Here is a 113,412-nt window from a genome sequence, read left to right as displayed (position 1 = left end):
GTTCCCAAGGCAAAGGGTGGGCTACGGCCCATCCTGGACCTGCGCAGACTCAACAAATTCATGGTAAGGTTGAAGTTCCGCATGGTTTCCCTGGGGACAATTATTCCTTCCCTGGAGACTTGTATGCTGCCCTCGACATGAAGGACATGTACTTCCACATAGCGATTTACCCGCCGCACAGGCGTTTCCTTCGCTTTGTGGTCAACCAACAGCACTTCCAATTTACCGTCCTTTCCTTTGGCCTATCCACAGCACCAAGGGTCTTTACAAAGTGTATGGCCGTCGTAGTTGCCTCACTCCGTTGACATCGGATCCAAGCGTTTCCGTACCTCGACGACTGGCTCATTCGGGGTTGCTCCAAGGACCAGGTGCAATCTCATGTTCAGTTCACCATGAGCTTGTTCAGACAGCTGGGCCTGCTGCTCAATGTCGAAAAGTCCACTTTGGAGCCGACCCAAAGAATAGACTTCATCGGAGCAGTCCTAGATTCAAGACTCGCCTGTGTGTGCCTACCGCACGCCCGCTTCCAGTCCATGGCGAGCATTATCTGCGGCCTCCAAAGCTTCCCGACCTCGACAGCACGGACGTGCCTCGGTCTCCTGGGACACATGGCGTCTTGCACCTTTGTGACCAGACATGCCAGACTGCGCCTCCGTCCACTTCAGGCCTGGCTCTCAACCGTATACCGCCCAGGCCGGGACAACATGGGCACAGTGGTCATGGTACCGCCGGAAGTCTTAACCTCCCTGGTCTGGTGGCTGAACCCCAACTCGGTATGCGAAGGGGTACCATTCCATGCCCTGCAGCCCTCCCTGGTCCTAACCACGGACGCATCATCTTTGGGTTGGGGTGCTCACCTTGCAGACCTTTGCACACAGGGCCTTTGGTCCACACAAGAGATATCCCTGCACATCAACGTACGGGAGCTGAGAGCAGTGCGCCTGGCGTGTCAAGTGTTCCGCAAGCACCTTCAGGGCCATTGTGTTGCAGTTTTTACAGACAACACAACTGCCGTGTTTTATATCAACAAACCAGGGGGAGCGCGATCGTCCCCCCAGTCAGGAAGCCATTCACCTGTGGGAATTCTGTATAGCCCACTTGATCGACCTGGTGGCGTCATTTCTCCCAGGAGTCCAGAACACCTTGGCAGACCACCTCAGCAGATCCTTCCAGGCTCACGAGTGGTCGATTCGCCCGGATGTCATCCACTCTGTTTTCCGGAAGTGGGGGTTTCCCCAGATAGACTTATTGGCCTCTCGTGAGAATTGGAAGTGCCAGGTGTTCTGCTCTCTCCAGGGATGCTCCCCGAGTTCCCTGTCGAACGCCTTCCTGATACCATGGAAAAACCGCCTGTATTACGCCTTTCCTCCATTCCCGTTAGTCCACAGGGTCCTTCTCAAGTTGCACAGAGACAGGGCCCGCTTAATTCTGATTGCCCCGGCGTGGCCCAGGGAGCATTGGTATACCACTCTCCTCGATCTGTCGGTGACGACTCCAATTCCACTTCCGTTGTGGCTGGACCTGATCACTCAGGAACACGGACGACTCTGTCATCCAGACCTGCAATCCCTCCACCTCACAGCGTGGATGCTGCATGGCTAACTCAATCTGAGCTGCCTTGTTCCTGCTCGGTGCAGCAGGTACTTTTGGGTAGCAGAAAGCCCTCTACTAGGTCCACGTATTTGGCCAAGTGGAAGTGTTTTTCCTGCTGGTGTGCCCTGAGCAATACTGCCCCTCTGGAGGTACCAGTACCTACCATCTTAGACTATCTCTTGTCCTTGAAACAGCAGGGCCTAGCAGTTTTATCCATTAGAGTACACCTAGCAGTGATTTCAGCCTTCCACCCGGGCGAAAATGGGCGCTCAGTCTTCTCCGATCCCATGGTCAGCAGGTTCCTCAAGGGACTAGATCGTCTGTATCCGCAAATTCGGCATCTGGCGCCTACGTGGGACCTCAACCTGGTCCTATCCAGACTCATGGGTGCCCCATTCGAGCTGATGGCCACCTGCTCGCTCCTGTACCTTTCCTGGAAGACAGCCTTCTTCGTAGCTTTCACCTCGGCGAGACGTGTGTTGGAGCTTAGAGCCCTCACGTCGGACCCACCGTATACGGTGTTCCATAAGGACAAGGTACAGCTGCAACCACACCCTGCCTTCCTTCCTAAGGTGGTGTCTGCCTTCCATGTCAACCAAGGCATCTTCCTCCTGGTCTTCTAGTCGAAGCCGCACGCTTCTCGGCGAGAACAACAGCTGAACGCCCTAGACGTTCGCAGGGCCCTCGCCTTTTACGTCAAACTAAACCTTTTGGGAGGACGACCCAGCTGGTCGTAGCAGTGGCAGACTGGATGAAGGGCCTTCTGGTCTCCACCCAGCGCATCTCGTCCTGGATCATATCATGCATCCGTGTGTGCTATGACTTATCTCATGTCCCAACTACGCACCTTACCACCCACTCCACTCGGGCTCAAGCTTTGTCTTCCGCCTTCCTGGCTCACGTACCCATGCAGGAGATATGTAGGGCAGCAACTTGGTCATCGGTGCATACCTTTGCTTCCCACTATGCGATCGGCCAGCAGTCAAGGGGTGACACGTGGCATTTGGCTCAGCGGTTCTGCACTCCACGACATCTCACTCCGACCCCACCGCCTAGGTAAGGCTTGGGAGTCACCTAATTGGAATCTATATGAGCAAGCACTCGAAGAAGAAAAGACAGTTACTCACCTTTGTAACTGTTGTTCAAGATGTGTTGCTCATATCCATTCCAAACCCGCCCTCCTTCCCCTCTGTTGGAGTAGCCGGCAAGAAGGAACTGAGGGGGCGCTGGGTCGGCTGGGGTATATATCCGGCGCCGTAAGGGCGCCTCTCCAGGGGGCGCCTCAGCCGACCCACCGAGTGTTGCTAGGGTAAAAATCTTCCGACGATCGTGCACGTGGCGTGCGCACACACCTAATTGGAATGGATATGAGCAACACATCTCAAAGAAGAACAACAGTTACAAAGGTGAGTAACTGTCTTTTCTGCTCTTTCCCTCCCTCCCACCCCTCCTTCCCCGTCCCTCTTCAGGGACCTTACTCACGAGCAGATCCTTATGCAGATGGTGCAATCGCTCCTTGCCATAGGGGCAGTGGAGGAGGTTCCTCAGGAGCTACAGGGCAAGGGATTCTACTCATGATTCTTCCTTATCCCCAAGGCAAAGGGGGGTCTCAGATGCATTTTAGACCTACGAGGACTCAACCAGTTCATGGTGAAGTTGAAGTTCCACATGGTCTCCCTGCGCATGATCATACCTTCCCTGGATGCGGGAGACTTGTACGCCGCCCTCGATATGAAAAATGCGTACTTTCACATTGCCATTCGTCTGGCCCACAGGCGTTTCCTGAGGTTTATTAATTCACGGTGCTCCCATTCGGTCTGTCGATGGCCCCCTGAGTGTTCACATGTCGGTTGTTGCGGCCTTTCTCTGCAAGAGACAGGTACAGGGATATCCCTACCTTGAAGACTGGTTGCTGTGGGGGCGCTCCCAGGGAGCAGGTGGAGTCCTAAATCCATTTGGTCAGAGACACTTTCGAGAGACTAGGACTCCTCCTCAACAGGGACAAGTCAACACTGTCTCCAACCCAAAGAATAAAATTAAACTGGGGGCGGTGCTGGATTCTGTGCAGGCGAGAGCAATCCTGCTGGAGTCCAGATTTCAAACAATGACAGGCGATATCCCACCACAACCGCAAGGGGATGCCTGAGTCTCCTTGAGCACATGGCAGTCTGCACCTATGTGGTCAGGCATGCCAGGCTGAGGTAACTCCAGGCCTGGCTTGCTTCAACTTATCTTCCAGGTCCGGACAGTTTGGCTTTGGTAGTGATGGTACCAGAGCAAGTTCTAGAATCCCTTCAGTGGGGGCTAGATTCTCGCATGGTTTGCTAAGGAGTCCCTTTCAGCACCCCTCATCCCTCCATGACCCTGGTAACAGATGCATCAGCTCTCGGCTGGGGGGCCTACCTAGGAGACCTACGGCTGCAGGGTTAGTGGTCACAGACCGAGCTCTCACTTCATATCAACATCAAGGAGTTCAGAGCGATGCAACTAGCCTGCCAGACTTTCCTGACCAGAATGCAGGGGCAGTGCGCGGCGGCAGTGCCGTAACAAGGGCGAGGCGAGTGAGGCACTTGCCTCGGGCACACAAAGCCCGCGGGCGCAGAAAGCGGTGTGTGGGGGGGGGGAAGCTGCGGGCAGGCACAGAGATATTTATAACCCAGGTGATCCCCCACCTGCCGCTCCCCCATGTCTCCCCCGAGTGTCTCCCTGCCCCGACTTGCTCTCCCCCCCCCCATTCCCAGCCCTGGAGCAGAGCAGCTCCATGCTGCCTCCCTGCAGCAACTGCTGCCGCAGGGTCCTAGTGCCCCCCATCTCGACTACCAGGGTAGACTGACTCTGAGCCTGCCCTTCCCCCTCAGACCCTTTCATTTTCCAATGGGACCCTCCAGCACCACAGGTCCCTCTCCCCCCCCCCCCCCCGCCAGCAGTCACTGCTCCTGCCCCATGCTGGGCAAGGAGGCAGCCCCATCCCTCACCCCCAGTGAGGCTACAGTCAGGGGCAACAGCAGGGGAGGAGGCGCACGCAGCACCCCCCTGGCACCCACCACAGGAGAGGCGAGGGTGATTCCTGGACCTCAGAGGGGCCCTAGGAGCACATGCAGTGACAGTGGTGGGGGTGAGTGTGCTGCTGGGGGGGGGCGGGAAAGGGGGGCTCATACCCCAGAGCTTGCTGCTGCCAGCAGGGAAAGGGCTGGGGGGAGTCCTCTCTGGCCCCTGTCCTGGAGCAGCCTGCCTGCACCCCAAACTCATGCCCATCCCAGAGCCCACACCCTCAGTCAGAGCTTTCACCCCCCCACCGCACCCTCAACCCTCGGCCTGAGTCCCCCCAGCATCCCAAACACTTTATCCCCAGTCCCAGCCAGAGCCCTCATCCCCCTGCACTCCAACCCTCTGCCTTAGCCCTGAGCCCCTCCAGCACCCCAAACACCTTATCCCCAATCCCAGCCAGAGCCCTCACCCACCACACCCCAACCCTCTGCCCCAGCCCTGAGCCCCTCCCACACCCCAAACCTCCCATTCCCAGCCCCAGACAGAGCCCTCACCCCTACTCTTGTCCTGAGCCCCTCCCACACTCCAAAACCCTCAACTGCAGCCACAACCCACTGCCCTCACCCCTTTCCCCCCCTCCCATCCCCAAACTCCCTCCCCGAGCCTGCACCCCAATCTCCTGCCCCAGCCTAGGGCCTGCACCCCAGACCTCTTCCCTCACGCAAACTCCCTCCCAGAACCTTGGGTGGGTGGGGGGATGGAGTTTGGGCAGGGCGTGTTCTGGGCACCACCAAAATTTCTACAAACCTGCCACCCCTGATCCTGCCCTGCAAACCTGAACTCCCAGCATTCTCAGGACACATGCTGAGCCCTAGTGGCCACTGCTGATATCCAGCACCTTCCTCCTCTCTTAACCTGTGAGTCCCTCTCTGGATTGGAACTGGACTAGAACCAAAGACCATCTTGGAAGCAACATTACCAGCCCAAGCAGTCAAACATCATGAGTTGACCCCCCAAAATCACAGGCTCTACCACTGCCCCTTCATTCATTCTTCGGCGGCAATTCGGCGTCAGGCCCTTCCCTCCGAGGGGGACTGAGGGACCCGCCGCCGAATTGCCGCCGAAGAGCTAGCCCTGGGGGAGGGTGCAATTTTATATTCTTGCCTTGGGCGCAAAAATACCTAGTTACGGCTCTGTGCGGTGGTGATGACCGATAACACCATCGCCATGTTTTACATAAACAAGCAGGGTGGAGCCTGTTCCTCCCCTCTGTGTCGCGAAGCTCTCCAGCTTTGGGAATTCTGTATAGCCCACTCCATTCACCTGGAGATGTCCTATCTCCCAGGAGCGCGGAACGAGCTTGCAGACCACCTCAGCAGGTCGTTTTGCAACCACAAGTGGTCCATCCGTCCGGACGTCATACATTCCATCTTCCAAAGGTGGGGATTTCCTCAGGTAGATCTTTTTGCCGCCAAGAGCAACAGGAAGTGTCCAACATTCTGCTCTTTCCAGAAACTCAGCCTGGGCTCCATCTTGGACACGTTCATGCTTCCCTGGGGAGGCTGCCTCATGTATGCCTTCCCCCCGATCCCACTTGTCCACAAAGTGCTCCTCAAGATCCACAGAGGTGATTCTGCTGGCCCCAGCGTGGCCACGCCAACATTGGTATACCACGCTTCTGGAGCTGTCCATAGACACCCCGATCACACTGCTGCTCAACCCTGATCTGTTCACACAGGACCATGGTCGCTTCCTTCATCCAGACCTCCAGTTCCTCCACCTCATGGCTTGGAAGCTTCATGGTTAAACCCTATAGAGCTCCAATGCTCAGAACAGGTGAGGGAGGTACTGCTTGGTAGCAGGAAAACTTCCACCAGAGCCACTTACCTAGCTAAGTGGAAAAGGTTCTCATGCTGCTCTGAGCACTGCCACCTCTCCCTCCTTCAAGCATCTATACCACTCATCCTTGAGTATCTATTACACCTGAAACAGCAGGGGTTGGCAGGTTCATCCGTCAGGGTGCACCTTGTGGCCATCTTGGTGTTTCACCCAGGAGAGCTGGGGCGCTCTGTATTTGTCAATCCCATGGTAGGGCATTTCCTGAAGGGCAGGGAGAGACTATATCCACATTCGCGATCTCAATCTGCTCTTCTTCAGGTTAATGGTGGCCCTGTTGGAACCACTGGTGCCAGGCTCCCTTCTGTACCTCTTGTGGATTCCTAGTTGCCATTATATCAGACAGGAGGGTGTCAGAGTTAAAAGCACTAACTTCCGACCCTCCCCCCCATCTCATAACTTGTTCTTTGAGCTGTGTTGTTCACGTCCATTCCAATACCTCTCCTCCTTCCCCTCTGTTGGAGTAGCTGGCAAGAAGGAACTGAAGGGGGGGTTGGGTCGGCAGGGTCGTATATTGAGAGCCATGAAGGCGCCACTCCAGGGGGCTCCCTAACCGACCCCAGGAGAGCTGCTAAGGGAAAAGGTTTCCGATGACCGTGCATGTGGTGCACGCCCACCTGATTGGCATTGATGTGAACAACATATCTCAAAGAACAACAGTTACGAGAAGATGAGTAACCATTTTTCCCTATTCTTGAACAAGTAAATAAAGTTAGGTGACACAAAGAGAAGCAAAAAGCAAATCCCCAGCTCCAAGCATCCCCTTACTTCCCAACAGTTAAGTTAGATCTGAATTTTGTCATTTACGGTTGGGGGGAAGGGGAGTGATAAAGCCCTAGGACAGAGAGACCCTGACATTTGAGAAGCCCAGCTCTGAATGGGCAGCAAGGTTGAGCTCTATCCAAAGGTACCTTGCAGAGTAGGGTGACAACTGGATGAGGGGTTTCTGGGACACACAATTTGCTAGGGAACACCAGTGCCTCTCAAGCAGCAGGTGGCGCTGATGTCCTCTTACCTGACCGGGGGAGGACGTTAGACATACAACCCTGTTCCCATGGCTGCTCTCTTGGGCCTGGTCTACACTACACCTTTAATTCGGATTTAGTGGCTTTAATTCGAATTAACTCTGGAACCGTCCACACAACGAAGCCATTTAATTCGAATTAAAGGGCCCTTTAATTCGATTTCTGTACTCCACCCCGACGAGCGGAGTAGCGCCAAAATCGAATTTGTCAATTCGAATTAGCGTTAGTGTGGCCGCAATTCGATGTTATTGGCCTCCAGGAGCTATCCCACAGTGCACCATTGTGACCGCTCTGGCCAGCAATCTGAACTCGCATGCACTGGCCAGGTGGACAGGAAAAGCCCCGGGAACATTTGAATTTCATTTCCTGTTTGCACAGCGTGGAGAGCACAGGTGACCACAGAGAGCTCATCAGCACAGGTAACCATGCAGGCTGATAATCGAAAAAGAGCACCAGCATGGACCGTACAGGAGGTACTGGATTTGATCTCTATATGGGGAGAGGATTCAGTGCTAGCTGAACTGCGTTCGAAAAGACGAAATGCCAAAACTTATGAAAAAATTTCCAAGGGCATGATGGAGAGAGGCCACAATAGGGACACAGATCAGTGCCGCGTGAAAGTCAAGGAGCTCAGACAAGCCTATCAAAAAGCAAAGGAGGCAAACGGTCGCTCCGGGTCAGAGCCGCGGACATGCCGCTTCTACGCTGAGCTAAATGCATTTCTAGGGGGGGCCGCCACCACTACCCCACCTCTGACTGTGGATTCCGAGCTGGGGATAATCTCATCAGGGACACCTGATGATTCCGCGGAAGGGGAAGAGGAGGAGGAGGAGGACGAGCTGGCAGAGAGCACCCAGCTCTCCGTTCTCCCCAACAGCCAGGAACTGTTTCTCACCCTGACTGAAGTACCCTCCCAAGCCTCCCAAGCCAGCACCCAAGACCATGACCCCATGGAAGGGACCTCAGGTGAGTTTACCTTTTAAAATATAAAACATGGTTTAAAAGCAAGCATTTTTAATGATTAATTTGCCCTGAGCACTTGGGATGCATTCGCAGCCAGTACAGCTACTGGAAAAGTCTGTTAACATGTCTGGGGATGGAGCGGAAATCCTCCAGGGACATCTCCATGAAGCTCTCCTGGAGGTACTCCAAAAGCCTTGCCACAAGGTTTCTGGGCAGTGCAGCCTTATTCCGTCCTCCATGGTAGGACACTTGACCACGCCATGCTAGTAGCAAGTAATCTGGTATCATTGCCTGACAGAGCCTGGCAGCATATGGTCCCGGTGTTTGCTGGCATTCAAGCAACATCCGTTCTTTATCTTGCTGTGTAATCCTCAGGAGAGTGATATCGCTTAGGGTAACCTGGTTGAAATAAGGGAATTTAATTAAGGGGACTGAGGTGGCCGTTCCTACTGGGCTGTTTGCCTGTGGCTGAAAAGAAATCCTTCCCTGCATTTAGCCAAGTGCAAGGGGGGGGGGGAGGATTGGCCCAGAGCTTTTCGCGTTTTGCTAGCAGGGATCTTCCCTGATACCAGCCAGGCGGTGGGGGGAGGGATAAAGCACTCATCCCAGAGAATTCATGGCGGGTGGGGGGGGGGGTGTTAGTTTGGTTCCTGCAGGGATCTTCCCTGATACCAGCCACGCGGTGGGGGGAGGGATAAAGCACTCATCCCAGAGCATTCATGGCGGGTGGGGGGGGGGGGTGTTAGTTTGGTTCCTGCAGGGATCTTCCCTGATACCAGCCACGCGGTGGGGGGAGGGATAAAGCACTCATCCCAGAGCATTCATGGCGGGTGGGGGGGGGGTGTTAGTTTGGTTCCTGCAGGGATCTTCCCTGATACCAGCCAGGCGGTGGGGGGAGGGATAAAGCACTCATCCCAGAGAATTCATGGCGGGTGGGGGGGGGGTGTTAGTTTGGTTCCTGCAGGGATCTTCCCTGATACCAGCCACGCGGTGGGGGGAGGGATAAAGCACTCATCCCAGAGCATTCATGGCGGGTGGGGGGGGGGGGTGTTAGTTTGGTTCCTGCAGGGATCTTCCCTGATACCAGCCACGCGGTGGGGGGAGGGATAAAGCACTCATCCCAGAGCATTCATGGCGGGTGGGGGGGGGGGTGTTAGTTTGGTTCCTGCAGGGATCTTCCCTGATACCAGCCACGCGGTGGGGGGAGGGATAAAGCACTCATCCCAGAGAATTGGATGGGGGGGGGGGGGGTGTTAACCTTCAGCAGCAGAAAACAAGCTAACAGGAAAACTGCAGCACAACGGGCTTTGCTTGGTATGTGGGAAAGCAGGGCGCAGAAGCCTAAAGACAGTGGCTTACCATGGCAGCATGCAAGGTGAATTCTGTTGCCCCGACCTGCGTCTGTGATCTCTAGCAGCAAAGCCACAGGCACTCAATATTAAGAGGCAAAATGCGACCTTGCACAGAAATCACATGTGCTATGTAATGTGAATAGTATACACCGTGAAAGAGTATAAGCATTGTTCTGAAAAATGTATCTTTTAAAAAAATTCTCTCCTTTTTTCACTCCCTCCAGCAGGTGCAAATGTTTCAAGCCTCCCTCCTCCTTCCCGAAGGCTATCCCAGATAAGGCGTCGTAAAAAAAAAAACGAGAGAAGAGATGTTTTCCGAAATCATGCAATCCACCAGGAATGAAAGAGCTCATCTGAATGAGTGGAAGGAGACGGTTTGCAAGTATAGGAAAGAAGCCAGTGACCGTGAGGACAGGAGGGACCAACGTGAGGACATGAGGGACCAACGTGAGGACATGAGGGACCAACGTGAGGACAGAAGGGACCAACGTGAGGAGAGGAGAGACGCTCGAGATGAGAGGTGGCGGCAGGAAGATCAGAGGAGTCGGGAAGCAACGCTGGGGCTGCTGCGTGAGCAAACAGACATGCTCCGGCGTCTGGTGGAGCTTCAGGAACGGCTGCTGGAGAACCGAGTGCCGCTACAGCCCCTGTATAACCCCCCTACCTCCTCACCATGTTCCATAGCCTCCACACCCAGACGTGTAAGAACACGGGGGGGGAGGCTCCGTACACCCTCCCATTCCACCCCAGTGGACAGCCCAAGCAAAAGGCTGCCATTTTTTTAACCTATTTTTACTGGGCTTTTCCTTCCCGCAGATCCTCCTCCCAAACCCCACTCAGGTTCTGTGCCGCTACAGCCCCTGTATAACCCCCCTACCTCCTCACCATTTTCCATAGCCTCCACACCCAGATGTGTAAGAACACGGGGGGGAGGCTCCGTACACCCTCCCATTCCACCCCAGTGGACAGCCCAAGCAAAAGGCTGCCATTTTCTTAACCTTTTTTTACTGGGCTTTTCCTTCCCGCTGATCCTCCTCCCAAACCCCACTCAGGTTCTCTCCCTCTTTTTATAATCAATTCATAAAGAATAAATGATTTTTAAACAATGGTGACTTTATTTCCTTTGAAAGCAAGCTGGGGGAAGGGGGAGGGTGGGTTCCTTACAGAGAATGAGTCAATAAAGGGGGCGGGTTTTCAGGAAGGATAAACAAACATAAATTTCACACTGTAGCCTGGCCAGTCATGAAACTGGTTTTCAAAGCTTCCCTAATGCGCAGCGCTTCATCGTGTGCTCTTCTAATCGCCCTGGTGTCTGGCTGCGAGTAATCAGCAGCCAGGCGATTTGCCTCAGCCTCCCACCCTGCCATAAAGGTCTCCCCCTTGCTCTCACAGAGATTGTGAAGCACACAGCAAGCAGTAATAACAATGGGGATATTGGTTTGGCTGAGGTCTGAGCGAGTCAATAAGGATCGCCAGCGACCTTTTAAACGGCCAAATGCACATTCTACCACCATTCTGCACTTGCTCAGCCTGTAGTTGAACAACTCCTGACTCCTGTCCAGGCTGCCTGTGTATGGCTTCATGAGCCATGGCATTAAGGGGTAGGCTGGGTCCCCAAGAATAACAATTGGCATTTCAACATCCCCCACGGTTATTTTCTGGTCCGGAAAGTAAGTCCCTTGCTGCAGCCGTTTAAACAGATTGGTGTTCCTGAAGACGCGAGCGTCATGAACCCTTCCCGGCCAGCCCACATGGATGTTGGTGAAACGTCCCTTGTGATCCACAAGTGCTTGCAGCACCATTGAGAAGTACCCCTTGCGGTTTATGTACTGGGTACCCTGGTGCTCCGGTGCCAAGATAGGAATATGGGTTCCATCTATTGCCCCACCACAGTTAGGGAATCCCATTGCAGCAAAGCCATCCACTATGACCTGCACATTTCCCAGAGTCACTACCTTTCGTAGCAGCACCTCCGTGATTGCTTTGGCTACTTGCATCACAGCAGCCCCCACAGTAGATTTGCCCACTCCAAATTGATTCCCGACTGACCGGTAGCTGTCTGGCGTTGCAAGCTTCCACAGGGCTATCGCCACTCGCTTCTCAACTGTGAGGGCTGCTCTCATCTTGGTATTCTGGCGCTTCAGGGCAGGGGAAAGCAAGTCACAAAGTTCCATGAAAGTGCCCTTACGCATGCGAAAGTTTCTCAGCCACTGGGAATCGTCCCACACCTGCAACACTATGCGGTCCCACCAGTCTGTGCTTGTTTCCCGGGCCCAGAATCGGCGTTCAAAGCCTATAACCTGGCCCATTAACATCATAATCTCCAAAGCACCGGGGCCCGCGGTCTCAGAGAATTCTGTGTCCGTGTCCATGTCCTCATCACGCTGGTCGCTGCGCTGCAATCGCCGCCTTCTCCTCCTCCTCGCCTCTTTTTTCTGGTCCTGTGTAAGCATAAACTCCACGAGAAAGCGCGAGGTGTTTATAATGTTCAAGACTGCGTTCTGGAGCACAACGGGATCCATGCTTGATGCAGAATGGAGTCTGCAGAGTTCACTCAGGAAAAAAGGCGCGAAATGGTTGTCTGCCGTTGCTTTCAGGGAGGGAGGGGGAGGCTGTACCCAGAACTACCTGCGACAATGTTTTTTGCCCCATCATGCACTGGGGTCTCAACCCAGAATTCCAAGGGGGGTGGAGACTGCGGGAACTATGGGATAGCTATGTAAAAGCTACCCACAATGCAACGCTCTGGAAATCGATGCTACTATGGTAGCTTGGACGCACACCACCGAATTAATGGTGCCTAGTGTGGCCGAATACATTCGAATTTACAAAATCGGTTTCCTAAATTCGAATTATATAAATTCGAATTAATCCTGTAGTGTAGACATACCCTTGGATGCCAGCCCCAGCCCAAAGTACAGAAGAGCGTCAACAAAAATAACCCTACCACGTGGTTTCCTTGGATGGCTTTTGTCCGCTAACCACAAAGATGACCCCGCAGCGTCCCACACCCATCTCATGACAGAGGAGGGGCGGGGCCTGGCTCGGAGCTGGTGCTTGAGCGAGGCGGTCGGGCGGGGCAGCGCGGGAGGCGGGGTCTGCGGCAGCCGCCGGCTCCGGGAGCTCCGCCGCGGTGGGGAGCGGCTTCAGCACGGTACGGAGCCCGCGGGGCCGCGCCTGGAGACGGAGAAAAGGCGGGGGCGCGGCGGCTGGGCCCGCGAGGGGCTGGGGACCCCGCCCTATGGCGTGCGGGCGCCGCCCCTCCAGGATTTAGCTGGAAGGGGCAAGAGCAGCCGCCAGCTCGCCCCAGCCCCGGGGGAGGCTGGTGCAATCCCGTCCCGTGGCCGCACGGGGAGTTACTCTGCAAGAGCAGCTAATCCCGATGAACGTGGCGTGCACACGATTAGCCTGGAATTAGGAGTGCTTTGTTGTGGATTAGGATGAAGCGAATTCGGAATAAGGCAGTCTGGAATAAGAGCATCCACACATGGAGTTACCAGGAATGGTTAATCTGCTTTAAATTCATACCCTATTAATTTTCTTGCATAGCCAAGGCCCTAATCTATCCAGCCAGGGCGCAGGTCCCCTCGCTGTGCAGCTCCTCTCCACCTAGGCTTTCACAGACCTACTGTCCACACATTAATTCTCCTCATTCAGTGTATCTGTCCTAGGTCGGCATTGTTTCTATTGTTCATTTATACCCCTCAGAGCTAAAATGGGATGTGCTCTCCTTTCCTGGCTATGCATGCTGAGGAATTGATCTTTGACCCTCTCAAAGAGTAGACTGCACCTAAGAGCATTTGTAGGTGTTAATCTACAACAGAACCTGGGAAGTCTTGGTTGAAAAACTTTACTTTGTCTAGTGAAAAGAAATGTATAATCAACAGCAAAAGACTTTTCTATACTAGAAAATGTATCCATTGTTGACAGTGGGTGGAACTGAATGGCACTGGACTCTTTCATTGCAAACATAAGCAGGACAAAACTATATTAGGCACCTTCAGAAACTAGGTTTTAATTTTGTTCTGAGTAGCGCTCAGCTATGGTGGTTTCTGAACTGATGTTAAACATGGTTTGGTCTTGTCCATACTGTTCTGAGCACCAGTTTAGCTGTGTACAGTGCTGATGCCCATTGTTAGCAATGGATATTCTTCCTAATGTAGTTACAGCCTTATTATTCTATCCCCTTTCCTTCCTTCAGTGAGATCCTGTCTATCCTAGAGCTAACACTGGCACAACCTTACTAATAGTAGTGTTAGAAACTCTAGTGTAGATGGGCCACCAGCTGCCCTCACTGTTGCTGGCACTTTTTGATTATATTTGTTCTAAGCAGGGTTTGATGGAACAGTCCTTAAAATGCTGGTAGCTCATTTATGCTAGGGCTCCTGACATTGCAGACCTGGTGGACATAAACTGGTGCTAGCTCTGGTGGGAAATTTCAGAAACCTTTCCTTAAGGTAGATGGGCAGTGAGAGTACTTTTGGCTGCATTCCCTTAACCTTTCAAACTTCTTACCCACTCATTATGATTAATGTTCTTTATATCTAAGTGAAATATCATTAGGGTTTTTGTTAAATCCTTCACAAAATTTACCCTTCATTTTGATTACCATTAGAGAAAGTTGACAGTAAGGGCTATAGCATATGAAATTTGTGTTGGTGTTTGGGATGTTTGCTACAGCACAGTTCCTCTAGGATCAAAGGTGTTAATCAGAGTTGGCTGAGGCTCTACTGTACATGCAATTTCCTAGGACAACAAAATACAGTATTAGAGGAATCAAAATGTTTATAAGCTTTTCAGTTTGCTTAGGACAGCAAAAACCCAGGTTGTAACCCTAACCAAACAAGACAGAAAAGGGTAGTCATTCAATGAGGTTAAAGGAAAATTCAAGTGATATCAGAGTCCAAAAAGGGATCGTTGAGCAAGCATACGTTGTTACAATTTTATGATTAAATATTTACACAGCACCATAAGTGTGGATAGTACAAAATTATAAAAAGACAGTTTAAGATGTAAATGAGACATAGTGCATCAAGCAATGACAGCAAACAGCCTCTCTTTTTAAAAACAAAACCTCTTAATGTATTTTCAGAAGATGAACTCAGAATTGATGGAGCAGGAGAGAAGGTTAGCAGTGGAAGGTGTTCTAGGTTCTTCTTCTCAACACTTGTGTAACCTTGGGTGACACTTAGCTGACCTGTTCCTCAGTTTGCCCTCTCTAAATAATGGGGTCTGATTTATCAGTTGATGATATTGCCGCTGGAATTAAGAATCTTAAGCCTAAGAGGGGAGTGAATAAGGGAAACCTCTTGTGCCTCTTCTGCTGAAAATGTGAATATGTTATTTTGAGTAGTTTTGGTGGTAGAGGTTTCTATTCTGAAAGTTACACTAAGCTGAAATACATGTAACGTACCTTTTATACTGTTGTGAGATCTGTTTTGACTGTAACCCATTCTTTTTATTGTTTATCACACATCCTATGATTTGATCCTTAATTTTTGGATTTTTTATTTTAAAATGATAGATTTACTATTCATTCTCTGAACAAGCATGAATTGGATCTTTTTATTAAGACACACTATTAACCTGCTAAGGCCTCTAAATTTACTTTCCTTATTGGGAGATAAATATTATTTGTCAAACCATGCATGCACACACATGCATGTGTGCGCACTCACACACACCATCCTACAGGCTTGATGAATAATATTTATCTCCCAATAAAGAAAGTAAATATAGCAGCTTAACAGGTTAATAATCGTGTCTTAATAAAAAGTTCCAATTCATATATATATAATCTATTAGTGGGGTATGAAGACCATCCAAAATAAATTCCACTAACTCTTTATAAACACACAGCACCACCATGTATTTTGCTTATGCCAAGTATTTTTCATATCCCTGTGCCTGTAAACCTGGCTGCTTGGGACTATGAATCCAGCTGCAAAGATGCAGGTAGAGGAAGATGATGAATAAGAGCAACATCTAGCACTTTACAGGAGTACTATGGAAATTAATTCATGTTTTCAGAGTGTTTTGAGAGTTCGGATTATAAGATGCAATAGATGTACAAAGTATTACTATAGTATGAGTTTGCTTTGTAGTAAAATTTTCTGAAAACCTTATTCTTAGTAAAGTCGTAATAGCATTTTAAAAAATTCATTTTTGTGGCAATTCTGAGCAGTTGTCATTGCCATCATGTTATAATTATATATTTTTGTTATTTTGCCATTTTCTCTCATACAGATAATGTTAACCAAAAATACAGCTTCTGAATTTTTTCCAAAAATTAACTGAGTTCATTATACAGTTTGGAAGAAATCCTTGTGAAATATAACATTTAAGGAAACGTATAAGACTTGGGCTTACAAACAATGGAAGAATACACTGTGTTAAAAGTACTTGGAGAGGGATCCTTTGGGAGAGCTCTTTTAGTTTTTCATAAGAGTAGTGACCAGAAATATGCAATGAAGGAAATAAGACTTCCCAAGGTAAGTGTTTACGCTCTCCTTCTTTGTATTTGTTATCTTAATTCTGTAACTGCCTTTTAAAAACTCACTATACCCTCCAACAGAGGCAGGCTAAGACTATTCTTGAGAAAGTGCAACATTTCAGAACTTAGGCCCAGATCCTTCAAAGGTATTTAGGTGCCTGACTCCTAGAGTTAGGCACCTAAATACCTTTGAGAATCTGGGCCTTAGCCAGCCCAGTGCTGAGTGCCTTCACTGGGAGATAAGGGTCTTGAGAATCTTACAGGATCTGGCCTTTAATAAGTACTGCAGGACTGAGGATGTTACTGGTAACCAGTAAAGACTGACCAGCATCACATTTGTGGCTGAAGATTAGAATTATGGCACATGGAAAGTTATATAGAGTTAAATCCTGGTTCTACTTGAAGTCAATGGCAAAACTCCCATTGACTTCACTGGGGACAGGATTTCACTACAAAGAGGAAGTAGTCAGGTTGTCATCATTGTTTGTTGCTGAAATTCAATTATTTCAAATTACTTGCTTTTCATTCAGCTATCCAAGAAAGCTCAAAATTATTTTTCACAGAGGCCTTGGTTATACCCTGATTAAAGTTAAGTTTATACTAAGGCACATTAAAATAATCTGATATAAGCTCTGATAGACCTTGAACTGTTCCAGAGCTAGGAAGTGCTGCTTCATTACCTAGTTCTGCAGTGGTCCGAATAGAAAATCATAAAGTGATGTAGCAAGGTACCCTATCTATTCAAAAAAGCATACAGAATGGCTCTAAAATACTTACATTCTCTAGGGATACAATTCTGGGAAGTTTATTTTGTGTGCTATTTTTCACTTATTGATTTTACAATAATGGATGGAGTTTTAAAGTTTCTAAATGAATGGCTTTTTAAAGCAGTTGAAGAAAATAAATTGAAATCTAGTGCTTCAGAAGTAATTCTGGTTTTGAAAATGACATGTAGTATATGTAAAGATTTATTATTGCAACATTTGTATAATTGTACTTATTATCAATGTGTTTTCAGTCTCCATCTGATGTACAGAGCTCTAGGAAGGAAGCTATTCTGTTGGCTAAAATGAAACACCCAAATATTGTTGCCTATAAGGAATCATTTGAAGGTAAATATATAGGTTTTCAGAATGTATCTATTTGCATTATTTAGACTGAAAGCTCTTGCAAGCTTTTGATGGGGCCTGGATTTTTTTTCTTTAAACTGTATTTCTGTAAAATACATAGCATATTGTTGGTGCTATATAATAACAATGATACATTTAGCATGCTAATGAAATTACTAATTAATCTTAAATTATTTAAAATTTAGCTGATGGACATCTGTATATAGTGATGGAGTACTGTGATGATGGAGATCTAATGCAAAAGATTAAATATCAAAGAGGAAAGTTGTTTCCTGAAGATACGGTAAGAAAAAGAAACAAATTAAAGCCAGCCACATAAGAATACTTTTTCATGTGAACTGATGATCATCAAATGATGTATATTGAAAATGAGCAGGATGTTAGATAACTGACCTGCCAGGTAATTGAAGGGTGTTCGAAATATGCCCTTACCTCAGACAATACTAAGGATGTGACGCCACTGTTTTCTTCTGGTGCTACTCCCCAAAAAGCAGCACTAACCATGGTACTTTGGAGAGTGGTGGCAACATGTCAGACAACTACTACACCAAGTATGGCAACCTTGATTGTCAAAACGAGCAGAGAAGCAGCTTTGGAGTTTGCTCCAGGGTTTTGCAGCAGCGGGACTCGCCTGGCTGCAAGAGTTTGTTTTCAGCTCTGTATGCACATTGCACTGATTCCTAGGCGGGCTTCCCTTGGACTGCTGCCCTGTAGTCATTAAGTGGCAATTATCACTGCAAGGTATTCAATTTATTGCGTGCAATCGGTTCTCTGGGTGTTTCCCCTATCACTCAGGTAATAAAACTAAATGACAGAAAGGATGGTCTAAGTTAGGGAGTTCTACCGGGGCTCGCCAGACCTGGATTTGATTCCCTGCTCTATCACAAACCTAGAGCTGCTGCAAATCACTTATCTGGCTATGTCTGGGTTCCCCCTATATATACTGCACCCCCTGGCTTGAAGGAGTTTCCATCATATACAGGGTTTACAGTTTGGTTCAGTGGCTGTTAGCACCCCCAGTGAACAAATGGTTCCAGCACCCCTGCTTCCCTCTGTGTAAAATGGACGTAGCAGTGCTTCCCTGCCTCGGAGGTGTGTTATGAGGATTACAGTAATATATTAAGGACTGTGATATGCTGTGGTGGGGGAGCTGTGTTGGTCCCAGGATATTAAAGAGACAAGGTTGGTGAAAAACTGAAGAACCATTTACTGCACCTCATGTACTCCAAATGAGCCATCTCAGACAAGAAATCATCACATGCACCTGCCCATTGGAAGAAAACAACCAGGAAACTTACCTAGAAATCATGTAGGAAACACAAAACAATTATCCACAGAAGTTTGTCTAATAAAAAATACCCACCTTGTCTCTTTAAGGATTGTGAGGTATTCATGGTAATGGGAACTATACAAGTACCTAAGGTAGATAGGAAAAGACATGCAAACATAAGCACGCACATCCTCTCTCTATCAGTGGCAATTATTTTTCTATCAAATCATTAGTCTGCTAGGGTAGCTCCTACTTTCTCTTAACATGTGAGGGACTTTGTTGTCTGGCTTTATTTTGAAAGGGAAAGCTTTCCCTGAGCTGAGAGCTCCTTAATGGACAATTGGTTTTAGGGTTGATAAGAGCCAGCATCCAACCCCCTCAGAGAGAGAATTCCTGCCAGCAGCGTTGGACTATGCAATGTTTGATCTGATGCACACAGACGGCTTCTGTTGCTACCACCGTCTGTCCTGGCTTTGGATTTCTCCCTGACCACATGGAGATCCAGACTACTTGCTGTTGCTGATTGACAGCTGTAAGCAGCAACAAGGCCGTTGAACTACTCCACCCACCCACCTGACATACACAGAACAGTCAATATCAGCATAAGAGACTCTTTGCAGTCTTGTCAGTCTGAGCCAGCCCTTGATTTAGAACATACAAAAGCATGATTTAATGTCTTTTCCTCCTGCACACAAAATCTATGGGATAAATTAAAAGACAATTCTTCCAACACAGGCAGATGTTCTGTTCTTCCTGACAACCAGTTGTTGCTCAGTAGTAAAAGCAGCCTGGGAGAAGTGAGGATCAAAGTGATTGCTGGTGTAACTTCACCATCTTCCCTTTTGGCCAGTGTACTTTGCCAGGAGATGTGAACATTGACTTAAGTTGCCTCTATTTTTGCAGAATATATATTTTATATTGTGTGCCAGTACACTTTGAGATAATTACATTTTTAAATTAACAATTAACACGTTTAATATTGCTTTTCTCAGCCACGGCCACATAACTTAGTAGGGCTTTACTTTCCCCTCCCAATGAGACATCGGTTCCAGGATGTACATACAAAGGCTAGTATGTTCCAGGGAACGTAGAAGTTTAAGTTCTATTTAAAATTAAAATAAAGATGTTTTCTTATAGAGAAAAGATCACAAAGGATGATGCATGACTGCATTTCAACACTGCCTACAAATTGGCAACTCCAAATTTTAGAAGATCCCGCTTGTCCTTACTAGCAGCAGTACATTTAAGAATGTACTTTTGACATGGAATAATAAATCACAACTTTCACCAGTAGCAGCTGACAGTTCATCCTTAATTCTTATAATTTTATGTTTATATATTGAAAGAGTGTGAGCTTAGTGGTCCTTACATTGAAATTCCTTGGTTTTGCTGGCAAAAAATAGGTTTCAAATCCTACATTCTTGGATCACAGCTACTAAAAAATTACCTTGCCAGCATTGCTGCCCTTCACCCATCCCTCAGACACTGAATACTATAGTAAGGGAGGTATATAAGTACCTAAATAAGTAGTTGAGCATTGTGGCTTCTTGTTTCTTTCCAACTGTGTTTTTTCTAAATAAATGATTAGATGTAATACAGTACAAAGCTAGACACTTAAAACATTACTAACCCCACCACTCAGTGTTGAATCTCAAGGAGCCCACTGAGGCAGGGTTGCTTTCACCTTCCAGCCAGTAGATCTGTTGCCCTTATCTTTAAATCAAGGTGGGCAATTTTTTTTTTTAAATGTAGCTCATTGCTCCTATAAAAATAGATTTTGATCAGGAAAAACAATAATGAAGTCAGTAGAGTTAAGCTGGGTGCGATGGGGTGTACACGTTTACACGACGTAAGTCGGAGTACTTGTGGCACCTTAGAGATTAACAAATTTATTTGAGCATAAGCTTTTGTGGGCTACATCCCACTTCATCGGATGCATAGAATGGAACATATAGTGAGGAGATATATATACATACAGAGAACATGAAAAGGTGGGAGTTGCCCAACCAACTCTAAGAGGCTAATTAATTAAGATGAGCTATTGTTAGCAGGAGGGGGGAAAAAAAACCTTTGTAGTGATAATCAAGATAGCCCATTTCAGACAGTTTGACAAGAAGGTGTGAGGATACTTAACATGGGGAAATAGATTCAATGTGTGTAATGGCTCAGCTATTCCCCGGCTCCATTTAAGCCTAAATTGATGGTATCTAGTTTGCATATTAATTCAAGTTCAGCAGTTTCTCGTTGGAGTCTGTTTTTGAAGCTTTTCTGTTACAAAATTGCCACCTTTAAGTCTGTCTGAAATGGGCTATCTTGGGTAGGGTGGGACAATTTCAGTAATAACAAGATAAACCTGAGTTATTTGAGAGACACTGTACATAGACAACATACATACTGTGTAAAACATGGTGAGATTTGTATTTTTGCTGCCAAGTATATAATGAAGAGTTTAAAATAAAATCTAAAGGACCGTGAAGTAAAGTTCTGAGGTTATATTGCAAATGAACAGTGAGTGAAACACTCTGTGATACAAGTGGAGGTATCCACAGGGTCAAATACTAGCTTAATATAAAGTAGTGAAATATATAACCCCCACCCAAATTTATTTACACTTTGTTTATTTATAATGACTAATATTTTCCATTTTGGAGGCATCTTTTTAGTTAAAACTAGAGGGCCAGGAAATGTTGATCTAATTCAGTAGTTAGATTGGCTGAGCAGCCCTAAGAGCACTACAAAGTACATTTAAAGTACGTTTTACTCTTCTTAAAAATATAGTGTCTAGTTTACAGTTTGAATATTCTCATTTAACTATACAATTATAATTGAAGTGCCTGTAAAATGGCTTTCAGAAACAAGATTCTTTGACTGTCCAGCTTTATTTATACTAACAATGAGTGTTTTACTTGCCATATTGAAATGTCACATATCTTAGTAGTTAAATCTTTACGCTGTCTAATGGGAGGTCACTAGAGCTGTCAAGCGATTAAAATAATTAATTGCATGATTAAACAATAATAGAATACCATTTATTTAAATATTTTTGGATATTTTCCACATTTTCAAATATGTTTATGTGAATTACAACACAGAATACAAAGTGTACAGTGCTCACTTTATATTATTATTTTTGATTACAAATATTAGCACTGTAAAAAACAAAAGAAATAGTATTGTTCAATTAACCTAATACAAGTACTCTAATGCAATCTCTTTATCATGAAAGTTGAACTTACAAATGTAGAATTATGTACAAAAAATAACTTCATTCAAAAACAAAAGAATGTAAAACTTTAGAGCCTACACGTCCACTCAGTCCTACTTCTTGTTCAGCCAATCGCTCAGACAAACAAGTTTGTTTATATTTACAGGAGATAATGCTGCCTGCTTATTATTTACAATGTCACCTGAAAGCGAGAACAGGCATTCGCATGACACATTTGTAGCCAGCATTGAAAGGTATTTACGTGCTAGATATGCTAAACATTTATATGCCCCTTCATGCTTCGGCCACCATTCCAGAGGACATGCTTCCATGCTGATAATGCTCGTTTAAAAACAACCAACGTTAATTAAATTTGTGACTGAACTCCTTGGGGGAGAATTGTATGTCTCCTGCTCTGTTTTACCCGCATTCTGCCATATGTTTCATGTTATAGCAGTCTTGGATGATGACCCAGCACATATTGCTCGTTTTAAGAACACTTTCACTGAAGATCTGACAAAACACAAAGAAGGTACCAATGTGAGATTTCTAAAGATAGCTACAGCACTCGACCCAAGGTTTAAGAATCTGAAGTGCCTTCCAAAATCTGAGAGGGAGGAGGTGTGGAACATGCTTTCAAGAAGAGTTAAAAGAGCAACACTCCAATGCGGAAACTTCAGAACCCGAACCACCAGAAAAGAAAATCAACCTTCTGCTGGTGGCATCTGACTCAGATAATTAAAATGAATGTGCGTTCGTCAGCACCACTTTGGATCGTTATCGAGCAGAACCCGTCATCAGCATGGACGCATGCCCTCTGGAATGGTGGTTGAAGCATGAAGGGACATATGACTCTTTAGTGCATCTGGCACGTAAATATCTTGTGACGCCGGCTACAACAGTGCCATCCGAACGCCTGTTCTCACTTTCAGGTGACATTGTAAACAAGAAGCAGGCAACATTATCTCCTGTAAATGTAAACAAACTTGTTTTTCTGAGCCATTGGCTGAACAAGAAGTAGGACTGAGTGGACTTGTAGGCGCTAAAGTTTTACATTGTTTTGTTTTTGAGTGCAGTTATGTAACAACAACAAAATCTACATTGGTAAGTTCAACTTTCATGATAAAGAGATTGCACTACAGTACTTATATAAGGTGAATTGAAAAATACTGTTTCTTTTGTTTATCATTTTTGCAGTGCAAATATTTGTAATAAAAATAATATAAAGTGAACACTGTACACTTTGTATATTTTGTGTTGTAATTGAAATCAATATATTTGAAAATGTAGAAAAACATCCAAAATATTTAATAAATTTCAATTGGTATTCTATTGTTTACCAGTGCAATTAAAAGTGCGATTAATCACAAAGAATTTTTATAATCGTGATTAATTTTTTTTAGTTAATTGCGTGAGTTAACTGCGATTAATCGACAGCCCTAGAGGTCACCTTAAATTTATGCCAGATTTACTTTTAATTCCCATCTTGGGAGGTTGTCGACACTGTTAACTTGTTTGTTCTTTGCTGTGTCTTATAATTTTTCATTCCACCAATAAAGTTCGTATAACACATGCATTTGTATTGTCATAACTTTTTAGTCACTTTTTTCAGGTACTTCACTGGTTTGTACAGATGTGCTTGGGAGTGAAGCACATTCATGACAGACGTGTGTTGCATAGAGATATCAAGTCCAAGGTAATTGGAATAACTTTAATAGCTGTTATTACAAGTTGCCAACAGCCCTCTTCCACTTGGGATATCTAATTCCCTGAGTGCTGTGGTTCATTTTAAATTCTTTATCCCAGCGTGAGAGTATTAGATTAATTGAACGATCAGGATTATAACTCATTTAAATGAAAGTGTGGTCTCAAAGTAGCTGCAGGCTTAATATCTATCATTTTCTTCTATTCGCGAATCCTTGATGATAGCAACTTGCTTGTGGCTAGTTGCAGGCAATTTAAATTTAAGGGAAGGCATAAAAATGGAGGGGCTGGAATGACAAACATTATACATATCTTGCCTTTCATCTTCTCTGTTTCATCTTCTCTGTTAACCATTCCCAGAGAGTAGTTATCAGTGGTTCACAGTCCTGCTGGAAGTACATAACGAGTGGGGTCCTGCAGGGATCAGTTCTGGGTCGGGTTCTGTTCAATATCTTCATCAGTGATTTAGATAATGGCATAGAGAGTATACTTATAAAGTTTGCAAGAAGGGCGGCCAGCACGTCCCTCGGCCCGTGCCGCTTCCTGCAACCCCCATTGGCCTGGAGCGGTGAACCGCGGCCACTGGGAGCGGCGATCGGCCGAACCTGCAGATGCGGCAGGTAAACAAACCGGCCCGGCCCGCCAGGGGCTTTTCCTGAACAAGCGGCAGCCCTAGTTTGAGAACCACTGGTCTAGATAATACTTAGTCCTGCCACGAGTGCAGGGGACTGGACTAGAGGTCCTCTCGAGGTCCCTTCCAGTGTTGTGATTCTATGATTACTCTCTAAAGGAAAGTTAGCAACTCAGAAAGAGGTGTGGGATAGTGGTTTGAGTACAGAACTGGGATGCAGAATTCTTGAACTCTAATTCTACCTTTGCTACTGACTCTGGCCTTGGGCAAGCCACTTAACCTTTCAATTTCCCCTGTAAATTAAGGATAATTCTTACCTTCCTTACAGGGGGAATATGAGACTTCATTTTGGTACAGTGAAGATAAAACCTCTATCTGTAGCCTTTCTGAAGTGTCCATCACTATATTATCTATATAGTGTGCAATGCAGAAACAATTGTTAGAAAACAATTTTTAAGTACATTCATTCTTACTCCTTATTTTGCATTGCAGAATATTTTTCTCACTCAAAATGGAAAAGTAAAATTGGGAGATTTTGGATCTGCACGTCTTCTTACAAAGTATGTAGATATTGCCCCTGGATTCAGTGATCTAAACTATATATTTTTTTACCATTGCTTAAATATTACAGAAAGCTTATGTCATTGCTTTTCATATGGCTTTTCTTTTTTGTTTGGCAAGTCCAATGGCATATGCTTGTACATATGTGGGAACTCCTTATTACGTACCTCCAGAAATATGGGAAAACTTGCCATACAACAACAAAAGGTAGGCACTTAATCAGTGATCAAAAGACGATGCATTATTGTAATATAATATTTAATACTTGTGCTACAGATTGCCTTGGTGACCAATCCATGTATCAGGAAGACTCAGGTTTAGAGCTTGTTCTTGTGGAGTTTGGGAGTATTTTGGAGGTGATTATCTCAGTTTTCAGATGGGAAGGCCTAGGTTACACCTCACTTGAATAGCTTCAAGTGCAGTACTGTCCAACCCAAAAGTTCAAAGATCATGAGACAGACCCCCTCCAGATTATTAGAATTTGTTTTAAAGATGAGATTGTGTTTCTCGATCTGTCTTTCGATTTTTGAACTCCCCCAGCCCACCCCCATTGTGGGTGTGTGGCAATTAGTGTTACCAGCTCTTCCAAATTCATCCTTGCCCATTCTAGGAGCTCTCACTGGTTGATTGATGGTGCAGAGATTCCAGCTTCTTCACAAACCTCAAAATTTTAATGAATTCTGTGCCCCCTTTGGAGTTTGGGGGGCATATCTGCCCGTCCCCCAGCCCAGCAATGAATTATGTACAGTAGAACCTCAAAGATATGAACACCAGAGTTCCGGACTTACCGGTCAACTGGACACCCTCTGGAACCAGAAGTAATCAGGCAGCAGCACAGACACAAAAAAAAACCCTCAAAACCAGCGCTCCCCTCGTAGCTAGAGCCCCGGGGCAGAAGCTGGGAACCGCAGGGCTGAAGTCCCGAGCCCTTGTGCTCCCTGCGAGGCTGAAACCGGGAGGGGAGCCACGGGGCTGAAGCCGCGAGCCCCAGCGCTCCCCCCAGATCTAAAGCCCTGGGCCCTGGTGCTCCCAAGGGTCAGAAGCCCTGACTCCCCCGCCTCCTCCCTGCCCCCGTGGCTGCAGCCCCAACCCTCCCCTGCGGCTGCAGCCCCAAACACCCCCTGCAGTGGGTGAAGTCCGTAATGTCTTGTTCAGAGTTATGGACGTTTCAGAGTTACGGACAACCTCCATTCCCGAGGTGTTAGTAACTTTGAGGTTCTACTGTAGTCCCCAGTCCTCACATCAGCTTTTCTTCTTCAGACCAGACATCTGCCATTTGCCTCTCATTGCACCTCTGCTCCTCCTGCAGCTCCAAGGGTTTTTTTTTAGCCCCCTCTGCCAGGCCTGGGGGTGGGGGTGCAGCTCCATGGTTCTTTCCATCTCTTTTCCCATGTCAAGAACAGAGAGCAGACGGATCTATTTTTCGCAGGGAGGGAGGGGGAAGCAGGACTGTCTTGAGCCTCTGGGTTCTATCTGCTCCTCCCTCCTCCCCTTGTGAGAATAGTGTCAGTTGTTGACTTCTTGATGGGAGAACTCTGCATGTTTCCTGAAGCAACCCTCACTGGGTGCTCTTCCCCAGGAGGTGGGAAAATGGGGAAGGCAGCCAATTAAAGGGGGATTTCTGCTGTCCTGAGATAAGCTCCAGCAGTGGTCAGAATCGCTACTTGTGACAGTTGGCAATGCTGCAAATGGCTGATGTATTATGAAACAGCCTGGTGGGAGAGTGTCTGCCTATGCTGGCTGCAGTGTGTGTGCCACAATGAGCGTGAGTAATTTTGCTGCACGAAGTCAGTCAGGAGAAATGCTACTAACAAAAAATGAACTCCCACTGTAGATCGGCTATCACTACTTATCGATGAGTTTTCTTGGTCTGTTTCCTGATCAGGTAGGGTAAGCAAGAGTCTTTACTATCGTTACCTAAAAAGATAAACACGTAGTCTTATTCTGGGAGGATGTAGTCCAGACTAGTAAGTGGCTAGTGACTAGTAAGTCACTGCCTGCTCTGAAATTCTAGTTGCCATAAATTCTCTGCTGCTGTAGCTCACAGCCTGGACACTGACAGCCAGCAGACAAACGTACTGAGTGTCTTTGTGTTAAGCATCTCTGGCTCAGCACTCTAATTCCAGTAGTCTGCTTGTTACATCCCAGCCCCAATCTGGTATCCATCAGCCTTGGTTACTACTAACCAGGTGACTCCAACACACTCTGAGTCTCAGATTTTCCCAAAACTGTGTGCTTGGCAATGTCCAGCCCTTTCCTGAACCGTTCAGAGGGATAATAAGGTTTGTTTGCTCCTCTAAAGAGACAAAATGCACAGCTTGTCACTTTAACTGGTGATAACAGTCACTTTAATTCAAACACAGAGCTGGGTTGGTTTAGATTAAAAGTAAAACAAATGTATTAACAAAAGGAGATAGGATTTTAAGTGAGTTCAAATATAAAGGATAGAGTTAGGAATGGTTACAAGCAAATAACAGTGAAAAACTCTTGCTAAAGACTCAGACAACAAAACTGTAGTCTTAGTTCCAGCAATATGGCTCTGCCCCTCCCCCCAACCCTTGGTCAGGATCTCTCCCCAAAGACAAAGTGCTCAGTTCCTTTGTCTTCTTAGGTGAAAAATAACTTGGAATTCTTTCCCACTCTCTCTTATAATCCAGTGAACCTTTGACATAGATTCTTGTGAAGGTTACCCCCACCCCAATAAATAAATAAATAAAGTTCATTCAAGCTATGAGAAAGGAGACATAGGGTCTGCTGGTGAAGGAAGTTTCATGCTAGTTTCTTCCCCTACATGGTGTTTGCTAAAATGCAAATTGATCTGTTCCTGCCTTCCCTGTGCTATTGAATGGTCTCTTAACATGTGATTGCTAATCAACTTGGATGACACCTGGCTTGTCCTTTGTCTGGGAGTAACCTGTTTACCCCCTCCGCAGACTTGCCTGGTAAATACATTTTAGTTCCTCGTTTCCTTCATATTTGTAATGTCCCTTGAGTATTTACTGTACATACGCCCCACAAGAATATTATCAGTGTGTTGTTAGTTTTCCAATAATACCTTAGGTGACACACATCAGATACAGTTTATGACATTAATAAATTGGGGTACACTGAACTGGTTAAACCTGTACCAGATATCCAGGAGCCCCTTGCCCTCTTGTACTGGGATGCTGTTAAGGTCACGCACATAGTTTTATATCATATTATATTCTGTGAATATTTCTGTTCATTTTAAGTTAAATGTATTTTTTTATTTGCATATAGTTGAACACTTGAATGATTAACATAACTTCTGCTAAACGTGACATTGAATTGTAATAGTTGGTTAACTACTTCTTATTTTGACTTCTCTGTATATATATTTCTAGTGATATATGGTCCCTGGGATGCATTTTATATGAGCTCTGTACTCTTAAACATCCGGTAAGTGTGCTTATTTGTATCAAAGCAATTCTAATTTTGTGTATATATATATATATATATATATATATATATATATATATATATATATATATATAACTTTCAAGTACTAATGAACTCTGAAACTTCATTAGCAGTTAGATTAAGTTGGATGGATTAACTGGTATAACGCATATAGGTTTCCTAAGTGTTTTCTTCTCACTGAGTTTTACTCCATTTTAAAAAACTAATTATGACAGGCAACAAGTAGAAAATTAATATATATTTAACAAAACACTCACTGCATAAGAATGGTGAAACAAGTTCAGATCAATGGTCCATCTAGCCCAGTATCCTGTTTTCTCACAGTGGCCTGTGCCAGATGCTTTAGAGGGAATGAACAGAATAGGGCAATTTCGAGTGATCCATCCCTGTCATCCAGTCTCAGCTAATTCTTTTTTGAACCCAGTTATACATTTGGTCTTCACAACATCCTGTGGCAGTGTGTTCCACAGATTGACTGTGTGTTGTGTGAAGAAGTACTTCTTTTGTTTGTTTTAAACTTGCTCCCTATTAATTTCACCGGGTGACCTCTAGTTCTTACATTATGTGAAGAGGTAAATATTCACTTTGTCTGTACCATTTGTGATTTTATAGACCTCTAGCATATCCCTCCTTAGTTGTCTCTTTTTTATGATGAACAGTCACAGTTTTTTTAAATCTCTCCTCGTATGGCAGTTGTTCCATACCCCTAATTATTTCTGTTGCCCTCCTCTGCACTTTTTCCAATTCTGATACATCTTTTTTGAGATGGGGTGACCAGAACTGCATGCGGTATTCAAGGTGTGAGCATATCGTGGATTTACATAGTAGCATTATGATATTTTCAGTTTTATCATCTATCCTTTTCTTAGTGGTTCCTAATATTCTGTTAGCTTTTTTGATTGCCACTACATATTGAGCAGATGTTTACAGACTCCATGTAGACTCCAAGATCTTTCTTGAGTGGTAAGAGCTAATTTAGACCCCATCATTTTGTATGTATAGTCAGGATTAATTTTCCCAGTGTACATTACTTTGTGCTCATCAGCATTGAATTTCATCTGCTATTTTGTTGCCCGGTCACCCAGTTTAGTGAGGACCTGTCACGGAGTCACCGGGTTTGATCTGTGCCTGGGCTGGTAACCATTCTCCTGGGAGTGACCCCTTTAGTGTGCCAGGCTCCAAGGACCCACACAGTTCCACGGGGGCAGGTCTGTGGCCTCTGAGACTCCAAGACTGGGCCTTTGGCACTGGTGATTCCTGTCTCTTTCCGTGGCTCCCTACAGTGAATCCAGCCAAGCCAGACTCCTGTAGGAGGCTTGTACTGTACCCCTTCAGGGCGCAATGCTCTCAGGAAGTACTTCCAGCAGCACAGGCAACCTTTTAAAACAAGGTAACCTTTTATTAGTCACCTGGCACACAGAATCTGAACAGCCATAGGTTAGCACAGAGAGGCAGAAGTTAAGCCATAGTCCATCCTAGCCAAGCCAGTGCAGTGATGAACCAGCCAAGCGCTAATGGACACCATCTCTGGCTCTGTCCTCCTGTTCCCCTTTGTCTCCCCTAGTCCAGGCTCCCGAGTCCCTCCAAAAGGGCTCCCCTTCTTCTAGTCAACTGACGCATTGTTCTTCATCTCAGTTCACAACTCCTGCCTGCTGGGATTTCCTGCTGTTAGGTCTTGATTGTTCAGTCATTGTAGAGTCTCTTTGTCTTGCTAGAGCCTCTGTTGATTTGGGTTGGTTTCAGCCAGTTTTTTTTTTAATGACTCTATTCCTTCCACAAGGCAGCAAAGTGACACACACACACACCGCCTTTCTCCTGCGCTGTTCCAGGAGCACCGCTAACCCTTTTGCATCCATTGGGTAGCAGTGCAAAATACAGAGGGAGACTGAGGCATGTCTTAGATTCATAAAATATATTACAGAAAATTCCCATTTCATCACAGATCCCTTTGTAACCTTCACAGTCAGCTTTGGACTTAACTATTTAAAGTAATTTTGTATCATCTGCAAATTTTGCCACATCACAGTTCATCCCCTCTTCCAGATCACTTACAAATATGTTGAACAGCACAGGTCCCAGTACAGCTCCTTGGGGGACCCCACTGTTTACCTCTCTCCATTGTGAAAACTGACCATTTATTCCTACCCTTTGTGTCCTATCTTTTAACCAGTTACTGATCCATGAGAGGCACTTCCCTCTTATCCCATGACAGCTTACTTTGCTTAAGAGCCTTTGGTGAGGGACCCTGTCAAAGGCTTTCTGAAAGTCCAAATACTTCTGTCCACATGTTTTTCAACACCCTTAAAGAATTCTAATAGATTAGTGAGGTATGATTTCCCTTTACAAAAGCCATGTTGACTCTTGCATCTTTACTCTTGTGGTTTGATTGTAATCTCAGTTGTGTGAGGAAGAGGCCACTGATGTGATAGTGAACTTTGCCTATGCTGTTTCCTGTTCTTTTGGAGGCCTAGTAGTGAACATAAAATGTATCTATGCATAAGTTATACATGTGAGAGTAACTTCTTCCCATGTTGAATTAGGTGATCTCTCTCCTACAACTTCCCACATGGAACATCACTTTTCAAAATTCCCGTTAGGTTCCTCTTTTTTTAAATGCAGCTTTCTATATTTACTATTGTTTGTTCTAAGCAAGTTTTATTTTCCTTCTAATGTTGACACAATCAGGCATATGTAAAATATTCTTGAGTGCTGTTTATTTTGAAACACCTAAAAGAAGTTTTTGTACTCCAACACTGTCCACAGAGAAAACTTCTCAATTGCATTATTTCATTTTTTCGAATTAAAATTATTTATTCTCTATCATACACCTGATGCACCTTTTTACTTACAATATTGGTTTTACACTTGCCGTATGTTAAATACAGGACTGGAAGTGTAAAGTGCACTTTTAGCCAAGGAGTTGCAGTTGGTAGCACAAGCCTTTCAACTCGGGACAAAAAATTAAATTCTGGCTCAAGTCTGAAAGTGAAAATGAATTTGGTGTTCTCACTCAAGATACTATTTGCAAACATCACAAAATTTGATACACAATTTGCAGCAAGCAGCCTTTGCTAGAGAAGCTCAGGAGTAGAATATCAGGTGTCTGGGGATGAAAGTGGACGAGAAGCTGGATATGAGTCAACAGTGTGCCCTTGTTGACAAGAAGGCTAATGGCATATTGGGCTGCATTAGTAGGAGCATTGCCAGCAGATCGAGGGAAGTGATTATTCCCTTCTATTCGGCACTGGTGAGGCCACACCTGTAGTATTGTGTCCAGTTTTGGTCCTCCCACTACAGAAGGGATGTGGACAAATTGGAGAGAGTCCAGCGGAGGGCAACAAAAATGATTAGGGGGCTGGAGCACATGACTTATGAGGAGAGGCTGAGAAAACTGGGCTTATTTAGTCTGCAGAAGAGAAGGGTGAGGGGGGATTTGATAGCAGCCTTCAACTACCTGAAGGGGGGTTCCAAATAGGATGGAGCTAGGCTGGTCTCAGTGGTGGCAGATGACAGAACAAGAAGCAAGAGTCTCAAGTTGCAGTGGGGGAGGTTTAGGTTGGATATTAGGAAACACTGTTTCACTAGGAGGGTGGTGAAGCACTGGAATGGGTTACCTAGGGAGGTGGTGGAATCTCCATCCTTAGAGGTTTTTAAGGCCCGGCTTGACAAATCCCTGGCTGGGATGAGTTAGTTGGTGTTGGTCCTGCTTTGAGCAGGGGATTGGACTAGATAACCTCTTGAGGTCTCTTCCATCCCTAATCTTCTATGATTCTATGAATACATCCCAGAACGATGTTCGCTTTTTTTGCAACAGCGTAACACGGTTGACTCATATTTAGCTTGTGGTCCACTATAACCCCCAAATCCCTTTCTGCAGTACTCCTTCCTAGGCAGTCATTTCCCATTTTGTACGTGTGCAACTGATTGTTCCTTCCTAAATGGAGTGCTTTGAGCAGGGGGTAGGACTAGATGACCTTGTGAGGTCTCTTCCAACCCTAATCTTCTATGATTCTGTGATTCTATGCCATACATTTTACCACTGTGCCCTGCCTCAGCTATTTTGGGAAGGTTGCAGTGCTAATAGTCCCTCATTTTCATTGGTATAGATACAGATGATTTATTAGATTATATGGGACATGAACAAACAGTAGATTGAAAGTGGAACTCCCAAAATATTGTTATTCCTAGAAGTTTCCTGTCTAGAAGGCTTTATGTCCATGATTACAGTTGCAATGTCAAAAATAAACTGTCACTATTATATCATTACCAGAAATACTACTTACAAAGGTAGTACTGACTGACTATCAAAAACACTGTGTTCATGGCTGTTTAAGTGACAAAAGGCAGGAAGGTAAATACTTTCCCTAGTAGCAGTAGAGACCTGAGGTTTTCAAAACTCGTGGGCCCAACAGATAGCATACAGTTACACAATATGCATTATTGTAGAAATAAACGTTAACATTGCTCTTACGTTATGTCAGCTTTTCTTTCCCTTCACATTTGCTTTCAAGGCTTTAAAATTATTTTCTTTCAAATTTAGTTTCAAGCCAATAGCTGGAAACATCTCATCCTTAAGATATGTAAAGGATCCTACAATCCACTTCCATCTCATTACTCCTACGAACTTCATTATTTAATAAAACAGATGTTTAAGAGAAATCCCAAGAACCGTCCATCGGCCAGTACTATTCTTGCAAGAGGTTGCTTAGCAAAACTTATCAAAAATTGTTTGCCAGCAGAGGTATAGTGTACTTTTATTTTGTCTCCAATTAACAGAATTTAAAAGTAGTGCCTTCATTTCAGAGGCTAACTCAAATACCTATATTGCCATATCTTGATGTTACTGACAAATTACTATTTGGGAACCTGCTTAAAGAGTGTTAAAGAGTGTCACCATCCTCTATTAACATAGGTTTACAAATCAGAACTATTACTGTAGAGGAGCTGCTGTTCTTATGTTGAATTGTGTTAATGTGGTTAGGACTATACAAAATCTGTATCTGTCCAGTCTAGGAAACTAATGAAGATGACAAATTCAGAAAGCACAAAGGCCCAGATCCTCAAAGTGGTTAGGCACCTAACTCCCATTGAAATCAAGTGGAGTTAGGCACCTAAATACCTTCAAGGATCTGGGCCAAAATGACCAGGTGATGGAATCGATATAAAACTGCAGAACCCTGCACACACGTATAGTCTTCTCAAAAAAGTGGAGTTTTGATGAGGGATTTTTAAAATTAAAAAACACTGGTGTTGATTTATGATTTAATCAATAGTGGGTAGTTATTGCTAACTAGAAGGTGCTTTTGTTCCTGTTGATTAGCCTATATTTTTAACACAAAATTTGTTGAGTAATCTGAAAAAACATTAAAATATGCACACTACATAGAATCTTTGTGTATGATTTCCAGATGACAGCTGAGTTTGAACAAATATTAAAGGAGACAAAGACACACAAAGGTGATTTAGGAAGAATAAAAGGTAATTTTTTGTCAGAATGATTTTATAAATGAATTAAAAATGTATCAGAATAAGTGAGTATGAAATGCAGTATCTTAGAATCTAACATTAAAGTTCTGTGTTTTCAAATAAAGTTGAAATTATTTTTAAATGTGGAATCTTGAACCTGTTTGGATGCTATATAGTTCAGCTTTGCAGAATTTAGTAGGTACTTTGATTTTGCAAACTACAATTTTATCCTTTACCATAAGGAACACATCTGATATTTTTTAGCACAAGAAGGAAAAGTTTATGTGCCACATATTTTATTTGTAAGCAGTATTCTACTTTTGTGTGATAAATTTAAGGGTAATAGGATCACTGTCTGGTCTGAGGCTCCAGCTCAATGAAGTCCTTCTGCTCATGTGCATAACTTCAAGCATGTAAATTGTCCTATTGGCACACCTTCCTAGTTTAAACCGTGTGTGTGTGTGTGTGTGTGTGTGTGTGTTTTCTCCCCTGGGGGTATTTACCCACTGCTCAAACCCACTGCATAATCACAGACAATCAACAGTTCCTTTTTTTCAGAGAGAGGTTCAGGGGAATTGAATAGCAGAAGTGTCTCAAGATGGGACTGAGGTATATTGGCAGAGCAGTGAAGATGCTGTCACAGAATTTTCCTTCAAAATGCCTGGCTCAGTGGTGTTAATTTCTTACCTTCATGAGCACCACTTTACTCCAGCTGCTTACCTCAAATGTGAATTTAATTTTTGAACATGTCCATTAATTTAGCAGGTGCTGTCAGAACAGGTGGACGTTCTAATAATGGGGTAAGTCCTCAAATATGAATAAAAATATAATCCTTATTTTTTAAAATAACATATAGCAAATTGTTGTTGCAGACTAGTTACTGTATTCATTAATAATCCATAGGCTGCTAGATCAGCAGTGGAGTGAATTGTTGTGGTATTTATATAAACATGTCACCCACATATCTGTTATAGTAGGTACTGTCCACATCTGCTACAGTTAAAATTGCAACATTTTCTGATATAATCTCAGCTTCATATCCTTGTGGCTTTCTGAAATTTTGGCTTAGGGTCTTGCGTTTTCCATGTTTAGTCCCTGCCCAGAGGTGGATTTTGTTTTAGTTTTATTGAAAATCATAGAATCATAGAATATCAGGGTTGGAAGGGACCTCAGGAGGTCATCTAGTCCAACCCCCTGCTCAAAGCAGGACCAATTCCCAACTAAATTATCCCAGCCAGGACTTTGTCAAGCCTGACCTTAAAAACCTCTAAGGAAGGAGATTCACCACCTCCCTAGGTAACCCATTCCAGTGCTTCACCACCCTCCTAGTGAAAAAGTTTTTCCTAATATCCAACTTAAACCTCCCCCACTGCAACTTGAGACCATTACTCCTTGTTCTGTCATCTGCTACCACTGAGAACAGTCTAGATCCATCCTCTTTGGAACCTCCTTTCAGGTAGTTGAAAGCAGCTATCAAATCCCCCCTCATTCTTCTCTTCTGCAGACTAAACAATCCCAGTTCCCTCAGCCTCTCCTCATAAGTCATGTGCTCCAGCCCCCTAATCATTTTTGTTGCCCTCCGCTGGACTCTTTCCAATTTTTCCACATCCTTCTTGTAGTGTGGGGCCCAAAACTGGACACAGTACTCCAGATAAATCCCTCCAGTTGTTTGAGTTATGGGACAGTGGATAAAAATACACATGTCCATTTGTTTTAAAAACAAAAACATTGAACAAGCCACAGCAGAAACAGTTTGGCCTGGACATAGTCCTCACTGAGAACTAGTGCCCATGCTTGATTTGGGGTGAGGGTAATTAAATTAATTAAGGTATAAATGACTGAAAGATCACTTCTGAGCAAATTTTAGCAGAGCCTACACCATCCCCAGTGACTATATTTTTCAAAATAGAGAAGAGACATGTTGCCAATAGGGCTCATTTCCTTTGCCTGGCTGAGTTTCTTAACGGACCTGTCAATCTGGGAGCTTCCTGTTTGGGTGCACCTTGTTGTTCTCCAACTCAATTCCTATTCATTCATCCAATCCAGCTGCACCTTTTCATTCCCCATTCTATTGCTTCTGCTTAAAAAAAATAAAAGATGGATAGCCGTACATAATTAAACTTGTGCTTGGTGTCAGAAATCCTGACTCTCTGTCAAGAAGGGACATACAGTATGAAATGGGGTATAGGAAGTGCAGTGCAATTGCTGGTTTGGTGTCGGTGGTATTAACTTTAAAATACTTGACTAGTATTTTTGTCCAAAATGTACCAAAAAAAGACTTGCAAGGATTATTGTTTAATTGCTTTAACAATACAAGTAATGATTAATGCTGTCCTTGTACCTTTTAAAGCAATGTGGAGATCAAAGTAGTACAGGTACCAATTCAGAACTGGAGAACATTACCAAGCGCTTGAGTGAGAGGACACTGAAGCAAAAGGGCGCTGGTGAAGAGGGTAATGTATATTGAATTCTAAGGCTTATGCATTCTCTTATTTATAATGATGCTGATCTGCTGTACATACAGCCAAATCTTTAACTTAAAAACATGGAGTACACAACACTGTAATTACAGAAAAAGGTGCCAGTACACTTGCATGCAAATTTTTTGAGATACAGTGATTATTATTGTATATTTCAGATTAAAGTCTTGCCCACAATGTTAGAAAAGCAGGTTGTTTGAAAACAATTGATGTAATAAAAATAAACCAACACATGGGACCAATTTGGAGTTGCACCCACTTCCATTAAGTCCAAATTTTGACCCATAGTGCCCAATCTCAGTGTTGCTAGAGTACTTTATTGCTCATTATAGTATTTTGTTTGAGCATAGAAATGTGTTAGAAGCTAGTAATCAACTTTCTTTTTCATGCCAGTTTCATCAGAAAACTGTGAAGTCCCCCCAAAGAATGCAAATTTGCCAAGTCCCCACAGAAGACATTGGGAAAGGGGAGTGTCCAATACAGTGGTAAATGTCCTGGAAAATGCATCCTTACTTTATTCCAGTTTTACAGCTGAGGAGGATGAAAGTAAGATCAGGCTAAATGTATTTACAGTTGACTTTTATTTGTTTTTCATACAAGAAATGTGCAGACTTCTTAATGGTGTTGTAAAAAAATGATTTTTTAGAAAATGACAGCACTATGCAAGGAATATCTAATAATTACAAAAACCACCATACCAATAAGGGTTTGAAGTAGTAAACAATGCAGAAGAGAATAGGTGTCTGATTTTTAAGGTGTGATTTTGAAATTCTGAGATAGATGCCAGCAGTGTTGGAAAGAGCCACAAGTGGTTAAAGCAGTGTTGACAGCAAAATGGTCATCATCTCTGTTTGACCAAGAGATTGTGCCTTTACCACAGTTATGTCCCTGTTACAAGAGGCTAAATCACTTTAACATGCTCTACATTGAGCTAACCTTGAGAGCTACTTATAAGAATTCAGCTTCCCATCTTTTGAGTAGAGCAGGCTGGTGGGAGCATATCACATTGTGCTTCACCTTCTGTGCTGTTTCAACTAAGGTGCAGGTAATTCAAGTGCTGATTACTATTGACAAAGGCTTAAATGGCCTAGGCTCTAATTACTGTATCTCAGAGACTCTCTTTTTCTATGTCCTGCTGTGATAACAACTCTCAATAGGAACACTTTAGCACAGATCCTTTACTGAAAAATATGCAGATATTACCTTGTACAGTGCACCCACATACTGCAGTAATGGATGCCTTGTTCATGCTTATAGGACTATAATTATTATTATGAGATAAATGTATATTATAAATAAATGTGAAAACTAGCATTAGTATTTGATTACAAAATCAAAATATTAATGGTCAGAAAATTCCAAAAGTTGGGGGAACAGATGATACACCAGGCCATGGAATGGAAACTAAACATGTTTGGACTTGTATTTCCGTTGATTTCTGCTGTAGGAGTGAGTTTTTCTTCTGCAGAACTGGCCCCCCGGGCTCCATCCTATGAGATTCATAGAGGCACATGATATCCAGGCAGAGGTGCTATGCCTCTACACTTGGTCCTGGCTTCTGCTGGCTTCCTGACAGAATCCAGAGTCTCTTGCTGCCTTCAGTACTCTCATTCTGCTCTAGTGCTGACACAATCAGCATCAGTTCACCAACTAAATAAGTGTCTATGTGTTTGGGGAGCTGGGCAATAATGCTACAAGCTCAAACCTCCAGACCACACCTCTCTATTATTTCTCTAGTAGATATCTCTATAGTTCATTTTATTAATGGTTTCTTATGTAGATAGTATATTTCAGGGTATGATTTGCTAATGATCAGTGATTTGCTAATGATGTTTTTACTAGGTGGCTGTGTTATAAAATACAGTGAAGATAAACCACGTAAGCAGTGGATCAAAGAAACTCCTCACACCTTGATGAATATTCTCAAGAATGCTGATATCAGCTTAGCGTTTAAAACCTACACAATCTATAAACCAGGTAAATCCTGAGTCTACAGGCAAACTGACATTTTGAAAATCAGATCCATAGTGATCAAAGTTTTTCTGGAAGGCAGGATGCTGAAAGAGTAAGGTATAAAAAAAATTTCTTCTAGCAGATTTGCTGCTTCTTTAGGACAAGTGGCAGAGCTTTGGGAAGCCATGGCCCCAGGGTATATCTACACTACAAGCACTACAGTGCTGCACCTATGCTGCTGTAGTGTAGACATTCGCTGCTACAGCAACAGAAGGGGTATTTCTGTTGCTGTAGTAAATCCACAACCTTGAGAGATGGTAGCTAAGTCGACAGAAGAATTCTTCCGTTGACCTAGCTGCATCCACAATGGCGGTTAGGCTGACCTAATAATGTCACACAGGGCTTGACATTTTTCACAGCCCTGAGAAATGTAGCTAGATTGATCTAATTTTTAGGTGTAGACCAGGTGCCAGATTCTGATTCTATCCTGCATTCTTTTGCAGACTGCTTTATTAGCTTGTTTAATTATTCATTTAACAAAGAGTGTAACAGCCTGTACTGATGCTGTAAGCATAGGAGAATGTCTTTTTGTGTCCAGTTTATGATTTGACTTCATACTTCCTTTGCTTGTCCACATTTAAAAACTGAAGAAAGGGTTAAGGAAAAAGTTACAAATATGATTGAGTTTGGGAAAACCTGCCTTACAGTGAGAGACTTAAGAAGCTCAATTTATTTAGCTTACCAAAGAGAATGTTAAGAGAGGTCTAGAAGTACTACATGGGGAGAAGATTTCTGATAGCAGAGGGTTCTTTAACAGATAAAGGGACAATGAGATCCAATGGCTGGAAGTTGAAGCTAGACAAATTCAGACAAAATAAAATATACATTAACAGTGAGAGTAAGCATCATTGGAACAGCTTGCCTCTGGATTTCGTGGATTTTCCATCACTTGAACTCTTTAAATAAAGATTGAATGATTTTCTAAAATATATGTTATAGCTCAACCAGAAACTCTGAGCTAGATACATGATTTGATGGGTGAAATTTTTGGCCTGTGTTATGTGGAGTGTCAGACTAGAGCAGGGGTCGGCAATTTTCATAAGTGGTGTGCCGAGTCTTCATTTATTCACTCTGATTTAAGGTTTCGCATGCCAGTAATACATTTTAACATTTTTAGAAGGTCTCTTTCTATAAGTCTATAACAGTGGTTCCCAAACTTGTTCCGCCGCTTGTGCAGGGAAAGCCCCTGGCAGGCCAGGCCGGTTTGTTTACCTGCCACGTCCGCGGGTTCAGCCGATCGTGGCTCCCATTGGACGTGGTTCGCTGCTCCAGAGCAATGGGAGCTTCTGGAAGCGGCGGTCAGTATGTCCCTCGCCCGCGCCGCTTCCAGCAGCTCCCATTGGCCTGGAGCAGCGAACCACGGCCACTGGGAGCCGTGATCAGCCGAACCCGCGGCAGGTAAACAAACTGGCCCGGCCCACCAGGGGCTTTTCCTGCACAAGCGGCGGAACAAGTTTGGGAACCACTGGTCTATAATATATAACTAAACTAGTGTATGTAAAGTAAATAAGGTTTTTAAAATTTTTAAGAAGATTCATTTAAAATTAAATTAAAATGCAGAGCCCCTGGACCGGTGGCCAGGACCCGGGCAGTGTGAGTGCCACTGAAAATCAGCTTGCGTGCCACAGGTTGCCTACCCCTGGACTAGATGATCATAATGATCTCCTCTCTTCCTAAAATCTAGGAATGTGCTGATGTTGGTTGATTTCTCATATGGTAGCAGTGAGAGCTTGTTAATTTGAGAGAGCTAAATTCAGACAAGCTAATTGGCCTGAGAAACAAAAGAGTTCTTGGATCATGGAGCCTGATTTTGGCAGTATGTGTACTCTCTCTTGGGATGTGTGTAGCCCTACAAATACATAAGATGAAATTCACCCAATAGAAAAAGGTTCTTTGAACATAAGTGGTGGGAAGGCCTTCACATGGGTTACCTGCAGTAAGGTTACTCCTGCGGCCATTCTGTGCCAAAAAATTCAAAATTCTGCAAATTGTATTTGTCAAAATAACACTAGATAATCATGCTAGTTTCAATTATTTTGGTAATTTATTTCAAAATACCTGTCAGCAAATATGTCTGTAACAATACAGACACACACACATTTTTCCCCAGGAGTAGAGAGTTAAAGAAACCTCTATGACAATCCAATTCCTGTTTCTCTGCCTCCTACTCTCCCCCCTGGAGCCCAGCTAGGGGGCCAGACACCTACAACCCCTCCCCCCAATAGCCCAGCTGTGGTGCTTCCCCCCCAGCAAATACACCCAAACCCCCTACTCCCCAGAGCCCAGTCGTGGGGCCCCCGGCCCAAATACCCACACCCTCTCCCTCCCAGAGCCCAGCCGCAGGGCACCCCTTTCCCCCCCTCAGAGCCCAGCCATGTCCTCCCCAGCCCAGACACCAGCCCCCCTCCTGCCCCAGAGTCCAGGGATCCAGAGGGAGAAACAGCCTGATGCTTGGTCCCAGGCTTGCACAGAGTTTCCTGAGCGCTACCCTCTCGTTCCCTCAGGGCATGCTGGGAACTCTAGCTGCCAGGAAGCCCCTAGCTCCCTGTCCCTCCCCCCACAGCAGTGTCTTCTATGTGTGAGCTGGGCTCTGCCAGGTCCAGCAGCCCCTCGTGGCGGCCAGCAGCACTGTAGCCTATTTCTGTGGGGGAAAGGAAATTCTGCGCGCACAACGTTAATTTCTGCAAAATTCTGCATTGCGCAGTGGCACAGAATTCCCCCAGGAGTAAGGTAGGGTGAATATTACCAATAGCTATGTCTTCACTGCAGGATTAACTCGAATTATCTACATCCAAGTTAACTCCTCTTGAGTTAGCCTAGCTCAAGTCAAAGCAACCATGCTGCAAAACAACGCTTAGGTCTTGTCTACACTGTCAATCACAGTGCTGAAATTTTCTTCGCTCAGGGGTGTGAAAAAACAGCGCTTTAACATTGTCTGTGTAGACATACCCTTAGCTGCACAGAATGATTGGTTTATTGCACAGAGTGATTGTATTAGCAACACAGAGCAATTGTGTTAGCAGCTGAAGAATTGTGCTAACTTGAGCTGTAGCCAAAAGGCTTGTCAGCTCAAATAAAAATACTACCACACTCAAATTAAGGGGTTTTGTGTGTGAATGCAACTTGAGTTATAGGCAACGCTCAAGTTATAACTTGGGGTAACTGCAGTGAAGACAGACATTATGATTTATGGAGTTAACAAAGGGGGCGGTAGAAAGAATTTAGAAGCAATATTCAAAACTTGGGGGACTGGTGAGGCATTGGGAGGTGTGAATTTTGTTGACATTTGATTTTGGTTTTGAAACACTTAGCTTTCTTTTTCACACTAAATTATTGTGGGTCCCCCCCCCCTTTGTTTCAAAGCCTCTGAAGACTTATTGAGAGGTCCACTTTCTGAGGAAACCAAAGTATCTGATGAAATAGATGGTGAAGGTGAAGCCATTATAATGGATTCTGAGAGGCTTGAACCAAGATCTGATGAAGAAGATACGTATGTTCCAACACATCTTAAAAATTATATTCAGCTCTCATGGTTTTCTTTAGATTTGTTAGAGCTATTGCTCAAAAATAACCTTTTCTCTTGAAAACCTGGAATATTTTACCATTTTTCAGCATATAAATTCATGCCTCTTTTATCTGACCACATTTATTGCTACTAAAGTATAAAATTCAAAGTACTTTTTCACTACTATATTTCACATACTTGCCACATTGTGGTGAGCCAAATGGGAATGAGCTGTTCCCACTGTAATAAACTCCTTCCTCATCACTCAGCCTGATTAGAGACTAAGGGCTTGTCTACACTGGCACTTTACAACACTGCACTTTCTCGCTCAGGGGTGTGCCCCCCCTTGAGTGCTGCAAGTTTCAGGCCTGGTCTACACTACCCGCCTGAATCGGCGGGTAGAAATCGATCTCTTGGGGATCGACTTGTCGCGTCTCGTCAGGACGCGACAATCGATCCCCAAATCGACGCGCTTACTCCACCAGGGGAGGTGGGAGTAAGCGCCGTCGACTGGGAGCCGCGGCAGTCGATTTTGCCGCCGTCCTCACAACAGGGTAAGTCGGATCTGATACGTCGAATTCAGCTACGCTATTCGCGTAGCTGAATTTGCGTATCTTAAATCGACCCCCCCCCTGTAGTGTAGATGTAGCCTCAGTGCTGTAAAGTGCACCAGTGCTGGGAGCTATTCCCCTTGTGGGGGTGTTTTTTTTATCGTGCTGGGAGAGCTCTCTCCCAGCGCTATGCTGCGACTACACAGCCACATTAAAGCGCTGCTGCGGACAGTGCTTTAATGGTGCTAGTGAAGACATGCCCAACTGGCTTCAAGCTGCCTGCCATGCAATCTCTGGTGCAAGTGCAGCCATTTCAGATGTGAAGTGGTGAGGTGTGCGGCAAGTAAGCACCCCTGGAGCCTCAGGAACAGTTGTCGCGTGGCTGCAGTGTGGTTTAGGATGCCGCATGTCTACTGAATGGCTGCTTATCTCTTGCTGGTCTGTCAGGAGGACTTTTCAGACTCCACACTGCTGACCCCGAGACTATTGAATGGCCTTAGAGTGTGTGATGCCCACCTACACTGTTTGGACACTTCGGACATTTCTGATTTTTTACTTCTACATCTCTGTTTTCTCTCCCAAATTATTATTTTATATTTTGAACCTTTTTTTCTCTTTATAGTACCACTTGTGCATTTGCTAATAAGTACCATATTTATACATACCAGTGATGTGAAAATTAAATAAATTACAGATTTCCTTACTGTTGTTCACTATTGACATGAGAATGGCCATACTGGGTCAGACCAATGGTCCATCTAGCCCAGTATCCTGTCTTCTGACAGTGGCCAATGCCAGATGCTTCACAGGGCAATTATTGAATGACCCATCCCCTGTCGTCCAGTCCCAGCTTCTGGCAGTTAGAAGTTTAGGAACACTCGGAACATGGAATTGCATCCCTAACCATTGGTGGACCTATCATCCATGAACTTATCTAATTTGTTTTTAACCCAGTTATACTTTTAGCTTCCACCACATCACATGGCAATGAGTTCTGCAGGTTCACTGAGTGTTGTGTGAAGAAGCACTTCATTTTGTTTGCTTTTAAACCTGCTGCCTATTAATTTCATTGGGTGACCCCTAATTCTTGTGGTGTGTGAAGGGGTAAATAGCGCTTCCCCATTTACTTTCTCCACACCATTCATTATTTTATAGACCTCTATCATATCTCCCCTTTAGTCATCTCTTTTTTAAGATGAACAGTCCAGTCTTTTTAATCTCTTCTCATATGGAAGCTGTTCCATACCCCTAATCACTTTTATAACCCTTCTCTGTACCTTTTCTGATTCTAATGTATCTTGTTTGAAATGGGGTGACCAGAACTGCATGCAGTATTGAAGGTGTGGGCGCACCATGGATTTATATAGTGACACATTATGATATTTTCTGTTTCATTATCTATCCCTTTCGTAATGGTTCCGAATATTTTGTTAGCTTTTTGATCGCCACTACATATTGAGCAGATGTTTTTGGGGAACTATCTACAGTGACTCCAAGATCGCTTTCTTGAGCAATAGCTAATTTAGACCCCAGCTTTTTGTATGTATAGCTGGGATTATTTTTCCCAATGTGCATTACTTTGCATTTATCAACATTTGAATTTCATCTGCCATTTTGTTGCCCAGTCACCCAGTTTAGTGAGATCCCTTTCTCTTCGAAGTCAGCTTTTTTGAGTAACTTTGTATTGTCTACAAATTTTGCCAGCTGACTGTTCACTCCCCTTTCCAGATCATTTATGAGTATGTTAAACAACACAGGTCCCAGTACAGATAATTGGGGGACCCTGCTATTTACCTCTCTCCATTATGAAAATTGACAGTTTATTCCTACCCTTTGTTTCCTGTCTTTTAACCAGTTACTGATCCATGAGAGGACCTTCCCTCTTACCCCATGACTGCTTAGGGCTTGTCTACACTTACCGAGTGATCTACTAGGGGCGAGCGATGCATCGGCTGTCGATTTAGCGGGTCTAGTGAAGACCCGCTAAATCGACTGCAGATCGATCTCCCATCGACTCCTGTACTCCACTGGATCGAGAAGAGATGGGGGAGTCGATGGAGAGCATCTCCTATCGACATCGCATAATGCGGACCCCGCAGTAAGTAGATCTAAGAAACGTCGATTTGAGTTACGCTATTCACGTAACTCAAATTGCGTAGCTTAGATTGAATTTCTCCTGTAGTTTAGACAAGGCCTTAGTTTGCTTAAGAGCTTTTGTCAAAGGCTTTCTGAAAGGCTTAGCACACACTCCTCTTGTTGGCTTCTCCCATTTTTTGGTTTATGTGGCTCTCTGCCTAGCATGCTGGCTTTGTGGATCAAGTTCTAAGCCACTATCTCTCCCCATTCGTTATATAAGAGACTAGGTACCCAGGGCCGGCTCTAACTTTTTTGCTGCCCCAAGCAGCAAAAAAAAGCGCCGCCCCCCTCCGAGGCCCCCCCCGCCGAGCGCCGCGCCGCCGGAACCCCCCCCCGAGTGCTGCGCCCCGCGCCGCCCCCCCCGCTGAGCGCCGTGCCGTGCCGCCGGAACCCCCCCCGAGCGCTGCGCCCCGTGCCGCCCCCCCCAGCGCCACGCCGCCGGAGCCCGCCCCCCCCCCCCGCCGAGCACCGCTGGAACCCCCCCCCGAGCGCCGCGCGCCGCGCCGCCCCCCCCGCCGAGCGCCGCGCTGCCAGAGCGCCCCCCCCCCCCCGCGGAATGCCGCGCTGCGCTGCCCCCCGCCACTCCAAGATTGGCCGTCCCTTACCAGGCGCCGCCCCAAGCATGTGCTTGGTTGTCTGGTGCCTGGAGCCGGCCCTGTAGGTACCTAACTCAGGCTTTTCGGATCGCAGTGTTGTTCCTGTAATTTTCTAGGTGCCTAAAAGTTAGATGCCATGATGCTCAGCATTGCAACACCTTACTCCCATTTGTGGATCTGGGCCCTTGATTGTGTTTTCTTATGAAAGCTATAATTTGAATGAATTCAAAAAATAATACCTTTCCATTCCCTAATCACAACGGTGTAAGGAATATACCTTTTGTAATTAGGTTATTTTGACTGTAATTCAACGTGATATATGGGATAATTGTGGAAGAAGGAAAAATAGTAGTCAAGATTTTTATGACCATATTATTTTAGCTTTGAGAATTTATTCTTTTAATCTGTTTTTAGGGACTTTGAAGAGGAAGATGATCCTGATTGGGTATCTGAATTGAAGATGATGGCCAAATACAGTGACTGAATGTATAATGTAACAATTATATGTACAATATATAAATTACAGTTGTTAAATGTATCTAATCCAAGTTTGGATTTTAATTTTGTAATGCTAAATCAACAGTTTTCAAGTTGATTTGTTCTGAATGTGTAAGTTTCATACACATTAGAATGGAGAAAAAATATACATGATAAAAATTAAAACCGCAATCCAATAAACAAATCTGAGTATTGAATATATGCTTGTTCTGTAAAAATGCCCAGGAGAGCAACACTGTTTAAACTGATCACAGTGTGGCAAGTGAGGAATGGTAGCACTAAAAGAAGGTGTTTCTTTTTGATAAAAATACAAATGTTTTATAGTAGGAATAACTGATCTTGCCTGAATGTAGCTTTAGGGACTATAATAACTTTTAATAAAGGCCTATGGCTCTCTCCAGCCAGTTTGTAATCCTTTGAAAATGCCCTAGACTTGATTGTTTTTGTTTATTCATTTTAATAACAGAGAAGATTTTTACAGAAAACCTTGAATAGTGTGGTGAGTTAGGTTTATGCGCAGAGAGGACATGGGTATATGTGTGTGTGGTGAGGGGAAGGAAACATTGGTCTCTTTTGTGAGGTGCAGGTGGAACACTGACCTCCGGCAATTGAAATGAGGATTCTAGTCTTGGTGCAGGAACGCTGGGCAATGGGGGAGATATAGTGAAGAAGACACGGGTCTCTGGGTGTGTAGTGAGGACTCTGGGTGACGGGGAGGGGGGCAGTCAGGACACTGGGGATTGGGGATGCAGTGGGGACACTGGGTGATGAGGGTGCAGTGAGGATACTGGGTGATGGGGTGTATTGGGCGATGGGGGTGCAGTGAGGACAGTGATGAGGTACACTGGGTGATGGGGTATAGTGACGACACTGGGTGAGGGGGTGCATGTGAGGACACGGTGATAGGGAACACTGGGTGAGGGGGTGCAGTGAGGGCCCCTGGGTGAGGGGGCCGCGCTGGGGGATCCCGGGAGGGGTCAGGGCACTATATTGTCCAGGCTCCTCCCCCCTCGGGGAGCCCGGGCTCCTCCTTCTTCCCACCCTCACCCCGCGCTCTGCTCTCACTGCTGCGGGACCCGGGCCGGCTCCGGCACACAGGTACCGCGCACCCCGGTCTAGACCCGCCGGGGCCAGGCGGCGTCGCGCGGGGGCTGAACGAGGGGCTGCGCTGAGCGGCGGGTCTGGCGCGTCCCGGCTCCATGGCAACGGAGCGTGCGGGGAGGGGAGGCCCGGCAGGGCAGGGCGAGGACTCAGGGATAACTCCGTGGCCCCCACAGCACCGGGGGTGGGGGCAACGGGGGCAGAGCGCCCCCCCCCAACTGCACCAGGAGGCTGTAAATAGCGACAAACAGGGAGACTTTGTGTAGGGCTGGCTGCAAACCAAGGCTGCCCCAGCCCCGCCTCCTGCCTGCAGCTGCCTGGGGCCTGACCACAGGCGCCCACGGTCGGATCCAGCCTTTCCCGAAGTGCGGGTCCCCATCCCAGAACCCAGCTTGCGTCTGAGTCTCTAGCTGGTTGCCAGAAGACCCCGCAAACGCAGTCCTGGCGGTGAGAGGGGCAGCCAGCGCTGCCTGAGTTTGCCTGGTAGCTACAGTGTGAACGTCCCCATTCATTTCAATGGGTGCTAACCCAGATGCCAGTGATAATACTTGGTGTTAATGCTTTTAACTATTTCACTGAGCCTCAAAGCTTATAAGGAAAGAGAAGTCATGTCATAGAATTAGTGTCAGCACATTTTGAGTAGATGTCTAACACCACCTGGCGCTGAAGGGAGTTGTAACTGGTTTTATTTTCCAGAAGGTGTGGGGGGCTCAGCATTCTTAGGCCTGGTCTACACTAACCCCCAAATTCGAACTAAGGTACGCAACTTCAGCTACGTGAATAACGTAGCTGAAGTTGACATACCTTAGTTCGAACTTACCGCGGTTCAGACGCGGTCCACATGCGGCAGGCAGGCTCCCCGTCGACTCCGCGGTACTCCTCTCGCCGAGCTGGAGTACCGCAGACGACGGCGAGCGCTTCCGGGATCGATTTATCGCATCCAGACCAGACGCGATAAATCGAACCCGGAACTTCGATTACCGCGGTAGTGTAGACCTGGCCTTACATTTGGAAAAGCTGGTTTAATTAAATACACTGCACACCAACCCAGTTGTTTCCAGTTGGTGACAACAATTGTGATTGTGATTAAATTCTTTAAATTTGCGACTTCACCAACGTGTGAAATCCCTTGGAATATTTTCAGAACACTGATTACCTGTGAAACCCTCATATTTGGGACTTTTTTTGTATTTTAGACACTGCTTTAAAACAAAGACATCATGGATAAATATGAAATTATTAAAATGATTGGGGAAGGAGCCTTTGGCAAAGTTTTCTTAGCAAAAGGAAAGGTAGATAACCACCAATCTGTTATCAAAGAGATCAATTTAACAAAGGTAAAAACAACAAAAGCAACCCTATATAATACTGATGTTTTTTATTTAGTTGGTTATAGTGCTATGTGTTACTACAATGTAAACTTAGGAGTTTTTTATTTCCTTTACAATTATATGTTGACTATATAAGGTTAAAATTTCTAAAAGACTGTGTTCAGTTTCTCTATTAATTTAGTGATTTGCAAGCATGATTACATGTACAAATTTAATATAACAAAAACATGCCCACTATATTTCCTGTTAGTTCAGACTTATCTATGTGTAGAGTATGATAGCAGGTATAGAAATTATGGGCATATCCCTGCCAAACATTTACCACTGAGTATAATGGTTACTAATTGTGAGTATTCCTGTTTTCTCCACCGACATTTGTTTAAATTTTATTTACTTGTTGTGTTTCAATTTCTCACAAGATAACTATGAATTGAACTTTATTAATACAACATGTTTTAGTCTTCAGGCCATTTCAATTAATTAATTTCTAAACTTCATTATAATTTAAAAATATGACTGAGTAAAATATGATAGAACATATAATTAAAATGAAGCTACTGCTCTCAAAATAACTGAACAAAGTACATTTTGTGATGTATTACTCTGCTTCTTCACTGTTTGTTCACTTATTTTCAAAATTAAGTAATTCACAATGAGGGGAGAGGAGCAGTCCTCTTAGTGATTAATGTGAATTAGTGTGTGTGCGATGTATTAGGCAGTTGCAATAGAAGAATACATTTTTATAGTCCAGGTCTGAGAATCTTTATACAACGTTCATACTCAATACCAGAGACTTTACAACCTAAAAATTATCTGGATACAAAAACTGTACAAATTCTCTCTAAACTGTAGTCACCAGCAATACAATAATCAACATTTGCCAGGTATACAAGACTTCAGATTTTGGCTGTACACAGCTTTAAGATCAATAATTTTAAAAAATTGCCAAGCCTGAGCATTCAAAAATCATGAGTCATGTTCAAAAATTACAAGACTTTAAAAAAACAAAACAATAGATTTTTGGTTCTTTTTATTTGCCTTTTGGTTTCTCACCCTCCTGTGTACACATAGGTTACATTTTCAACTTTTAAATGAAAGATGAGATTCTCAAGAAATCACTAGACTTCAGGATCTGGTGCTTTAAGAAAAACACCATGGGTGAAATCTTATCCCCACTGAAGTCAATGGGAGTTTTTGCCATTGACTTCAATGGTGCTAGGCTTTCACCCAAAATATTGGAAAAGTGGATAACTCTTAAGAGGAGTATTTTTCAATATTTTTCCTTTGTATTTTGTTCATATGAACTTACCCATACCAAGAACGTAAGTCACATGGGTCCTGCTCCTGCTAACACACAAGCATGGGCCTAACTTTACTTATGTGAGAAAAGTCCCTTTGACTAATTAGGACTACTCACATGAGTAAATTTACACACCTGCTTAAGTGTTTTCAGGATCAGAGTCTAAAAATGTCAAAGTGTCAATATATTTTCAAATATCAGAACTTGTATTTTTCACTGTATATGCATATTTTTTTAATGGTGGATAAAACCCTTTAAATAACTCTTGCAACATTTAGATCCACTACCACTTATCTAATGTAATCTCCTATGACTGTTTTGATATGAGCTTTATGTAGAAAAAAGTTTTACTAGAAAATTGGCATTTTACAGTGTTTTTTTTTTACACTCACTTTAGATGCCTGTGAAAGAAAAAGAAGCATCTCAGAAAGAAGTAATTCTTCTGGCTAAGATGAAGCATCCAAATATAGTAACATTCTACAGTTCTCTTCAAGGTTTTAGTTTAACTTTATTTTATTTGTGATTTTATGTGAGATTAAAATACTTTACTCACCTAGGAACCTGAAAAAATGTAGCTTAAGTGTTTCGTACACATAAATGACTTCTGGAATTGGACCAAGTTATTAGGTATTACTTCCGTAGCACTTGAAGTATGCCTTATTGAGCTATTTACAGCCAGGAGTAATGCTTGGGAAAGGATGTACTATGCAACTTTTCCCCCCATTTTTGTTTTCTCTCTCTCTCTCTCTCTCTGTGTGTGTGTGTGTTTCCTTTTTTAATATTTTAAGCCTTGCCTGTTTGTCTTGCTTATTGTTATGGGGTACCGTTCAACGCTAGGGCATCCCCCTCTTGGCTGTTTAGGGGATTAGCTTCTTCCAGGTAAGACACCCCTTTCCTTGCAGCATGGCCCCTCTCTCTCTGCGACCCAGGGTACTCCTTCTTTTTGACTCAGCCCTCCGGCCAGGTCACCATAGCCCTCTCCTCCCAGGGTATCAAAGTCCCATTGGACGACTGTCCCAGACAGTCTTCGGCTATGTCTACACTACCTCAGTAAGTTGACCTACACTACGCAACTCCAGTTATTCACGTAGCTGGAGTCGACGTAAGTTAGGTTGAGTTACCATGGGGTCTACACTGCTGGGGCAGATGGGAGAAAATCTCCCATCGACTTACCTTACTCTTCTTGTCGGGGGTAGAGTACAGGGGGTCAACTGGAGAACGATCTGCAGTTGTTTTGGCGAGTCTTTACTAGACCCACTAAATTGACTGCCGGTGGATCGATCTCAGAGCGTTGATCACTGCCGTAGTGTAGACCTGCCCTTCGTCTCCACTGCCTAGTATACGCCACTTCCTCATTGGCTGGTAGGCGAACCCGGGCTTACCCTCTGCTCCTGGTTCAAGCCCAGGGACCCTCTAATCAGCAGCCAAGCTCTGCTGCTACAGTAGAAACTCAGAGTTATGAATTGATTGGTCAACCACACACCTTATTTGGAACCGGAAGGACACAATCTGGCAGCAGCAGAGACCCGAAGAAAACCAAACAACCCAGTACTGTATTAAACATAAACTACTAAAAAAAAAAAAAGGAAGGTTTTAAAAAAAGAGATTTGACAAGGTAACAACCTCCATTCCTGAGGTGTTCATAACTCTGAGGTTCTACTCTATTTCCCTGAGTCTTTTCCTTCTGCCACCAGCTTGCTGGCTTTATATTAGCCCAGTCTGTACCTTCTTAGCCTGGCTTCACCATCATTAAGGGGTTACTTAGGCCATCTAATTCCCTTCAGATGTGGCCTTTCCAGTTAATTGGCCCTTTCTCAGCCTTACCATCCCCTTCTAGCCTAGTATGGGGTGAACATCCCATGGCACTTATGGTTTAGTTTTTATCTGTCTCTATGGGCCTCTCAGGGTTTTTTTTTTTTTTTTTTTAAACCCTTGCTTATTTACCTCTTTTGTGTTTTGTTTTCTTTTTAACTTGTGTCTGTTCTACTGTGCTGTCTAAAAGACCAAGCATTGTCATTTCTGCATTCGATACATATGATGATGGGAGGTCTTCTTGATATTCGTTATGATGGTTGAATTTTGCAGACGACATCTCGGGGGTGGTGGTGGTAAAGGTAGGGGGAATTGCTACATAGTTTCCCAATTACAGGTGCACCTGTGTGGGATTGGTCCTGGAGTACTGTGGCCAAATTGATAACTAAGTTTGTTTGAGATATTTCCTTTTCTCATTAAATTTGTGATTTATAGATGGAGCTTTGCCACAAGAAATAGGCTGTGGCAGTGAACTGAGTAGATATTCATTAAGTCATAGGATAAACACAGATACATATTTGGAAAAAAACAACAAGTTTGTTATGGTAATTTATGAAAAGAAATTCATACCTAAAGTGCCAAGATGATAATGCTAGTCTTTTATAATTAATTGACAAGGTCACAGAGGATTTGTGTCCAAGTTGGCAAAATAATTATGCAAGGCACAGGCCCAAAGAGAATAACCGAACAAAAGGAAAACTTTGGCTGGTGGGACTTTACCATCTTAAATTCCCTATTTTGTGGATTGCTGATATCCTGGTGAGTTAGTGATTTCTGCAGTGATGTCCACGAAGTCTGTGGTCTGTTGAGGAAGGAGCTGTAGGCCTACATTACAAAACCCAACAGATTTTAGTGCAGCCTGCAGCTTATGTTTCAACTCTAACTTGTAGTTGAATTTTTGAAAGCTTGGAGATTTTCTTTTGTTGCATAGCACAACAAACTATGGCCAACGTACATATTTGATAAAGGGGCACATGTATTCTTGAGTTCAGCCAGCAAATCTGTTTCACATGCTCTCAACCACCAACTTGCATTTTGGCTTCTCAGAACTATTTTTAGTGATTGCTTTGTCTACTGCACTATTAAAATATCCCCTCAGGAATAAACATGGGTTAGCAAAATGCCAAAGGGGAAGCAGAATCCCTCTAAAGAGGATGTTTTGGGCTATGGCAACCTAGGCCCAAAGACGGAGCAGCTTGTTTCTCAAGGACACATCCCTCCTCTTGGGGAAGCTCTGCTAAGAAACTGAAAGAATCTGTGACCCATGGAATAGTTCTCACACATAAGAAACTAAATAGTGTGCAAAAGCTTTTGGATAACATTGAATAGCATATGAAGTCTGTTGCTGGATCCACACAAAACTTGGAAGCCAGCATAACCTTCATTTATGGGCTCTAGGATATTGCACATGCTATGATGGGGGGAAATTGGTTGAATATATATTGGCCACAATTACTGGTGGAAATAAATTCACTTTGTCACAATGAGGGGTGAGTAGGAATGAACATTTGAGGATATGGGAATCATCCTGAACATGGATTGAGCTGTAAAGCTCTACTTTAGCAAATCTCCATCTCTTTTATGTCTTGTTTGCTGTAATCAGTTTTTCCCTGTTGGTCACCAAAAGCATCCATCTTACCAGAAATCTTTGGGGGGAAGAAGTAGAGCTAGAGGATCAAAAGCTAAAAAAACAAACAAACCCCAAACCCAAACACAACAGCTGTAACCAAAACAATTAATTGCTATATCCACTAATATCAGTGAAGTAGGTAGAAAAACCTCTATCTTTTCTTGCAGAAAAGAATAAACTATACATTTTGATGGAATATTGTGATGGAGGTGATCTAATGAGACGGATCAATATGCAACATGGAGTGCTGTTTGATGAGGACCAGGTAAAGGGCTTATTTTTGGAGTAAAGGATTTATATCCTAATATGCATGTTTAGGACTATCCAATACATGACGCAGTTTCTTGTCTTTATCGTTACAGTCACAAGAGACATGTAGCTAAGCCCTTCTGCTTTTTGTGAGAATTGAGTGATTTTTCAGTTAAGAGCTAGAGAAAAAATCTCTCCTTAGAAATGACATTTGAGTTGGAAGGTAAGGAGTAATGTAGATCAAGGCTGTGTCTTGTAGACACAACAATGTTACCTAGATGGGGTGAAATACTGGCCCTATTGAAGTCAATGGCAAAACTCCCACTGATTGAAGTGGGGTCAGGATTTCACCCATGATATTCAGTAATAGGATTCAGAATTGTTAAACCAGCCTTCTGACCTATTCCAGTATATATTAGCTCAGAAATATGTGTATATATATTTAGTGGATGGGATGGAATCACGACTGTTTCCCATCCTTCACTTTACTCCTCTCATTCTCATACATGCTACTTTTTGACCTCCCTTCAACAAGCTGAAGCATACTTTTCTATTATGCATTGCACTTCAGAGTACAGAACTCAGGGCTAGTTTTTCAGACATTGATTTCCATTTTGCAGGTGCAATCAAGAATTTAGATACCTAGCGACCTAAATTGCTAGTGAAAATAACTGGTTGTAAAACTGCACATGCCCAAAAAGAAACCCAGATAAGGTTGTCCTTAAAATGTGACTCTTGGTCTACTCTTAATCTAACATTTAAATAGAAAAAGAAATCTCTTCACTTTTCTTTTTTCCATTTAAGTGGTAGAGAAAGAGGGAGTCAATGGTGCGGCAATCAGTTGGGAGTTAATTGAGGACTGTCTGGCTCATTCAGTTATTGGAAGCAGACGGAACACGAGAGAGAATGAAATTTATATAAGAGGACAAAATCACAAATAAGAAAAATACAAAATAGGGAACCAACAATAAAAAAGAATGCTGACAACAAGAGAGAATAACAAAATACAGAGCCAAACTAACAGGAAATGTGACATCAGAAGATAGACAAAGGAAGAATGTTTGGCTCTGTGTTTTGTCAAAATACAGCAGACAAAAAAGGGGCGGGGCAGACAAAAACAAAAAAATCCCCAAACTAAAGAAGCAAAGCAAGCTACCCAATTATGTTTAGTCCCCATAATATGCTTATATATTTTCAAATGTATGTATGAATTTAGTGCTCATGAAAGGCTCCAAATCAAGGAATCACAACTTAGCACAGCTAAGCAGGTGCTTAAGTGCTTCCTGAATAATGTTGATTTCCTGAATGAAATCATGAAGTCAATGGGCTGTATGCATGTGTTGCAGGGCTGCCCAGGGTGGGTGCGGAGGGGGGGAGGGGGGCAAGTGAGGCAATTTGCCCCAGGCCCTGGGCCCCACAGGGGCCCCCACGAGAATATAGTATTCTATAGTATTGCAACTTTTTTTTTATGGAAGGGGCCCCTGAAATTGCTTTTCTCCAGGCCCCCTGAATCCTCTGGGTGGCCCTGATGTGTTGTAAAGTTAAGCATGTGTTTAAGTGCTTTCCTGAATAGGGATAGACTAAAGTATATGTCTAACTGCTTCCCAAAGGTCTTGATCCAGGAAAGTACTTAACCATGTGTTTAATATTCTTGGCCTTTTGGCTGAGGGGTGAAAACATTATTTAAGTATGAAATTAAGTGCTTTTCTGGATCAGGACCAATGTAAGGATATAATAGCTGTGGCTTACGACAGGGATAGTGTGAGAAGTTGCTATGCAAGCTTCCTTATACAACTCTGCCATTTACCCACATTTCTAACCGACAATCTGTATTTTTCTGTTCCTGAGCCTTTCTTGACAAGGGATCATAAATGTCATCAAAATTGTATGGTGGTTTAATGGTTTCCAACACTGAGGATTAGGATGAGACTGTATAACTCCTTTTCAAATGTGATCTGCACTAAGATTTGAACTCACGCCTTCCTAAGTAAAAGGCTGCCTTGGGCTTGATTCCACATTCCTTACTCAGGCAGAACTCCCACTGCAGTTACTGGAAGGTTTGTTGGAATAAGGACTGTAGGATCATGTATTTGTCTGCATATTATTTTCTGATAATATTTAAAATTGGAAAATTGATTAAATGAGGCCAGTCACTCAAGTTGATATTAACAGCTCTGTTTATTTTCCCCTCTTTTTTGTGTATATGCAGTGTGTATTTTAGGTTTTTCTTTTGGTTTTGTTTTATGTTTTTCAGTAAGACATTCCATCGGAAATCACAGCAGTGCAGATTTACAGAGTCTTGTACCTTTTGTTTTTCACTATAGATTCTGGCTTGGTTTGTGCAGATTTCCTTAGGACTGAAGCATATTCATGACAGGAAGGTTTTACACAGAGACATAAAAGCACAGGTAGTAAACTTGGGAGTTACAGTTCTTGATTTTACCCAGTCACAAAAATGCATACATAGGAAATTCTTCCATGTTTCATCAACGCATACCAGTTTCTTCTTTATTTGCAGAACATTTTCCTTAGCAATAATGGAATGGTAGCAAAGCTTGGGGACTTTGGCATAGCAAGAATGTTGAACAAGTAAGCATCTTTTTTATACAATCTGTGTCCTGTACCTAATGCCAGCCCTGAAAAATGTCACTGTTCCTAAAGATCAGGTGCAGATTGAAAGTGTGTTGTGTCTAATGCAGTACAGGGGACTAAGGGTCTGATACTGCCCTGTGGAAATCAATGAGAATTTTTGCCATAAACTTCAATGGGAGCAGGAAGAGGCCCTAAGACTGCACAGACTGTATCCAGAATGATACATATTTTCTTTTCTTTAAGAGGTGTTTATAAGAAGGTAAACCTAAAAGGGTATATGGGCTGTATGGTGGAAGGATGGTCCAGTGGCTAAGGCACTAGTTTACAGGAGATCTGGAGATCTCCAGATCAGGAGATCTGGGTTCAAGTCACTGTTCCACTGCAGACTTCCTTTGTGACTGTGGGCAAATTGCTTAGCATCTCTGTGCCTCAGTCCCCCAACTGTAAAATGCGGATAATAGCACTTCCCTATCTCACAGAGCTGTTGTGAGGATAACTACATTAAAGATTGTGAGGTGTTGAGATACTACAGCAGGGGTGGGCAAACTACAGCCCATGGGCCGGATCCAGCCTGCCAGCTGTTTTAATCCGGCCCTCGAGCTCTCGCTGGGGAGCAGGGTTGGGGGCAGCTCCCGGAAGCAGCGGCATGGCCCCACTCCGGTGCTCCAGCCAGGGAGCAGGGTCGGGGGCCGCTCCATGTGGCTCCCAGAAGCAGCGGCATGGCCCTCCTCCGGCTCCTATGTGTAGGAGCAGTTAGGGGGCTCTGCACGCTGCCCCCGCCCCAAGCACTGCCTCCTCAGCTCCCATTGGCTGGGATCCACAGCCAATGGGAGTTGCAGGGGCAGTGCCTGCGGACGGGGCAGTGTGCAGAGCCACCTGGCTGCGCCTCTGCCAAGGAGCCGGAGAAGGGACATACCGCTGCTTCCGGGAGCCACTTGAGGTAAGCGCCACGCGGAGCCTGCACTCATGAGCCTCTCCCCACGCCCCTGCCCCAGCCCTGATCCCCCTCCCGCCCTCCAAACCCCTTGATCCCAGTCTGGAGGATCCTCCTGCACCCCAAACCCCTCATCCCCAGCCCCACCCCAGAGTCTGCAGCCGGAGCCTGCCCCCCTTCCTGCACCCCTGCCCCAGCCCTGATTCCCCTCCCGCCCTCCGAACCCCTCTGTCCCAGCCCCACTCCCCTGCCCCAGCTTGGAGCCCACCCCTGCACCCTGAACTCCTCATTTCTGGCCCCACCCTGGAGCCCATGGCCCCAACCAGAGCCCTCACCCCCTCCCACATCCCAACCCCAATTTTGTGAGCATTCATGGCCTGCCATACAATTTCTATTCCCAGATGTGGCCCTCGGGCCAAAAAGTTTGCTCACCCCTGTACTACAGTAACAGGAGCCACATAAATACCTAAAATAGATGGGAGGTGAACCTCATGCTTTGTATCAGTACAGACTTTTTCTACAGTATTTTAATAGTCTTCATGGAATAGAAAAATTACAAGAAAAATATTTACTAGTTCAGTAACACCATTCATCAAACAAGTTTACTATACAAATATGAATGACTTAAGCATCACAACCTCCTGGATGCTCAGAAGCATTTTCATCATCTTTTTTACAAATGGGGAATCAGAGCCACAGAGAGGCTAGGTGCTAAACTTTCAGTGGGAGTTGTGGGTGCTCAGCACTTCTGAAAATGAGGCTGTCAATGTCTCAAGTTTGACAACCAAGAACGAAGGCACCCCAAAATTAGTGTCCACTCTTGAAAATTTAGATGTACGGTGATTTGACCGAGGTTACACAGCAAGTCAGTGACAAAGCAGAAAATAGGACGTGCAACCCCAGGACAGCACTCCCTCCTTTCAGTCCTGGTTTGGGTGGGATGCTCACATCTAGGACAACATTGTTTTGTGGCTTAATGGATATATTGCAAAACCACCTGGTGCATCGTAAAATCTTGCTGCACAGTTGACTGCTTTTAAAATATAACTAAAGCTACGATTTTTTTCATGGAGGTCATGGGAGCCACAGAATCCGTGACGTCCAAAGACCTCTGTGACTTCAGCCCTGGCAGCTAGGAGCTGCAGGGTCCCACCGCCTCCCACAGTGGCAGGGAGCTGTGAGATATGCCCGGCGCCTGAGGCAGCAGGCCCCCAAGCTCCAGCTGCCTTGGCAGTGGGGGTACCCTGCAACTCCCGGCCACCACAGGCAGGGGATACCCCACAGCTCCTTGACACCTACGGTGGGGCAGGGGGACCCTGGAGCTCTGAGCCCCCACAGGTGGTGAGGGCCCCAGAGTTCCCAGCCACCCTGTAGCTGCCCAGACACTTCCCATTTTATCATGGATATTTTTAGTAAAAGTCAGAGACAGGTCACGAGCTTCTGTGAATTTTTCTTTATTGCCCGTGACCTGTTTGTGACTTTTACTAAAAATATCCATGACAAAATCTTAGCGTTAGTGATAACCATTTCTCCAGGAATGGTGATTGCAACACTGGTATGGGGTGAGGCGAGAGAGAATTCCTGAGCTTTATATTGGAACACAGGCATTCTCCACCATAGAATTACACAACCATTTTAACAGAGAGCTGGAGAGTGTTTTAATTTTGTCCCTGCAGTGTCTAAATTAATGAACTAAACTGGCATTCATATACTTTTGAGCAGAAATGATAGCCTCTATGTGCTCTTTTCCTGGTTACATACAAGCCCTTTCCCCCACTTTTAGAATAAACTGTTTATCACTTACGTTTCTTTTGTTTTCTATCTTTCATTAGTACTATGGAGCTCGCTCGTACCTGTGTAGGGACACCCTACTATCTATCGCCGGAGATCTGTGAGAATCGACCATATAACAATAAAACGTATGTATCTAAATATATGTTTGCTTGGATGCTTTCTCCAACCATATGATGAAACATGCATGCCTGAAAACAGGAAGTTATTTGCTTTGATAATCTCATGACTTAACATTACAACTGCATTTTTATTTTCATAAACATGTTTGCAACTACTTATATTTTAATCTTCTTACTTACATTTGTAATACCGTCAAGTTGAAAATCAATTCTTTCCTTTGTTTCCTCTTTGTGATTTTATCCCACTGTGTGTCTAATGTGCAGTAGCTGACAGAGATGTGGCTCCTTTTAGTTCTGAGTTTGCAAAATGTTAATAGATTGAGTATTGATTGTTAAAAATATTCTTCAAAGAACAGTGCTAGATTGATAGTTCTGGACAGTGAAAGCCCCTGTTTTCAGTAACCCTTATAGAGTTGTCTGCAGAGGAGGCAGATACGCCTGAGACTTGTAGAGACTCGCTGAGAGCCACCAAAACATTAGGTGCTGAGGGTTGAAGAGTCATGGGTTATGGAGGGCTATGTTCCCCTATTCTGTGTGGGAAGCTTGACTTCAGACCAGAAGAGCCTTGATTCCAGACAGATACCTCAATTTCAAAGCTCTCAGGCGACTCCTCAGACTGCTCATCTCCCTTGCAGTCTCCTTGGCTGTCAATCAGACAGAGATAGCCTACCCCTTCCCTGTGCAGGAACGTCCCTGCTTGTGGCATCATACCCCAGTGACAGGGCTGCCATCTATGACAATAAGACGGGAAAGTCTAAGGTATTCAGTTATTACAATGATGGATGTGATATAGAGAAATATATAGAGTAAAGGGCTCTACCTCTGGGGATAGAGCTGTGTGGCCACAGATCAGCTCTGCAACCGCCTCTGTGTGGATCTCCATTCCCAGATTCACCTAACTCTCCATGGATTCTAAACCTGATCAGCTCAGTCTGTATCCAGTGAAGGGATCTGTCAGGGATCTGTACTACAGCTACAAGTACCACTGAAAATGAAGAGGCAGTTGTTTATATTTATACTGTCAGGCAGGCAAACATGATAGGCAAAAAGAACGACTGCAGTGAATGCTGAACATCTTTATTGCATCTCCAAAGTAATGTTCTTCAAAAACAATTTTACACTACTACACGTGCAAACTGTTGACACTAGCCCATCAGTTCTACTCTTGGTCAGGACACTTGAAGGTATAAAGTAGTAGTATGATTGTAATTATTATTTATACTGCACCATCGTGCATGGTGTATAAATAATTTTTTTTTAAGAAAGGCACCCTGTTATGTACTTCAGAAACCAGAAAAATTAATTCTTCTTCGAGTGATTGCTCATGTGCATTCCACAATAGGTGTGCGTGCTCGCCATGTGCACCGGTGCCGAAAGTTTTTCCCCTAGCAGTACCTGTAGGGGAGCGCCCCTAGCGACCCCTGGAGTGGCGCCGCCATGGCACGGTATAAGGGGTGCTGTGCGCTCCCCCCACCCTCAGTTCCTTCTTGCCGCCAGTGAAGGTAGTCGGAACTGCTCTGCTCTAGCTTGGCTGCAGCTTCCCTCTTGAACTCTTGTTCATTCATAGTTAGTAGTACCTGTAGTTAAAGTAGTTTAGTTTAGTTTAGTGTTAGTTTAGTATGCCCGGGTCGGGGCATGCCCCGGTCCCGGGCTTTAAGTCGTGCGACACTTGCAGGCAGCCGATGCCAGTGAGTGATCTGCATGTGGACTGTTTACACTGTCGGGGGAAAACCAGCTCAGCAATCACTGCAAGATTTGCAGATCCTTCAAGCCTTGGACCAAGAAGGAGAGGGACATTCGGCTCCGAGCCATTCTGATGGAGTTGGCGTTGACCCCGACTCCGGTGCGCCATTCCGAGTCGGCACCGAGTACCATGGCGTCGGTGCGCAGTGACCCTTTGGTGCCTTCCACCAGCTGGCACCGCTCCCCGTCCGCGGGACACACCAAAAAGGCTAAGAAGAGGTCTTCTTCACTGAAACACCGGAGCAAGTCCGGGGGAGAGACTAGACCCATGTTGGGCAGTTCTTGATCCCTGTTGGCCTCCAGGCCTCTGACTCAGGTTGAGCAGAGCAGCCCGGCCCACTCTGCGCCGACCTCCCTGGACATCCGGGTGCCCTCCATGCCGGAGGCCCTGCAAGCAGCCCGGGACGTTAGGTCTCTGCTGGTACCAAGGGCACCACCACTGTTGGCTCTCTGGTCCAGAGGCAAGCCACCGCTTGGATCTCCGCAGTCGCTGCCTGATCGGTACCGTTTGCAGTCTAGGGAATGTTCCCGACGCCATTCGCCACTCAGCGACCACCCCGTGCGCAGTCTGTGCCAGTTCCCATCGACCCCCACCAGATTGTCTGGCTGGGTACCAACTGGCAGGGGTTCCAAGCACTGCTCCACCTCGAGGGACCGTAGACCTCGCGAGAAGAGCGTGCCCCGTTGAGACCGGGACAGATGGCACTGGAGGTCCTCGTCTCCGAGAGGCTATCGTAGCCCATCGTGGTACGGGCATCAATGCTGTTCCTGTTCTTAGTCTCGCTCCAGGACCCCGCCGCGGCACCGCTCCCACAGTCCCAGGTGTCGATCGCCGGCACCTCCCCGTCGTGGAGCCCTTCACAGAGCAGCTGCTACCGGCGGTACTCCCGCTCCTCCACGCCAGGATCACGGTCTCGTGGTCTGCACCGGTCCTGATGCCACCGCTCCTCCCAGTCCCGGGACAGTGGCAGGTCGTATGCCAGCCTGGCCTCCCTTTGTAGTCGTCAGTCGATGGGACAGGCTAGTCAGGGTGAACAGCCTGCCCCATCGGTGCCACAGCAGGTGCAGTGGCACCAGGCTCCTTGGCCAGCACCATGATACCAATGGCCCTGTGTCCCCCGACACAGCCCCCGGTGGTGGCTCGCTCGGTGGCTGGGGCCTCGGAGAGACCATCGGCCTCCCTATCTCAGCCTCCCAGGAAGGAGTCGGTGGGGCATTCATCTCTGGTTCCACGCCCGGAGGGCGACCAAGTGGTGGGACCTCCGGCACTGGTGGGTACGCAGAGTACCGCACCCCCATCCTCATCCTCCCCTGATGAGGCGATTATGGCCCCTCCTCCACCTGTTCCGCAGGAGGACTCTAAGGCCCACCAGAAACTGTTGAAAAGGGTGGCATCAAGCCTCAATCTTCAAGCCGAGGAGGTAGAGGAACCCTCGGACTCCCTCTTCAACGTCCTCTCGGCCTCGGCACCGGGCAGGGTGGCTCTCCCACTCCACGAAGGGGTGGCAAAGATTTCAAATGCCTTGTGGCAAACCCCAGCTTCCTTGTCCCCCATCTCTAAGAGGGCAGAACGGAATTACTTTGTGCCCGCCAAAGGGCATGAATACCTGTACACCCACCCTGCCCCCAATTCCCTGGTGGTCGAATCGGTCAACCACAGGGAGAGGTAGGGCGAACTGGCCCCTACTCAGAAAAATAGACTCAAGGAGGCTGGACCTATTCAGGAGAAAGGTTTATTCGTCCTCAAGTTTCCAGTTAAGGGTGGCAAACCATCAAGCCCTCCTGGGGAGATATGAGTTCAATTTGTGGGGCTCTCTGCCCAAATTCGAGGACTCCCTCCAGGAGCATGACAAGAAGGAGTTCAAGGCTCTGGTGGAGGAGGGTACAGCGGCTGTCAGGGCGACCCTTCAGGCAGCGTCGGATGCCGCGGATACGCCTGCACGGTCTATGGCCTCCGCTGTGTCCATGAGGAGAGCATCGTGGCTCTTGCTGTCTGGGTTGTCCATTGAGGCGCAGAACTCCTTGCAGGACCTTCCGTTCGATGGCAAGGCCCTCTTTGCGGAACAGACGGACGTGAAATTTCATGGCCTGAAAGATTCCCGCACAACATTTAAGACCAAGTTTAAGCCGCAGCACGCTCCCACACAGGCCACCCACTCTAAAAATGAACCCCCGTATAAAAAGTCCAGGGACTATAAGAAATGCCTGCAGAGGCAGTCCCGGTCTGCCCCCCAACCAAGGGCAGACAGGTGGGAAAACGTCAGTTTTGACGGGACACCCGGGGGCGACTTACCAGTTCATACCAGGGATCCACCCTTCTCCAACCGGTTGTGTGCTTTCTCCCGGAGTGGTCGCGGCTGACCTCGGACCAATGGGTCCTCAACACCGTCTCCCGTGGCTACACACTCCAGTTTACCTCTACCCCACCCAACCACCCTCCGTCCCTCCTGGGGGATCCCTCTCAGGAGGCTCTGCTAGAGCAGGAAGTGGGGCGGCTCCTTGGCCTAGGAGCGGAGGAAGTGGTGCCAGCGGAGTTCAGACACAAGGGTTTCTACTCCCGCTACTTCCTTATCCCGAAGGCCAAAAGGGGGCTCAGGCCCATCCGGGACCTGTGAGGCCTGAACCAGTACATGGTAAAGCTCAAGTTTCGCATGGTCTCTCTGGCCTCCATCATCCCCTCCCTGGATCCCGGGGACTGGTATGCCACCCTCGATCTGCAGGACACGTACTTCCAGATTAATATATTCGAGGGGCACAGACGTTTCCTCCGTTTCATGGTTGGGCAGGAGCACTACCAATTTACAGTCCTCCCGTTTGGCCTGTCCATTGCTCCCAGGTATTCACAAAGTGCATGTCTGGGGTAGCAGCCTACCTCAGACATTGTGGGGTCCAGATCTTCCCCTATCTCGATGACTGGCTGGTCAAGGGCAGCTCCAGGTCTCAGGTGTGGGATCATGTGGCGCTCCTCCTGTCCACGTGCACCGCTCTGGTCCTGTTGGTAAACGACACCAAGTCCATGTTAGTCCCAGTGCAGTGCATAGAGTTTATTGGGGCAGTCCTGGACGCGACATCAGCCAGGGCCTCCCTCCCACTGGACAGATTTGAGACCCTAAAGGGCTCATCGACACAGTCACAAGGTTTCCCGTGACCACAGCCAGGGAGTGCCTCCAACTCCTGGGTCACATGTCGGTGTGCACATATGTGGTTCACCACGCCAGACTCAGGATGAGGACCCTCTAGCTCTGGTTGGCCTCGGTGTTCTCCCAGTCCAGAGACAGGATGGACAACGTTCTCACTGTGCCCGAACCTGTGATTGCCTCCCTATAATGGTGGTCCTCCCCGGGGAACATGCTCCATGGGGTCCCGTTCAGGGGCAGGCCCCCATCAGTGGAGCTGGTGTCCGACGTCTACGACCTGGGGTGGGGAGACCATGTGGGGAACGTTCAGATTCAAGATCTGTGGTCCGCGCAGAACCTTGCCCTGCATATAAACGTCAAGGAGCTCAGGGCGGTCCGTCTGGCATGTGTGGCCTTCCGCTCACACTTGGAAGGCAGAGTGGTCAGGGTTCTCATGGACAACACGGCCTTGATGTTTTATATCAACAGGCAAGGCGGGGCCCACTCCTCTGCCCTCTGCCAGGAAGCCCTCAGGCTGTGGGACTTCTGTATAGCCCACGATATTTGCCTACAAGCCCACCACTTACCAGGCACCCGGAAATCACAGGCGGATCGCCTGAGCCGAGACTTCTCCTTTCAGCGCGAGTGGTCACTACACCCAGAGGTGGTGCACAGGATTTTCAAAGAGTGGGGCACTCCCCAGGTGGACCTGTTCGTGACACGGCAGAACCGCCGGTGTCTCCGCTTCTGCTCCAGGGAGGGGTTGGGCGTGGGTGCCATCTCCGATGCCTTCCCCCTGTCCTGGTTGGGCCAGCTTCTCTATGCCTTCCCCCCCATTCCCACTGATCGGCAAGGTCTTGGAGAAGATAAAAACGGACAGGGCCCAGGTGCTCCTGCCTGGCCCCGGCACGGCCCAGACAACATTGGTACGGGACTCTCACGAGCCTGGCAGTCACCCCGACGTGGCCATTACCATCCCGCCCGGACCTGCTCTCTCAGGACTAGGGCCGCCTCCTCCACCCCAACCTCGCGGCACTCCAACTCACAGCATGGCTGCTCAGTGGTTAGGCCGGGAGGAACAGACGTGCTCGGAAGGAGTTCAGCGCGTCCTCCAGGAAAACAGATGGCCCTCCACACGTCAGGCCTACTTGGCGAAGTGGTCTCGGTTTTCCCAGTGGGCAGCAGATTGGGGCGATTCGCCCGTGGTGGCTCCAATCCAGCTCATTTTAGACTATCTCCTTCACCTTAGAGCCCAGGGCCTAGCACCCTCGTCTGTCAAGGTGCACTTGGCGGCCATATCAGCCTTTCACCAACCGGTGCAGGGCCACACGGTATTCTCCCATGCTATGACTGGCAGATTCCTCAAGGGATTGGATCGTCTTTTCCTGTATGTTAGGCCCTCAGTGGGACCTGAACTTGGTGCTGGCCCGGTTGATGGGTCCCCCGTTTGAGCCGCTAGCTACATGCTCCTGGTCGCAGCTCTCGTGGAAGGTAGCCTTCCTGGTGGCGATCACGTCAGCTCGACGGGTCTCGGAGCTCAGGGCCCTGACCTCCGAGCCCCCGTACACGGTGTTCCACAAGGATAAGGTCCAGCTCCGACCGCATCCTTTGTTCCTCCCCAAGGTGGTCTCCACCTACCACATGGGCCAGGACATCTTCCTGCCAGTGCTCTGTCCCAAGCCCCATGCGTCCAGTGAGAAGTGCCGCCTCCACATGCTGGATCTGAGATGGGCTTTGGCCTTTTACCTGGAATGTACGAAGCCGTTCAGGAAATCCTCGCAGCTGTTCATCGCCTTGGCCGAATGCATGAGAGGTTGGCTGATCTCCACTCAGGGGCTCTCCAACTGGATCACCTCGTGTATTCGTACCTGTTACGACCTGGCGGGAGTCCCCCCGCTGCCGATTGTGAGGGCACACTCGACTAGGGTGCAGGCCTCGTTGGCCGGCTTTTTAGCCCATGTTCCCATTCAGGACGTTTGTAGGGCTGCCACATGGTCTTCGCTTCACACGTTCATCTCGAATTATGTGATCGTCTCCCAAACCAGGGAGGACGCCGGGTTCAGCAGGGCTGTACTCCGTCCCGAGAGTCTGTGAACTCCCACCCACCTCCAACAGATATAGCTTGGAATCACCTATTGTGGAATGCGCATGAGCAATCATTCGAAGAAAAGACAGTTACCTTTCCTGTAACTGGTGTTCTTCGAGATGTGTTGCTCATGTCCATTCCACATCCCACCCTCCTTCCCCTCTGTCGGAGTTGTCTGGCAAGAAGGAACTGAGCATGGGGGGAGCGCGCAGCGCCCCTTATACCGCGCTGTAGAGGCGCCACTCCAGGCGTTGCTAGGGGTGCTCCCCTACGGGTACTGCTAGGGGAAAAACTTCTGGCACTGGTGCACGTGGCGAGCACGCACACCTATTGTGGAATGGACATGAGCAACACATCTCGAAGAACACCAGTTACGGAAAAGGTAACTGTCTTTTCCAGGTTAGATTTGGCACAAATCTCTCTACAAATTACATTAATATTAACTTTTGGTGAAGTATCTTCAAGTAGTTTGAATGCTGAGGTGAGCGGATTGTACTATACTTATGAAAATGTTAGAGGCGTTCTCCTGACATTTGAATGGCTTTCATCCACAGAGATATTTGGTCTCTTGGCTGTGTCCTCTATGAGCTGTGCACTTTAAAGCACCCGGTAAGTATATTCACAATCTGACTAATATCATATTATTTCAAAAAAAGATTGAACAGGGCAGAAAATTGTTGCAATGAGAGTATTTCAAAGACAGCTGCTGGAAGGAAACATTTGCAATTTAATGGAGTTCCTCAATTCTTTCACTTTAATTTCTCACATGAAGTCTGTTTTGGACATATTGAAACAAAGTGAAGTGTACACACAGACACAGACAAACACTGTATTCTTCCACATAGCACTACTATTTTTATTTCCTAGAGGATCCCAAGGCATTTTACTAACTTTTATGTATAAGAATCAACCACCATTAAAATCCATCTGTCTTTGGAATGGAACATGGCTACTGTTTAACAGTGCACAGTGACACTGTGTAAGTGACAGGAAATGAAGAAGAATATCTTGTCCAAATGAAACTGCAGTGGGAATTTACGTATGAAGATATACTAAAGGAAGAACTAAAGCCAAACTTCAAACTTGGGTGCTTAAATATGGCTTTAGGTGCCTAACTTTAGATGCCCAAGTTTGAAAATATTGATCTAATTTATTGCAGATTTTGAAATCTAAATTAGTGTAGAGTCCTTGGAAACATTTTCCAAAAACTTTGATTTGATATGGAAGCATTTTAATGCAAGAAGAAACTAGACACAACGTATTACAGCCAGGAGCATTCCTTTGATTGGTGCTCCGCTCTTGAGCTTTGTGTGGAATAGAGAGTAGAGTAGAGGCTGATCAGAGTGACTGGAGAGGACCAGCTTTGTGGAAGCAGCAGAAGCTAAGTTCCCACTCTGCCTATAAAACCATGGAGATGTCACACAGAGCAGTATTGATTGAGGGGGCAGAAAGGCTGGCATGGGAATGGAACTGAGAAAAGTGCCAGGTACCCGCCCTTCTTGCTGCCGTGATCTTGCTTAGTGATTTTAAATGGCAGTGTGCAGTCGTTACCTCCTATATCAAATGGCAGTAATTATTATTGTTTGATATATTTTATTGTTCAGTTTGAAGGCAACAGTTTACACCAGCTGGTGCTGAAGATCTGCAGAGGACATTTTATCCCAGTGTCTCCAAAGTATTCCTATGACCTGAGGATTTTAATTTCCCAGCTGTTTAAAATATCTCCAAGAGATCGACCATCTATCAATTCAATATTAAAGAAGTCCTTCTTGGAGAAGCGCATCACCAACTACTTGCCCCCTGAGGTGAGTTTCTTGTGCTGCTGCCTGCACTTTGACGCATCCTTATTCTTTTTTTGATTAGTCTACAAGTTTGGTTGATAAAGGTAATAGTATTGACATAATATGCTTAGACTTCTGCAAGGCATTTGACTTGGTACCGCATGACATCTTGATTAAAAAACTACACATTAAATGAATTAAAAGCTAGCTAACTGATAGGTTTCAAAATGTAATTGTAAATGGGGAATCATCAGAAAATGGGTGTTTCTAGTGGGGTGAGTCCCATAGAGATTGGTTCTTGGCCCTGTTAAACATTTTTATTAATGACTTGAAAGAAAACACAAAATCGTCACTGATAAAGTTTGCAGATGACACAAAAATTGGGGGGGTGTGGTAAAAAAAGCAGAGGACAGATCACTGATGCAGAGCAATCTAGATCGCTGGTAAGCGGGACACAAACACACAGTATGCATTTTAATATCGCTAAATGTAAAAGTATACATCTAGGAACAAAGAAATAGCCTGTACTTACACCATGGGAAATTCTATCATGGGAAACAATGACCTTGAAAAAGATTTGGGGGTTGTGGTGGATAATCAGCTGAATACTGAGCTCCCAGTGTGATGCTGTGGCCAAAAGGTCTAAGGCCATCATTGGATGTATAAACAGAGGAATCTTGAATAGAAGTAGAGAGGTTATTTTACCTCTGTATTTGGCACCTCTAATGGAATACTGTGTCCAGTTCTGGTGCCCACAGTTCAAGAAGGATGTTGATAAATCGGAAAGGGTTCAGAGAAGAGCCATGAGAATGATCAAAGGCCTAGAAAACCTGCCTGATAGTGATATAGCTCCATGAGTCTGTCTATTTTGCTTAACAAAGAGAAGGTCATGGGAAACAAATATTTAATAATGGGTTCTTCAATCTAGCAGAGAAAGGCATAGCACAATTCAGTGGCTGGATGTTGAAGTGAGACAAATTCTGATGGGAAATAAGGTGTAAATTTGTTAACAGCAGAGTAATTAACCATTGGAACAACTTACACAGGGTCATGGTGGATTCTCCATCACTGACAATTTTTAAATTGATTGGTTGCTTTTCTAAAAGATATGCTCTAGGATAGGAGTTCTCAACCTTTTTCTTGCTAAGTCCCGCCCCCCCCCCCCCCCCCCCAACATGCTATAAAAACTCCACGGCCCACCTGTGCCACAACAACTGGTTTTCTGCATATAAAAGCCTGGACCAGCATTAGGGGGTAGCAAGCAGGGCAACTGCCTGGGGCCCCATACCACAAGAGCCCCCTGTGAAGATAAGTTGCTCAGGCTTCAGCTTCAACCTCAGGTGTCAGGGCTCAGGGCCCTGAGCTTCAGCCCCATGCAGTGGGACTTTGGCTTTCTGCCCTGGGCCCCAGTGAGTTTAATGCTGGCCTTGCTTGGCGGCCCCCCTGAAACCTGCTTGCAATCCCCCAGGGGGCCCCGGACCCCTGCTTGAGAACCACTGCTCTAGGAGTTATTTTGGGGAAGTTCTGTGGCCTATGTTATACAGAAGATCGGACTAGATGATCACAAATAGTACCTTCTGGCCTTGAAATCTATGAATCTATTAAACAAGATGCAGCACAGACAGTTGTAACAGATACTTTTTGCTTATAGGTAATGCAGGAAGAATTCAGCCACACTGTTATACATAAAAAAAGACCAGCAGCACAGTCTGTAGCCAAGTTGGTGCAGGGTAAGTCTTGTTTTATGACAGAATAATAATAAAATACATACGTTATTATTAATTAATGTTGGTTCTAAACTAATCTTGGTACTATCCAGAAGTGAAGATGTGTGATAATTACTGGATGGACTTACCTTTGTCAGCAGTTTTTAATGTGACTTGCAAATCAAGGGTTTGATTTAGCATCGCTAATGTAGGGGCGGAGAACTTCACCAGCATAGGCACTCCACCCTGGAGGGAGGACAAGCATTGTTTACATCACTGCCCTATCCAGGTATTCCACCAGCGAAAGGCAACTTCCATTGAAATCCAGGTCACCATAAAAGCTCAGCTAGTGGAAGCTGCCATGGGGATGTGCTGAACCCATGGTTTAAAATAACTTTTGTGGTTAAACTTAATATAATTTACAAAACCGAGGGACTGCTATAACTTGCAGCTACCTATAGTTCAAGGCCATTGTTGGAACAAGTGTCTTTGCTTGGCTCTGCCAAGGTACCCCAGTCCTATCCTGCAAAACATATGCTATTGCAGTGCTGCACTTTTCTGGGGCACAGACCACTATTTGTTTTACGTTACACAGTGATTTTGTCATACGAACAAATGCCCTTTAAGGAGCACCCCTTCCTCACCACCCACAAGAAAAGTCAATAATAATAATTATTTAAAAAACCAAACATACCTTTGGACTATTAAGTGCACGTGCCTAAACTAACTGAACACAAACACTTATTGCTGTAATCCTTGTTCTTCCTCAACTCATCCATTGCATCTATCATTAGATTTTAAGCTTATCTGGGCTGGGTCATTGTGTTGCTATGTATTGTGCAAAGAACTGAGCACACGTTTATGTGCTGTAAAAATAAATAATAATAATCTCATTTGTACTTGTGGCACAAATACAATTTAAATCAGAGCTGAAAGTCATAGACATCTCAATAGTAACATGACAGGTAATTGTATTATTTTGTCAGCTGACAGCATTTTGCAAAATAACATAATAAATTAGATCAAAATGTGAAAGACAACAATGTTGGATTTGTAATTGACACCCACTGGTAAGTCAGGTATACATACCCGATCTGTGTTCTGTATTCTTCAGTATACAGTGGAGTCACATCATAGGCGCATTTAACTTACGCGATTTTAACTATACGCGCTCGGCAAAAAAAAAAAGAAGAAGAGAAAAACAACAATTTAAATACTGTACCTGTAGTGCGGGCGATTCCGCCCGCCATTCCACTCAATGAGCGTTTGACTATACGCGATTTTTGCCTTACGCGCTGACTTCAGAACCAAACCCCCGTGTAAGATGCGACTCCCCTGTATCACAAAAACTCCACAATGTTGCTTATAGAAGAACAGAAGTTAGTTAAAACAAATTTGCAGACATAGATATGGTTGGTTCCTTTTTCATTTGTTTTTTAACTTCTAGGAATTGTGGGTAACATTTTCAGATGTTCCAGAGTGACTTAGGAGCCAAGTCCCATGTTCCAATGGGACTTAGGCACTGAGGAGCATACGTATCACTGACTTTCAATTAGATTGATGCTCCTTGGTGCCTAAGTTATTTTTGAAAAAAGGGACTTGGCTCCTAAGTCACAGAAGCACTTTTGAAAATTTTATCCATAAGCTTGGGTCCTAGCTGCAATAAATCCCCCAGTCATGATACTCTTTGCAGTTGACAGTTTGTACTCAGGAGAAACTTAGGACTATACTAACAGTCTACTTCCTTCTCACAAGGGCATCACCTCTATTCATTAGTGTTGAGGTCTTTGCAATGGCACTGACTGTGAGACTCAAATTGGAGTGGCTTACAGCCCTCCTCATTTACCCGGGGCATGGATAAATTGAATTTCTCATTTTGCAGCTCTTTTTTCTTACAGTTCTGAAGAACTATGGTGAAGTGTTGTCTGATGGTTAGAGGACATGACTGAGGGCCAGATTTACAAAGGTATTTGGGGGATCTACCGGTGCAGCTAGGCACCTAGTGGGATTTACAGAAGTGCCTAAGCAGGTTAGGGGGCTAACTGCATTGAAATCTGGCCCTGGACCTCAAAGCTACTACGTTCTATTCTTGAGTCTAGCACTGAATCTCTGTGTAACCTTGAACAAATCTCTCTGTGCTTCAGTTTACTTATCTGTAAAATGAGTGAAAGGATACCTACCTCACAAGAGTGTTCTGAATCTTAATTAATTAATGCTTTCAAAAAGCTTTGGACTCTTTGGATGTAAGGCATGAGGTGAGGTGTATAGTATTATTAATCTAGTTAAGGTGGAATATAAAGGCCTGGTCCACACTACAAAGTTTTGTTGACAAAAGTGATGTCAACACTCAAAAATCGGCATAATAGAAATCGGTCAGTCATGTTCACACTCGCTCCCTCTGTCGGACACAATTGGGACACTATCATTTACAGTGTGAGCAATGCACTGTGGGTACCAATCCCACAGTCCAGCTCGACACCTTCTGTCGCTAGGTGTTGTGGGAAGGTGGAGTGGATCGCAGTGCATCTTGGGACCGGGCTCAATGTCCTGTAATACATTGCTTTTTGTCCCAGCATTCATGGGCTTCCGGCTTTATTTCACGTCATTTTTTAATGGCCCTTCTTTGCTGTGAACCTTGGAATCTTTGTGAGAAGGGATGGATCCTGCACTGCTTTCCTATGCTCGGATAACTATCATTAAGACATCGTGGATGGCAGTGCAGTTAATCGCAAAGTTCCTAACTGAAGAAGGCTTCCAGTTGCCTGACATGCTGTGTGATATGGATAGGAGCAACTTTAGATTGCTTTTGGCATTCACAGAACAGCTGTAGAGGGCGGACCGTCACTTTTGGCTTAGGGAAACAAGCACTGAATGGTGGGATTGTATCATGCAGGTGTGGGATGAATAGTAGTGGCTACAGAACTTTCGGATGAGGAAAGCCACCTAACTGTGTGCGGAGCTCGCTCCAGCACTGCGGCGCAAGGACACCAGAATAAGAGCTGCCCTATCGGTAGAGAAGCGTGTGGAAATTGCTGTGTGGAAGCTGGCGACTCCAGACTGCTATCAGTCGGTCGTAAATCAATTTGGAGTCAGGAAGTCGACCGTTGGTTAATGCAGGTGTGCAGGGCAATTAATCGCCTCCTGCTACGAAGGACCGTAATTCTGGGAAATGTGCGTGAAATAGTGGACGGCTTTGCAGAAATAGGTTTCCCTAACTGTGGAGGGGCGATAGATGGCACCAGACCACATTGGATGGAGTACATCAGAAGGAAGGGGTACTTCTCCATGGTGTTGCAGGCGCTTGTGGATCACCGTGGGCGTTTCACTGACATCAACGCGGGGTGGTCCAGGAAGGTGCATGATGCGCAAATCTTCAGGAGCATGGGCCTGTATAGACAGCTACAAGCGGGGACTTTCTTTCCAGACCAGAAGATTACAGTGAGGGATGTTGAAATGCCCATAGTGATCCTGGGAGACCCGGCATACCTCTTACAGCCGTAGCTCATGAAACTATACAAGGGAAACCTGGACAGCAGTAAGGAGCGGGTCAACAACAGGCTGAGTAGGTGCTGGATGACCGTGGAATGTGCCTTTGGCAGATTAAAGATGCGCTGGCAATGCCTTTATGGCAGGTTAGACCTTAATGAGGATAATATTCCCATGGTCATAGCCGCATGTTGTACATTGCATAATCTTTGTGAAGCTAAGGGTGAAAGGTTTACTCAGGAGTGGAGTGTTGAGGCAGACTGCTTGGCTGCTGATTTTGAGCAGCCAGATACCAGGGCTATCAGAGGAGCCCAGAGGGGGGAAGTTCGAATCAGGGAGGTTTTGAGGCAACACTTTTTGAAAATGAGAACCAGTAACGTATATCTCTGTGATTGGTGCTGCAATGTTACATTACACGTAATTTTCCTAGGAAGCAATGGTGACATTTGGGGCCTCACATTCCAGTAAGCAAATGATTAAACTGCCTGTGCATGTATTGGTAGTGCCTGCTATCTCAGTTTGTAGAAAACAAATAAAGATGAGTTACCTTTTCTTTTCAAAAACTTTTCTTTTATTTCACAAGAAACAACACACACACACACACACACACACACACACACACACACACACACACACACACACACACACACACACACACACACACACACACACACACACACACACACAAAGATGCTTGGTGGGAAAGGAGGTACCAGGGAAGGGCAGACTTTCAGAGCTATGTGTAGGTCCAGCTATAATTATGAAAGTTGTCCAAGGGGGTGGAGTGAAAGGGAAACTGAGAAGTCACGGAAAGCGGAAAGAACTTCTGCGGGCGGAGGTGGGGGGGCATGGAAAAGAGCTCTGAATGTGCTGCAGGGGAGGGCGAGCATGGATCTGCTTAATCTGCAGCATTATTAAGGACTTCAGTATCTGTGTTTGCTCCTCCATGACTTTAATCATCCGCTCAGTTGCATCCTTAACAAATTCCTGATTCTCTTTTCTGTCCTGCCTTTCGGCTTCCCTCCACTCCTTGCGTTCTCTTTTCTCTGCATTGGAGCACTGCAGTACCTCCCAGAACATGTCTTCTTTGCTCCGTCTTGAGCACTTATCTGGCGGAGGCGCTCAGCCAGTGTGTGTGGGGTGTTCCTGAAGGCCACATCTGCTAAAGCAGAAGGAACAATGCACAGAAGCATGATTGTTAAATTCATGCACAACATTGAAATATTTCAGTTAAATACACCTTTTGTAACATAACAATCACTTTCTCACTGACTCTTGGCAAGCACACATCTCTGTGAACACCCAGAGCATTGTGAGTGTTGGCTGGGGGGTGGTGCTCTACGTGGGGAAAAGAGCACTCACTCTGCAAGGGTTATGGTGCAGCCGACTAGGAAAAAAATCTAAAATTCTCCCACACTTTTCCACAGGTGGGGGTCATTGTAGCAGACATCTCACTGCTAAGGGTAAGCAGGGAAATGAGGGTACATCTACTCCATGCTTGTGGCTTCTGCCCTGGTCCCTATGCTACTCGCCTGTGTGCTGCGTTGGTCCTTGCACAAGTGATTGCCAAGTGGCGCTGGAAAGTTTCCTACAATGGGGGAAGGAACAAAGCAGCTCTGCCAAGGAACCTTAGGCAGAGGATTACCAAGTACCTCCAGGAAACAAACTTTCCTGGAGATCTCTCTGGAGGATTCCTGTGAGATCTCAGCATGGATCAACACCTTGTTCCACCGTACTGATTAGCTACACAGGGAAATGTCCAGCACACAGAAACACAGCCAACCTCCCACATTTCTATACCTCCACACTACACAAACCACAGCCACTTACCAACCGTCTCCTCTCCTGCTTCTTGCTCACTGGAGAGCAACTGCTGAGAATGGCTGGACACCTCTAGAGTGGTGAACAGTTCCTGGCTGCCTGCCCCCACCAGGCGACCCTGCCGGGAGCTGCACATCGTCATCTAACCACCTCTTTATCAATGACTTCATCCTCCGGGTTAGGTCCTCTTTCCACTGCCTCCAGGCCCACCACAGTGTCCAAGGGGCTCTTGGTGGCGTAGGTGGGGTCGCCACTGAGGATAGCATCCAGCTCCTTAATAGAACCAGCAGGTCTTAGGTACAGCACTGGAGTGACAGTTTGCCTCCCTTGCCTTATGGTATGCCTGCCCCAGCTCCTTTATCTTCACTCTGCACTGCAGCGTGTCCCAATCATAGCCCTTTTCGCTCAAGCCTCGAGCAATCTGCCTGTAGGTATCCAAATTCTTATGGCTCAAGCGCAGCTGGGACTGCACTGCCTCCTCTCCCCATATACTGAGAAGATCATAGAATCATAGGACTGGAAGGGACTTTGAGAGGTCATCTAGTCTAGTCTCCTGCACTCATGGCAGGACTAAGTATAAGATCCAGCAGCTCCGCAGTGGTCCAAGCAGGAGAGTGTTTGTTGCGATAACCTGCCATGGTCACCTGAGAAGATGTGATGAGACCTCTCCATGCCGAGCAAACAGGAAATGGAATTTCAAAAATTCCCGGGGCTTCTAAGGGGGAGGGGTGGATGGTTGTTTACCTGGCTACAGGGCAATGGAGTTCAAACTGCATTGTGGGACATCTCCTGGAGGCCAAATAAAGCGATAAAATCAAGTGTGGTGTCTACACTGGCACTTTGTCGACAAAAATTTTGAGCCTTATGTCTCTTGGGGTGGTTTTATTTTGTCACCAAAACAGGGCATTTTTGCTGCCAAAAGTTGCATCGCAATGTACACATTCACTGTTTTGTCGACAAAACTTTGTAGTGTAGACAAGGCCAAAGGGATATTTATTAGACTGTTCAGTGTGTATTAAACATATGCACTTTATTACAGTTTATAATTATTATGTAATAAGAACAATAGGAATAATTACCATTACAATTATATTTTTTATTGTTAAATAAGTTCCTAAACTTCAAAAAGTGAGAGTCCAGGACCATCGTCCTCCAAGATCCAGGATGGTGGCACCTGTCAAGAAACAGGAATTATTACATAGTAATGAATGGAAACCTCCTTCAAGAGTCCAGCAGCCTATTGTCCAGGTACTGGTCCTACAAGACTTACAGAGCTTTACTCCTTTCTGAAATGTAGTCAGGTTGAGATGGAAGAAATCTCCTTTTTAAAGACTGTTTTGGATTATTGGCAGGAGTGCATTTCAAAGTATTTGGCAATGGAGGCAATCAAACTGAGTCTGTTCCCATTTGAAGGATATAAAGCTTAATTCTGCTCTCAGTTATACTGGTGTAAATCCAGAGCAATTCAATGGACATAGCGAAGTTGCTCCAGGTTTGCACTGACATAACTGAGAGCAGAATTTGGAGCACAGTGTTTTTCTTATTTAGGCAAAGTTACAATATAATACAATATATAAAGTTATAATACAATAAGATTACCTACCAAATTCATGGTAATGAAAAACGCGTCACGGACCCTGAAATCTGGTCTCCCACTGTGAAATCTGGTCTTCTGTGTGCTTTTACCCTATACTATACAGATTTAATAGGGGAGATCAGTGTTTATCAAATTGGAGGTTCTGAACCAAAAGGGAGTTGCAGGGGGGTTGCAATGTTATTTAAGGGGGGATGCAGTATGGCCACCCTTACTTCTCCACTGCCTTCAGAGCTGGGTGGCTGGAGAGTGGTGGCTGCTGACTGAGGGACCAGCTCTACAGGCGGCAGCACAGAAGTAAGGGTGGCAATAGCATACCATGCCATCCTTACTTCTGCACTGCTGTTGGTGGCAGCTCTGCCTTCAGAGCTGGGCTTCCAGCCAGCAGCTGCCGCTCTCCAACTGCCCAGCTCTGAAGGCAGCGCCGCCGCTAGCAGCAGTGCAGAAGTAAGGGTAGCATTACCGCAGGGCCCCCCCCCCAATAACCTTTGCGATCCCCCCACAACTCCTTTTTGGGTCAGGACCCCTACAATTACAACACCGTGAATTTTCAGATTTAAATAGCTGAAATCATGAAACTTACGATTTTTAAAATCCTATGACTGTGAAATTGGTAGGGCCCTAAATATAATGTTAACATATTATGTAACTATATAATACATTATTAACCTGATCCTGAATTAGTAACACTCAAACAACCTGGCTAAATAGTCTGGCTTGCCAGTTGAGGAGCCCTCCTCTTCTGAGTACGCTAGAAAAAGTGACCAATTTCTAAGTACAGTACCTATCCTCTTTCTGGCACTTCTCTTGTGTACGTACTTGTGTTTTTCCGCTACAAGAACAATCCATATTTTACCATTCCACAATTCCATAGAAGAAGGGGATGTGTGTCACATTTTTCCAATAAAGTTCAATACAAAGTCTAACTGCTAATAATAATAATAAAAAAATGCATTGTTTACAATGAAGCTCCTTTACCAGAGCATTAAGTAAGCCTGTCAAGGGATCTCTAGGAAGCTGATGTTTTGTCATGAGATTAATCTTTTTAAATAATTTTTTCCCAAAACTGTCTAATTCCTGGACAAAAGCACTACAAGTGCAAATATGTTTCCCTTTCCCTGCCGCCTCCCTATTAGCAAAAATATGATGGATCTAAACTGGAGTCATATGCCATTTATACAGTAATTTATATATTTTTTAAAGTCTTTGAGCTATACAAATTGAAGATGTATATCCCCTTTCTCAATTTCTTTGTCCAAATCCCTCTCCCTCTTTTCATCTGGGTTGTTTTCTTATCAGCATCTTTTTCTATCAAAATTGTATATATCTGAAAAATTAAACCTTTTGTTCCACCTTGCTCCTGGGTAACTCCTGAAATGTAGTTAAAGGTGTAGATAGAGCTGCCTCATATCCAACTTTCATAATAAAATGTGTCATAATAAGTCATCCCTGGAATTCATTCAGGGCTTCAGAGCAATGTGAATAAAATTTATTACAATGGCTCTAATGTATCTAGTTTATAGGCACAAAGAACTGTTGGCTGACTCACAATGAGGAGAGCCCCTTAATGAGGAGAGTTGAAGAATGGGTAGACAGGAAAGGACTGCAGTAAGAAAAATGTGCCTCTGGAAGCCAGTAAGCTTCTAGATGAGGTGTGAAAAGGTATGGGGAAGTTGTCCTGGGTATAGTGTAGACAGTTAGGGTAGGTCTATACTTACCTCCGGGTCCGGCGGTAAGCAATCGATCTTCTGGGATCGATTTATCGCGTCTTGTCTAGACGCGATAAATCGATCCCGGATCGATCCCGGAAGTGCTCGCCGTCGACACCGGTACTCCAGCTCGGCGAGAGGAGTACACGGCATCGACGGGGGAGCCTGCCTGCTGCGTCTGGACCCGCGGTAAGTTCGAACTAAGGTACTTCGACTGTAGCTGAAGTTGCGTACCTTAGTTCGAAGTGGGGGGTTAGTGTGGACCAGGCCTTAGTATTATCACCTAACTGAGAATGGGGAGTGGGAATGGAACTTGCCTTAAAAATGTGACAAGTGCAGAGGATAAAAACTAGCATCCAGCTTATCATGTCTTGGTTAAGAATGATCATTCATTACCTTTGAAATTTCGTCCTGTTATATGTATTTTCAGCATTGGCGCTCCAGATTTAAGATGGCAGAAAGGCCAGAAGCTGCCAGAGTACATGGACATTATGGTCATTACTATGATAAACTTGACAACTTGCAGAAGAGACTTTATGTACAAGATGACCTTTCTCACATCAACCAAAGAGTCGAGGAGTATTATAAACAGAAAGGACAAGTTGCACCACCCTCACCTGAGTGGTAAGCCTTTCCCTCAATTTAATTACTGAAGAATCACCAATATCTTGACTCCTCAAATTTTTTGATCATGTAGCAATGTTGAGCTGTAGAAGCAGAGTCACTCATTCCGTGTGATTCCTTTCCTGCTCAGGTTTTGATGTGGTTCTTGTATTACATATGATTCAACAAGAAAAAATGAAATGCCCATTTCTATCTACCCAATTCAACCTAAAGATTCACTTCTGAATGTATTTTCATGACATTTGAAACTGTTCATTGTAGAAACTTGTCCTAGATCTCCATGCAGCTCCCAGTCCAAATATTGTGGGAGAAATAAAACTACCCTGATCTGGACATGTGGTTTTTAAGAGCCAAAGGCTGTTCTTCCCCTCTCTCCTGCCACCCCAACCTCAAATGCTCAGAAGGCTCTAAACACAGCAGGACCAATACGGTTCTCCAGCCTGGAGATTAGGGCTAGGGTAGGCCACAGAGAGATTTCCTCCTGCAGACTTATACTATAGCTTCCGTAGAAAGGTTCCTTTCTCCTGTAAGTTTATAAACTTCACAGCCTTCCTCATTCAGGCGCCACAATTGGAAGCGTTCTCCTATTTCTGAGGCTGCCTGTCCATTAGTCACAAATGGATGGGTTCAAGAAGCATTGCATAAGGCAGACCAGGTTAAGGATTCAGGGATGCCAGATTTAAATGGTGACTTGTTTGGGAAGCTTCAGTTAAGGTAGGCTGGGTCATAAGGTTTTGGTCAAGGAAGGCAGGGTTGGGGATATCTCAGTTAAGGATGACTGAATTTAGGATACCTGGCTTAAGGATGGCTAAATTCAGGATGTTAAGGACAAACTAAGTTGAGTTTGGTTCTTTGAATGACAGTAGCATTCAGAAGGCATGATGCCAAATAACTGAGGACCAAGGAACTTACAAGTGACTGCTGATTGTTTTGCAACTAAAAAAAGAGAAAAAGAAATTCTATGAAAAACCCCTGCTAATACAAAGTGAGGGTGTTACAGGCACACAGAAGTTAGAAAATGCAACATTTAGGATTGAACATGCAACTTTAACTCTTGGTTCTTGTGTGAATGCATTACAAAACAGTATTGTTTTTAATAACATGTTCATATACTATTTCTCAAACTTCTGAAGACTGGTATAATTGATGGAGTGGAGAGGGCAAGGGACAGAGGTCAAGTGAATATATGGTTACTCAATAGTACATTCTTTATACATTTAGCACAGTATAGGTAGAATTCAGAAAGTAACTTCTGGTAAACAGATTTCTGGGTGTGTATATATAGGGAGCTTCCATGTTAGTATAATTTGCTGAAAGTTGTAAACAAAAATACCATAGTTGAATGTCATTGTGTTCTGTCAGGCCTGCAGAGTATCTTCAAAGACGGCTCGAAGCCCAGCAGTACAAGATGAAAGTGGAAAAGCAGTTGGTAAGTATAAATTGAATTATAGAATACAATCACTAAAGTGGAAATGAGTGAAAGCCCAGAAAATGAACTTGTGTCTTTCTCACAGCAAAATATAGCACTGACAAACAGGGAACTCTGCTGTAATGTTTTAATCGATTTACTCCGCAATTTTCTTCTCAAGGTTTTACTTTTTATTGTAAGAAAAACCTCCTAATGCGAAATACCATTATAACTATTTCTCCCTGAAATATGTACTGTACTTATGGCACTTTTGATTGGGGCGTGGAGGGCGGGGGGCGGGGAACTCAGAAGAGACAATCTCTAAATGGAAATTCCTTTGCTTTGGAAATGATCTTTTGTATATCAACAGGGACTGCGACCATCCTCTGCTGACCCACGTCACAACCAGATCCAGCAGCAGGAAGTGATGGAAGAGCAGCTCAAAGACCATCAGAGGGATCTGGCTAGAAGGAATGAAATAAAAGAAGAGGTAAAAGACATGTTCATCTTAGTTGGTCAGAGCCATTTTATTATATTAATTGGCAATTATACTTTTCATTTGTGAAAAATGATACTCTTTCCCCTGTCCACAAGTAGAGTACTGTATTTAGCTGGATTCATATGCAGGTTATGTAGTACTGCCACCACCTGGTAAGGTCCTGGTACAAGAAGCTGATTTGAGTAGCCATGTGAAAAAGCACAGTGCTGATTCTGATCTCACTTCCTTTGAAGTCAGTAGAATTACATTGTTGTAAAAACAGCGTGAGAGGAGAATGAGTCCCCATGTTTAAAAACCAAAAGATGTATTATTCTCTTAGTTTTTGTTCCCAGTTTCACCCTTCACTACCACATTTAGAAATGCTATTTACGCGATATATTGTTATCCATGGAGGTTACTTGTATTTTTTATATAAACTGTACTTGATTCTGTGATGCTTTTGTATGATTGATAAAACAGTAATAATACTTACTTCTCATATGGATACACAAAAATTACATGCTAATGTATTTAGTTTATTATAAACTTATTTGTTAAAACAAAAGTATGTATCTATTACACACAAAAACTACACTAAAATACATCTCTACCCCGATATAACGCGACCCGATATAACACGAATTCGGATATAACGCAGTAAAGCAGCGCTCCGGGGGGGGGGCGGGGCTGTGCGCTCCGGCGGATCAAAGCAAGTTCAATATAACGCGGTTTCACCTATAACGCGGTAAGATTTTTTGGCTCCCGAGGACAGCGTTATATCAGGGTAGAGGTGTATTAAGGTAGAATCAATGTTACTGTATATAATTACACACATAATTTGGATGTCCATGTATTATTTTTTCTTAACCAGTGTTATTTCTAAGGGAAACTGCATGCACAATATTCTAAACTTGGTGTTGTTTAACAGGAATACCTGAAACAATTACAGAAAATTCGGCAACAGTACCACAGTGATGTGAAAGAACTTAGATTCAAAGCAGGGGCATTCCAGGTAACAACTCCCCCCTACTCAGTTCCAGAAGTGATCATTTAAAGTCAATATCCAATTTACCCAGTAACAGAAAGAAACATTTTGTAAATATATCCTTTAGGAGAATCCACAAATAAAAGACAAAACCTATCTTGTGAAACAAGGGAAAGCTGGGGGCCAGCCCGATCCAAAAGATACTCCTGGAAGAAGAGAAGAACCAGTCCAGGTACCAGCATTGTAATAGAGTTTGAACACATTACCGCAAAGTAACTGAAGTACAGTCAGTCAATGTGATCCTGCACACCTCTAGTCTATTTCTCTGAGAACTCTGAGAAGTAATAGTCAAGGAAATAAGGAACACATGAAAAATAACTTAGATCTGATAGTCACTTTTTACTGCATGTGAGATTTTATGTCCCTATGTTCATTTTATGTCTAGCCTGAGAAGTTTCTCCCGTTTGGACCTGGTTTGTTCAGGTCAATTTTGTTTCTCCCCAACTTTTACTGTGATGTACTTTTGCTTTATTTAAAGAAATCTGTTCCTTTTTTCATGCTTTAAAAGTGACATGCAGTGGAATCCACTCACAGGGGCAGATCTTCATGAGTGTGGATGGCTCCATGCAGAGCTAAGCAGGTTCAGTTTTGCTGTGGAGGAGCAAGGCTTGCAGAGGCTGCACAGGGAGTGAGTTAGAGCCAAATTCCATTGGGACTTCTTGGCCAGGAAGAGACTTGGGGACAAGCTGGGAGGAGACGTAGGGCCAGAGGATCCCCTGTAGCATAGATCCTCCACTTCTTCCTCACCAAGGGCTGGCAAACCAACTCCAGTTCTTAGGGGGGACTAGCAGCTGAAGAGTGGCTCCATTCTAGCTTTTCCAGACCCCAGAGAGTTCTGCAGCAGCCAGCTAGCCCAGTTACTTGGGCTGGGGAGAGGATTTGGTCTGACTGTTTTGGGGGTTTGACTATTTCTTTTTATAGGATGGTTATCAGGGAGTTGCGACAGGGGAATTGGTGAAAAATAGACATGCACATTTTGGAATGGAAGATGCCAGGGTCCTATGTAATTCTAATAATAGAATCATAGGATATCAGGGTTGGAAGGGATCTCAGGATGTCATCTAGTCCAACCCCCTGCTCAAAGCAGGACCAATTCCCAACTAAATCATCCCAGCCAGGGCTTTGTCAAGCCTGACCTTAAAAACCTCTAAGGAAGGAGATTCCACCACCTCCCTAGGTAACCCATTCCAGTGCTTCACCACCCTCCTAGTGAAAAGTTTTTCCTAATATCCAACCTAAACCTCCCCCACTGCAACTTGAGACCATTACTCCTTGTTCTGTCATCTGCTACCACTGAGAACAGTCTAGATCCATCCTCTTTGGAACTCCCTTTCAGGTAGTTGAAAGCAGCTATCAAATCCCCCCTTATTCTTCTCTTCTGCAGACTAAACAATCCCAGTTCCCTCAGCCTCTCCTCATAAATCATGTGTTCCAGCCCCCTAATCATTTTTGTTGCCCTCCGCTGGACTCTTTCCAATTTTTCCACATCCTTCTTGTAGTGTGGGGCCCAAAACTGGACACAGTACTCCAAATGAAGCCTCACCAATGTCGAATATTGGGGAATGATCACGTCCCTCGATCTGCTGGCAATGCCCCTACTTATACAGCCCCAAATGCCGTTAGCCTTCTTGGCAACAAGGGCACACTGTCGACTCATATCCAGCTTGACTTGGCCCCAGGTAGTTTATTTCGTTATATTAGAGACAACAGAGTATATTGAAACCACTTGCATCTGGGACCTGATTCAATGCCTATTTAAATCAAGGGCACAGCCAGTTTATGGGAAATCAGGATTAAAACAGCACAGAAACCCTTTCTCCTAACATCTAATAGATGGCGCAGTGCATCTGTGGGCTAAGCACCTGCTTGACTTCAGCTGTGTTCATGGACTTCCTCCACGTATTTGAGAAAGTTTTCTTATGCTTCACATGTTAATTAAAGTCTGAAAATTGTTTGGATATTTTATTAGGGAGATGGTGACGCACCTGACCCCTTAGGAGATGCTAATTTTCTCTTGCATCTGACGAAGTGGGTATTCGCCCACGAAAGCTTATGCTCCAATAAGTCTGTTAGTCTATAAGGTGCCACAGGACTCTCTTTCGCTTTTTACAGATTCAGACTAACACGGCTACCCCTCTGATACCTAATTTTCTCTGTTTATTTGACAGGTAGCTAATACAGAGCTATGTTGTGGCATTGGATGTAGGAAAATGAAGTGGTATAATTAAATAACATTTTAAGTGCCATCATCAGACAAGATACTATGGAGGGCAATTAGTTTTTCCACAGTTAAGGTTGTAACCAGATTTCCATTCTAAACTTGATTTTTCACTGACTCTCAAAGTAGAACTAGATGAATCTGAAACTTATTATACTGGTCCTGTGTCAGAGCAGGGGTTTGGTTTGTTGGGGGTAATCTGACAAAGTATTCTTTAAATATGGGAGTTTGAAAAATCAGAGGTTTGCACTTTTTGAAAAGTTTCCTAACATTTTTTTTTTTTTGCCAAGTCAGCTAATATTGGCAGATATTTGCTGTTCCATTCCAATTAGCAGTGAAGCAATCAGGAGAATACTCATACAGAGCAATTAATATATGTACACCATAAACCATACACTTTATACATAGTCTATACATACTCTGGTTCTGAGGAGTGGATGTATAATTGTACTTTTTGAACTTTATGAGCATTTTATTTTTTTCTTCAAGGATATTGAAGAAAACTTAAAACATATCAGACTACAGAACTGGCAAGAGAGAAGAGTCCTGGAAAAGAAACATAAAACAAAGGTAACTGAGATCATTGCCCTATTTTCTTCTCCTTTATAGCTTTCCTTTATTTGTCTCAGATGGTCCCACTAGCTCTAGAAAGCAGGTTGCGTACAAGTCAACACGAGTGCTACTTTATGGATTGCTGGAGAAGAGTTTCTGTGGGAGCAAAGGGTCATCAAGGAAAGTAGCATGGTAACACAGCCCTGCCCCCAACTTGATAGTGACTCCCATTAGATACTCTAGCGACAAGGTGGGTGAGGTAATATCTTTAATTGGACCAACTTCTCTTGGTGAGAGAGACAACCTGAAGAAGAGCTCTATGTGGCTAGACAGCATGTCTCTCTCACCAAGAGAAGTTGGTCCAATTAAAGATACTACCATACCTATCTTGTCTCTCTAATATCCTGGGACCGATACAGCTACATTTTAGATACTCTACACAGTTATCATAGCTCCTCTTATTTTTTTATCAAGGCACACTAGTACTGTATAAAGCAACAGAGGGTCCTGTGGCACCTTTAAGACTAACAGAAGTATTGGGAGCATAAGCTTTCGTGGGTAAGAACCTCACTTCTTCAGATGCAAGAAGTGAGGTTCTTACCCACGAAAGCTTATGCTCCCAATACTTCTGTTAGTCTTAAAGGTGCCACAGGACCCTCAGTTGCTTTTTACAGATTCAGACTAACACAGCTACCCCTCTGATACTAGTACTGTATAAAAATACTCCAATTGAATTCAGGTTCAGTCCAAGTTAGGTCTGGCTGTTAATCCATTAACATTTCCTTTGTAAGTCATTACCTCTTACAGTAGAACCTCAGAGTTACGGACACCTTGGAATGGAGGTTGTCTGTAACTCGGAAATGTTCATAACTCTGAACAAAGCCCAGTTCGGGCTCCAGATCCAGCAGCTGACACTCCAGGCTAGGATTCAGCAGCAGATGAGCTCCCAACTCAGCCCCACATGAGTTTGCAAGCTTGTCCCCCTCTCTGCAGGGGTGGGTGTGAAAACAGTATGTCCCCCTCCCAGCCTAGAGAGTGTGTGTGTTGTGTGTGTAAGCTGCACAGACCCCAGTGCTGCTCCTGCTCTGCTGGCTCTGGCTGCCTTGGGCTGGCAGCCCCAGTGTCTTGCTGTAAGTGGCTGCCCTGGGAGTGAGGGTGTGGCGGGGGGGGGCGGGGGCAGGGGCAGGCAGCCCAGATGTGCCTAGGCCTACCTCTAAGATGCAATAAGGGCACAGTACAGTACTTGCTTTTTCTTTTTTTGGTCTCTGCTGCTGCCTGATTGGTTACTTCTGGTTTCACATGGTGTCTGGTTGACCGGTCAGTCCATAACTCTGGTGTTTGTATTTTTGAGGTTTTACTGTATCTCTCTACTGTTGTTTAAATGATAGAAGCAGATGAAAATGTTAAATGAAAATTTACATGAGACGTCAGGAAATTTTTCTAACAATACTCTCAATTAGGCATTGGAATAAGGCTTCTAAGGGAAGTTATTGTAGACCAGGCACTGCAAGTATTCAAAATTTGGACTGGACAGTATTCTTGAGAACCTACAATAGAGACCAATCATGTGCATGGCAAAGGGGGGCACTAGACGGTTATTTAATAGGGCTTTTCTTTAATTCTCGGACATTGCCGTCTTGTCTAGTCTTGTCATACAATCATTTGCCTCTTGTCATACAATAATTATCATATAATGACTATCTAAAAGATTGTTATCCCGCTTATGTTTATAGGGACATTGTCAATTTCAGTAAGTGTTTTTAAAATAGTTTTAAGTACTACTACTTCCCTGAAACCACATGCTAATCTTTGCTGCTGCATTTTTCAATTTTGAAAACTTTTTTCCCATTTCCCTGTTGCTGTGTGAAAGACACAAACACGGGAAACTAACCATACTGAAACTGACTATACAGAAATTGCTGTCAAATAAACAAAGTGAACAAACAGGGAAATATTTTTTTTCTAATCTATTCAGGTGTAGTTATCTTAGTTGTCACTTGTAATAACAAGAGATAAACAGTTTTCATAGAAAAGTAATTTTTGAGTTTGTAGTGCCCCTTTTAAGCTGCATAGATTTTAATGAGCTACTTTAATGAAGTATGTGAACTTCTTTTTTTTAGGGAGGAGTAAAATTTGAAATTAATTTAGATGCATGTGTTCCTGAGGAAGATACTGTGCAAGAAGAGGTACGTTGTAGCTATGTTAAAAACACATTTGCTTTAGTAGTCTGAAGATATGATAGCAGCTCCATCATTTAAGTTGTAACTAGGTTTCCATTATAATCCTCCTCCTCCTCCTCCTCCTCCCTTTGTTATAATGAAAATATTCCACTTGATATTGCACGTGTGATCATCTGCCAGAGGAAGATTTTTGGAGGGGGAAATTTGATGGTGATTGGATAAAGCATTAAGCAGAAATAGGGCTGTCAAGCGATTACAAAAATTAATCGTGATGAATCGCACAATTAAAAAGATGAATCGCAATGAGTCGCACAGTTAAAGAATAGAATACCATTTATTTAAATATTTGTGGATGTTTTCTACATTTTCAATTATATTGATTTCAATTACCAGACAGAATACAAACTGTACAGTGCTCATATTATATTATTATTTTTATTACAAATATTTGCACAGTAAGAAATAGTATTGTTCAGTTCACCTAATACAGGGATCGGCAACCTTCGGCATGCGGCTCGCCAGGGTAAGCCCCCTGGCGGGCCGGGCCGGTTTGTTTACCTGCCGCGTCCGCAGATTTGGCCGATCATGGCTCCCACTGGCCGCGGTTCACCGTTCCAGGCCAATGGGGGCTGCGGGAAGCGGTGCAGGCCGAGAGATGTGCTGGCTGCAGCTTCTCGCAGCCCCCATTGGCCTGGAACGGCAAACCGCGGCCAGTGGGAGCCGCGATCGGCCGAATCTGCGGACACGGCAGGTAAACAAACCGGCCTGGCCCGCCAGGGGGCTTATCCTGGCGGGCCACGTGCCAAAGGTTGCCGATCCCTGACCTAATACAAGTACTGTAGTACAATCTGTTTATCATAAAAGTTGAACTTACAAATGTAGAATTACGTACAAAAAATAGCTGCACTAAAATTCCTGTTCTCACTTTCAGGTGACATTGTAAATAAGAAGCGGGCAGCATTTTGTCCCGTAAATGTAAACAAACTTGTTTGTCTTAGCGATTGGCTGAACAAGAAGTAGGACTGAGTGGACTTGTAGGCTCTAAAGTTTTACATTGTTTTGCTTTCTGAGTGCAGTTATGTAACAAAAAAAAATCTACATTTGTAAGTTACACTTTCACAATAAAGATATTGCACTTCAGTACTTGTATGAGGTGAATTGAAAAATACTATTTCTTTGTTTATCATTTTTACAGTGCAAATAGTTATAATAAAAATGATATAAAGTGAACACTGTACACTTTGTATTCTGTGTTGTAATTGAAATCAATATATTTGAAAATGTAGAAAGACATCCAAAAATATTTAATAAATATCAATTGGTATTCTATTGTTTAACTGTGCAATTAATTGCAATTAATTGTTTTAATCGCTATTAATTGTTTTGAGTTAATCGCGTGAGTTAACTGTGATTAATCTACAGCCCTAATCAGAAACAAAAGGATGAAAGCTCAGAGTAATTTTACTTTTGTAAAAGTTTTTTGGGGAAATATCGTATCTCAAAAGTGATTTAGTCTGCAAACTCCAAATTTGGCTTATCAATTACTTCAATAAAGTGCCTTTGAGTATTTCTGGAACATGTCAATGGCTGCTTTTGGAGCTACTAGCTACAGTTGTTTTGAGCTGGTGGTTGTTTCATAGAATTCAAAAGTCCACAGCAGTTCTGGAGAACTTTGTACTGTATATAATCTCTGTGGTCTCAGTTGTCTGTAAAGCTTATGAATTGCACAGAATCAAAGATGGTCACTGGGGCCAAGAGCCTCTCTGGTCTTATAGTTATAAACTACACAGAGTCCTAGGAGTCTTTGTGGTCCTGGTTATTCTCTCTGACTTTGCTACATTTTCAAGCTCTGCAGACCAGAGGGTTCCTGCAGAGTTTATAAGCTCAACAGTACCATAGAGCTGGTAATACAGTGCAGTGTGTAGAAACTTTCACAGAAATAGGGCTGCAGTCAGAACTTCTGCCTAATATAATTCCTCTGGAGCCTTTAAAGTTACTATGTATGTCATGGTTCAGACAGCTCATCTTCACTTCCTGGGAATTGAGCTTCTCAGGCAAGACATCCTGTTATTCCCTAATCATGCCTACCAACTACTTTAAAAAAATTCATTTATAAGCCTACTGAGTTTGCAAAGAAACTGATTTTTATACCCTTTTTTGTGGGATGTTGAGCTGGCTTATAAAAAAATATATATGATAATAAGGTCGGTCTTCATTGTTTATTGAAATAACTTGCTCGAAGAATTTAAAAGTTGGGCCTGAGTCATTGCTGCATTACTCCTGTGTTATGCCAGTGTAGCTCCATTTAGATTTCAATGGGCAGGTAGTGGGGAATCACAATCACCTGATGCGGTTCAACAAGGACAAGTGCAGAGTCCTGCACTTAGGATGGAAGAATCCCATGCACTGCTACAGGTTGGGGACTGACTGGCTAAGCAGCAGTTCTGCAGAAGAGGACCTGGGGATTACAGTGGATGAGAAGCTGGATATGAGTCAACAGTGTGCCCTTGTTGCCAAGAAGGCTAACGGCATATTGGGCTGCATTAGTAGGAGCACTGCCAGCAGGTGGAGGGAAGTGATTATTCCCCTCTATTTGGCACCGGTAAGGCCACATCTGGAGTATTGCGTCCAGTTTTGCCCCTCCTCCTCCCCTACAGAAAGGATGTGGACAAATTGGAGAGGGTCCAGTGGAGGGCAACGAAAATGATGAGGGGGCTGGGGCACATGACTTACAAGGAGAGGCTGAGGGAACTGAGCTTATTTAGTGTGCAGAAGAGAAGAGTGAGGGGGGATTTGATAGCAGCCTTCAACTACCTGAAGGGGGGTTCCAAAGAGGATGGAGCTTGGCTATTCTCAGTGGTGGCAGATGACAGAACAAGGAGCAATGGTCTCAAGTTGCAGTGTGGATAGGTTGGATATTAGGAAAAACTATTTCACTAGGAGGGTGGTGAAGCACTGGAATGGGTTACCTAGGGAGGTGGTGGAATCTCCATCCTGAGAGGTTTTTAAGGCCCAGCTTGACAAAGCCCTGGCTGGGATGATTTAGTTGGGGTTGGTCCTGCTTTGAGCAGGGGGTTGGACTAGATGACCTCCTGAGGTCTCTTCCAACCCTGATATTCTATGATTCTAAGCACAAAGCAGGAATAATACAACAGTGAATCAGACACTTTTGGAAGAAATTGAAATGACACTTTAGAAGATATAGGGAGAGTAATGTGGTTATGTGTTTTAAAAACCCTAACATCTGAAAGTGGAACTCCTTTTCAAAATAATGCACATTATTTATTAGGCACCACTCTACCAACTTGTCTTCCTACATGTTTGGAAAGCCTCTTGCAAACCAGTGTTTTACAAATAATCGTGTATTCTGAAACTCCTGCTGCATTATCACTTTTCATGTTGTGTCACTGTTTCAATCTGCCTGTCCACCTGAAAACATTTGAAAAAATCAATAAAAATGGGAATTAAGTGACTGCCCAATGTTTGTGTTCTGTTTCTTACTAAAATTTATTTTGTTTCAGGAACTAGATAAACTTAATGAGACGTTAACTTTTGAGGATGGTGAGAATCTTAAGGAGAAATGGATGAAGATCTATGAAGATCACACACAAAAAACTTTGGAAGAACTATGCTCTCCGGAAGCAGGTACTACTTAGGGAAGCACAGGACAAGTGAATATATTGACCGTGGAAATTAATTAGTAGTTACAGTCACCTAAATTCAGTCAGTGACTCCTATCATAGCATCTGATGGATCCTTGTTTACAGGATTTGTTTCCAATATATGTCAGAGTAAGCATTAGAATCACAGTAAAATCTGTTTGAAGGACATTGAAATATTTATTAGTTCTTTTCTTTCTCTTAGAGGCTGGCAATATAGATAATGCCATGGAAATCAGAAAACAATGGCAAGCTGGAGCCCCACAGACTCTCCTGGATTTTCTAGCTGAGGCAGATGTCACATCTGTCTGCCCTACAATGGCTGAAAGTGAACTTGGTATGAATTTGTTGTTTTTTACTGTGTGTGGACAAAGACCAACTTTATAACCAGTCTGCTGGATTGACATTTAAACAATAGTGTTTTGATTTGGGAGTTTCACAGCAGACTATTCATGAGATCTGCTGTGCTGTTATTATAGGAGTTTGTCATGGTAATTGAGGTTATCACATATATTCAGCCAAAGGATATAATAATAATTTTCCATTTGTTCTAACGTGTAAAATGGGGATAATGCTACTTTCCACCTTTTGTAAAGTGCTTTGAAATCTACTGATGACAAGCACTATATAAGAGGTTGGTGTTATCATCATTAATCATAATGAGTGCTTAACTAGTGCTTTATCACATGAGCTAGCCTGTGGCTTGCCCTGCATGGGTGTACAGCATGGGTTGGCAACCTTTCAGAAGTGGTGTGCCGAGTCTTCATTTATTCACTCTAATTTAAGGTTTTGCGTGCCAGTAATACATTTTAACGTTTTTAGAAGATCTCTTTCTATAAGTCTATAATATATAGCTAAACTATTGTTGTATGTAAAGTAAATAAGGTTTTTAAAATGTTTAAGAAACTTCATTTAAAATTAAATTAAAATGCAAAGCCCCCCGGACTGGTGGCCAGGACCCAGGCAGTGTGAGTGCCACTGAAAATCAGCTCGCGTGCCGCCTTCGGCACGCATGCCATAGATTGCCTACCCCTGGTGTACAGGGTGGGAAAAGGTGCAAGAAGCTAACTCCCAACTTGCAAATGTGCACAAGGGATAACCACAGTCTTGGGCCTTGTGTTCCTGGCACCCAGAGATGTCTATCAGCAACAGCACCCAAGAGCGGGGTGGGGACGGAGTCATGGTCCTTCTCCTGTTTTTGCACTGACACACAGAAATATGCTGTCACACTGCAGAGTGCCTGTTGCACCATTCCAAAGGGTGGTGGTTGTTGTGGTCCATCTTTTCAGAGGAGGCTGCTCTGACACCAGTTCTCTCTCTGTGTCAACTCTGCCATGGCTGCCTGGACTCAGCAAAACTGTCTGCAGGGACTGCCACTGGGAAAGACAGAAGGTGGCCCTATGGCCTTAGTTTTCACAATGACCTCCAGAATTGCAAGCACAATTAAAAGCAGGTTTTTAAACAGGTGCAGTTGTGGGTGCAATTTAATCATACTTAATTGTGGGTGAAAAACTGCACAGCTAATAGTGGCTATTGGGCTGAGGCCCAGCTAAAGCCTGGCCTAAATATTTTCGTGGGGGGCCCTCCATACCGGCACGTTGAGGATTTTCCTCTTCCTTTTAATTGTAAAGAATCAACATTATAGCCACCATTCTCCCAGCAGAAGGGAATGTCATGGAACTGCCCTGAGAGCTTTGTTAATCCCTAGTTGTCCAGGGGCTTGCTATTTTGTTGTGGGAAAGAATATCTGCGCTACTCTTAGACTAAACCTTCATTCAGTGTATTATGCATGAGCTGTATTATTTATGTCTAATTTTGACTGTAAGCTTGTTCTGGCAGGCTTCTGTGTGTGTACAGGGCCAAACTCCACTATGGCACTCAATAAATAACAACAGTGAGCTATGTTCTTCCCCCCAGAAACACTCACAAGAAGGCAAAGATAGCAGCAGTCTCAGTTAGGACTTGCAGACCTTCTGCCTTCTCTCCTTCAGAGGCAGGGATTAGTGACAGGATAGATGGAGCTCAGCGATCTACAAGAGAAGAACAGTACCATCCTGTAGCTCCTTGTCTATCCCAGGGGAAGACCAGCACCACTACACTACGTGCTGGCTTCACTTCCCCTACACATGCAGGTTTCTTAATGGGGACCCTCCGAGGGACTTGTACACATGCCTACAACTGGCATGGAAAGGCTTCCAGGAGCCCCAGGGATTGGAGCTAAACCATATTTGCTCTTCTCCCCTTTACATGGGTTTAGGGACCACACCATCCCTTTTTGTTTCATTCCACTTTTGATGATATATGTCAGGGACACCTCCTCTGCAGCTTTCTCAGCCCGTAATGGACTATGAGAAAGAGATCAGGAATTAGTCAATGGAATTGCACCTGCTTACACAAGGTCTGAATTGTAGAAGGCTATTTTGCTTTAATGAAAATGTAATTATTTTTGTAGAGATACTTTATAGTGAGGACAAAGTGTTTAATCCTATTATTTTTGAGTATTAGAAACAATGGTGTTATCTGATCATTAGAAAATTTGGTGGCAAATACTCCAGAAGTAGGACTTCCTTGCAATACCAGTCGGATCAAATACTGCAGATAAAGCAGTCCCCCTGGAAAAGGAAAATCCCACAAGGAAAGCAATTGGCTACTTAAGGAGCCAAAGAAATGAGAAACTCCATTATAAAAATGAAAATCTTTTAAGTTGGCAAGGGAACATGGTAGTAAAGCCAAGTCACATTCACATATTATCACATGCAGCGACTTGATGCTCCTCCTGTTTCCTAGCTGGCCAGGTGGTTATCGTGCCTGAAGAAACCCCAGAAAACAGGAAACAGTGGAAACAAGAAGCACCTGGGACACTGCTGAGTATCTTAGCAAAAGCAGAACTGTCTAATGACTCCTTCTGCTGGATTGAAGAGGAATCTGGTAGGATATTTGTTACTGCAAATTATAAGATGAGTCCTCTGAAGAATTTTACTAAATATTTTTATAATGAAAATGGAAATGAGATCTCAAGAGTGGAGAGATACATAAGATGTTCTTATTGTAGCTAGCAGAGGATTTGTGAAACAAAAATATTTTAATCACTTGGCAAACTATTAAGACTGAAGAGAAGGGTTCAGTCATTTAGTAGATGGTTAGTATTTTAGAGCTGGGGGATCCAGATGGTATTATAACTGCCACTGAATTTTTGCAACTTACTAACTTCACAAAGCCAGCACATTTTTTCTATCCAGCATTATTTTGATATATTTATCAGTTTCACTTTGTCAGGGGACAAGAACTGGAATAGAATGGGAATTCAGCCGCTATTACTTTAGAGAAAGCTATCTCTGGCAATAAACATTTTTTCAAAACACTTTCCCAAGACATAAGAAAATCTTTCATACATTACTAGCTGCACTCTGTTTTTGGATACATCAACATAAATTGCTATAGATCTTTTACAAGTTATAGCATATGATGGCATAAACACAATAACTGACTTTACATGATCGAACATGGTACAATTCCACATATAAGACAATCAACATTGAGCCCTAATCAGTTAGGTTGCAGCATATTGTTAGGGTGACGGTTTTTAAAAAGAAAAAAACCAACACAAAGTTACAGTGCATGTTGCCAAAAAGTAAGTGTAAAACAATTTTCATAACGTAATTAGTGCAACTGGAAATGAGTATGTTTTGCATGCTCCAATGCCAATTAACTGAACCGGCCTTTAAAACCAGTTAAATTGCATGTGTCAAACACCAGCATGTTAAATGGATTACAGGGAAAATTCTTTCATTTGAAGTTGCACAGTCAATACTCCCTAGCTAACTAACATGCATGTCAGGCTATTTTAAAAACTACCCCATCCTGACAATATTATTCTCTCCCCATAGATATACTTCTTTTAAGAAATTTGAACCAGGCTAAAACCTCACTACCCATATTCAACAAGCTATAGAGCGAGTGCTATAATAGGATCACTAACTTTTAGCTGATTTATCTTTTAGCGATTAAGTCTAATAAACCAGACTTAAGACCCAATTCTGCCATCTTTGCTCACATTAAATACCTTGCTACCCAACTAGTCACATTCATTCCAGTTGGATTATTTGCAAAATAAGGCCCTTAAGCAATACCAGGGCAACTTTTAAAAATTCAGTCTTCTCTGAACTTTCAGATCTGCATTGCCCTCCCACCCCCTAGGTTTTGTGTTGGAAAGTAAACATGATTAGGGAGCTATAACTATCTAAATATTTCTATGAACAGCAACACTGGCAATCAGTGAAGTCTGGTGTTTGCATTGTTGTGATTTGAACAAAATCCTTTCCAAGAATTTCTGTAGTGGTTTTAGATATTTTATGTACACTTATCAGGTATTTTCCCCCCCACTCTCCAGAGGGGACATTATCACCCTGGCCGCCAAAAGAGAATAACGAAGATAATGCAGAAACAGGCTCCACTATCGATACCGATGAAAACAGACTTGAGCCAAGATCTGATGATGATGACACGTAAGTCACTGTTGTAGATAAGGTAACTTAAGTCAAGTTACTCCAGAAGAGGAAAAAGCTATGAATGGACAGATTCCTTCTTAGGAAAATTGGCCCAGCAGGCTAAGTTGCTTAAAAAAAAAAAATCCTCTCTGTCCCTTTAGACTTTTCACAGTGTAATTAAACAGAAAAAGTTATTAGCAGTCAAATTGGATTTTAGATCTTGTTAAACTACAGAATTAGGGCAACTTAAATTAGTTCATGAAGATGCCAATACTAATGCTTTCTACACTATAAGTATAGAAAAATGCAGATACAACAACGATAACATTGGCTGTCTCTGCATCACTTACATTGTAGTTTTAGTGGAGCTTACCAGGATGGAGGAATGGGGGCAGGAAAATATTTAAATTTCATACCCAGCTTTTATACTCCTCACAAAACAATTTTTTTTAAATGGAGACCTTATGAGCTTTGAGACCAGCACAGCTAATAATGGTGACACATTGTATTAACATCCATTTTCTCTGTTTAAACATGTAGGAACTTTGAAGAATCTGAAGATGAATTGAGGGATGAGCTGGTGGAATCACTAGAAAAAGTGATAACTTCTCTGGCAGAGGAAGTCAGAGAGGTGCCAATCCAGTCAGCAAACAAAGACAAACCAGAAGAAGAGAAAGAAAGCTTAGCTAGTGAAATACCTGGGAGACCTGATGAGGTTTTAGACAATAACGCTGATCCATTTACTGCTGACATATGTAATGGAGAAGGCAGGCAGGAAGCAGCAATCAGCTAAAATAGGAGGTTGACTGCTGCTTCAAGACTTTCATAAGTTGCTGGAAGATACAGCCATAACAGGGCCAATATTTTAAAAACAGGTGCCTAAAGTTAGGTTCCTCAATTCATATTTAGGCACCTGAAGAAGTGGCCTGCTTTTCCAAGTGCTGAGCACTCATTTGAAACAAATGGGAGCTGCTTGACATGCTGCTGCACTTTCAACATTCAGGCTACTTATTCAAGTGGTTAAAGTTAATCCTTTAAAAAAATCTCTGGCCAAAATGAAAAGCAAACTCAGCTCCTGCTTATATCTTTACTCATCTACACTGCCCCTCTCTATCCACTCGTTAGTACATTCCTGACTCTGTGCTTTTATCTGTTCCACATGACAGAAGTGCACTCTTCCAGTTATCCTACACCTACTCCCCTACCTCTCCTCCCCCAAATCCATCTGTTTGGTGAAGCTTTCCAGTCATTATATGTTGTCCTGTACAGCTTGTAGCTCCTGCTAGTAAACCATTAAGAGACAGGAACCCATAGTTTGACTTGCACAGCTCTTATTTTGTATAGCACCATGTACACTTAGACTCTTTTATAATGATTAATAATAGCAGCAAAGTTTACTCATACCACTAGGATGTTATGTATCTGAATTTCTAATTAGAAGTGCCATTATGCAAAAAAAATCATGACAGCTGGAAGAGGATAAAACATGGTAAAGAGTTATTCCAGCTGTCATTTTCTCCCCACTCCTCTCAAATTTTAGATGTTAGCTGTGTGGATACTATTTAAATGGAAGGAACACAAATAATAAAACTGTTTGATTTCAATAGTTTTTGCCCTTCTTACTAGCTTTTTTACTTAGCTAAAATATTTTTTAAAGCCTATAGTAGGCCATAGCAAACTAACCATTTTTGTTAAAAGCAGAAGTCTACTGCTGCAGTGTTTTAACCATTAGAATACAATGTTTCAATGTTACACTAAGCAGTAGTTTAAAGTCCAAATTTGTGACCCACTGGAATAGGCTTTGTCTGATCAAGTTTTCAATTTTCTTTAAAAATAGGAAAAAAACCACAGGAGGGTAGGAGAAAACAAGGAAGAAAGAAATGGTTAATACAAGGGACAGCTGCAAGTAACTCTGCTCCTGCTTTTTTTAAAAGCACTGTAGGATTAAACCTTAGTGAACACTACAGCTAAGGCTGCAAAATAGTGTTTATTCCGATTTAAGACAGATGTCTGAAAAATTTGCATTAGGGAATGCAAGCAAAGAAACTGTAAACTGAACTTTTCTTTTACATTGTGAAAAGAGAGTACCTAATATATATATATATATATTGGTAGATTTATGTAATATTTCAGGGAGGATTTAGTAATACACCTCTACCCTGATATAAGCTGTCCTTGGGAGCCAAAAAAACTTACTGCCTTATAGGTGAAACCACATTTCACTTGCTTTGATCTGCCGGAGTGCGCAGCCCCGCCCCCCCAGAGCGCTGCTTTACTGTGTTATATCGGGGTAGAGGTGTATTAAGGTTTGCATCAGAAATACAAAGCAGCATTCATTGTGGCCATTTGTACTCAAAGAGCAAGCAGAGCCATCACTGGAAACTTCAGAATAGTCTTTTACCACTAACCCTGGAGATAAGTCAGATGCTCAAGACAAAAAAACTTATCAAAATCAGCAAAGTGTTAATCTTAAAAAACAGAATCCCTCCACTGTAGCATGCCACTCAAACTGTTTTCCCTGCCTGTTGTTTTAAGGCAAGAAGTCTTCCAAAAGAAAAAAACAATAACTTTAAAATAACCTAAATATGAGGAGTTTCCACATGCAGCTCTACTACTCATGAGAAAACATTAGGAATTTAGAAACTTTAGTAGTGTCCTGTAAGTCCATTGGAAAAAAGTTAATTTTCATGGAATGGGGTTTCCTCCCTCCCCTAATAAAAATCTTTTAATGCACAGAGCTGATGTCCTAATAGATGTATAAGACTCTTTATTGCATAAATTAGAAAAAATATTTACAAGTGACATATGTATAAAAAGTTATTTTTATCCATGTACACAAACATGACATTTATTTAAATAACTGCTCCACAGACGATAGGAATGCCCCTTCAAACTCTTGGTCAGCAAATCTGTTCACAGACTGGCGAGCATTTTGTCTGATTTCCAGCCTCTTTTCAGGAGACAAAGAAAGGATCTGAGCCATGGTCTCAGAATAATCGTCCTCATTTTCGGCTAGAAATCCTGTAATATGTCCTTCATAGGGTACCACGATATCTAGTTTGGGGCCACCAGAATTGTGAGCCAGAATAATTGTGCCAGCTGCCATACATTCAACTATTCCTGGAAAGATACAAAGAACATGTTATTAAGAATACAGTTCTCATACGTACATAGAGCTGGTTGAGCTTTTTCAGTGGAAGTGTTTTTTCAATGAATTTTTTGTCAAAATAGACACTTCAGAACCATTTTTTCCCAAATGTTTCACATTTTTCATTGAAAAACCTACACCAACATTTTCATTTTTTTTTTGGCAACTAAAAAAAATGAAGATTTCAGCTGATTGGATAAAAATAAAAACTTTCAGTGAAACCAAAAGTGCTTGCTCACTCAGCCTTTTTGGGGGGGGATATTGGAAAACCAGTCTTCTATTTGTTTTTCCATCTGAACTCTGAAAAGTGTTCTAGAAAGATGACAATTTTTTTTAAATGTTATCATCAAAATTTGGGGGAGGGGAAGGGGGGAAGACCATCTCTACTTATGGATTCAAGAACACTTAAAACTGTAGGGAAAAGACATACAGTGATAGAATTCTAAACTGGTATTAGTTGCTGTTTTATCATTTAATTTCTTAGCATCTGACTGTTGTTTGACATCTGAGTTCAAGTTCAGTCTGACAAGAGTAGCAGGCCTTATAACAAAAGAAAATCTGTTTCAATTTGTCATTGCTATCCAGAGGCTTTAGCCATATCTTTCAAGTTACAGCCAAGTTACAGTTACTGTAACATTGGATTTCTAGGTTGAGATTTTTAGTATATTTCACTAGTCTGATTTGTATAATAGACACAATATGACTTGACTAAAAAGCTACATATTGAAAAGAGTAGAGGTGGACGGAATGAAGGGGCACTGAACTAGGCACACTGCTAACCCCAGGGACTAGCAACAGCTGAAGTCAAATAGTTAAAACACCTTTGAATACTAGAAGAGTGCTGGAATTGAATAGTACATAGCATTTGTATTCGACCCCCATAGATTACACAACAACCCTCAAAAGACAGCCATTCTGATTACTGCCTTTCTGCTTCTTTGCTGCAGTTCTGACATTTTAAATGCTGTTAAGCTCAAGAATTGCCAGAGGTAGAAAATAATGCTGTAATTATATCCTAAAGCTTGGAATCCTATTTTCTAAAGATAAAAAACCCTGAAAGGTGAGCTGCTAAATCATCCTGGAATTCAGGGCCATAATCTGAGTGGGGTGTCTACATGCTATTCTGGCAAAAAGTGAAGTCTTTGGGAAGAGGGTGGATGTGGAAATGAGCAAAATTATAACTGCGGATTTAAAAGTCCAATATCTTGTGACCTGACAGGACCAGAATTCCTTTGAGGGACCATTACAAAAATTTACTGGTATTGAAGGTAATTCTAAGTACTGAGCCTGGACCAGAACACAGAAGAAAACATTTTTGATCACTGCACAATCATAAGAGAAATCAGCTAACTATGTTACAATTGACACTGTTGCTAATATTTATCCCCTTACCACAGCAAAGTGGGAGCAAGAATGAAAAGTCTCAGCAGTTTTAGTAAAGGGAAGTAGCAGGAAATGGGAAAAAGCCAATAACGGAAGACAACAAACAGATTCTCACAGGTGGAAACAAAGTAGATACACCTCTACCCCAATATAACGCTGTCCTCGGAGCCAAAAAATCTTACCGCGTTATAGGTGAAACCACGTTATATTGAACTTGCTTTGATCCGCCTTGATCCGCCGGAGTGCGCAGCCCCCGCCCCCGGAGCACTGCTTTACCGTGTTATAGCCGAATTCATGTTGTTATATCGGGGTAGAGGTGTATTGTTTAAAAAAAAAAAAAAAAAGGCTTAGGGGGAGGTGAGAAGCAAGAGTAGGCAAAGAAAGAGAATGAAGACAGTAACAGAAAAACCATCAAGATACTATATAGGAGGAAAATTCTATCAGCTAGAGACTATGCTTCTGAACTGACTGAACAGGCTTTACTTACATCATGGTCCTGTACAGCGTAAGTCACTTCTGTTGCTACTTTTGTTAACTGTAGTTTAGTAATGGCTGATTACATCAATTTCAGCTTGCTGAAGCCACAGCCAAGTAATCAGTCCATCCATTAGGATGCAAGCTTGTCTCATCCTGCACGCATACCAGAGAGGCACGGTCGGTCTTGCTTACTTTTCCCATTTGTGGAATGGGGTAAGTAAGCAAGTCCCTATTTCTGTACCTCGTTCATGTTCATAAAGCAAGCTCCCCTCCCCCAGCTGAATTCAGAGCCTTAAGGTGCTTAAAGTCAAGGAAAAGTACTCACCAATTCCAAAGTGCTCATTCCACATGGTGTGCAGACCGATAATTGCATCTGCCAGGTACTGCTTTAGTGCCTCAAATGGAATGTTTACTTTGAACTCCACCTTTTTGTCAATGCCTAGCTCTTCACAAAGCTTTTTAAGTCTGTTTACACGCTGCTCATCTTGTTGGTTACGACAGCCTCCAATCAGGATGAGCTTTGGCAAGGACTGCTGCCCCAGAGCTGTCTTTTCCAAGAATTTAGCAAAGGCTCTGATTTGCAAAGGATGGTCCTTCTCGGGCCTAAACTGTCCTAGAGAGACAATGGAATATTCTGTGGTGCTCTTTTCCTCATGTAATGGAATATCCAGGAATGTCTGAACATCACAAGGTGGATACACAACACTTGTGCAAGCGCCAGCTCTCCAGAGGGAAAGGATGTGATTTAGGGTCCATGAAGAATTAACCATAATGACATCACTGCGAGAACCAACCAATCCATATACAAAAGCAAACAAGTAGTAATAGACAAGTTTGAGTTTGCTGAGAAGGGGATTCCTTGTAATGAAGGCTGCATTGTTAAATCTGGCATTCTGACTCCTAACCATAGAAAGCATATCAGTGCTGATAGTTGGATAATGAACATAACACCCAACACGGCAACCTCCTAAGTACTTAAACAGAGGCAATGTGAAGGCATAACCCATTGAGTCAATGTAAACATCAGGGACACACTTCATAAGAGCTTCCCAACCAAGAAACACAGACCCTAAGCTTTGACCCAGCAAAGTGAAGTGGGGGTAAAGAGAGGCCTCCACAAGGTAACGTTTTTCTAGAAACACAAACTTCACAGGATGAGTTAATTTGATGTTGAATCTTCTGAAAGCACTTTCTACAATCTGTTCTCCAGTGACATCTTTATCGCCAGTATAGACAACATATATTGCATCTTTGTACCTGAAAGAGTACAGTAAAGAAGAATTTCACAAATCTTTTTCTATAAAAATTTGTCACGTGTTATGCAACTGAGACTTATTTCCGTCTCAAAATTACAAACAAACTTTTAGTCTCGGTCTTAAACATGTTGGCCTTAAACAATATTGGGTTTGGTTTAACTGAACCAGATATTTTTTTTTTTTAAACCACATTTCTTTGATCTGCAAAAACGCGGGGTTGTTTTTTGGCTAATTAAAAGAAACCATGTTGTTATTTAGTAGAATTCAACTTGCAGGGCAGGATATTCCCACTCAGAAGATGAAATTTCAAGACTGCAGAACTGGTCCTTCTAGTGCAAACCAAAAGTAAAAAGGAGGAAGAGTGTAGTGTAGACCAATGGATATGTCAAAAGAGTAAAGAGGTTTTAAGATGCAGTGTTTGAATGCCTCAGGCAACTGTTTGGATTAGATGTGGTCTACTTAAATATATGGGCTGCCAAAAACTGCATAGATAATACCATAAAAAGTATCAGGAAAAATCAGACAGCAATATAAACTTGCACTTTGCTAAGCATGTGCACTTACTTTTTCTGCAGTGCTCTTATGGCACACCACAAGACTCTCTCCCCTCCACCACCTGCATTGCAATATGGATGGAAAAATGCAACAACCAATTGATGTTTCCCATCTTTTCCTGTTGAGGCCAACTGATTTTTCCTTTGTTGTAGCCACAGCCGTATTCCCCACAGTAGTACAAGCAAACAGAGACATAAAGCTCCACTTAGGAACAATCCAGGGATGAACAATGAGCACAGCAACCTGGAACAAGCAGGGAAAATTAAATTCAAACATCATTTGTAAAAAACAGTATATGGAAGAAAATGATTTAAAACAGTAAATACTATATATATTTCCTAGGCAATTTCTCAGATTATTCTCTCTCAGGGGTAATGGATATCAGCACCTTGTTTTAACAGCTAGCTTATTACTGGTTTGCTTTCAAACCTCTGCTTGGAAGACTGCAATAGACAAGAAGGTTACAACTAAGCTAATAACAAAAGGTAATAACAAAATGTTTTTTAAGTACATCAGAAGCAGGAAGCCTGCTAAACAACCAGTGGGGCCCCTTGACGATGAAAATACAAAAGGAGCGCTTAAAGATGATAAAGTCATTGCGGAGAAACTAAATGGATTCTTTGCTTCAGTCTTCACGGCTGAGGATGTTAGGGAGATTCCCAAACCTGAGCTGGCTTTTGTAGGTGACAAATCTGAGGAACTGTCACAGATTGAAGTATCACTAGAGGAGGTTTTGGAATTAATTGATAAACTCAACAATAACAAGTCACCGGGACCAGATGGCATTCACCCAAGAGTTCTGAAAGAACTCAAATGTGAAGTTGCGGAACTATTAACTAAGGTTTGTAACCTGTCCTTTAAATCGGCTTCGGTACCCAATGACTGGAAGTTAGCTAATGTAACGCCAATATTTAAAAAGGGCTCTAGGGGTGATCCCGGCAATTACAGACCGGTAAGTCTAACGTCGGTACCGGGCAAATTAGTTGAAACAATAGTAAAGAACAAAATTGTCAGACACATAGAAAAACATAAACTCTTGAGCAATAGTCAACATGGTTTCTGTAAAGGGAAATCGTGTCTTACTAATCTATTAGAGTTCTTTGAAGGGGTCAACAAACATGTGGACAAGGGGGATCCAGTGGACATAGTGTACTTAGATTTCCAGAAAGCCTTTGACAAGGTCCCTCACCAAAGGCTCTTACGTAAATTAAGCTGTCATGGGATAAAAGGGAAGGTCCTTTCATGGACTGAGAACTGGTTAAAGGACAGGGAACAAAGGGTAGGAATTAATGGTAAATTCTCAGAATGGAGAGGGGTAACTAGTGGTGTTCCCCAAGGGTCAGTCCTAGGACCTATCCTATTCAATTTATTCATAAATGATCTGGAGAAAGGGGTAAACAGTGAGGTGGCAAAGTTTGCAGATGATACTAAACTACTCAAGATAGTTAAGACCAAAGCAGATTGTGAAGAACTTCAAAAAGATCTCACAAAACTAAGTGATTGGGCAACAAAATGGCAAATGAAATTTAATGTGGATAAATGTAAAGTAATGCACATTGGAAAAAATAACCCCAACTATACATACAACATGATGGGGGCTAATTTAGCTACAACGAGTCAGGAAAAAGATCTTGGCGTCATCGTGGATAGTTCTCTAAAGATGTCCACGCAGTGTGCAGAGGCGGTCAAAAAAGCAAACAGGATGTTAGGAATCATTAAAAAGGGGATAGAGAATAAGACTGAGAATATATTATTGCCCTTATATAAATCCATGGTTCGCCCACATCTCGAATACTGTGTACAGATGTGGTCTCCTCACCTCAAAAAAGATATTCTAGCACTAGAAAAGGTTCAGAAAAGAGCAACTAAAATGATTAAGGGTTTAGAGAGGGTCCCATATGAGGAAAGATTAAAGAGGCTAGGACTCTTCAGTTTGGAAAAGAGAAGACTAAGGGGGGACATGATAGAGGTATATAAAATCATGAGTGATGTTGAGAAAGTGGATAAGGAAAAGTTATTTACTTATTCCCATAATACAAGAACTAGGGGTCACCAAAAGAAATTAATAGGCAGCAGGTTTAAAACAAATAAAAGGAAGTTCTTCTTCACGCAGCGCACAGTCAACTTGTGGAACTCCTTACCTGAGGAGGTTGTGAAGGCTAGGACTATAACAATGTTTAAAAGGGGACTGGATAAATTCATGGTGGCTAAGTCCATAAATGGCTATTAGCCAGGATGGGTAAGAATGGTGTCCCTAGCCTCTGTTCGTCAGAGGATGGAGATGGATGGCAGGAGAGAGATCACTTGATCATTGCCTGTTAGGTTCACTCCCTCTGGGGCACCTGGCATTGGCCACTGTCGGTAGACAGATACTGGGCTAGATGGACCTTTGGTCTGACCCAGTACGGCCTTTCTTATGTTCTTATGTTCTTATGTTCTTATGTTAAGCTTATGGAGGTGATCTAAAATTATAATAAAGTAAAAATTCCAAAATATAGCTATCTCTGGCATGACTCCTATAGACTACTGCCAACAGACACTGACTGGGCAGGTGGTGAGTTGACAGCTGTTTACTACACAATAGCAATAAAGGAAGCAGGTTATTTCATCCTTCCCTTCCTCCTCACCTGATTGTCTCATCCATCTATTCCAGCTTCTCATAACCACTGTAAACTCTTTGGGGAAGGGACTATTTTTGGGAGGCGGGGGAAGGGAGGGGGAATATACAGTTCCTTGATCTTTGATCCTATACATTACAGCAACACAGCAAGTCATTTTCTGTTTTATTAACAGTAAATTAAGCATCCCAGCACCCACATGGTAAGTCAGTCTTCCCATCTGCAAAATGGGATTGCACTAAGGTACAGAAGTACTAAGAGACTTCTTTAAAGTCTCACAAATGGGTGGCAAAGCTAAGGACAAAAACCAGGAGTCCATACTCCCTATTTTTTGCTTTAGCCACCTCTGTATGGTCCTTCTGAGCAAGTGGGAGGCACAGAGTCACCAAGATGCCACACCTAGAGTACAGCATATAAGAGACTTGGGGTAAAATTTTCAAAAATGGCTAAGTGACTTGGGAACCTAAGTTCCATTTTGAGAGGTGACTTGGGCACTGAGGAGCACTAGGCCTGGTCTGCAGTACAATGTTAAGTCAGCATAACTACACCACTCAGAGCTGTGAACAATGTCATGCCCTGTGTGATGTAGTTAGACACAGCTGGGGCATTGGAAGAATTCTTCCACTGACCTAGCTGCTGGCTCTCGGAGAGGATTTCCTGCAGCCATGGAAGAACCCCTCCTCTTGCTGTAGTGTCTGCACTTAGGGTTGCCACCTGTCCAGGTTTTGGCTTGTGTGTCCAAGTGCAATTTAGGGTTGCTAGGTGCCTGGTTTTTAACTAGAAAGTCCCGTGGAAAAGGAGACCTTGCAGTGTCCGGTCAGATGTACTGACTGGACACCAGAAGTCCAGCTACTGCAGGGCCGGGGTAGGATCCAGGTAATTAATCCACACCAGCCCCTGCTCAGTCAGGGCTTTCTCCTACCTGCAGGCTGCAGCAGCTCCCATCCCCGCCCCGAAGCAGAGGAAGCCCAGCTGGGAGGGGAGGGAGCAATGCATAGAGGGAGAGGCAGGGCAGGGTCTCGGGAGTCCCGTTACCAGTAATCAGAAAGGGGGCAACCCTATCTGCACAAAGCTGGGCTGCTGCAGTGCTTCCAGTGCACCCGTAGCCTGCGTCTCACTGACAGTCACCAGGACTCGTGACTTAGGAGCCTTTCCAAGGGCGGCCCGTGGTGCGACAGCTCCTAAGGCAGGAGCATCCGGGGTGAGTCAAGAGCCCGCTCCCGGGGGAGGGAGCAAGCAGCGCTCGAGGGGAAGAGCAACAGGGCCCCCAGCCAAGGCCACCTCCGTGCCGCGCTCCGGCCCAGCCCGCATGGAACGCAGCCGCGCGACGCCTGCCCGGCGCGGGACGAGCGCTCGGGTGGCGGGTGCCGGCAGACTCAGAGAGCGGGGAGGAAGCCCCTGCCCTGCGGCTGCGGGGTAGACACGGGAGGAAGCGAGCCGCTTCCCCTGCGGGCGGGTCATGGCGCCCCAGCCAGCGGGCCGAGCAAACGGGAGCGGGGAGGCGGAGGGACTATTTTCTTTCCCTCCCCCAACAAACCCCGGAGCTGAGGCGCCCCTCACCTGACTAGCGAGCACAAACAGAAACCTCCCGCCGCCATCTTGGACAACGCCGCGTAACCTTTCACCCCGGAAGCGATCGCGCCGCTGGAGGCGCGGCCTGACTATTCCTCTTTCCCCATTGGCTCCCGCTCGTCTAGACAGAGGGGCGGGGCTGGGACTGGGCGGGGCTAGAACGCTATCAGGGACTAGAACGCTATCAGGGACTAGAGGGAGGGGCCCGGTCTGTATGGGGGTGGAGCCAGAGAGTGGGTGTTTTGGGGAGGGGCGTGGTCTCCAGTGGGCGGGGCTTGGGGGCCTGCCAGCACAAATCAGACCTCAAGAATTATAACATTCAAAAACCAGCTGGAGAAGCTTCAACCTCCCTGGTCACTCAATTACAGGCCTAAAAGTTGCAATTCTTCAACAAAAAAACTTCAAAAATAGACTCCAATGAGAAACTGCAGAACTGGAATTAATTTGCAATCTGGACACCATTAAATTAGACTTGACTAAAGACTAGGGGTGGATGGGTCATTACACAAAATATAAACTATTTCCCCATGCTAATTTTCCCCCTACTCACACCTTCTTGTCAACTGTTTGAAATGGGCCATCCTGATTACCACTACAAAAGTTTTTTTTTCTCCTGCTGATAATAGCCCACCTTAAATGATTAGTCTGGTTAGAGTTGGTATGGCAACATCCATTTTTTCATGTTCTCTGTGCATATATATCTTCCTACTGTATTTTCCACTGCATGCATCCGATGAAGTGGGGTTTAGCCCACGAAAGCTTATGCCCAAATAAATTTGTTAGTCTCTAAGATGCCACAAGTATTCCTCGTTCTTTTTGCTGATACAGACTAACACGGCTACCACTTTGAAACTTCTTGTTGAGTTAGTGACTACTCCTACTAGGCCACACTGCTTTCCCTCTGCCCTCCCCAGGAGGGATGTTTCCCCATGAGGGTGGGTGCAAAGGAGGAGAAATTTGCTGCACGTGGGTTAGGTAAGATAGAGGCATTTGTCTCCTCATCCCCAGCTGCCTGCTCCCAGGGCACTACATGATGGTTAAACCCCCTCTGGGCTGCAAACAGGGCCGGCTCTAGGCACCAGCAAAACAAGCTGGTGCTTGGGGCGGCACATTTTTAGGGGCGGCATGGCCGGCGCCAGAATGCCGCCCCTAAAAATGTGCCCCGGCCGCCCTAGCTCACCTCCGCTGCTGCTGCCGCTCGCGCGCCACGGCAAACCTGGGAGGGAGGGGGAGATCCCGAGCGGCCGCGGTGTGCAAAACAGCCGTTTCGCGCGCCGCTGCTCCCCCTCCCTCCCAGGCTTGAGAGCCTGGGAGGGAGGGGGAGACTCCAAGTGGCCGCGGCGCGGGCGCCTCTTCTCCCCCTCCCTCTCTCCTAGGCTTGAGAGCCTGGGGGGAGGAGGCAGGGCTGGGGATTTGGGGAAGGGGCAGAGTTGAGGCGGGGCCGGGGGTGGGGTAATTAAAAAACGGGGGGGAGGAGGGGCGGCCAAAATTGTGTTTGCTTTGGGCGGCAAAAATCCTAGAGCCGGCCCTGGCTGCAAAGGGTAAGTGTAGTGACAGAGAAACATGTCCACTGCAAGTGGTGGAGGGGCACATGCTCTACAAGGGTAGGACTCTGCTAGGAAAAAGGGTGTGGTTTGAATTTGAATTAGTTAATGCATGGGAACTAACACGAGGGAAAATCCTGTCTCTTTGTAAAAACCTTTTTGGCAGTGAAGACATAGCCAAGGCAAAGGCAGATTGTAGTTTTAACACAAGTTAGCAGGTTAAGGTAAAGTGGAAAGCCTAGTATTTCTGCTGACTCGTGTTAAGCCAATGTACTGCCTTGCCTTAACTAGGATTTTACCCTTGTTACTACTTATTGGCTAACAAGAACTCACAATTTTTCCTAGTGAAAATAAGGCAAGAGGATGGTGGGTGGTGTACACAGACCATGCTGTGTAACTTCACATTACTTCCTACACCACTGGGTAAGTCATGCAAGGAGTGTTTGCTCAAAATACATGAAAACTAGTGAAAAATTGCCTAGTGGTTAGAGCATAGGCCTGGCAGTTGTACATTCTGGGTTCTACTTCCAGCCTTGTCATTGTTTTGTTGTGTAATGTTAGGCAAATTATATCACTCCTCTGTCTCAGTATAGGGATACTAATGCTTACCTAGATCTCTGGGGGGTTGTGGGGCTAAATTCATTAATGTTCCTGAAGTGCTTTGATAGGCTCATCTTTAAGGCACTCTACAAGTGCAACGTATTATCACTTTTTTAGAAAAAGAAGGGCTGTGTTTGTAATGGATAATCATTTTCCTGCATGGACGATCTTAAAAAGATATTGTCAGGTCAAATTTGGCCCAATATTAAAAGCTTTTATAATACTTAAAACCAATAAACATCGTTACATGATTTTAAAAGAAAAATCTAATGGAAAGTTTTCTTTAAAACACAAGAATTTCCTTTGTAGGGTCCACAACTTAAAAATTGCATATTCTGCAGGAGAGCCTGAAAATATTTTCTAGACCTAGAAGTGAAGTTAGGCTATTTTCATTAAAAGGAATGCAAAAAAGTAGGCAATCATAAATGCTGACGGGCATATTATATTTTTGAAATTGGTAAAATGCTTAACATCGTTTAACATAACAGCATCCCCTTAAATTCATGGAAATAAGGATTTTAAAAAACGTAATGACAAAATTTTGACGTGAGTCCTTTAAAAACTACCCGTAAAGAAGAAATTATGCTAGAGGTAATCCATTAGCTCCAAAGAGGCACAGTACCCTGTTTTGGCCCTGATCCTGCATTGGTATTTGCTAGCACAGACTCTTGTGCTTACGCATCTCATACGCACATTAGCGGATCCCAATGCAAGATTTTTCTCTTTCTTATCACATTTCCATTGTTTGTTAATTTTCATCCTTTACAAGCATTATTTCTGCATGTGTCTCTTCATTATGGCAAAATGGTATGTATTCACTTTCCTTGCTTCAAATCACACTTTTGATCTCTGACTGCCTGATAAGCCTAAACAAACAGACGGTATAGTCTCCTGGCAAAGTACACATGTAACTCATTAACACTAAGAGATTTAATTGCATATATACTCCAGAATATCCAGCGTCTGCTTCTCACTCTACATAGACACACACAAATTGCCAGATAGGATTTCCAGTGGAGGGTGTTTTAGTCACTCTTTGATTGTTATTGTTGTCGTCCTTTTATTTCATCTTCCATTTTGTCTGCATTGAGAGACAATGTACACAGACCAAAGGTCAGAAATGAAATGGAATGTGAAGGTGCACTTCTGCATTCACCACAGTGAACTTCAATTTATGGGGAGAAGACAGGAGAAGATGACGTAGTTGTAGATAAGGTGGCTCATTTTAATAGGCACAGTTATAATGTGAGCTTCTATGAATCAAACAACCCAGAAAAAAAACTTCATAACAAAAATGGAGAAAGGTCACTCATTGACAGGCTGTTCTGTCTCAGAACGGCTAAACATGCTCAGAAAGGGATTCTGAAGGGCATCCTCTCATCAGGAGCCTTGCAGGTACAGTACCCAAAGAGGGAACCAGATTTACTGAAAAGTTTATGGTTTGAAAAGATAAAAGGGCATAACAAAGCTGTGTTGTTGCTAACATAGCAGCACGCGGCTGGGCAGGAATACCAACAACTATCTTAATGACAGTTTCCAGTATTATGAATGGGTTTTATAGTAAGTGAATAAAAAAAATTAATAACTCAATAACAAAAGAATGTGAGGCAGAAATGTGGGATTTTACAAGCAAAGACTTTTAATCTGCACTTACAAATGCTGTGTTATTAGAGTCCAGTGGCTGTAGGATTAGAATTTATATATATATATTTCTATTCTTTCTATTTTCAAAGTATCATTAGTGATTCGTCACAGAACAATTAGTGTGTTTTGCTGTTTATAAATTAATCTTGCACTGAATAATGGGAATGAATTCCACACCTTTCCTGTGTTGGAGAAAGTGTGAAGCTGGCTAAAGCACGGATAACAAAATCTAGTCAGTTGCAATACAGAGAATTTCTAAAGTCCTATGTGGAGCTGAAGATAAATGGCTTCATCTTCATTGTAGTATTAGCAGTGTATCACATGACAGATCCATTCCAGGTGGGTGAATCCTCATTGTCTTCAGTCTGTTACAGAGTCAAGGTTTTTCACATTTTTGAAGAGTTTTCAGTTTATTTTATTAATAGAATCACTTAGATATGTACTGATCTGTCTGCCTCCATGAAGACAGAGCAACAGCCTTTCTGTGTCGTAGTTTTGGCCAGTCTTGCTCACTGAGATTCTGGAGCTGTTAGGAGTTCTCTGAGCCATGACCTGTGAGTTAGATCAGTGTCTTTCCTGACTGGGGTAAGCCAGTGGTGAAGTACCGGGTCCATTGCTGGTGGAGTGTGTCAACACATCCCTATGCAGGGAGGCTGGGTGCCTGCTGTCCTTAAATCAAGAATCATACAATAGCTGCTTTAAGAAATTATCACTTGAAGCTGATGACTTGGATCAAACTTCCCATTTGTGAAGCATCATTGAAAGGCTATAGTAGGAAAACATCAATTTCTTTAGTCATCAGAATTCCTAGAATTTGATCGATTGGGTTTTAGGCCTGAGTTTGGGGTAGCAATGTCCATGATGATTTTATTAGATCTGTCAGCTGTCTTTGGTACTATTGATTGTAGTTTTATTGGGACATCTCTGCTTGTTAGGCGTGACTGAAGTTGGTATGGAGTACTTCCAACTGTCTATATTTGGGAAGCCCAAAAGAGTGGCTTGGGGCATTGCCCGTTTGCTCCAACAGCTCTTGTATGTGGGGCAGGCACAGTAGGGGTCAATTTCTTCTTCCTTCCTGCTCAACATGTATAAGAAGTAGCTAGGACAGGTAGTGAGGAAATGTGGAGCTGCACTACATTCAGAATACTGATGATACTCAGTTCTGTGTTCCCCTCACATCAACTGCACTTAGTGCAGTGGAACAAATAATCTAGCGTCTTTTGTCGTCGGCAATCCCTTCAGGTCGACGATGATCTCTTTAACAGGTTTTATTTTTCATGGGTCCTTTGGTGACTGAGGAGTCCGATCCTTGAGCCACAGGCTCGTTGGCAGACATTGCAGGTGGTATTAGAAGACAAGGTTGGGCTGCGATTGCTGCATGACAGTTGTCTTTCCTTTGTTTTTCTGGCATTTTTCTGCAACCAGGGCAAGGTGATTTTCCTCAAAAGTGGACGTTCCCTGTCTGACAAGTCTTCGACAGTTATCCCTATCCTGGGCTGCTGTCTCCAAGTGTGTGGTGTCGATGCCACATCTCTTGATGTTTATCTTGGGGGTGTCTTTAAAGCGTTTCTTTTGATCTCCCCATTTCCTTTCTCCTTTGGTGAGTTGGGCATACAGCAGTTATTTTGGTAAGTGTACATCAGGCATGTGCACACAGTGCCCGCTCCACCTCAGCTGTTGCTCTATAATCAGATCCTCAACGCTGAAGATGTTGGCCTCTCTGAGGACACTGACATTAGTGCGACAATCCTTCCACTTTATGTTGAGGATCTTCTGAAGAAAGTGCTGGTGCTGGCGTTCCAGGTTTTTCAGGTGTTTTCTGTAGGTCACCCAAGTCTCACAGCCATCAAGGAGAGTTGGGATTACCACCGCTTTATAAACTAAAAGTCTAGTATGTGTTCTGATGTTGTGATTGTTGAACCCCTGGTAAGACAGTCTGCCAAAGGCAAGGCTGGCATAGCGAATTCTGTGCTGAATCTCGACGTCTATGTCTGCCCTCTGTGGGAGATGGCTGCCACATTTTCCAGTTCGTTTTTGTTGATGTAGATCTTCCTTGCTGGGTCTGATGATTGACCAGGGACTGGCTGGTGGAGAACTTTTGTTTTGCCGATGTTCAGAGTTAGCCCTAGGCTTTTGTAAGCTTCAGAGAAGCAATTAAGGGCTGTTTGTAGATCCTCCTTTGAGTGTGCAACTACAGCACAATCATCTGCATACTGGAGTTTGTTTATTGTTGCCAATATTACTTTAGTTCTGGCACGGAGACGAGAAAGGTTGAAGAGGTTGCCGTCAATCCGATATTAGATGCCAATGCCCTGTGGTAGACGATCTTGGGTTAATGTTTTCATAGCTGCTAAGAAAATGGAGAAAAGAATGGGTGCCAGTACACAACCTTGTTTTATGCCAGTTCGGATGACAAAAGGCTCAGAGGTAGAGCCACTGCACAGGATGGAGGCAGTCATCTGGTTGTGGAGGAGTCTTACAATGGTGATAAATTTGCTTGGGCAGCCAAACTTTGACATGATTTTCCACGGAACCTCATGGTTGACAGAGTCGATCAATAAAGGCCATATACATCTCCTGGTGGTGTTCTTGACATTTTTCTTGGATCTGCCTGGCTGCAAAAATCATCTCGGTTGTGCCTCATGATGGTCTGAAACTGCACTGGGACTTTGGAAGTACTTCCTCTGCAAGAGGGAGCAGGTGATTCAGTAAGATTCTAGTAAGAATCTTCCCAGCGATGGGGAGGAGGGCAATGCCTCGATAGTTGCCACAGTTGGCCTGTCTCCCTTTTTGTAAATGGTGACGATGTTAGCATTACGTAAGTCAGCAGGGGTTTCTTCTGTGCACCAGATTTGAGAAGCAGCAAGTGACGCTTGTTAGTCAATGTTTCTCCCCCTACTTTCAGGACTTCAGCTGATATGCCATCAGGACCTGGTGCTTTATTGTTCTTCATTTGTTTAATTGCTTTGCAGACCTCCTCAGGTGTTAATGGGTTGGCAAGAGTTTCCCAGATTGGGTGCTGAGGGATGGAGTCGATGGTGTCATCAGTCACTGTCCATTCTCTATTTAGAAGCTTTTGGTAGTGTTCCTTCCAGCGCTCTTTGGATTCGTTATCTTTAAGAAGGGTACTACCATCTTCAGATCTCCAAGGAGTGAGGCCACATGACCTTGGTCCATACAGGGTCTTTGTCTCTCAAAAAAAAGCTCCACATTGTCTTCAGATGCTACCGGTGTGGTGCTCTGCTCTGTTCAATGTTGATAACAGTCGGCTGCGTGCGTGTGTTCCCTCTGTGTGCTGCCCCGGCTCTGCGCAGATCGCTGACACAGCAGACTCCGAGAGAGCCCCCAATGACCACAGACTCTGATAAGGTACAAAGGCACCCGGCCAGGTTTATTGTCCAACGAAGCACAGTAATAGTTCCCCGCAGACTCTACAGGACATACTATGAATATGTGCCCCCTGACAATGGACCAGCTCAGTCAGTGGCGGGACTCTCCACTGCCCCGTAGGCCAGACAAACACGTCCACGTTGTGAACCTGCACAGTTGGGAACCGCGCCCCTGTTTTTTATCCTGGGGGTAGTTACCTGCTCTTGTAAAACCTGAATTTGTTCCCCTAGTGTCTGTTGCTTTTGTGTGCTTTTGTGTGCATGCCAAATGGATGGTGGGAGTGCCCTTTTTTGCTGTAGTTAACTGTTTTTGGGCAACTCCATGTGTTAATGCATCAATTCTAGGTGTAAACCCGCTTATTTTCGTTTTTTTACTTTGAAATTCTTTTTTATTCACTCCCCTGCGAGCGAGTTGCAGCTCCTGTCTCCTAATGTGCTCTGTGAACTGTTCCATTTTTTCCTTCATCTGATTTACCAATTCTGTGAAAGTATTGCTTGCTACTCTTTCCTTCTGTGCACTGTGGATTTTCTTTGCTTTGTCCTCCCACCATTTGTTTTTGATTTCTCGGCTCCTCCTTCGAACTTCAGCTTTGAGCTGAGAAAGAACTTTGCTTCTGACTGGATAGTGGTTGGTTTTGACAGTTGCAGAAAGCTTTTCTCTTCTGGTCCAAAAAGGCTGTAATCTCAATGCTGTTATTGTTGTCAAACCAGTCCCAATGGCAGCAGGTAGCAAGGCCAATGGTTTCCTCGCAAACCTCATGGATGGTCTGTTTTAGGGCTTCCTAGTCTTCTTCGACACTTGTGTTGTCATTTCCAGGTGTGCATATGGCCAGTTTTTCACTGAGGAGTGTTTGAAAGTTCTCTTGGTGCACTGAGGATTGAAGTCATTGGATGTTTTATTGCCATCTGTGTGATTTGGATTGCTTTCTATGTTTTGCTGCAATCCTGATGGACATGACTGACCTCACCAGGTGCGTGGTCAGTCCAGCAATCATCTGCTCCTCTCATGACACGGGTGATTTAGACATCTCTTAGATCCTGTGTTCTTACAAAGACCTAGGAGGTGCCACTGTTTTGAGTGGGGGTATTGCCAAGTTGTTTTGTACTTGTTGCTTTGTCTGAAGATTGTGTTTGTGATCATAAGGTCGTGCTCTGCACATTTGCTGAGTAGAAG

General features: G+C 44.3%; 3 protein-coding genes across 3 annotated transcripts; 2 read left to right on the top strand and 1 right to left on the bottom strand.

Annotated features, from left to right (window-relative positions):
* The first annotated feature begins 16,191 nt into the window (after nt 1–16,191).
* Nucleotides 16,192–45,483, top strand: NEK3 (NIMA related kinase 3). The gene is made up of 15 exons (XM_065418509.1): nt 16,192–16,308; nt 17,329–17,422; nt 17,626–17,723; nt 23,528–23,611; nt 24,743–24,810; nt 24,932–25,018; nt 28,177–28,231; nt 32,793–32,993; nt 33,661–33,730; nt 34,481–34,518; nt 36,069–36,171; nt 36,592–36,744; nt 38,041–38,175; nt 41,575–41,701; nt 45,414–45,483. Exons 1-15 carry the CDS (start codon nt 16,192–16,194, stop codon nt 45,481–45,483), a joined length of 1,500 nt encoding a protein of 499 aa, XP_065274581.1.
* A 2,335-nt stretch (nt 45,484–47,818) lies between these two features.
* NEK5 (NIMA related kinase 5) lies at nt 47,819–94,845 on the top strand. The gene is made up of 22 exons (XM_065423547.1): nt 47,819–47,935; nt 49,627–49,723; nt 52,839–52,936; nt 55,245–55,328; nt 55,439–55,509; nt 58,279–58,365; nt 65,859–65,913; nt 66,909–67,109; nt 68,737–68,815; nt 75,210–75,346; nt 77,832–78,025; nt 79,388–79,454; nt 79,804–79,923; nt 80,840–80,923; nt 81,024–81,128; nt 83,664–83,744; nt 85,847–85,912; nt 89,428–89,551; nt 89,771–89,902; nt 92,353–92,493; nt 93,956–94,070; nt 94,593–94,845. The coding sequence occupies exons 1-22, from the start codon at nt 47,819–47,821 to the stop codon at nt 94,843–94,845; spliced, it is 2,508 nt and encodes an 835-aa protein (XP_065279619.1).
* A 2,039-nt stretch (nt 94,846–96,884) lies between these two features.
* ALG11 (ALG11 alpha-1,2-mannosyltransferase) lies at nt 96,885–105,110 on the bottom strand. Its single transcript, XM_065411720.1, has 4 exons — nt 105,050–105,110; nt 100,881–101,114; nt 99,386–100,317; nt 96,885–97,172 (listed from the first exon to the last, which is right to left on the bottom strand). The coding sequence occupies exons 1-4, from the start codon at nt 105,085–105,087 to the stop codon at nt 96,901–96,903; spliced, it is 1,476 nt and encodes a 491-aa protein (XP_065267792.1). The 5' UTR covers nt 105,088–105,110; the 3' UTR covers nt 96,885–96,900.
* Between the last annotated feature and the right edge of the window lie 8,302 nt (nt 105,111–113,412).

The sequence above is a fragment of the Emys orbicularis genome, chromosome 1, assembly GCF_028017835.1.
Source record: "Emys orbicularis isolate rEmyOrb1 chromosome 1, rEmyOrb1.hap1, whole genome shotgun sequence".
NCBI classification, from domain to species: Eukaryota; Metazoa; Chordata; order Testudines; family Emydidae; genus Emys; species Emys orbicularis.
The sequence above is the reverse complement of the archived record's forward strand: the minus strand, read 5'-3'. Positions and strand labels throughout refer to the sequence as shown.

Excerpts from the sequence above, each read along its gene's own strand:
- NEK3 (XM_065418509.1), top strand. The coding sequence starts at position 16,192 with ATGGAAGAATACACTGTGTTAAAAGTACTTGGAGAGGGATCCTTTGGG. Across the intron at positions 33,731-34,480 it reads TGATTTAGGAAGAATAAAAG|CAGGTGCTGTCAGAACAGGT; the intron begins GTAATTTTTTGT and ends CCATTAATTTAG. Across the intron at positions 36,172-36,591 it reads AAAGGGCGCTGGTGAAGAGG|TTTCATCAGAAAACTGTGAA; the intron begins GTAATGTATATT and ends TTTTCATGCCAG.
- NEK5 (XM_065423547.1), top strand. The coding sequence starts at position 47,819 with ATGGATAAATATGAAATTATTAAAATGATTGGGGAAGGAGCCTTTGGC. Across the intron at positions 58,366-65,858 it reads CGACCATATAACAATAAAAC|AGATATTTGGTCTCTTGGCT; the intron begins GTATGTATCTAA and ends TTTCATCCACAG. Across the intron at positions 68,816-75,209 it reads TGTAGCCAAGTTGGTGCAGG|TTCCTAAACTTCAAAAAGTG; the intron begins GTAAGTCTTGTT and ends TTGTTAAATAAG.
- ALG11 (XM_065411720.1), bottom strand. The coding sequence starts at position 105,087 with ATGGCGGCGGGAGGTTTCTGTTTGTGCTCGCTAGTCAG. Across the intron at positions 100,318-100,880 it reads ATAAGAGCACTGCAGAAAAA|GTACAAAGATGCAATATATG; the intron begins GTAAGTGCACAT and ends GTACTCTTTCAG. Across the intron at positions 97,173-99,385 it reads GAATGAGCACTTTGGAATTG|GAATAGTTGAATGTATGGCA; the intron begins GTGAGTACTTTT and ends GTATCTTTCCAG.